At 36.5% G+C, this 105,005-nt stretch overlaps 3 protein-coding genes and 2 pseudogenes across 4 annotated transcripts; 3 read left to right on the forward strand and 2 right to left on the reverse strand.

Annotated features, from left to right (window-relative positions):
• Positions 1–2,339: 2,339 nt before the first annotated feature.
• On the reverse strand, positions 2,340–20,348 carry UBA5 (ubiquitin like modifier activating enzyme 5). 2 transcript variants are annotated; one of them, XM_069475421.1, is made up of 12 exons: positions 20,041–20,348; positions 14,192–14,237; positions 13,993–14,082; positions 10,813–10,922; positions 9,955–10,041; positions 8,819–8,903; positions 7,183–7,287; positions 6,913–7,040; positions 4,597–4,732; positions 4,295–4,370; positions 4,035–4,141; positions 2,340–3,505 (listed from the first exon to the last, which is right to left on the reverse strand). In XM_069475421.1, exons 1-12 carry the CDS (start codon positions 20,199–20,201, stop codon positions 3,422–3,424), a joined length of 1,215 nt encoding a protein of 404 aa, XP_069331522.1. In that variant the 5' UTR covers positions 20,202–20,348; the 3' UTR covers positions 2,340–3,421. The 2 variants fall into 2 exon arrangements, with proteins under 2 accessions (XP_069331522.1, XP_069331523.1); XM_069475422.1 differs by lacking the exons at positions 13,993–14,082; positions 14,192–14,237 and having other exon boundaries at positions 20,041–20,295.
• Positions 20,349–20,681: 333 nt separating this feature from the next.
• On the forward strand, positions 20,682–103,416 carry ACAD11 (acyl-CoA dehydrogenase family member 11). The gene is made up of 20 exons (XM_069475420.1): positions 20,682–21,084; positions 33,992–34,091; positions 36,358–36,483; positions 37,043–37,204; positions 39,421–39,585; positions 46,593–46,734; positions 47,094–47,215; positions 49,631–49,737; positions 50,750–50,876; positions 59,467–59,544; positions 60,226–60,364; positions 64,688–64,795; positions 65,724–65,822; positions 86,091–86,157; positions 87,542–87,627; positions 89,477–89,548; positions 90,419–90,573; positions 99,983–100,099; positions 100,966–101,075; positions 102,570–103,416. The coding sequence occupies exons 1-20, from the start codon at positions 20,936–20,938 to the stop codon at positions 102,682–102,684; spliced, it is 2,346 nt and encodes a 781-aa protein (XP_069331521.1). The 5' UTR covers positions 20,682–20,935; the 3' UTR covers positions 102,685–103,416.
• Positions 29,023–29,079, forward strand: LOC138388900 (U6 spliceosomal RNA; annotated as a pseudogene).
• ACKR4 (atypical chemokine receptor 4) lies at positions 67,162–71,065 on the reverse strand. The gene is made up of 2 exons (XM_069473236.1): positions 71,032–71,065; positions 67,162–68,309 (listed from the first exon to the last, which is right to left on the reverse strand). Exon 2 carries the CDS (start codon positions 68,298–68,300, stop codon positions 67,248–67,250), a length of 1,053 nt encoding a protein of 350 aa, XP_069329337.1. The 5' UTR covers positions 68,301–68,309; positions 71,032–71,065; the 3' UTR covers positions 67,162–67,247.
• Positions 103,417–103,574: 158 nt separating the features above from the next.
• LOC138388055 (chromobox protein homolog 3 pseudogene) lies at positions 103,575–104,665 on the forward strand (annotated as a pseudogene).
• The last annotated feature ends 340 nt before the right edge of the window (positions 104,666–105,005 follow it).

The raw sequence follows: 105,005 nt of genomic DNA on the forward strand, positions 1-105,005 counted from the left end.
TTTAAAAATCTTCATCAATGTTAATATTTTTAAGATCCCAAAATGTATTAAACGTAAAGGTGAAAGATGTAATAACCATACTTCACTGTTTAAAAATGCAATTTCAGATTCTCTTTTTTTCTACTCTGGCTACCATTTTGTATAATCATTTTTAAAAAGACTTGAATGTTAATATTTGCTGAGTACTTTGCTAAATTTGAACTTTTGGTTAATGTTTTCTGAGGCCTGGCTACTCACAGGCTGGTCCAGGAACCAGCATCATCACCACCTGGGAGCTTATTAAAAATTCATACTCTCGGGCTTCTCCCCAGACTTATTGAATCAGAATCTGCATTTTAGCTAGATCCTCAGGTAATTCATATGTGCAGAAGTTTGAGAAGCAATATTATAAGTCTAAGGCACTATAGTGGTAACTTAAAAGAAATTAGGTAGAATTTTATAAAATGAGCATCCTTCATCTCCCTTTTCGGAGTTCAAGGAAAAATAGAAAATAAAATATAACCATAACATACCTTTCTGGGTTTGCCAGCTGTGAAAGGCAAAACGTAAATGAATTGACAAATACACTAGACGTTGATTTTAGAATTAAGCAATTAGAGTTTAAAATCTGATTACTTAGTGGCATAAATAATTTAATACATGGTAAGTAATGTATTCAATTCACTACCACCAAAAAGCTGCTTTAGAAAACATGAGACCAATCCTCTGGAACCCTGAAAAAAAGGAAAAACCAGCTTAAGAATAACATGTATTCTTTGTACCTTTAAAATTTGGACTTGAAAACTTACAAAAAAGCAGAAACTTCTAATATTATTCAAAGTGACTTTATGATAAAAGTATAGTTGGAACGATCATTCTATATATTTCAAAAGAATTAACTTTAAATATAATAAAAACCAAATTTTGATTTTACTACTTGTTGTACTGCCTACTTAAAAATAGCTGGGACAAGTATCTCTTCGTGTATGTGTATTTGAGGTTCTGAAATAGGAATATTATGTTCACATTAATGTACACCTTCATAATGAAAAAGGTGTATATTAACTTTCAGACAACTCAATTATAAATCTGAATTGGTAGGATACAAATTTTGCTTGGCTATAACCTTCATTAATCAATACTTTACAGAAAGGGAAATATGAAAGAAATGTGATGGAGGGGGTCAAAGCTTCCTTAATATTCTTAAATGTCTATTACCTTTTTGTGTTGGTCAGTGTATTTGTACGTATCCATGGAGTATTTTCATGAAAAGAAACCATGATGTTTATTTTCTCTACTATATTTGAGTAGAACCATAAATTAACTTACCAATGAGAAAGGAATTATCGTTTGTTTTACTATCATTTAGTCTCTGTGTTAAGGCAATTTGGGGACTGCTTTTCCATTTTTCACATTAGAATCAACTGTATTTATGATCTGGTCAAACACTATAGTTTTACTTAGTGATGCAAAATTCAGGGATTAATTAACAGTTGCCTTGTTATACAAATTTTTCATGACACAGACTGTTAAGAAAGCACTCTCGGCAGCAACAGATAATCTGTTACTAGATTTTTTCCTGGTAAAATAATGCAATAGTTTTTTAATGAAAGATCAGATAAAAAAAATTTGCTCAGATAAATTATGTAAGATTTAGTACAGTGTGAGACACCAGCAGTAATGCAGGGCCAAGTTAGAGCAGATGAGAGGTCTTTAGAAGATGGTGAATTCTAGATACACTTTATCAATCATTTTATAATTATAAGAAAACCTTACCAAATTCGTGTACCAGAGTTTCCAAAGAATTTAGAAAGACTCCATTTCATTTTTGAAATTCAAAACATCTCTAGTAACTAAATTTTTTAAAAATGGTAGAAGACCTACCAAGGTGACATAAGTTTCATGGCTGGAAAAACTATCCCCCTACTTTCCTGACTTACTAAACGAATCACAGTATATTCCTTGAATTGCAAAACTAATATATTAAACATATTTGATTATTTGATGTTTAAGACTTTCAAGTCAGTTTTTAGAACTTTATTTTACAAGTAGGGAATGTTTAATTTTTTACTACCATTTCCTCCCTAGAGATACAATTTATATATTTAAATCTTCAAAGTAAAAATCATCAAAATAGGAGATTAGCATAGAAACAGCCTACTGGTAATGGTTACACCTCCATGTTCTTTTTTTTTTTTTTTTAATTTATTTTTCTCTTTTTTTATATGTTTAAATTTCTTATTTTTAGTAGAGACGGGGTCTCGCTCTTACTCAGGCTGGTCTTGAACTCCTGAGCTCAAACAGTCCGCCCGCCTCGGCCTCCCAGAGTGCTAGGATTACAGGCGTGAGCCACCGCGCCCAGCCGTTCTTAATATTTATTGATCTTCAAACCATTGGGAATTTATTTCAACCAAGGTTCTCTAAGCCTCCATTATTTGAATGCAACTCCAGAGAAACCTAGTGTACATTAATTTACAGTTTAGTGGTCACAATCAGGGAAATGATACCTTTTCTAAAACTGAATTAATACAAGTCAGTTATTGCAGAGGTAAGTTTATAACTCTTATGCCCATTCTACAGGACAAACCTTACCAACATCTCACTATCGGGAATCAATTTAAATGAAGTATTCAGGAGTAGTCTTTATGATGAGAATAATCTAGATGATCTTAGTCTAAATTTATGCCTTGCTCTTCAGTAAAGTACAGTGACTCTGGATATATGTTCCACAGATGCAATGATTTCTAGTCCTTGGTCAGTGCAGAATAAAATATAATTTGTATTTTTTCAACGTACCTTTATTTATCTAGGAAGATAGCTTCCTTTTATTTGCCTTTGTCTTGTTTTGAATATATAATTCACAGGTTTGCAGACTTTTCCAGTGACTACATTTCAGCGTGTATTTCATCAGGAAACATTTGAGAGGATGTTATTTTATAGGTGAACTATTTGAAATTCATTGTTGGTCAAGTTTGTGAAAGTGGGTGCTTTTCTTGTAGATGGCAATTCCAAGCAAGAGTAGATGTTTGCTAGTTCTAATCAACAGACTATACCTCTTGTCTTATCTTTCTCCCTATAATTAAAGATCATGTACTACCTTATCATCCATGTCCTCATGCACAAGGGACTACTGGGGAAAAAAAAATACAGGATCATACTGGTCCTTGTCCCTGGCTCCAAAAGGCCAAAACGTTTCAATGGCTATGGTTTCAGTAAGATAAAACTACCTACAATGGTCTTTTGATGTTTCTTTACTAGAATGAAAGATACATTTTAGGAGTTGATGATTTAGTTGGGGTGGGGAGCAACAGTCACAGGATTTTCAAAAAGTATAATAATTCAGTTAAGATTATACATAAATTAATGTTGCCCTAAGCTTTTTTTTTAAATTTCAAGAGAATAGGCTTTAACATGGGAAATAAAATATATGTTAGTCCATTATCTACATATTCTTCATCTTAGCCATGAGGTCTTCCAAGCTTTCACCAGAATCCTCCACTGTTACCTCAGGTACAGAATCTTCTTGCTGTCAAATGAATAAGGGAAATAAGAACCCTATAAAATTCTTCATGCTTAAGAATATATAATCAGTAAGCTTTAACTGTACTCAACCAGTTTATAAGTAAATTTTCTTTAATAAATACGCCTTCTAATTTTTAGGAAAGTCTTTTACTTTCCCCAGCTTTTTGATTTATAAGGCAGTAATTTCAAATATTCCTGACATCTCTACTAAAGTTTTTTTAAATGATATTGTGACTAAAACTATCAATATACAAAAATGACATCTTAATTTTATCAAAATCTATTATATTTGATTCATTCATGAGTGAACAAAACCATTTCATGTCTATGTTTTCAAACAGTTTAAAATAAGTTATGAATATCTGTGTATTAACACTGAATACCTCCCTCTCACACTTTAGTGCCTATAGTGCACAATATATAAAACAGAAAATACTACATTGGCATTACAGAATAGGAAGATGATGGAAGAAGATAAGTATACATTTTCTCATACGATATTTACTTATGAGTAAATCAGATTTTTGAAGTACCTTTTTTGGAATTGTATATGCCACTGTAATTCCTTCAGGTAGGTTCGGAACCGGACCTGAAGAATTTTTCAGTTCCTCTTCTGAAACTTCAGATACCAGCTCAATACCTGTCGAGTTAAATTTGATCCTATAAGTTTTTAAGGAACTCGGTAAGCACTAATTATTCATATTTATATAATTTACATAATCTTACAATTATATTCCCTACCATAAAAGGTTTTGTTTTATACTGCCATTTCATTTTATTAAAGAGTTCCTACCCCACTCGTTATCTTCATGTATTATCTTTTCTTCTTCTTGTACAACTTCCTGTTTGGGCAGTGCTGCTGCCTTTTTCTGTAGAAATCAAACAGTATCAAAGTGTTTTTATTCATTCTCAGTTCTCAGACAGGCTTTTTATCTTACCAAAAGCAAGACGGGACTTTTCATTTTTGAAATTATGGTGAGTAAGTTTAAACTATAAAAACCCAGAATCCATTTATCTTGGATTACAAATCTGTTTTTTTAAGTTATTGTCCTATGCAATATGATCCCTCACGCATTCTGACAGATTGACATATACCTTATATTCTTCCTGCTGCTTCCTGCAATTTCTGTCATCACACTGAGGATTTGGTTTCATGGACATAGTAGGAAAAAAATCCTGCATTGCGTTGTATCCAAGGTAAAAACTAACAGTACCAAAATTTAACAGAAACCTAGAAAGACAAATCAAAGTAGACTTAAATAAACAAAACCATAAAAGCACTAGAAGAAAGTAACTGAATTTTTAAAAAATGTTTTTGGAATAGGTAATGATTTATGTAATCTGCAACACAGAAAACAAAAATTCTATCTTGTTTAAAAGTTCTGCCTTAATAGTAGATGCTTGAATATTGTTGAATGAAGGAAAGAATAAAATTACTCCATTTAGTCAACTGTAGAATGCACTATTATTTTTTGAACTTCTAATAAAGATAGAATGTTTGCAATTAAACTATGATATGTCAACAACTTTAAGAAGCATACTCATTTCAGAGATGTTAAAATGTGAGAGAAGTGTTTTTAAAATGCCTGAGATACGGTACTAAATCCACTTTAATTATTTAAAAAATGTTATCTGTAACTTGCCTCCTCCCTAGTCAAATCTGATTCGTTTTAAAAGCTATATAGAGGGCCAGGCGCGGTGGCTCACGCCTGTAATCCTAGCACTGTGGGAGGCCGAGGTGGGCGGATCGTTTGAGCTCAGGAGTTTGAGACCAGCCTGAGCAAGAGCGAGACCCCATCTCTACTAAAAATAGAAAGAAATTATATGGACAGCTAAAAACATATATAGAAAAAATTAGCCGGGCATGGTGGTGCATGCCTGTAGTCCCAGCTACTCAGGAGGCTGAGACAGGAGGATCGCTTGAGCTCAGGAGTTTGAGGTTGCTGTGAGCTAGGCTGACGCCACGGCACTCACTCTAGCCTGGGCAACAGAGTGAGACTCTGTCTCAAAAAAAAAAAAGCTATATAGAGAAAAAATCATGTACAAAAGATAAATGACAAAAGGACAAATATTTGCAAATGCATGTTCTTAATATAAAGACAAAAATACAGAGCAAAGGCTATTAGCAGACAATTCAAGTGCTCAACCTTTTTCATAAAATAAATAAAAATTCAAATGAAATGCCTGTTTTTTACCTATCAGATTGACAAAGATTAAAGAATTTGATGATACCCAATGTTATCAAAGGTATGAATGAACCGGGCACCCCTATGCTATGATGGAAATGTATAATCCTTTTGCTTTTGCAAGAGAAATTTAGTAATATCTGTCAAAATAAATATTGCATAAACTCAAATCCACTTCTAAAAATTTATACTACACAAAAATCTAGTATTCAAAGATATATGCAAGATGTTGTCTACACCACTGTTAATAGTTAAAAGAACTGTAAGTAGCCTAAATGTGCATCAGTAGAGGGGCTAGCTAAATATGACACATCCTTAAGAGAATACTTTGTAACCATGATTCTTTTTTTGCTTTTTTGTACAATACTATAAAATGTTTTGTTTATACAAGGTCTACTGATTGTACAGGTTATTTGCTCTTATGTGAAATAGCCCTAAACTGTTACCTTGAGAGTTCTTATGTATGCTTTTTATAATTTCTTTGCTGGCAGCTGACACTGATATCAGGGTGCCTCTTTGTATATTTCATTTTGTTCGGGCGGGGGGTGGGTGGGGGGGGAAGTGGCCTGAATTGGGGAACATCTAAAGAGGTTCTGATTTTAATAAAGTATGAACTGATTCATAAATTCTGACATAAATTTTAGCTGCAAAGAAATCTGTTTCTTCTTTTTAGCTAAAGTTTAGATAGTGTAGTTGCTGGATATCTGTTTTTGGTTAGCAGAGGTATCCAAAAACATTTACATTATGTTAATGTATATAAATGTTACATTAACATTAATGTAATGTTTAACAATAATGGTTAGTCTTTAATCACATTCAGACTATTTTTAGCAAGACTTAAATCAAGATAGTCGAAGCAAGTATGTTTATGCCCACGGCTCTACCCACTGGTCAGACTTGCAGAGATTCAAATTATTTGGTTAATTTTTCATAATTAAATACACCAGGCACTGTTTGGCTATTCCAAATGCAAGGAGTAACTAACATTCATATATATTCATGTGTGAGTATGCACACCTGTGTATTAATATATGTAATGTTAATGTATTTAAATATATTTGCATATAAAAGCATATATAATATACACACATATTTACATATATAAAATATTTAAATTTAAAATAAAAACTTAGCTAGTAATTTCAATTTTTAAAATGCTTAATGAAATATATTTATTTTTATCAAAAGCATACAAACTATTCAAAAAAAATTAGCACTCACTCACTTTAACACGTTTTGTACTAAGATCCCGGCAACCACTCCCATAGTGGTAGGAAGACTGGCTGCACAAACACCTTCTCGTTTCAGAGTCTTTTCATCAATATTTGCAGCAACTACAAGGGGTGGAGCACACTACATGAAAAAGAATAAAACACATTTTAAAAGAAAGAGGAAAAACGTATGTTTCAAATGGTATTGTTTCTTTGAATTGTAATACGTTTTCAATGCCCCTAAGAACTCTAGTACCAACAGTGAAAAATAAAATAATGCATACCGCAAAACAAGCAGATTCTCCAGGAATTATGAGCTGTATGTGCCCCGAAACTGCATTTTCACTGACCCCAGATTCCATCCATATTTGTCCAAGTTCATTACAAGCCTTAATAGAAAAAGGTGAAAACACAAGGAAAAACAAGAAGTAATTTACAATAAATTCTTTTCATGAAAAATCAGGGTTTAACTGAATAGATTACCAAAGGTTTCTTAAAACTAACTTTTGTAATAAATGAGCAAAATTGTAAGTAGTGGAATTCTTTGGTAACTACCACATAGTAAACTGACAATATTCAAGAAGCAGTCAGTAAATAGCTATTTATTAAACTGAACCATAGTTTTATTGGATATCTTGTCAGATTAACTGAAAAATTCACTTTTCTAAAATAATTTCAACAAAAAATGCCAAAATATATGAAAAGTTAAAAACAATAAAACAATAACTCAAAAGAAAAAGAATTCTTGGTCAGACACAGTGCTTTACACCTATCATGCCAGCACTTTGGGAGGCTGAGGTTGGAGAATCACTTGCGGCTATGAGTTCAAGACCAGCCTGGGCAACATAGTGAGACCCCGTCTCTAAAAAAAATTTAAAAATTATCTGGGTGTGGTGGTATGGGCCTGTAGTCCCAGCTACTCCAGAGAGGCTGAGGCTAGAGGATTGCCTGAGCCCAGATGTTTGTGGCTGCAGTAAGCTATGATCACGCCACTGTACTAGGCAGGCAACAGAATGAGACCCTCATTGGAAACTAAGAAGGAAGGAGGAAGAAAAAGAGAGGGGAGGGATAAAAAATTACCTGTTGGGTATAATGTACACTATTCTGGTGATGGGTACACTAAAACCCCTGACTTTAGCATTATACAATTCATCCATGTAACAAAAACTCTTGTACTCCTCCTTAAATCTATTAACATTTAAAATATATATACTTTTAAATAAAAACAAAAAATTGAAAAAAATTCTTTACTTTTTGAGAAACCATGTTAAGCAATTTATACATAATGATACATTTGTAAAGTAACAAAAGTTAAAACACTGACCAAATATTATAAAATATTTATTTAAAAAAATTTGTATATCTGAAGTATTTGTTATTTTACAGTTTCCTCTGTTGGCATAAAAGAAACTAAGATTCTGTAACTATATCACACCAGCAAGGCTAGACAGATCGCACAGTTTGTAGAACTTTTTTTTTTTTTTGTAATAAGAGTCTCACTCTGTTGCCTGGGTAGAGTGCAGTGGCATCATTATAGCTCACTGCAACCTCGAACTCCCAAGCTCAAGTGATCCTCTTGCCTCAGCCTCCCGATTAGCTGGGACTACAGGCACACCACAACACTTGGCTAACTTTTCTATTTTTAGTAGAGACAGGATCTCCCTCTTGCTCAGGCTGGTCTCAAACCCCTGAGCTCAAGCAATCCTCCCGCCTCAGCCTCTCAGAGTGCTAGGATTACAAGCTGAGTCACCACGCCCAGCCAAAATTTTAAAAGCAGGCTAAGAGAACATTAAAAATAAATAAAACACATAAAAGGGTTTAAATCCAGAACTATTTTAGGATGGGGATTATATGCTGAGAGAATATGCAGGAAAATAGATAAATTATGAGTATAATATCTTATACAACAGGAATACTCACTGTATTTATTGTCATTCGAGCTTCAAAATTATCCACACAGCTAAGAACTAGATCAACAGGTTTTCCTTCTTCTAACCCACCATTACTAGTCAAAGAAAATAAATTTTATTTGAAAAAGACACAAAATACATTCTAATACATTAGACTTTATTTGTTCTATCACACTTACTCTTTCATTAAATGTTTGAGTACAATTATAACATAGTAGGTATTTACTATTAAAGATCTCATATAAAGTATTAACTACATGAATATGTAAAACAATGATACAGTGGTAGTACTTTAATAAGAAATAACAAGGGTAAAGGAAGTGTAAAATCTATTCACAACAGCTACCTTTTCCTTATCAGCTTTCACGGACTTTTATTCATGTTTCCCTACAAACGTAAATGTAATAAAAGCTAATTGAATGCAACTCATTATTACAGTGGTGTTCTGACAATCTATCTGTTTTCAGACAGAAATATAATCTAGAACACAAAACTTAAAATTGAGGATCCCTGGTTATATCATTATAGGTTACAGGGGGTTTTTGCCTGTTTGCTTTTTACTTTTTTATTGTTGTTTTTGGATAATATATACCATTACATACTTTCCATTGAGCTTCTAATACATAAAAATTACACACAAAAATTACTATTTCTTTGGTGGTTCTTTTGTTTTTTGAGACAAGGTCTGGCTCTGTTGTGTGGACATGAGGGCAGTGGCACTATCATAGCTCACTGCAACCTCAAACTCGTGGGCTCAAGCAATCCTCCTACCTCAGCCTCCCGAGTAGCTGGGACTACCTACAGACATGTGCCACCATGCTCCATTAATTTTTTCTACTTTTTGTAGAGATGAGGTCTTGAAATGTTGCTCAGGCTAATCTTAGAAGGCAGCTGTGCTCACCACTATACCACCAATGCAGGCTAGTCTTGAACTCCTGACTTCAAGTGATCCTCCCACCTTAGCCTCCCAAAGTGCTAGAATTATAAGGCGTGAGCCACCGCACCCATCCAAAAAAATTACTATTTTTAAAAACAGAAAAATATCTATCTGCCAATTCATTGAATTAATCATTAGATTTTTCTAATAGATTGTCAAATAATACTTGAGCTGAACATTGTACTAACATTCATAAATTAAAATTTTACCTTATTCTATCCATGAAATGTTGAAAGTTTTCCACTGTGGTTATATTATAGTTGTGTATTTCAAAAAGAACATCAGGATTAATGTTCCTAGGAGGGAAAAAGGGAATGATTATACAGACTACTAGTAGCTATCATAAGAAAAAGCAGAAAGGAAAGAGCTGAAAGAGCTAAAAAGCATTTAACATACTTCAAAGAAGTAGAATTCAAGCTATTCAAAAAATACCCAAAGTTCTCTTCTACCTCTTTTGTCCCACTTCAGGGACTAGGTTCAAAAACGTGTGGATTATCATAAGGACTACAAAAATATTCTCATCCCAACTTGGATCAACTTAAGTACTGGGAATTAAGACTTTACCATTCCTGGTAGCTATAGATCAGCATGACAAAAAAGATGTTTCTTTGTTCCTTATTCAATTCAGTACAAGTCTGGTACACCACCTGTTTTTGTACAGCCTTTTAAGCTAAGAATGGTTTTTGTATTTTTAGAGGGGGGATCAAAAGAAAAAAATATATATTTCATGACTTGAAAATTATATGAAATTCAAATTTCAGAGTCCAAAAATAAAGTTTCATTGGGGCACATATGCTCATTCATGTTTGTGTTGCCTACTGTTGCTATAGCACTACAACTGCACAGTTGAGCAGCTGCAACAGAGACCGTCTGGCCCGCAAAGACTGAAATATTTATTATATAGACCTATACAGAAAAAATTTGCCAACTCATGTCTTACAGGTAAGTTAGTGAAATGTGCATTTTTATAAAGAAAAATTCAGATCCACTTACATATTAGGTTAACGCATACCAAATACAAAAAGTTAAGATTTCACTGAATATGATGTTTAATTTATTCTGTTTACCTCAAAGTATGTTCTGCTGCTTGAACTTTACTTAATCCTGCTTGATGAGGTTGGAAGAAAAGTCTGTTCATATTGGCCAGTTCCACCTTGTCATAGTCAAAGAGTAGCAACTAAAATGAAAATAGTGGTATTCTGATGAAAAACATACCAAAAAACCGAAAATAAGAAAAAGCTAGTAAACTTTACATTTGACAGGTTTAACAGTTTGATAATAATATTAGTTAATTCTAAAACACTGGGTGCCATATATGAATTCATTGGATGCTCATGTGAGGTAAATATGTAGGTACTATTATTGTTATGTCAGAGCCACTCATCCCATATACAATGAAAATGAGATTCAAATTTAGGCATTCTTTTTTTTTTTTTTTTTTCTTTTTTTTTTTTTTTTTGAGACAGAGTCTCGCTTTGTTGCCCGGGCTACAGTGAGTGCCGTGGCATCAGCCTAGCTCACAGCAACCTCAAACTCCTGAGCTTAAGCAATCCTACTGCCTCAGCCTCCCAAGTAGCTGGGACTACAGGCATGCACCACCATGCCCGGCTAATTTTTTCTATATATATTTTAGTTGGCCAGATAATTTCTTTCTATTTTTAGTAGAGACGGGGTCTTGCTGTTGGTCAGGCTGGTCTCGAACTCCTGACCTTGAGCAATCCACCCGCCTCGGCCTCCCAGAGTGCTAGGATTACAGGCGTGAGCCACCGCGCCCGGCCAAATTTAGGCATTCTTAATCCAACAACCCCACCCTAACCACAATGCTGTGCTGCCTGCCTCTCGAAAAAAATTCACTCCAAAATTAACATTCATTCCAATTTTTAAAAAGTGTGCCAAAATCCTATTGCATTCTAATTTTTTGCAAAAAGCCAAAAACCCACTGGATAAATGAAGTCTTTAAATAAGATAAAAACAAATGCTGTAACTTAAAACTATAGCATAACCTGACTCCTCATGTGTATGACACGATATATACCCGTCACATGGCTAAAACATTATTCCAAACAGAATTACTAATTGTTGTTTCCTGACACATACTTAGGCCTGTTTCAAAACAGCATTTGTCACACACACACAATTTAAAATGGCCATTAGATCACATTTCTTATCAGTAAGAACAGCTGAGAGCCAAGGATTTCCAAAGTCCCTTCCTGATCTAAAATTCCGTGAATCTATAATACAATTATCAGCATCACAAATTTAACAACAAAGACAAAAATAGGATTTTCTTTTTCTTAATACAGAAACTAAAAAGGGGGGAGGGAAACCCAGCCCACAGTAACACCTCCCAGATAATCCTTAACACTTGCTAGAAAAGATCTCAATTATATTCTCCATGGTAATTTTCTAATGCCTACTCAGAGTCTCCAAAACATGGTTTATTTAAGCTCAATCAATAAATATTTATTAGGTCAGGCCAAATGTTAAATTTGAGTTTCTGCCTCCCAGCTTGTTTGCAACTAAGTTGCAAGAAACACTACTAAATTTGGGAAGAAGAGGTGAGAGTTCTAACTCTGACACTAAATAGCTCTGATAAAGGGTAAATCACTTTCACTTTTTAGGCCTGTATCCTCATTTATAAAATAAAGCAGCAGATCTAGACCTGGTGATACAGGGCACCTCAGATACTTTCAGGGATTCCAGATACTTTTGGGGGATAAAAAATGGGGGCTCTGAGTTTCCCATCCTCTACTCCCCTATTTAATTCCATGAATTAGCTTCTTGTTTGTTTTACAAACCGAAGAAAGAGTTCCTGAAACTTACCTGTATAGATTCTTAGTTTACAAACTTGAGGGCACAATGGAATCACTGGGACAGTTTTTGAAAAAGTCTGGGTCTCATCCCCAAAGATTTTGATTTACCTATTATGGGGTGCAGTATGGATATCAGAATTTTTTAAACTTTCCAGGTGATCCTGATTACAGCAATATGATTACTGTTCTGGATCTTTGCTACTCAAAACGTGGCCTAGTCCAGCAGCATCAGCATCACCTGGAGCTTGTTAAAAGAAATGCAAGAGCATTTTCCCAGCTTTCATATGCATATTGATCATCTGGGGATCTTGTTAAAATAACGATTCTGATTCAGTATGTCTGGATCCGAAAGTCTTCAGTCCTAACAAGCCCCCAGGTGATGCTGATGATACTACTTTGGGGACCAGACTTGGAGTAGCAAAGATCCAGTGGTTCTTAAAGTGTAGTCCCAAGAACAACATGGGGACTTGTTAGAAACGTCCATTATTAGGTCCACCTGACACCTATAGACTCGAAACCACTAGAGTGTGTCTGGCAATGTTTTAACAAGGCTTCCAAGTGATTCTAATAACATACTCAAACTTGAGAACCACTGATCTCAAATGACCTCTAGTATCCCTAGTCAATCAGCCAGGGTACTTAAAGACAGTATAAGCAATTTTTGGCCTGCTTTTATAAACCTTTTGAAAGGTATTAAAATTTTAATGAACATTTTTAGTATTTTGGTGTTGTCTTTTCTATACTGATAAATGAGTGCCAATTTTGAAACAACTTAAAGAATTTGGGGTGGACCAACATATTAAAAAGTATTGATAAACTTTGCTTTATCAAAATGGCAAATTAGAGGGTAATTGTGAAAAGTTTATTTAACCACTATATCTGACAGCATAGACTTTGGCTTTATAAATCTAAGATTAGTACATTGAATTGGGGTATAAGAAAGTTTCTTCTCCTTCCTACCCACAATCCAAATCAATTTTAGAAAAAAGTGAAAAATATATGGGTTTAAAAAAAAATCCAGAGCTTTCTCTAGTTCAAATTCAAGAGTAAGAAAAGTATATGCTTTCTACTCTGTCTGGTGTAAACATGTGTTTAATAAAATATTAGATGTTTCAGTGTTTCACTCATACTATCAATTTAACAGCCTTCTTTCCTAAACTTTGATATATCTAAAACACTTAAGTCCAAATTGTTTATATACTACCTCAAATAAAAAAGTTCCTGAGCACAATTAGATGGTCTTTGCCTAATTAGCAATAATACCAGCTTTTGATTGAGTAGAGAGATGTCTCAAATCTTTTGAGTAGAAAGAACAACCTGGGTACACTACCAATCAATAAACTATTAGTAATGAGAAAAGAATCGTAATTAGTACCTGATTTACTCCAGGACTTAGTAGTTCCCTATATGATACACAAAGAGAAATGTTTTTACCTTACCAATGCCACATCTTGTCAGCATTTCAGCAGTCACACTACCAACTCCACCAACACCTACTATTGCTACAGCAAAGGTACGGATTTTCTGTGAAACAGAAAATTATATGTGTTGGTTAATAACTCTTATCTAATATGTCACTAGAAATTATTTTTACTGAAAATCATCTTCAAAAACTTGGAAAAGTTTATCATACCTCATAGTCATTTACAATTCCCATTCGTTTCAGTGCCATCAAGCGGCTTAAAACAAAGAAAAAAGTTTTAAAGCTTACAATCTTTTAGTTAGTAATGATACAGATAGACATACATCATCACAGAAAATAAACACCAAAACTCAATCATTACTAATCTTTTAAAAGAGGAAGACTCTTACAGCTGGCTTTTACCAAATGAAACTAAATTACCTGGGTAGCTTTAAAAACTCTCCCAGGTGTTTAAAGATTTTTTTTTTTTTTTAAGCTCCAGATATATTCTAATGTACAGCCAAGATTGAGACCTGACTTAAATGTTTTAAGGGTCAAAGTGGGCCGGGCGCGGTGGCTCACGCCTGTAATCCTAGCACTCTGGGAGGCCGAGGCGGGTGGATTGCTCAAGGTCAGGAGTTCGAGACCAGCCTGAGCGAGACCCCGTCTCTACTAAAAATAGAAAGACATTATATGGACACCTAAAAATCTATATAGAAAAAATTAGCCGGGCATAGTGGCGCATGCCTGTAGTCCCAGCTACTCGGGAGGCTGAGGCAGTAGGATCGCTTGAGCCCAGGAGTTTGAGGTTGCTGTGAGCTAAGCTGACGCCACGGCACTCACTCTAGCCTGGGCAACAAAGTGAGACTCTGTCTCAACAAAAAAAAAAAAAAAAAAAGGGTCAAAGTGAATTTCAACATTTTTCTATACTTTGGTAGTATAAGTAAATTTTTAATGCTTAATACGCAGATCTCCATCATCAGAATAAACTCATGGCTGGAATTCCACTCACTTGTTGCCTCCGCCCAAAATGGATGATGTCTACTTTTAGTAAGCACTTATTGTATGCCAAGGATTCTAAGTACTTCAGTTACTGCTAATCTGTTATCTTTATAAATTTTAAAGTGTTTATGTCCATTACCATCATATCTGTAACTAACATGCTAACATTATTTCCTTTTAGTTTTAGGCATTATTTGAAATCAGATTTCATCCCTAATACACACAGACATTTCCCATCCCACCAATCTCCCAATACTGTTGTATGGTCATCTTGGTTAGATGTTAACTGTTCACAACTGGGCTTAGAACTTATCCTTTCCTTTATAACCCCCACCCCTGAAGTTAATAACTGTTTCTCTTTATGCTTAGTTACCTATGTATTTTCACAAATTCAACTCCAATTCTGTCCACTAGTCTAAAATTCCTCTAGATGCACTCATATGCATGAGGCATCCTATTAATTTCATCTTAAAGATGTATCTCCTAGAATCTGACATGGTAGCGCTAGACTTACTGCACATACAGCTCCCTTCTTAGGATCTCCCTTCATCATCATACTACAAGTTCTCTTCGTTTCTTTAGCTTGTGTTAATCCCCTGCTTCCTGTGTCCTATAGCTCAGCGGTTCTAAAGTTTCTAGGGATCATCATAAGCAGCATCACCTGGGAATTTGTTAGAAATGCAATCATCACCCGCTGAATCAGAGACCTTGGATGTGGAGTCTAACAATCTGTTTTAACAAGCCCTCCAGCAATTGTGATGCACATTAAAGTTTGAAAGCCTCTGTTATAGATTATTTCTTAACTTGTTCTCTTCTTATGGTTTGAATCTTTCAGTAGCGTTGCAAAGGGTGCAGCAAGGGTAAATTTTGATAACTTGCATGTCTGAAAGTGTTATCAAAATTCTATTCTTTATAAAAATTACAACGAGTATATATTTGTGGAAAGCTACATATACACACACTCTTAATTGATAGTTTAACTTGGTACAGAAGTCGAAAGTTGGAATTCTCTTTCAAAATTTCTAAAGTATTGCTCCAGTGTCTCCTAGCTGCTTAATGTGAATCTTTTAATCCATTGTGATGAGTACTTAGTGTACCCTTTCAAAATGAAAACTCAAGTTTTTCAGTTCTGGGAAAGTTCCTTGAAGAATCTGATAAATGCTTGTTTGGTTTTTCCTGGACTCTTTCTGGACAGTCTATTGTATTTCCTCTAATTTGGAAGTTGGACCACCTGGACTTGTCCTTTACTCTTATATTTTTTCTCTAATTTTCCATCGTTTTAGTTTTCTGCTCCATCCTCTGGATGATTTCTTTCAACTTTATTTTCTAATCCTTCTACTCAGATTTTCGTATCATTACCATCTCCATTTGCAAGAATTCTTTTTAATCATCTGAATGATACTTTTTATTGTGCCTTGTTCTATACCATTTGTACAATATCTTATCTGAACATAAGAATGACAATTTGGGGGCATGTATTTCTCTTACATAGTCTATCCCAAGTTGCTATTTTTATTTCTTTCATGTTAGGAGCTTCTCTCATCCTTTGTTCTGTTCATATTTAAGAGTGGGACACTAATAAAGGTAAGGATATAGGCAATACTTGTTTGACTTTGGGCTTCACTGTAGGGTGATCTGGCCAGGGTATTTAGTTGAGAAACCCACAATGTCAGTGTCTTTCTTCTTGGCTCTATCAGATTCCTTAGAGAAGAATCTTTCAAACTCCAAACTGAATTGAAGTTCCAACCTGGCTGACAGCTATTGGAAGTTCAGTGGAGGAGCAAGGCTGGGAGTCCTAGCATTCAGCATGTAAACATTCAGTACCCCTTGCTTCAAATACAAAGACCTAACTCAATTATTAAGAGACATCCTCTATTTTACTCTCTCCAATGAATAAATCTGTAGTCTCTTCTCCTGGTAGAGAATGAACATTTGCCCAACTACCCACAATGGGGTAGCGGACATGAAGCTCTGTTTCTTCAACAGACTTTCAACTAAAAGTTTTTTAGCCCTACCTTAAGTCCTTCTACAAGCACCTGTGCCTATTCTCCTGAGCCTTTTAGGGAATTCTGTGCTATTAACTGGGTTGTAAGCCTAACATTCAACTTCTTTGAATCTATTAAATCAGTTATCCTTCATTTATCCATTTTCTAGTTTCCAAATTGTGTTACTATAATCTTCAAGCACAGGGACCTAACCCCTCCCCCCACCAATTATTAATAGGAACCCTTTATTTTTTCAATGGGGGTTTCCTTTTTAAAAATTCCTTTACTGTCAGTTTAGTGGGGTTGGGTAAAAAGTAATAGCAAATTCCTATGATCAATCTGCCATCTTTACCTTGATGTTACCTTCAATCTTTACAAAAAAACTTCTTTTTTTTTTTTTGAGATAGAGTCTCACTTTGTTGCTCGGGCTAGAGTGTCGGCCATGGCATCAGCCTAGCTCACAGCAACCTCAAACTCCTGGGCTTAAGCGATCCTACTGCCTCAGCCTCCCGAGTAGCTGGGACTACAGGCATGTGCCACCATGCCCAGCTAATTTTTCCTATATATATTTTTAGTTGGCCAGATAATTTCTTTCTATTTTTAGTAGAGACGGGGGGGGGGGGGGGCGGGGGGTGTCTTGCTCTTGCTCAGGCTGGCCTCGAACTCCTGACCTCGAGCAATCCACCCGCCTTGGCCTCCCAGAGTGCTAGGATTACAGGCATGAGCCACCATGCCTGGCCCACAAAAAAAACTTAGGAAGAATGTATAGCAACCACCTTTTACAGATGAGGGAAAAGATTCAGATTAATCAACTGCCCAAGATCAGTTAACTGGCAAACAGTATTCAGAGCTGGGTTTCTGAGCCAGGATTTGAAACCAGGTTTGCTGATCTCACACCTTCTGTTTGCCCCTCCACATTTTTATAATTATATTCTATACCACATAATTTCACACTTGTGTTGTTGGATCATTATTTCACCAGCATTTAGTTTCCCAAACTAAAGCAAAAAGGATTTTGAGGTTCAGAGGCTTTATATTTCCTTTGTATCACTTGATGCAATTAAAATGGTGTTGAACACACACAAACCTCTTTCCTGTATCTTTCAACAACCTTGCACTTTCCCTATCATAATTCTTACCACCTGTATTGCAACTGCATGTTTACCTTTCTATCTCACTCTCATCTGGCAAGCTCTGGAGGGAAAAGACCATGTCTACTTTTATCCACAATGACTACCTATATGAAATACTCAATACGAGGTAAATAATATCATCAAGGAGAGCTGGAGATATAAAAGTGCTGAGTAAATAATTGCTGAATGAACAAATTCAAAAAATTAAGGCAGACCTTTATTAAATTTCCATATACCAATGAACAGGTTTAGGTATCAACTGCCATCTCCTATATAGCAATTTTAATAAGGGCAAATGTTGCAAATTAGGTAGAAAATACTAAATGTTTACACTTGAGTTCTGAAAGTTTTGTGATTATTAATTACAATATCAAGGGATCATCTCACATTAAAATAATTTCTGAAAGATGACTTTAAATATATAACCCATATTCCTTTGTTTTTCATTCTTGGGGGAAAAATTTCAAAGTCTTCATTTGTAAAACTTAAAAATGTTTAAACATATCAAATGAAATAGTTTCTACTCATTCTCATTAGAAATATCAGTTCATGCTTATTCAATCTCTAAAAATTTTGGTTCATTAACCCTTCATATTTGGCAATACAATTAAAGCACCCTAAAATTTCCACTGAGGTTTTTGTATGTCACAAACAACTGAAACTCAATTTTAAAATCAAAACTCTCAGGGTCTTTAAAGGGAAAGAGAAACAATAACATCTTCCCTATTTCATCTACTTTAACACCATCCAGTTTTTAGCCACACTACCTAATGGTTTATTTATTTTTACTGGGGAGATAGTTCTGTGTCAATTTTGGATTAAGACAAACATGATAAGTCCAGGCCTTATTATTTACTACTATTTCTATGACCTGAAGTGCCTCTCTAAGTCTTAATCTTCTCACCTATAAAATGGGAGTAAAATAACAGTAGCAATCTCATGGGATTGTGGTGAGAAGAGACAATGCATGTGAAGTGCTTAGCACATAGTGAAAACTCAATAACGACTTGCTACTAAATACACTAAGCAATAAAGTCTTGTGCTAGCCTTACCATGTACAAGCACTATTCCAAGAGCTTTACACATACTGACTTTTTCAATCTTCACAACTATGACAGAGATAGATATTACTCTTATCTCCATTTAACAGGGGAGAAACTGAAGCAAGGAGGTTTAGAACTTGCCTACGTTTACTGAGCTACTTAGAGAGCTGGGATTTGAATCAAATCAGTCCAGCTGTAGAGTCCTTACCCTTAACCATTGCACTATATTGCGCCTCCTGAATTAACAAGCCTTCTTAGAAAAGGAGAAAGGAGAGGGGCGCGCAGGCCTGGTAAAGTCCAATGATTTGAGATGTTAAGGAGCACCCCTAATATCTCAAAATTAGGGCTAACCCCCCCCTCTTCCCTGCCCCAACCCCATTTAAGATACTCTGAGAAACCTTTATGAAACTCAAAGTTTATGCTTAGCCAGTTTTACATCTGATGTATCTTTTGAAAGTTCTTACTAATCTTACGCAGAGCGAGGTGGACTAATAAAGGGAAAGGCGTTAGGAAACCGGATACTTAGGCACAGGAGCAGCACCATATGGCTGACTCACTTGGGGTTTTTTAAGAAGAAAAAGAACATATTCTGACCAGTAATAAGACGTGGCCCTTCTGGGGGATGGACACGCTTGAAGCTCCGACTCCGGCAGAGCAAAGACAATGTATGTAACCTAAACATTTGTACCCCCTTAATATGCTGATAAAAAAAATTTAAATACAATAAATAAACATTGATCAAAAAAGAAAAAGACGTCCCTTAACCATATGGGAACGGGATCCAACCCCCTCCCCCAAACCCAAAGAGTAGCGGGAGTCGGTTTGAGCCTGACTTGGGGAGCGCCTCACTCCTGACCACAGGGACACCGTGACATAGTTCGTCCCCCGCAACGCCTCTGATCCACGACGCAGGTCACCTGTAGGGATTGGAATCCACCACCTCTGAGCTCATCTTCTCGATACGGGCCCGGCCGCCCACTCCGTCGCCTCCCCCAAGGACCCGCCGACTTCTCTCCTGGGCAAGTTCCCGCTCCAACTCCTGTACCCGCTGCTGCAGCCGCTCCACACACTCGCCCATGGCTGGGACTCCGGCCGCCAACGCTCCCAGCCCCGGCCTTCGCCGCCGCCGCCGCCCCACGCTGCTCGGCTGGGACCCGGAGGGGTAAGTGAGGAGGCACCTAGCCGCCGCCTTCCTAGCCCAGAGCCCTAGGGAAGTGCTCCCAGCGCCTTGCAAACAGACACGTCTCCGCCACTCCCACGGGCTTTCCACGGTTCCGTTTCCGGTGCGTCGTCGACATTGCTCCCCCTCACTAAAAACCCGTCTCTTTTTGCTTCCTTCTTCGCTGGATCGGCCAGACCAGGCCACGGCAGGACTGGGGTCATGAGTGTCCAAAGGAGGCAGCCTGCGGTGTTGCCTTTCTAACCCGCCGGCCAGGAGAAACAGGATCTTTTATTCCTGGGCTCAAGGCCCTGTCGGGCCCTTTTCTGAACCGGACCCTAAAGGTTTTCCGCCTGCCAGTGCATTAAATCTGATGCTTGTAACTATGACTGTGGCTTTGTTTTCTTTAAAACTGAGGTCTCCAATTCTGAAGCTGACTGAAGAATTTAAATCAGGACACACATTGGGCAATTCTGGCTCTTCACGACTAGATCTTAGGTCACGAGACTCAGCGGGCAGGCGTTGCTCAGCAACGCGCTTAGAGCGTGCGTGATTGGCTGGAGCCAGTCCTCGCCCTGGAGCTGCTGCAACCCTGAAGGGCTTTGACACTCGAGACTGTGAGCTTTGCGTTTCTGTGCTTTGCGGCGGCAGTCATGGAGGGAGGTGCTGCTGGCGAAGCTGATGCGGTCGAAGTGCTACCCCAGCACGAGTTCGACCGCAAGTCCCTGGAGGCCTACCTAAACCAGCACTTGCCTGGCTTTGGGGCCGAACTTGGGGCCACGCTGACCGTTGCCCAGTACAGGTATCGACGCCGGCCCTCGCCTCCAACAGAAACAAATTTGTGTATTGTGTTTTCCTTCGTTTGGTTCTGGATGGTTTCTTACATTTTCCCTATCCCGATTGCTTTTTCTGCAAAAACGCACCCTGCAGGCAGGAGCTGCTATTGCCTATCCTCCTGTATTCGATTCTGCTGGCGTCTTTCCAATTGGAGGGCAGTAGTGGAAGCGCCATAACATTCACTATTCTATTTTCGGAAGGAATGTTTGTAAAACGATGAAGTTATATGCCTCGAGGATTCACTAAGGCAAGTGAGATTGGAAGCTCTGTGGGAAATAGATGCCTTCTCTGACCTTTTGTGCTGCAGCCATTAGATCTTTTTCTGAGAAGCTGGTGTAATTCCGTTTGATTGGTGGTATCCCCGGAGGCTGTGTTAATGGCATAAGATGGACAATCCGAATTCGAATCCTAGTTCTTCCACTTAGCAAGTCACAGCACTACTTTGGGCGTCGTTTTTTTTTTTTTTTTTAGCGAGGGCATGGAACTGTGTGAAATGATCGTTAGAGTACCGTTCCCCATGGTGAATCAGTCTGGCTTTAGTCTGATGTTTTACAATAGATAAAGTTTTAAAACTTAATTCTAAAAATATTTTTATAAACACAGGGTTATAGAAAGAGTCCTAGCATTTAGAAAACCGGATCTGTAGCTTACCGTGTGAGAGTTTTAAGTATTACTTAAACTGGGAGAACTAGCATGGTAACTTGTAGTAACCATCCCTGTTCTGACTGGTCCTGATAATGAAATGAAGTATGGTAATATAGGCCAAAGGGCACAGTATATTAGTGGCATTTTATCACTGGCATTTATATTTTTTGACTACTGATTTTGGTGAAAATTAAAATGGTAAAGGAGATGAATCAGAGTTTTGTGATGTAGAATTAAAAGGCCCATGTCTCAATATATATTGGAGCATGAAGGAAAAGGTGGAATAAACAATAGGTGAGATTTTTAACCTAGAAGCCATGTGTTGTAAACAAACTAAAAAGGATCAAAGTTCAAATTTCAACTGTTACCCTTGCTGTGGAGTTTGGGCAAGTTACCCTTTAGCATCAAGCCCTGCTTTAGGGTTTTTAAAGAATTATTTAACTGAAAGATACTTAATTCTGAACTAAGTTGAATGTTGAATAAACCATAATTGTGCTCAATAAATGAAATTAGTTGTGTCATAAAAATTGCTTCTAGAACTGTTATGTAAGCTTGATTAAATAAGTATGGAACTATAGTTCCCACAGAGTACACATTCATTTCTAGAACACATGAAAAAGTTTGTAAAAATTGAAGACATGTTAGGCCACAAAAGAAGTCTCAAAAATTCTAAAGTATCAATCATTATATTCTCAAAATATGGGGGTTTTTTAAATGCCAAAATTTTAACAAAAGCAACTCAGAAATACATGTTTAGAAACTAATTGATTCAAAGATGAAAGAGCTAATAGTCAACACAGATAAGAGTTTATCAAAGTTCAGCATACAAAAATCAATTGTATTTCTCTACTTTAACAACAGTTAAAATATAATTTTCAAAAAGCTATAAGAGCATCAAAAATATAAATTACCTAAATATTAATCTAACAAAAGAAGTGGAAGACCTTTGTAGAAAAAGTGACAAAACCTTATTAGGAACTTAAAGAGAATTTTAAAAATTGAGAGATGCCATGTTCTTTAATAGTAAAAGTCAATATTGTAAATATTTCTTTTTCTTCCAATTTATCTATAGATTCAATTCAATGTCAATCAAAATCCTAATTTTTCCCCTCTAATTTGAAAAATTGCTCCTAAATTTTATGTTCAAGAGCAAAGGGCTAAGAATAGAAGAAACACTCCTAAAGAACAATGAAATGTGAAATTTGAATTAAGGTGGCATGATATTAGCACAAAGATAGACCAATGAAATAGAATGGAGAGTTCACAAAAAGACCCACATGCTTATAGAATAATATATGAGGGGATGGGTGTATGTATACATAATGAGTGCGATGCGCACTGTCTAGGGGATGGACACGTTTGAAGCTCTTACTCAGGGGGGTGGGGGGGCAAGGGCAATATACACAACCTAAACTTTTGCACCCCCACAATATGCTGAAATAAGAATTAAAAAAAAAAAAGAGTCAGTGGGGAGGAAGGAAGGACTTTTCAAGAAATCATACTGGAATAATTGTTATCCAGTTGTATGAAAAAATAGAAATTAGATGCCTTAGTCTACTTCATACAGTGCAGGTGGATAACAGCCTTGAATGTGAAAAGTAAAACTATAAATATTTGGAAGACATACGTGAATTTTATAACTTTGGATTAAAGAAGAAAGAAATTCTTTAAAAAGACAAAAGTAGAAACCATAAAGGAAATGACTGATAAATTTTCATTAAAAGACTTCTTAACATGAAAACACAAAGGAAAATATTTTCAGTGCTTATAATGGTTAAAAGATTAATATCCAGAATATAAATAACGACAATATCCCAACAGAAAAATGGGCAAAAGACTTGAAGATACTCAACTTCATTCCATGGTAGTAATAAAGAGAATACAAATTCCAAAAAACATTGAGAAACCATTTCACATCACCAGATTGACTTTTTTAAAAAATCTGACAGTATCAAGCATTGGTAAGGATATGGGGCAATAGGGACTCATACAGGGGTATGAATTAGTAGAGTTACCATTGGAAAACAACTTGGCATGATCTTGCAAAAATGAAGTTGGGAAGATACGCGTATGCCCCATGACCCAGCAATCCTATTCTTAGATGTATACTCTTGAGATATTCTCTTACTAGAGTATCAGGAGGTAATCTACAAAAAACATGCATTGCACTGCTTGTAATAGCAAAAATCCAGGAAACAATATTTATCAATAGAATGGATGAATACATTGTGGTATATTTATATAATGGAATACCACGCAGCAGTGACAATGGTTCAGCTACAGCTATACCTAACACAATAATAAACATGGACAAATAAACAGTATATCGTTTAAGGAGATAAACTTTCAGGAAATGATAAATATAAAATTGAGCCCTCTGTGTCTCTCTCCGAAGGGCTTCAAAGACATAGTAATTTTCTTAGAGTAGTGAAAATGGTGTTTGTGGCATTATTCCTTATGTCTTACAAATTTTGTAAATATTATTTTCATGCAAAATTGATTTTAAAAATTTGCAAGGCCAGGCGCGGTGGCTCACACCTGTAATCCTAGCACTCTGGGAGGCCGAGGAGGGAGGACTGCTTGAGCTCAGGAGTTCAAGACCAGCCTGAGCAAGAGCAAGACACCGTCTCTACTAAAAATAGGAAGAAATTAGCCAAACAACTAAAAATAGAAAAAATTAGCTGGGCATAATGGCACGTGCCTGTAGTCCCAGCTACCTGGAAGGCTGAGGCAGGAGGATCACTTGAGCCCAGGAGTCTGAGGTTGCTGTGAGCTAGGCTGACGCCACGGCACTCTAGCCCAGGCAAGAGACTGAGGCTCTGTCTCAAAAAAAAAAAGAAAAAAAAATTGCAAAAGTTAAATCCTATTGGAAATACAAAATATTTAGAGGTAAACAATGATGAAAGCATTATATAGCTTGATACAACAAAACTTGTGATTTGCAGCTGAGTGCCTAATGTGTATCTGGCACTGTCTCAACCACTGGGGATATAACAAACAAAAAATCTTGCCTCCTTGGAACTTCAATTCTATTTGAAGATGACAGATAATAAGCAAAATCAATTTCTAAATATCACAATGTAGTAGAAGTTGATATGTACTATGAGGGAAAAGAGAATAGGAAATGTTTGGGGTTGGGGCAGGAAGGCTTCACTGAGAAGGTGGCATTCAGCAAAGACTTGAAGGAGAAGAGGATATGAGCCATGTAAATACCTGGAAGATGAATGTTCCAGGTGGAGGGGACCCTGAAGGGGGAGTGTGCCTAGTGCGTTGAGGGAATATTGGCCAATAGCCTGAAGTAGTATAAGCAAGGGCAACAGGGGCCCTATCAGGCATTATAAGGACTTTGGCTTTTACTTTGAGTTGAGATAGGGAGAAATTGGAGGTTTTTCAGCAGAGAAGGGAAGTGATTTGTCTTTTTTTTTTTTTTTTTAAGAGAATCTACACTTACTGTGTTGAGAGTTGACTAAAGTGGGCAAGGGCAGAAGCAAGGAGACTAGTGTATTACAGTGTTCCAGTAAAGAGACATTAGTGGTATGGGCCAGAGTGGTAGTGTAGAATAGGTAAGAAGTGGTCAGTCATGCACTGCATAATGAACTTTCAGTCAATGACAGGCCACATACATGACGGTGGTTCCATAAGATTATAATACCATATTTTTACTGTACCTTTTCTATGTTTAGATACACAAATACTTACCATTGTGTCATAATTTCCTCCAATATTTGGTACAGTAACATGCTGTCCGGGGCAATAGGCTATACCACACAGCCTAGGTGTGTAGTAGACTATGTCATCTAGGTTTGTGTATAAACACTCCATGAAGTTTGCACAATGATGAAATCACCTAACATATTTTCTCAAACGTATCCCCATCATTAAGCAACACATGACTGTATTGTGAAGGAATAACTGACTGATTAGATATAGGGTAGGAAAGGAAAACATGAGACAAAGATTATTCTATTTTTGCCTTGGTAATTGGAAGTATGGGTTTATTATGAACAGAAATAGAGAGGACTATAGAAAAGCAAATTTGAGAGAAAATGTCAGGAACTCAGTTTTGGAATGTTAAGTTTCAAGATGCCATTTAGACATCAGGTAAATACGTAAATAAGTAGTTGGATGTGTCTTAAGGTAGAATGGACTAGGACATAAATTTGGGAGTCATTGACAAAGATATTTAAAAACATAAGATCAAAGAGCTTACCTAAAAAATGAGTCTACATCAAGAGGAGATTTAGAGACTGAGTCTAAGGCACCCAATATTAAGAAGTTGGAGAATGAAGAGGAATCTACAAAAGAGTCTGAGAAGGAGTGGCCAGAGAGGCAGGTAAAAACCATGGTTTGTTTTGGTGACCTTGAAAAGCAGTGTTAGGGGAAAGATGGAAATAAAAGCTTGATTGAAATGGGTTTAAGAGGATAGGAAGAGGAGAATTGGAGCAGAGAGTGTAAACAACTTTTCATGAGTTTTTCAACAAATGGGGATAGAAATGTTTTAAGTGGAGGAGGAAGTGAGACAAGGCTTTAAAAAAATAACAGCATGTTTGTAGCTGATGGTAGTGATCTAGAACATGGAAAAAAATGTGTAGGAGAAAGGCCTGGAAAGAAGTTCTAAAGAAGGCTGGAATCTAATTCGAAAGAGAAGGGGTTTTCCTTAGGTATGTGAACATCCATTTATAGACTCTGGAGAGAAGATAATATATATGCAGTTGACAGAGTAGTATGAGCTTATGGAAGTTCGCATTTGATTGTTCCTATTTTCTTGTTGAAATAGTAAGCTAGGTCGTTAGCTGAGAGTGAAAATGGAGAAGGTGTTTGAGGTTTGAGGGGAGAGGAGAAGTTATGAAGTAGTCACCTAAGAGCATGGGAGAATGAATAGGCTATGGAAATGTGATTGCCAAGTGGGGTTCACTTTGAGGTTCATGGTCATGAACTTGAAGCAAGAATAGTTATTCTAGTAAACATTATAGATGTTTTTCCCAGATCCTCTTGGATCCTGTATTACTATTTCCATGGACACCCTGCCTTTGTTGGGTTTTGCTTCCAGTAGCCAACACTTACCGGCTTTTTTTGGGTCAATTGCCCTGATGCTACTGGAGCCACTCTTGCCCCAACTGTTGTAGTACCTGATATGGACCTTAACCAATAGTGATTTGGGAGTATGAAATCTCCATTAGTCTTGCTTCAGAGTTATATTTTAAACTCTGACACTGCAGAGCTCCCGCCCCCCATAACTCCACCCCCCACCCCAATGAGATCAGGCTATAACTACCTTTTAAGGATGTGGCCCCCAACCCCTGGGTCTCGGACAGGTACCAGTCTGTGGTCTGATAGGGACCAGGCCGCAGAGCTCCGCTGCCCCCCGTACACCCTCCCCCTGGCCCTCTGTGGAAAAATTGTCTTCCATGAAGCTAAGCCCTGGTGCCAAAAAGGTTGGGGACTGCTGCTCTAAGGGGCTTTGTTTTAAATCACACCTTACTTGGCTTTCTCCCTTTCCCTGACCTTCTTTCTCCCCAATTCGTTATTAGTTCCCCAAACATTTCCTTAATAAGTCACTTGTGGTGCATAATTTTTTTCTCATGGTCTGTTTCTCAGGAACCTAACCTAAAACAATAATTATGGCTATGAGTTTGTTTCTCTAATTATATCCAGTTATGTAAGTGCAAGCAAAAAATTGGATTTAACCAGGATGAGTCTTTTGCCAAGCAAATATCATGAAGTAAGAAAAGGGCAAGTGTACCGAAGGTGTATTCAAGGTAGTGGTTATGTAATTTACCATCAAATTTCAGCTAGTTAAGTAAGGGAGGACGTGGTGGGGGGAGGTGAGGTGAAGGGCAGTATGATCAATAGATGATAGGTCCTAGGATTGAAGAATTGTTAGAATTGAGGTACTATCAGGAATAACTGGAAAAATAGGAGATCAGAGATAGAAATGCTTGAAAAGTAGCATTATACAGTGCTTGAACTGTTGATATTGCTAAGGTGTAGATAGAGTATAACTCTTAGAATGAGTGGCTGACATAGTGCCAAGGAAAATATCACTGGAGGAGAAAAATTCAAGGAACTGATAGGCCTGAGTGTTAAAATAGACATCTGTGTGGACTTTGAAATCAATAATTAAGATAGCAGTAGTGTTAATGAGAGTCAATCAAACCAAAATCCTTAAGAAATGAGGGGAAGTGATCTGAGAGTTAGTAGGTGGCTACAATAAAAAAGGGAAGAGGTGGCAGAGTCATATGACCTGAGGTTCAAATCTGGGGTGGGAGGGGTTTAGACAGGAAGGACAGGAAGGAGAGCCAAGAGTCTGGAAGTGACAATGAGTGTCAAGAGGGACACAGACTTTATCTCCAGGCTCACCAGATGTGAGAAAAACATCTACCACTTAAGCCTACAAAGGAAATAGGGTCCTTGTGGAATAGTCAGGTTTTAATTAGAACGCCTGTAATCCCAGCACTTTGGGAAGCCAAGGCAGGAAGATCACTTGATGCCTGGAATTCGAGACCAGCCTAGGCAACATAGTGAGACCCCATCTCTAGAAAAATAAAAATTAAAAAAAAGAAAAGGGACAGGAGGTGAAGGCTGTATTCAGAGAAGATGTTGAAGCTGTATGGGATTTGAAAGATTATTAGTTTCACAGGCACAGTGGAAGGGTGTCAGGAGTTACTGGGGTGGAGGAGGGGTAGGGAAACAAGACAAATGGCAATGTGCAGAGCCTCAAGGGAATGGTAATGCAATAGTCAAGTGGAAATGGGAATATGAGACTTCTCATGTTGATGGTATAAACAGGGGTAAAGGGCACGATGAGACCAGTTCTGGTGTTCTCAAGACAGCAGTGCTATGAGTGATAGGAAATGGAAAGAAGTAGCCTTATACTAAGTGCTCTAGGCTCATTCTTTTTTATCAAATGATGCCAATTTTAAAATGCTTTGTTCTCTGATATGAAGTACACTTTCCACTTATTTACCATATGGATAAAGTACAACTGTACTCTATTTCCTTGTCTATATTCAGGTATTCAGAATGTCTAGTAATATATTTAAAAGCAGCTCAAATATAATTTAAAAAAAAAAAACAAAAAACTACCACTGAATTGACTTCGTGCAAATCAGAGTCCTTCAAATTTCATGAGTGTATGTTCATGTTCAAACTTCATGTTGTGTTTTGGTTGGCTTAGTCTGTTTCTGTAGTCATGGTTCCAGAAGAGACACCTCCAGAGGATGAGCAACCACTTCCAGGGAAGCCCCTAGCATGGCACCTAGCATGGCCCCTGCACAAGGATGTCATGCAAATTCATGAAGCATTCCATATTTTTAAAAAACAAAACAAAATAAATAAATCAAACACATTTGAAATGCCATTGGCATCACTATCAAAAGTTACTTCAATCTGTAGAAATCCAAAGGGCAAAGGGTGCGGGAGGGATGCCTGTGGGTTCAGATTTGCCAGGCTGGTTGTTATCCTTCATCATTGCTCACTCAGTTTCATAAACCTGAATGAGCAAACCAAACTGGTTGTCAGAGTAGACAGATGGTGAAGGTCTGAGGCTGCTTGGTATGAATGATTGTATTGTACTTGATCAGAATAGTCATGACTCCACCGGTGGTTTCAACACCAAAGGAAAAGGATTGATATTAAAGAGCAGCAAATCCTGAATGTTTTCAAGTCTCTGGACAAGGCATAAGATAGCTGCCTACGTAGCTGCAAATATAACTGACACCCTTATCAAGATTGATGCTTTTTTTCCATTCCTTTCTGTTGAAAAAATCCTGTAAGAATTTCTGAGTTTATGAAGATTGAAGATGCAAGTAGAGTTGTTGAGCCTAAGAATACTGAGTTATAGAAATGCCCCCTGTATTTCTGGAGACAAGATTTGATTTCAGAAGTCAAATAAGGCTTTGCCTTAAAGAAAAAATAAATGTGTTAGTTCAAAAGCTGCCTCATCTCAGGAGGGCGTCTTGCTGGTCAGTAGAAGCTGCACTTCAAAGAGACAGCTGTAAACTGGGCCTATGGTTCTTACCTGTTTTGAAAGACAAGGCAGGCCTCCCTTAGAACCAAAGGTTGCCAGAGCTGACAGGTAGACCCCCGGAGTTGAAAGCTGATCATATAGATATGCTAATGCCCAAGCCGGGCCCAGATGGAACCATTCGGTTCAAGTAATTAACACAAAGCACAGCCCATGTTGACTTCTGGGATCATCTCTGTCTCCAAGAACACAATTACTGGAGCCAAGATGTCTCTGTTTTTTGCTAAAGTAATAGCCTTATCATAAAACTTAGAAGTTTGCCCCGAGATGATTTTATAACTCATTGTTCCCCTAGTTAGAGTTAGTTAAAGGATCTGTGGTGCCTTTTAGGAGACTTTGACCCTAGAGCAAACTGCCTGTTAGTATGCAAATCCCATTGCCCTTGGCAACGGGAAGCCTGTATGTACCCTATAAAATACCTGCGTGGAGTTTCATTTGGGGAGATATTTTATGCGGGTAGAATATTTCCATCCGGATACCCTCCTTTATCTATTTTCATAAACTTTTACTTTATAAACTATATCTTTGGCTCTGTGTATTATTATTGCCATTACTTTATTTTTTATTTCTGTTTCCTACTATATTTTTCATCCTTTGCGATGACCCCTGCCTGAGAGACCTGATCGGACGAAAAAACCTCTTTGCAGGGAGCGTAGCTAACTCCCTGCAAACTGGAGTAGTCAACTTAGAGACCTGATTGGAACAAAGAGAAAACGACCTCTTTGCGGGGAGCGTAGCAAACTGCCCGCATAGAGTCACCCACTAGGATGATGCCATGGATCTGAGACTTGTTTACCATGATATGGATAAAGGGTTAAAAAAACTTTTTCTCCTTTTCTAGGGACAAATTTGGTTAACTTTCTAGCCCTGTTATTCTGGAAATTTGGTAAAGGTGGCATATCTTCTGTATTTCCAGGCAACATTACTTATGGTTAAAAAAAAAAAATCTTTTTAATAAACTATGTCTGAGCTGTAAGTTCTGTAAAGTATCTGGTGGTAAGTCATAGTGTCAGGCTTCCCTAAGTGTAGCAAGTTCTTGCAATTGGTCAGTTCCCTTGCTAGGGCCCTGGAAGCTGTGCCCAAAGGACTGCTACTAGAGATAATGGTTCTTGTGGAGTATGAGGCTTTGCTATTGTTTGTATGTTTGGGTCCACCCAAAATTCATATGTTGAAATCCTTACCCTCAAGGTCATGATGTTAAGAGGCGGGGGACTTTGGAAGATGATTAGATCATGAGGGCAGAAACTCAAAATTGGAATTAGTGTTAGAAAATAGGCCCCAGAGAATTGCCTTGCCCCTCCACCATGTGAGAAAAGAACAAGGAGAAGGTACCATTTATAAGAAAGTGGGTCCTCATTAGACCCCAATTCTGCTGGTACCTTGATCTTGGACTTCCCAGATGCCAAAACTGTGAGAAATAGATTTCTGGTGTTTATAAGCTACCCAGTCTATGGACTAAGGCTTTTAAGCCAGGGTATGGCACCTGTACTCACCTTTTGCCTGGTACCATTCCTTCAAACCTCAGCTGTCACCGAAGGGGAAGAGGGGGAATACAGTAGACACTAGACTGCTGCATGGATTATTGTGAGGACTCACTGAAGAAACTCATTTGATGCTGCCATGCCAGCATACTGTATTTCCTGTCTTCATGTTCTAAGTGAACTGATGCTAACTAAGGGCAGCCTATTAAGATCTTGTGAGACTGACTGTCTAGTCAAAGTCTTCTCCAACCACGCAAGTGTCCCTAGCTGCACATTTAAATGTGAAGATTTTATCTTTGTTAATGGAGGTTGGACAAATTAAAAGTGCCACCTCTTAGGTTTAGATCAACATATTTCTTTTAGCACCAAATGTCTTGTCTAAGTCCTCAACAGAAGTTGTGACCATTGGCTCAGTGATGATTCTTATATTGAGACCATCAATGATTCTAGACTATTTGGAGGCCCGATGGTTGGAGTGGTTAAATAAAGTACTATGTTGACAGTGTTTGTGATAATCTTCCCATGCAGGTGGGTTTCTGCATTTTTTTTTGTTTTGTTTTTTTTGGTCTTTGTTAGAACCATGGTAGATATTTCCTCAGAAGAGAAGCTTTTTTTTTGTTTGTTTGTTTGTTTTGTTTTGGAGATGAAATTCATATAACGTAAAATTCACAATTTTAACAATTTTAAAATATACAATTCAGTTGTTTTTAGTATATTCACAATGTTATGCACTATCATCACTATCTAATTCCAGAACATTTCTATCACCCCCAAAAGAAGCCCCATACCTCCCAATTTTTTCCTCCTCCTATTCCCTGGCAGCCACTAATCTACTTTCTGTCATTGTGGATTTGCCTATTCTGAACATTTCATAGAAATGTAATCACATGATATGTAGTCTTTTGTGACTGGCTTCTTTCACTTAATGTTTTCAAGGTTCATCTGTGTTGTATATATCAGTATTTCATTCATTTTTATGGCCAAACAATAGTCCATTGTATTGGTATACCACATTTTGTTGATCCTTTCATCTGCTGATGGACATTTAAAGCTGTTTCCAATTTTTGGCTGTTGTGAATAATGCTGCTGTGCACATTCATGTACAAGTTTTTGTGTGAATTTGCTGGGTCATATGGCAACTCTGTCTTCAAAAAGCAGCTTTTAATTTTCCCTTTACATTTCATCTGAGTCACTTACCATCATGAAAGACCAGTGCTTTATATATGATTTGAGAACTGCCTCATCAAAAATACATCCAATCAGATGTAGGTCTTTTTTTTTTTTTTTTTTTTTTTTGAGACAGAGTCTCACTCTGTCGTCCGGGCTAGAGTGAGTGCCGTGGCATCAGCCTAGCTCACAGCAACCTCAAACTCCTGGGCTTAAGCGATCCTCCTGCCTCAGCCTCCCGAGTAGCTGGGACTACAGGCATGCGCCACCATGTTCGGCTAATTTTTTCTATATATATTTTCAGCTGTCCATATAATTTCTTTCTATTTTTAGTAGAGATGGGGTCTCGCTCTTGCTCAGGCTGGTCTCGAACCCCTGACCTTGAGCCATCCTCCCGCCTCGGCCTCCCAGAGTGCTAGGATTACAGGCGTGAGCCACCGCGCCCGGCCAGATGTTTGTCATTTTTAAAAAATGTGTTTGTAAGGTTCATAGCAATAGACTCTTTTCAGCATCACATAAATTGTCCCATGTCAGTAAAGACAGCATAGCCTGAGGCAGTTCCCTTTCTTGACCATTGGTGATCGTCTCCCCTTTTCTATGTTAAAAGGCACCCACACCAGATTAGATGGTGCCAGGATCCAAGTTCTCTGATATACCTGCTGGGGAAGATGGTTCTCGGTTGTAGGAGAAAGATGTAGACACTGAAGCTGCTACTGCATTCAATCTGGGCTCACTCTTGTTTTTTTTCCTGATGGAGGATAGAGTCCTGAGGAGAATCTTCAAAGGTTTTTGTTACCACTTTCTCCTATTACCTGTTACCTCAGGAATTTATTCTTCTCTTTATTTAATTTGGAGTCTCCCTTTTATACTGTTGGATTCTTCAAAAGTTGGGTGATCCTTAACTGCCCATATAATAAGTGAAGGTGTAAATTGAATAGTTTTGGTCACTGGAGTATGGATCCTTCGTCCATGTGAGAATTTCTGTTCATCTTGCAGGGAAAGCCAGTTCCCTGGTGTCTGTGAGTTAGCTGGGGCACCATGGCACTTTTCTGGCCCATTTGCTCACTTTGAGACCTCACTTATCGGATCTCCCATTGTAAAGAGCTGTACTCAGGTGCTAGCCCTGGTGACACATATGGGGGTTATCTCTATAAGGGCAGATAAAGGGGCATTAGTCCAGCTGATCCAGCATCCCTTAATTGATTTTTTGACTGATCACTTACAATCTCTTCTCTCAGCTTTTGTTTGCTTACTTTTATCGGAAGTACCCATTGTTCTAGAGGTACTCCTAGTAAAACATGATGTGCGGTCAGGAGGTAGGGTACTCTCTTCTACCTGTGTGGGCCAGAGACTCTCCGCCTGCCAATGTGTTGCTGTCTGCTTTAGTATCATCCAGAAACTCATGTTATAAGCTGCTGGTAGCACCCCTCTTGGCTTTCGAGCATCAAGATGGATTTATTTTTATTTTCTGCTCCTGCTGACATTTCGGTAGGATTTGAGGAAGAAGGAAAACATATCTGTGTAAAATTGACCTTTTCTTTACTTCTATCTAGATCAGGACAGTCCAACCCAACCTTTTATCTCCAAAAGGGCTTTCAAGCATATGTACTCAGGAAAAAACCACCAGGTTCACTTCTTCCTAAAGCACATAAGGTATAGTATACAAATGATAAATTATTTGGTGACAAATAAATGTTTTTTATACATACAAAACAGATTTAAATTGCTTTTAAAAGCCATCATATGATTACTAAATAATAGAAAATATATTTTATTTCTAATTAAAATTTCACTTGAAATGTATCCTTTTTTGTTTTTAAAAAGGATTTGGGGTTGAAATCTAAGGCTATCTTTAGGCTATTAATCTTGAGCAACACCCAGTCCTCTTGTGGATTTGATTTCTCCCTATACACTTGGCTAGAAATACAATCAGTGAGTGAGTATTTTCCGTGCTACTCATTTATAAATGTTTTGTTTATTGTTATATATTTAAATTATTATATCTAATAACAGTATCTAATTGCTGAATTATTTTAATATATTTCCTATGACAATCTTTTAATCTTTTGATGATAAAAAGAAAGATTTGAATAAGAATTTTATAATATTCTCTAAATATTAGATTTAGAATTATAAAAGTTTTTCTGTTTTCAGAAAACAGTTATCTATGGATTTTTATAGAACAGGAGAGGATAGGCATCAAAGTCCTGGAGTACATTAAAAGCACTGTGCATATTTAAAGTATTACTGTAACCATGGATAGCAGGTGCTTCCCAGACTCAGCTCACTAGGAAAGGACCATTGTGGGGTGGTCTTAATATTACAGTGATAGAAAATACAGACTGACTTCCTTGGTCCCACTGTATTCCCAGAAACATGGAGAAAGTTGGATGCTTAAGATAAAAAAAAAAAATTGGATAACGTTTATTAAATGTCAACATGGCATGTGCTCAGGATTCATGCACCTATAATCAGCCCTATTTGGCTCTCTTCTTGATAACATCCTACCAGAACACATTAGACCATAACATAATACTCTCAGCCCAAGTACAGCTCTAAGGATCTGGAGAACTTTGTTCCAACTCCCATCATTTTTCTCAATTCTGCATTGAAAAAAGCAATGCTCCCACTCTGCCATCCATTTTTTGCCTCCCTAACCCTTTTGTCCTCTCCCCTTGACCACCCCAAGCTCATTTCCCCACCAGGGTGCTGCTTAGACATGGGTTTAGTTACTCCCCTTTATTTCTCCAGGTATCGCTGCAGCAGCTGTTTTACTTGTTGATGTCAAAATGAACTTCATGGTTTCCCCTCCGTAGAATGGTCGATTACCCTTGCCTGAGTCCGAGGCAAGGTGACTTTACATGCAAATGAATCATCCTTACATGGTCTGCATCACAACCCTGCTGTAAGCTGTGCCCTCGGGTCTTGAGTGATAGGCCTACACCTCTGTTCTGATTAAGAAGGTCATTTTCTTCTCACTATCTTGTCTGGGCTCCTGCTTCAGTACCAGTTTGCTTCTAATGGCCTACTTTCCCAGTAGTTACCTTGAGCTCCACAGCAGCACCAGGTACCAGGAAGGATCCCCACACCCCTGCCTTGGAAACAGGAGCCTCCTTTGATCTCCAGAAGGGGCAGGTGTTTTTCCCTTCCCACTGCCACCCATCTACCTGCCCCAGCTCCCTGTAGCTGACTGTGGTAGAGTGCTAGAATAGAGACTTACTTACCTGAGCCTCCGTGGGAGAAATGAACGAAAGAGAGCAAGCCAGTGAGCAGGGAACTGCTGAGGACAAAGGAGAAAGGGATGTTTTATGATAAAATCTGAGAAATATTGGCTGGTCACCATGGCTTATGCCTGGAATCCAAGCACTCTGGGAGGCTAAGGAGGGAGAGTTGCTTGAAGAGTTCAAGACCAACATGGGCAATAGTGAGACCCCCCCTCTCTACAAAAATAAAAAAAATTAGGCATGCATGGTGGCATGTGCCTATAGTCCCAGCTATCTGGGAGGCTGAGGCAGGAGGAATGCTTGGCCCAGGAGTTTGAGTCTGCAGTGAGCTATGATCACACCACTGCACTCCAGCCAACAGAGCAAGACCCTGTCTCAAAAAAAAAAAAAAAAAAAAACAACAGCCTGTGAAATATTATGATCAGGAGCTATTGCCTTCATATTACCAGAGCCAAGATTAAGTCCCATGCAGGTACCCATCTTTTTATCCTAACTAAATTATCATTTTTTTAGTGCTGATCTAATTTATAATTACAATAATTGCATTAAGACTACTGTTAAGGAAATTATTACAGTTATCCTCTGAGTTATTTGTTGACACTGTTTTCCAATTGATTTCTAACCTTAAGGTCAGCTCACAAATAGTTATTAAATTTCTATGTCTCTGATTTTTAATAATCCATCATCCTATTTAGATTGACAGAGAATTTAAAGTCCAGAAAGCCTTGTTTTCTGTTGGATTCCCTGTTCCCAAGCCTATGCTGTACTGCAGTGATGCATCTGTCATTGGAACAGAATTTTATGTGATGGAACATATGAAGGTAAATTAACAATCTTATTTTGTTGCTTTTATTTTTAATTATGAAGTTATGATGCTTTATTAGATGAAGTTTTATTTTAATATTTATAAATTATGTAGTTTATTATTTGATATTTTAGGTAATTGGTTTGCCTTGCAAAGGCTTAAAATTTTGTTTTAATTTGAGCACATGCAATGAGGGAGGGATGAAATAGATGACGAGCAAATTTAGTAATTGGTGCATCTTGACTTATTCTTAAATTCTCCTGTGGGTGTCAGCAAAGAACTATAAGTAATGGCAACAACCACTACCCTTATCAGGGAAAATCAACTCCATATAGGACAATCAAGCCATTAAGAACAATGAATTCAAATAGTTTTTTAATTTGTTTTTTGTAAAATGTAAGTTGAGAATAGTTTTGGCTTTTAAGTTCATCTTGACATATCCTTGTATTTTCCCTTTAGCACGTATCCTCTAATATTAAACCTGTTTCACAAATGAATATTTTTCTAACATATTCTACAAAGTATAGGTTTTGGTTGCAAAACATTTAAATTATCTATTGTAATCACTTCCATAGGGTCGAATCTTTCGTGATTTCTCACTACCTGGAGTTAGCCCAGCAGAACGTTCAGCCATATATGTGGCCATGGCAGAAACTTTGGCTCAGTTACATTCCTTGAATATACGGTCATTGCAGCTGGAAGAATTTGGTATAGGTGCTGGGTACTGCAAAAGACAGGTAATGCACCCACATAAAGAGCTACTTTTTTTCAAGTTCTTGGAAATAATATATTATTAGTCAAAATATATGATTGTATAGTTTTCTGAAACTTGGCTATGACTTTACCATTATCCTACAGATTGACTTGTTTTTGGCATAAAATAATCTTCTATTTTTAAGTCAGGTTTTGTTCAGCAAAATATTCTGTTCCAGACTCTTTGCTTAATTTACCATTACTCTTTCTGTACAGTTTTCCTTTCTACGTTGGGCTAGCAGACATTATCAGGCTTGACTGTGTGTTTAATACTTGCTGAATACTGTGTTAAATATCAAGAAAATAGAAATCGGTTCTTCCCCTATAGGAACTTGTGGTCATTTTTGAGAGACCTATATGTGAATCTCATATACATGAAACTTGAAAATGGTATAAAAGAGTATGAAATCTAGTAGTAAATTGTTTAGTGCTCATCATAAGAACCATGCCATTCAGGGTGGAAATTGGCAGGCCCTTTCTCGATCTCGAACTCCTGACCCTGAGCAATCCACTCATCTCAGCCTCCCAGAGTGCTAGGATTACAGGTGTGAACCACCGCGCCCGGCCAACAGGCCCTTTAAGAAAGGGCTTATGGAAAAAGCTTCCTAGGAGAGATGTCTTGCAATGAGTATTTAAGGAAAGATAAAATTTAGAGCGATGAGGGGCCGGGCGCGGTGGCTCACGCCTGTAATCCTAGCACTCTGGGAGGCCGAGGTGGGCGGATCGTTTGAGCTCAGGAGTTCGAGACCAGCCTGAGCAGGAGCGAGACCCCATCTCTACTAAAAAATAGAAAGAAATTATATGGACAGCTAAAAATATATATAGAAAAAATTAGCCGGGCATGGTGGTGCATGCCTGTAGTCCCAGCTACTCGGGAGGCTGAGACAGGAGGATCCCTTGAGCTCAGGAGTTTGAGGTTGCTGTGAGCTAGGCTGACGCCATGGCACTCACTCTAGCCTGGGCAACAGAGTGAGACTCTGTCTCAAAAAAAAAATAAATAAATAAAAATAAATAAATAAATAAATAAAAATAAAAAATAGAGTGATGAGGAAGAGATGGTGAGCATTTTGAATCAAAGGATAGCAAGACTAGATATCTTTGGGGCGGTTTCCCTTTGTAATCATGTCGTTTTGCAGGGATTAAGGAAAGAGAAGGCCATTTGGGTTGTTTCCACATCTTTGCAATTGTGAATTGTGCTGCTATAAACATTCAAGTGCAGATGTCTTTTCAATATAATATCTTTTGTACCTAAATATTTGTACCCGTGTAATATGCTGAAATTAAAAAATAAATTTATAAAAAAGAAAAGAGAAGGGAACTAAGGTTTTGAGAGTACTCACTATATGCCAGGTCCAATGCCAGGTGAATTGTGGACCTTCTCTTTTTTAATCTTTGCAGCAACCCTAAGACATAGGTTTTTATTTCTCCCATTTTGCAGATGAGAAAACTGAGGCTTACATAGATCAAGTAATACACAATTAAGTGGCTAGGGCATAATTTAAACCCAGGTCAGTATGAGTCCAAAGATTGAGATCTTTGCTCTTTTGTACTAAATTGAGCAAAGATATCTTGGCAAATGGAGAGAGATATAAGCAAATAAATAACATGGTCCCACTTGATGGAGGACTTTGAGAATAGGTTGATTTATTTGCATTCAATTCTAAGATTAAATAGAAAGTATTTGCATTACTCATACCTGTAATATATTTAGAAGATTCCATGAGTAATAAGAAAGGGTACTAAAATGAAAAGTAAAAATCTTCTTTCTTCTTCTAGACCCCATATTCTCTTTTTCAGGGTCACTTGTTTCTTGTAACTCCTTCCAGAAGTTGTCTGTGCCTATTTGTGTGTGTGTATGTGTGTGTGTGTGTGTGTGTGTTTGCAATCTTTTTGTTTTTCTTCCACAATATAGTTGCTGAACAAAGACTAGAACCCACATCTCTTGATGCCTAGGCCAATATTTTTTTCCTGATAAAAAACTAGGAAAGTAAAATGGAACTAGATGGAAGAGAGTCTTAAATGTTTATGTTTTTAGGCTGATATTATTATTTTAGGCTGACAAGAGTATCACTGACATTGATCTTGAGCATTTAGGAGTAAAACACAATTTGATATAATTGAATTTTGTTTTAATTTTAGAATTGCTGAAGCTTACATTCCACTTTCCGCTCTGTTATTTTTCTTATTTAAATATCTTTAGGTATCAACCTGGACAAAGCAATATCAAGCTGCAGCTCATCAGCACATCCCTGCCATGGAACAGCTATCTGAGTGGCTAATGAAAAACTTGCCAGATAATGACAATGAAGAGAATTTGATTCATGGAGATTTCAAACTAGATAACATAGTTTTCCACCCTAAAGAGGTACTGTAAGCCATGTTTACAATAAATTGGGTAGATCTGATTTGAGACACAAGTACTAAGCAGATGTTCCTCCCAGAGCATTGAAGGAGCCCAACCCGTCTCCATTCTTTCCCTACAGCTCAGGAATGTCTTCACCACTCACAAGTTTTAGAAATGAGTCCTACAGATTTTCTAGCATGGGTAGCTGCCTACCTTTAAAGCTGGTTCTAATCTTAAGTGGTATCTGATTTACTGCTTACAAAGGACTTGGGAATTTTACTTGCATGTTGCTGTTTTTTTCAAAGAATTTTTTTTTATCTGCTACTTAAAATATATAGCTTATCTATGTTCTTGCTCTTTCTTCTAGTTCATTTACATCTCTTTGTTTTTTCTTGTCCTGTGTCATAAAGAATTTTTAATTTATTATAAGCTCAGAGAAGACAGAATTCCAAAAGCATCTTTTGAGGCTTCAAAAAAATTACATTAGATTAATGTAACCTTGCTCTGTGTAAATGTGCACAATGTTCTCTTTATAAAGAGTACAAACAAATAAAAGCTGTAACCCTCCACTAAGCACAGACAGTGAGGCCTAGGATTAGAGGATAGTGGGAGTGAGGAAACTACTTCAGTTCTTTCATTAACTGTATGCCTTTGGGCAAGCTACTTGGCACTTAGTATTCCTACATAAATGAGAAAGATTTCCAGTTCCCTGAATTCTGTTTCTTAGAGGAGGGTTTTCTAGGTTCATTAGTTTTCTCAGAGTGCTAAGATGCTTTAGGGCAGGAAGAGCTGCTCTATATTTATGTGCTAAGCTTCTGGATTTCATGTTTTTCCCTATAGGAAAAGGCCAGGGGGGAAATACTGTTATAAATTACTTTGTTGTCGTAATTCAAAGTAGTATTAATCAATTGAAATCCAAAAATAATATGAAGATATTTGAGCACATTTACCAGCAAGACAGAAAATTTGTCATGGAAAAGTCAATTTGGATATTAAAATTAACTATATGAAATTATACATATGTGCACATGTATGTGTAACCTTTTGTTAATGGCACTGATGAATTCTGATTTAGAACTTTGTTAATTACGTAAATTTAGATTGGAAAAATTGAAAAATGCTTATTTATAACCTGCAAAAATTATAAAAGCATGTACCTCAAAACATAGCAGGATCTGCCCTATATTTGATCTATATCATTTGATTCATTAATATTTTAGATGCCCACCTTTGAATAAGTCAGATTTCTTTATCTGTTCTGACACTATAGTACTTTTCTATTCTTAAGCAAATAAGAAAAAATCTAGACCTAGATCTCCTAATGGATTATATGTTGTTTACCAAGATGTTTAATTTGTAGAATTAGCCATAATATGCTGAAAGTAATGGTAAATTCCAGTAAGTACCAAACTATTTTCCCATTTATATTAAATCTCATATTTTAAAAGTATTTCTTGTAGGATTAAAATTGTTAAACAGGTATCGTTTTCCCTCAGATAAGCAGAATATTCAATAGTTTGGGAGAGACATTTTTAAAGAAACAATAGATAAAGGCACAGCTTTTAGTTATCTAGCTGTGACAACTCATTTGTTAACATTTATAATTATCTTTTAGTGTTTTAGGGCCATATAATAGTAAAATTTTTTTCTACTTTATATGCAATAATTTTATTATTAGTTAAATCAAATTTAATTAACTTCTGCCTCCTATAAGTATTATAACTAACTCTTCATGGAAAGTAACATGTGGTTGGCAGAATTCAAGTCAACTAGCATTTATTCATTACAATTATGTACTCTGATATTGGGATGGAAAGGAAATACAGCTCCTAATGAGCTCAAAATACAAATAGAGGGAAAAGATATCTAGGTAACAGCAATTAAACAATATATACCCAATTGCTGATGTATATCATACAAAATGAACTTTAAGAGCAGTAAAAGAAAAAAGGATACCCACTGTGGACTGACACTAAGAGCTACCAAATTTTAAGGTTTAATTTTAGTTAATAGTATATATTTCCCACCTCTTTTTAAAAAATTTTATAAGTAACTAGAAAATGTGTGTGTGTGTGTGTTTGTGTGTGTGTGTGTGTGTGTTTCATAAGATCATTCAACAATTGCAAAGTCAGTCTCTGGGTTATAACAAGTTGAATATATGTATTTATGTGCTTACCTGTATATATGCCTAGGGATATGCTTGAAAGCTTTTTTTTCTTTGAGGTTAAAGATTATGTCTTTATTTTTTCTTTGTCTCTAGAGTCTATATAGTAGATGCTCAATAAATGAGAACCTACTAGACTAGGAGCTCCTTTAAAGCAGTGACTGTATCTTATTCATCTTTAGATAGCAGGGGTTTACATGATGCACAATGAATCTGTGTTGAAGGGACTGATTTTAGTTAATTATTCACTAAGTAACTATTTTCATCTCAAACATTATGCTTAATTTTCATTCCCTAGCAGTGTGACCTTAAAGCAAATTACCTAACTGTTCTCTGTGCCTCAGTTTTTATTTTGACTTTTTCTTTTTTCTTTCTTTCTTTCTTTCCTTTTTTTTTTTTTTTTTTTTTAATTTGAGACAGGGTCCCACTCTGTTGTATGGGCTAGAGTACCGTGGTGGCATCATAGCTCACTGCAACCTCCACTCCTGGGTTCAAACAATCCTCCTGCCTCAGCCTCCTGAGTAGCTGTGACTATAGGTGTGCACCACCATGCCGACTAATTTTTTTAATTTTTGGTGGAAACGAGGTTTCATTATGTTGCCCAGGCTGGTCTCAGACTCCTGGGTTCAGGTGATCCTCTCACCTCAGCCTCCCAAAGTGCTAGGATTACAGGTGTGAGCTACCTCACTTGGCCTAACTTTTTCTTTTGAAATAATTACAGACTCAGAAGAAATTATAAATATTATACAGTACAGAGAATTCCTGTGTACCCATCATCCAGATTTCCCAAAATGGATCTTACACAACTGTAGTATATTATCAAAGCCAGGAAATTGACACTGTATGCCTTTTGAATTGAAAAAAAATCCCAAAATTTCAGAGTTGCTGGGCATCTAAAATTAAGTAGTCAGTATGGAGCCATTAGCTGGTACTTGGCACACAGCTCAACTTATTTTAATTATCCACTCTTTTCCATTCTTTTCCCCTCTGTTTTTCTATTCTGCTTTTCCAAGATTGCCTATCAAACTCTATTCTTCAGAAAAAATATTAAGTTATAAGTAAATCTTTCATAATACATACTGAAACAGTGGTTGTAGGGAATGGAATTACAGGAGACTTAACAACTGTACATTCTGTAATGTTTAAGGTTTGAGGATTGTGGGGTTTTGTTTTTTAAAACAACAACATGTTTTATTTTTATCATCAGAAAACACAGCAATTAAGAGAGAAACAAAAACAATTTTAAATGACAAACCTTCCAGGAATGTGTGGAGTAAGCCAGTAAAGCATTACTAGAAGTGGTATGGCAAGACAAAAGCATATATTACTCAGTTTCACAATCCTTGTTTATTTCCAGTTACTTGTTTGAAAAGTATTTGAAGCATGTTTGAGCGAGTATTTCAGTAGTATAACATGCTCACTGCAATGTTTAAAAGAAATCCAGTTTTCATGGAAAATGCTGATTTTTCAAATATAAATCTTACTGGTGGATAAATGTTTTAAGATTTTGGAGTTTAATGGAAAAATCTGTGTATTGTCATTTCAACTTAAAAAATTAGAAACATCCACTGGAATGAATCCACTTCAGTGATCTAGAAATCGATTTTTTTTTTTTTCCATTATACCTCTCCTGTGATGGTGCAGATTTGGTGGTTCTTACTTTAGAATCCATGAGCCCTTATGACTTCATTTGACTTTTTATCCTGCATGGCCACATGGTCATGATCTGTCATTTCAAAAACTGCCTTCTTTAGTGTCAATTTAATTAACAATTTTTTTGACTGTGGAAGTGTGAGAGTAACATAAGAATTTTAAAGTTCCCTGACCTTAGGTTACTTCTTATTCCATAATCTCACTTCTCAACTTTACACAATTTCCAGCCCTAAACTTGCCTCATATTTTTGCTGCAGAATAAAGTCATGATATCAGGTGAACTGGGTCTGGGACATATTTATGTTGCATCATTTCATCTAGGCCGTGACTTCCTCTCTTAGTAAAACCTGTGACTTTTTTTCTTTTTAATGGCTTTTTCAGATCTTTTCCATTCTTCTCAAACTCAAGTTTCTTGTCCCATCTAGACTTCCACTCTCAGCATATGGTCTTGCCTTCTACTTGACTCATTTTTGTCCTTTTAGTCACTTTCCAGTACAGACTACTTTCTAGAGATTACATGGTCCTTGAAGTTCTCTTGATATTGTCGAAGACATTTCAGCCCTCTATACAATATCCCCTTCCTGCAGATTGATGGGTGATATTTTTCTTCAGCCTCATTGCCAAGAAAAGTTGTCCCTCTTAAGCAGCTGGTTTGTTTTTAATCTATATACACTATAAAGACTGTGATGATTCATGCTTCACACTTTGTTTTGTCTACTAGAACACTCAGCGAATTTTAGTACCCACACTAGCAATTATATAGGACCTATGACATTCGATTTTATGTAATAACCTTATTCTTAAATTCATCTTTTCATTAAAAATTCTATTTTTCCCCTGCCTACTTTATCTACTGTTTGTCCTGTTAGATTACATGTGTTTCTTTTGTTTTGAATGGTAATACACATAAATAGAATTCAGTACTATAAAAAAGCATACATAGAAAAATAAACCTCTCTCTATAGAAGATAATCAACAAAACTAAAAGCTTTCAGTTGTGCTGAGGTTTCAGAAAAACTGTTAGAAATCTGTTAGAAGTTAATAAATTCTTTAGCTGAGCATGGTAGCTGAAACCTGTCATCCTAGCACTTTGGGAGGCTGTGGCGGGAGGATTGCTTGAGGCCAGGAGTTCGAGACCAGCCTGAGCAACATACTGAGACCCCCATCTCTACGAAAAATAGAAAAATTAGCTGGGTATGATGGCATGTGCCTGTAGTCCCAGCTACTCAGGAGGCTGAGACAGGAGAATAGCTTGAGCCCAGGAGTTTGAAGTTGTAGTGAGCTATGATGAGGCTACTGCATTCTAGGCTGGGTGACAGACCAAGACTCTGCCTCCAAAAAAAAAAAAAAAAAGTTGTTTAGCAGTAGCAAGGTGAACTGGTAAATGTTTATCTCAACCACTAGGAGTTATACTGAGCTTTTTATAGCTCTGAACACAAACAGTTGTAAAGAGAATTCTAATAAACTGTTACTAATTAACTTATACTAATTGATACAATTTGATGAGCCATCAGATTTTCTTACTGGCCATTGTTATATAGCTTTGTATAATTACCAAAAAAATGTTTCAGGTATCTTGAAACAACTCTAGAGAAGTTTCCTAACTTTCATGAAAAAAACAATAATAAACATTTCTAGCATCAGGAAGGGTCTTATCTTCTTGTCTTAGGATGTTGAAAGCATAGATGACAGATAGAATAGTATAAGAAAAATATATCTTTTTTATACAGTTTAACAAATCTACCCAGTATAGTAATTTATAATATAATATAACCACAACAATAAAAGGATTTATAAAGTCAAGTCATAGATAAGGGAGTGATCAATTTTTCCCACAGTAATAATAGCAAATTTTTGATTACTATAAGCCAGGCTTTGTACATACTCATCAAATAGATACATATTGGCCACCTACTGCGTGCTAGATACTCTGCTAGGAACTGGTAAACAAAACATACATGCTACCTGTCTTCATTTAGTCTTCACAGTAACCCTCTGTAAGAGGTATATTTGATAGCTGAGAAAATTGAAGATCAGAGAGGTTAACTAATTTGTTCAGAGTTACACAGCCAGTAAATAGTAGAGCTAGGATTTTAATATTTGTCTGATTCCAAATCCAGTTTCCCACAGAGCTACAGTAACATGTATTAATATAAATTTGCCAGAGGAGCAAGGGAGTACAAGCACACACAAAGTTATATGAAGGCATGAAACCCGGTAACTCCTATCACTCAAATGGGCTTTGCTGTTTTATCTGGCTTGAGTAACTTCCCTAGATTTTATTGCCGCAGACTCCTCACTGACTCCCCTGCAGGCTATTCAAAACATAGCAGCTAGAGTGATTCTTAAAATACAGTTCATATCATGTCATTCCTCTATACAGAACCCTCCAATGGAGGTTCCCCTCCCTGCACCCCCTCCCTCCTACCTAAATCCCTTGAAGTGAACCTCAGCCATTGCTATCAGTTTGGTACATATCCTTTCAACTTTAAATATTCATCTATAACCTTTTTCTTCAAACAAAAATAGGATCGTACTATACATATTATTCTGCAAATTGCTTTTTTCCCTTTTATTTATAGTTTAATGTCCTGTGTTCATAACATAAAGAGATATATTCCCTTGATACATGTTGTTACAAAGTATTAATAGAATGAGGAAAGCTCTCTGTTTTATTGGTTTCAAATTACATAGTATTGTTTTATCATGTTGCTGTATAATGTTGGATTTTGTATTCGTACAGCAAACAGTATCTTTATAATAATTAGGATTTTTATCTACAGCATGAAATAACTTACTTTAAAAGGTACTATTGACAAAATAGTATAATATTTGTTATGTATTTAGATTTTTCACTAAAGCAAATGCTTAATTATACATGGCATAGCATGTATTATTATTGAAATATAAGTAATTACTATAAGAATTTCTTCTTTACCACAGTTACTCCCAGTTGAGAAGTTTTAATTGTTTTTGCCTCTGCTTATTAGTAGAGATATTAGGCTGTGTGAAGTAAAAAGTAGAATTGATGGCCAGTGATGGAACCAGAGGACTTGACCCTGAAATACACCACTGTGGGTAAAGATTGCAAACTACGGCCTGAGATTGACTTTTAATGGGAAGCATGATTTTGAATGCATTCTGGTTCATTTATTTATTATAGTTGTCTTGAATTTTAACATGTTAAAGACTTCTTTATTTTTAATTACAGACTCGAGTTATAGCCGTACTGGATTGGGAGCTTTCAACTATTGGTCATCCTTTGTCAGACCTAGCTTATCTTGCCCTGTTCTACTTTTGGCCAAGGACAATTCCAATGTTAAATCAACGTTTCTATATTCAAGAAAACACAGGTGCAAAAACATAATGTCTAAATGCTATAAATATAAAATTGTCTTTATTATCTTCATAATTAAAAATATATAATCTTGAAATTTTAGATAATAGTTTTTGTTTCTTGAAAATATTTCTAGTTCATTTTATTTTTTATTAATTTTTCTGAATTTAGCATTCTACTTTTAGTAATATATGACAAAATGTAATACTTTGTATATAATGTTCTTTTAGGAATCAAGATTTAGAACATGTTTTGTTGCGTGGATTAATGGTTATTACATTCTGTTATATATGCTATATTGTGACATTTTGAAATATTCACTATAACATATTAATATATCAGCACACATAGTGATATTATGTGCTATTTTTATAGGGATACCATCGATGGAAGAACTGATTTCAATATATTGCCGCTGTAGAAGAATTAATTCTGTTCTTCCCAACTGGAATTTCTTTCTTGCCCTTTCACATTTTAAATTGGCTGGAATAGCACAGGTAACTATTTTAAATGTGTGTTTTTAACCATTATTTACTAATGTACTGTTGATAATATTTTCTGGTCTTTAGGGTTTTTACATTCTTTGTTCTTAGATTATTTTGCTTTTCATAATGACAAATATTGGACATGGATAAAATATAAATCCAGAATTTACAGAATAGGAATTTGACAAGGAAAAATTTAACTAGCAAAATGTGTTATTACTTTTTTGTATAATAAACTTACAAGATGGAAAGACGGAGAGAGAAAGATATAACGACAAAAAAAGAGAACCATGTGAGGATTGGTCATTTCCTGAATATCCAATATAAGAAAAAGCTAAAATCTTTTGATGATCTCTGCTTCAGACTTAGAACCATTTGTTAACCAGGACTAATAATGAGGGAAGAATTATCTTTGTATTTCCCAGAGGCTAGCCTCATACCTATTGTAATGTAGTCTCATAATATGTTTTTTTTTTTTTTTTTTTTTTTTTTTTTTTTGAGACAGAGTCTCACTCTGTTGCCCAGGCTAGAGTGAGTGCCGTGGCGTCAGCCTAGCTCACAGCAACCTCAAACTCCTGGGCTCAAGCGATCCTCCTGTCTCAGCCTCCCGAGTAGCTGGGACTACAGGCATGCACCACCATGCCCGGCTAATTTTTTCTATATATATATTTTAGCTGTCCATATAATTTCTTTCTATTTTTAGTAGAGATGGGGTCTCGCTCTTGCTCAGGCTGGTCTCGAACTCCTGAGCTCAAACGATCCGCCCACCTCGGCCTCCCAGAGTGCTAGGATTACAGGCGTGAGCCACCGCGCCCGGCCTCATAATATGTTTTTGAGTAGGAAGATGAGTAATTTTTTTCATTTTCTAATAGTCATATTTATGTGATTAATTTTGAGGAAATTGAACATAAATTTAGTGCTTTTCTAATTACATTTAAATCTAATACCATTGTCTTTATACTAATCCAGTTTTCAGGCACTTTGAATCTTGGGGGTTTAAGAAATTGAGGTGCTTTATCAGTGGCAAGGGGGTTTAGGGAAAGAACAGGTAAATAAGAGGTTTTAGAAACAAAAAAAGAATGGAAAGAAGTATTGAGGGAAATTATGGTTATTTTTTTCTGTCCTCGGAGTTCATACTATCCAGGAAAAACTGAAATGTCTTCTAGGAAATACTTGTGTTACATCTCATCCTGTATTCTCTAAGAGTTGATCATGTTCAATAAAATGGGTTTCTCAAAATGGGTACATCTGTGTATCTGTCAGTTTCCACAAATCAGATACCAAATAGACTTTAAACTTAATATGGTTTTTTATTTCAAATAAAAGTTTGACTTGGGTTATGATTGAATTAAAATATACATTATAAACTATACATACATAGCATTGTACATGTAGTTGCCTTAAAGATGATCATAAATATTCCATTCGAACTGGAAATATTAAATTAGAAATTTTACAGTGTTTTATTGCATAAATAATTATATGAAGAAGATACAGTAATGGAATTCAGTTGTTTGTGTTTGGGGGAGAAGAGACAGTTTATGTTGGAAGTACAGAAATGGAGAATTATAAAAGAAACACTGATTAGGCCGGGCGCGGTGGCTCACGCCTGTAATCCTAGCACTCTGGGAGGCCGAGGCGGGTGGATCGCTCAAGGTCAGGAGTTCAAGACCAGCCTGAGCGAGACCCCGTCTCTACTAAAAATAGAAAGACATTATATGGACAACTAAAAATCTATATATAGAAAAAAAAAAATTAGCCGGGCATAGTGGCACATGCCTGTAGTCCCAGCTACTCGGGAGGCTGAGGCAGTAGGATCGCTTAAGCCGAGGAGTCTGAGGTTGCTGTGAGCTAAGCTGACGCCACGGCACTCACTCTAGCCTGGGCAACAAAGTGAGACTCTGTCTCAACAAAAAAAAAAAAAAAAAAAGAAACACTGATTAGTATCCAACTAACACTGTTAAAAAGAGACAGTTTTACCTCAATTAAGGGCCAAAAATAGTAGATAAAATATTCTTAGAGGTCATCTCATGGTCTTCTCTTTGGTTTTATAGTTTTTGGTGTTATTTTGTTTCTTTAGATTTTTCTCCCAGTATGAAGAGAGGGGAGTGATCTTTAGGAGTGATGTAACTTACAGATTTGGTATCTTTGGCAACTGCTGAGATCATTTTTAAGTTTGGTTTGATTATAAGTTACAATTCTGCCAGGATGAGAGTGTGTTAACTATATGATATGAGTATGACTCCTTAATTTTGAGGAGTATAATTACCCCTGCATGTAAATTAATACCATTGGTAGTCTGATTTACATCCTTATACTCCGTGAGTTTAGTGTCCTACATAGCTGAGAAACTGTGAAAAGATTGATTGAATAGTTGAAGGACAGTTTTCAATGAATTTTAATTGCTTTATGTTAATTTACTTATAGGGAGTATATAGTAGATATCTTCTGGGAAATAATTCATCCGAAAATAGCTTTCTATTTGCCAATATGGTGCAACCTCTGGCAGAAACTGGATTACAACTCTCAAAAAGGTGAGGAAAACATTCCTTGGCAAACTCAAATTAGAGTCTTAGGTATGTGAAGGTTGTAAACTTTGGAGGAGTAGGAATTATTTTTATTGCTTACACCAGGATTGCTGCTGCCAATCATAATAGTTTTTTGGTAAATCTCGTACATGCCTAAAAACAAATTGACCTAAAATATAAAGAAAATGCTCATGTTTGTGATTAAAAGTATTTTTTTTGTCACTTGAATGTGTAAATTTTTAAAGATATAGATAAAACTCTCAAACTTTTCCTTCTAATGTTTACGTTACATATACCTACTTAAAATTTTGTGCTATATAAGATGATTTATTACTTTAGAAATATTACTCTCTTCCACTGTCAAATTCAACGAAATCTTGTGCAGACATTTTATAAGCGTCTTTGAAATCCATGTCTACGTCATTGGAGCACTTTTTGAGGTGTCTAACACACTTTGCCAGAGTCACATTCCCATTACTTGCTGAATGCATGTGTGATGCTGTCCCCAGAAATTCTGCTTAAGCCATGAGAACCCATGGCATAATACTAGGACAGTTGTTTTGTACAATGCATCTTACAGCTGGATATCTGTGATCTCTACAACATTAACAACCAACTCTTATGCTTCATAATGACCTCTAAAGGTCTTCTTTACAATGACAGTCAGCAGTTGTATTTGTGTGGCATATACTGAGAAAATGATTACATTTGTGTTCGGTTTCTTTGCCTCCTCTTTTAGAAATTCTGACAGATGACATCAATAAAGATTCAAAAATAGCATTGCTTGAGGTGATGCCAGGCTTATATGTTTTTCCCAAATAGTGCTTTTAGCATTAAAGTTTAATGTTCAAAATAAAGTGATTCTGTATTCAGCCCCATAATATGAAAGACTTGAAAAAAATCTAAAATATAGCAGGATACTTTTGGGGAACTGGGGAGACTTCACATTATATTCAGAAATATGTAATAATGATTTGGGACATCTTTGTAAGCTTTTTTCCTCTTTTCTTTTATACAGAACTTTCAATACTGCATTACCACAGATTGATACTACCAGACAATTGTTTGTACAGACAAGGAAAGGCCAGGAAGTTCTTGCTAAAGTAAAGCAGTTCATGAAACAACACATCCTTCCAGCTGAAAAGGTAAGTATTGTATGAACAAACAGAATATATTTGTGCTAAAAGACTATTGACAACTGCTTCTGTTATTTCTGCTTATGGGAGAACCATGGTGTCATTTTCTTTACAGTCAATCCTTACCCAATTCTCTTTACCTTAGCACTGAGCCACTGTAGAACCTGAGCCTGAAAAAATCCAAATTTTGAAAACATGCCAAGGGAATACACAGATAATTCTATGGAATTAAAATAAGGCCAAAGGGAATTAACAGTTTGTAAAGTTGGGAACCTAAATATATTAGAATAAAACACTACTTTGGGGGCCTTTTCCTAAGGCAGTGACCTCAGCTTTAAAATACACACACACACACACACACACATATATACACACATACATATATATATATATATATATATTCCCCTTTGAGAATTTAATAAGAACTATAGACTACACAGAATGGACGTACCCAGAAAATTTTACATACCATTTCAAGCTGTTCACAAGTACTGTATCACCTCTCTCCCTTATAAGCTACTATGTTAAGGTATTGAGTTTCAGTTAGTTCACTGAGTCAACATGGAACATTCATTCACTCAGTTAAGAATTATTGGGTACCTAGTAATGAGTTGGGCACCTGGGAGCCATTGAATGTAAGAGAAAGAACAAGACAGACAGGGCTTGTGCTTCTGTGGAGCTTAGACTTTAGCGAGAAAGACATAAAATAAGAGGCCGGGCGCGGTGGCTCACGCCTGTAATCCTAGCACTCTGGGAGGCCGAGGTGGGCGGATCGTTTGAGCTCAGGAGTTCGAGACCAGCCTGAGCAAGAGCGAGACCCCATCTCTACTAAAAATAGAAAGAAATTATATGGACAGCTAAAAATATATATATAGAAAAAATTAGCCGGGCATGGTGGTGCATGCCTGTAGTCCCAGCTACTCGGGAGGCTGAGGCAGGAGGATCGCTTGAGCCCAGGAGTTTGAGGTTGCTGTGAGCTAGGCTGACGCCACGGCACTCACTCTAGCCTGGGCAACAGAGTGAGACTCTGTCAAAAAAAAAAAAAAAAAAAGACATAAAATAAGAGATGATAAATGCAGTGAAGAAAAGATAAAAGCTCTTATGCAAATATGTTAAGGGGGCAGGGTATGTGTGTGGGTAGAACACTGCTGTAGAAATGCTAAGGGCTTTTTTAAATTTTTTTATTTAATTGATTGATTGATTGAGACAGAGTCTCACTTTGTTGCCCTGAGTAGAGTGCCGTGGCGTCAGCCTAGCTCACAGCAACCTTAAACTCCTGAGCTCAAGCAATCCTCCTGCCTCAGCCTCCCGAGTAGCTGGGACTACAGCCGCACCATGACGCCTGGCTAATTTTTCTAATTTTAGTAGAGACGGGGTCTTGCTCTTGCTCAGGCTGGTCTCTATCTCCTGACCTCAAGCAATCCTCCCGCCTCGGCCTCCCAGAGTGCTAGGATTACAGGCGTGAGCCACCATGCCTGGCCTGCCAAGGGCTTTATTCTGATTCATCCCTGCCACAGGTTATGTGGTCTTGTGTTAGGTGGTCTTCTGTAGTAGCCTCAGTTTTTTCATCTACAATGTGAGTAGGTATGACTAGTTATACAATAAATTCCCATTTTAATTGCCCATGATTCTGAGGGGTCTACAGTTAGACTGGCAGGATCAAATAGAGAACTGAAAAAGACCAAAATTCTTTCAACAGAAATGTTCAAAGCTGATATTTGTTTGTAGAGCAGTTAGAGTTGTTTCTTGAGTTATATGAATAATTATATTTTTAGTAAATATCTGCCTTGAGATTAACTTTACTCACAGAGTGAGGTATAGTTTCTTAAAAAATACTACTTAAACTGAGGAAATTCTTTCTAAAATAGTCATCTCTCATAGTGTCCAGCAATTAAGGTATCACTTTGAATATTTTCTGTTCTAGTTAGTATTTGTTTAATTCTGAGTTTTAAAACTCTTGAACTTATGAGTATTAAAAAGGGAATGGAACATTTTTAGTTCAAGATAGCAGTATGAATTCAACATTTCCCTCTCCTCCCTCAAATAAAATCTAATTGAATTAACAATAAAGAAGTTTTTATAAAATGAAGTAAATTGGTAGAAGTATGAAAACAGGAGGGGAACACATCAGAGGACTAAAGGTTTTGAAAGGAGAATGGAAATTAGATTTAGAGAGCAGAATCAATCAGACCTAAAAATAAACTATAACGGAGGAAGCCACATCCCCAAGGAATTGTGAAATGAGAGACGCCTGTAGCACAGGTGGTAACTATCTTCCCACAATGGAGTCCCCTCTGATCCGCTGATATGGAAAACAAGAATGAGAAGAGGAAGAGAAATCAAGATGTTTGACTTAAGAATTACCTGCACATGGGCTGCTTGAGTTGGGCTCTTACAGCCCTGCATAGCTAGCAGTGGTTGTGCAAGACAGAAGGCTACAACAATACTCTAAAAAAAGCACATGATCTGTTTCAGAGAAGCCAGGGCTTCAACATGAGGGTTAGTGCCCTAGAGTAGTGTCCTCCATGTTTTGGCTTTTTTTTTTTTTTTTGAGTGCGTGATTGGGTGGAGATCCCAACTTGTCTATCGGCCTGCCTGATTACTGCCTGACTCCTACCTGCTCACCCTAAAATGAAGCCTATCTGTTGGTGGGCTAGTGCTTACAACTAACCCATCATTTGAGGAGAGGCCAGAATTGGCAAAGCCTAGAAATCAGGCAGGCTGTTCTTTCCTTCATAAACGTGAATAAGCATTCAAAGGAAACTGCAGCACACAAGAGAAATGTCACAGGTTGGGCTGTTGATACTCTGCTGAACTTAGTATCATGCAACTATTAAAATATTTTCAAAGAATTTACAATAAAAGAAAGTTATTTATGATAAGTAAAAAAAAAGGTAGCTTATGGCTTTAAAAGGAGGATTGTCAATGTTTTGTGTGGTAAGGTGAGCCACAGTCATTGGTCTTTGTAGATCTTTCAAATCTGGAACACATCCACATCTAATAATGTGAACTTTTTCTTCTCTTAAAAATTTGTTCTGTACCAACAACTATAAAAATGTTTTTTCCTGTAGAATGATTCTGAGCCATACTAGTCTCTGTGGAATATATACATTTGGAATGATATTTAGAGAAAAGTAAATAGCTTTTTCAAAATAGAAAAGGGAAAACCTGCTAAAATTCTATCCAGTATTATAACTAAGTTTACAAAAACCAAAATAGTCATGTCTGGAAAATAAGGTTGTATCTTATATCAACATTTTAACAGTATGTGTCTTTAGCTACTGAGACTTGATGACTTTTTCTGTATACTTTTATATATTTTTCAAACTTTCTATAATGAGAAAAATAAGTTTCATTTAAACTATTGACCTTTTGAAACTTCTTGAATATCATAAACTGAGGACATAACCCATTATCTATGAAAATATTAAAGCCAATACTTCCTAAAGTAGATAAGGAATCCTAAAAATAGCATGTAAAACAGGAACTAGCAACGATAACATTGAGAACACACTTTTAACATAATGATAACATTAATCAGACTTTCCTACCGCGTCTAATAGTGTACTGGGGAGGCACTGTTGCTTCTTTCTATTAGACTTAAGTTTAAAGTGAAAAATATATATTGTTCAGATTTAAGATTCCAAACCAACCAATGTTCTCCAAATTAGTATCTCAGTCAGTGAATGAGGAAGTAGTATGTTAAAGGTGATATTTTGGAAAGATTGACCAGATACCAATCATACTTTCTGCTGTTGTCTTTTACCAATAAATTACTTTTCTTTCTTTGATATAATAACTAAAGAAAGGTTTTTTGTAGTGAGATATTTTATTTAATTCTGAGTCCTACCATACCACAAATAAACTTTGCAAATCTCTAACTGGATAAACTTTAAAACATGAAGTATTAAATAAATACAAATTATAAAATAATTATATAAACCCTGGCATAATTTAATTTCTCCAAATTGTAGTATCATAAAGAGGTAGTCAGAGGTGAGGAAATGGTAAATATGCTGCATAATATATTATTAAACACAGTAGCATTGACTATTTCCATGGCAATATGAGGAATGGAAATAATAAACAACCCCAAACAGGAAATCTTCCAATTTAGCTGACTTCCTGACAGAAATGACAAGAGCTATTCATCCTGGTGCTTTTGAAAGAGCAGACCTTTACCGTCTTGAAGTTTTCACTAAATACAGAAGTACTCCAGCCACATTTCAGTGGAAGGAACATCTTAGTGCATTGCTTATATCTGTGTGAATTGGTAGAGAAGTTTTAGAAAATAATTTCATAATGTGGATAGAGTTTTGACAATGTTCATATCCTTTAATCTAGTAATTCTAGCCTAAGTGCAGAAAAAATAACAGGTGCAGAGATGCTATTATAGCAAACTATTGGAGAATGCCATGACAGTTTCATTCTATCTTGATTCTTTTAGTTGTACAAATTAGAGATAATTATTGTTTTATCTGTCTAGTTTTTAAATTTAGATTTACCCATGTATTTATCATTTTGTTTATTTACCATTTCTTCTTGCAATTCAGATGTTTCTTCTAGGATCAAGTTCCTTTAGTGAGAATCTGCTAGTAAACTTTACTTTTGTTTATTTTTTCTTTCTCTGTTTTTCTTTTTCTTTTCTGTTTCTTTCTTTTTTTTCTTTGGAGGGGGCAATGACTTTATTTATTTACTGCTAATAGCTGTATTTTGTCCTGATTCTTGAAAGATAGTTTTTTTGGATATAGAATTCTAGGTTGACAGTTACTTTCTATCAGCAGTTGAAGATATTACTCCAGTGATTTCTGGCTTCATTTGTTGCTATGGTAAGTCAGCTATCAATCTTAACTGTTGCTTAATTATCAGTAATCTTTCTTTTTTCCCTCCTCTTTCTCCTTTTAAGAGGTTTTATTTCCCTTTGCTCTTCAGTGTTACTGTGCTTTGGCTTCATTGTGGTTTCTGAACATGAAGATTGGTGTCTTATATCAGTTTGAAAACTCCTTAGAATAATTTTTCCAAATATTGTTTCTCTCCTCATTCTTTTATTCTAGGGCTCCAGTTAGACTTATGATACAACTTCTCTCAAAATTAATCATATCCCTTAACCACTCATATTTCTCTTCTCTTGAATTTCTGTGATTCATCTTAAGTAATTTCTTCAGATCTTTCTTCCAATTTAGCATTTATTTATTTTTTAGCTGTATCTAATCTGCTTTTCGATCATCCATAGAAGAGTGGTTCTCAAGTTTTGGAGTGTGTTAGAATTGCTTAGAGAGCTAGTAAAGAACATATAAGCCCAGGCTCATTAAAGTGGGATACAGCCTAGGCCCCTGCATTTTCACCCAGTTCCCCAAGTGATTCTGATAGCCACCAAAAATTGAGACTCACTGCCATAGAATTTTTAAGTTTCATTACTATGGTTTTCATTTCAAGTTGCACTTAATTCTTTTTCAAATTTGTCTGGTCACTTTTGATAGTTTTTTGTCATACTTTTAACTTCTTCCTTTATTCTTGAAATCTATTGAACATAAATACTTTATATTCTGTGTCTGACCATTATAGTCTTTGGGAAGTGTGATTCTGTTTTGTTGAATTATTGTTTTTGCTAATTCTTATTAATATTAGCTTGTTTCCTTGAGTGATAAGTAATTTTTCATTCTGAACTTATGTTCTTTGGAATGGAGTTTTATCACTTAGGGTTATTTAAGGCTTTTTTTAAAGCTCTTTCCTCCAGAGGGAATTTGCTTTTGTTTCTGCCAGGTACTTGCAGGCATTATTGCCAGTAACAGTGTAAACTTAACTTTGGCTTGAGCTTTTAGAACCCCACAGGTCTGTGAATTCAGTCTCAAACTTGGGTGAAGGCAGGCTTCAGGTTAGAAATGTTTCTTTTTTCTATTCCTCCTGGAAATAAGACCTATATATAGGCCTGTATTCCCATGGTCCACCTCTGAGGGGTGTCCCTCCCCCCACCTTTTTTTCCACTTAGGTTTTACCCATTAAACATCCTGGCTTTGGTGGAGGGAAGAGGTGATCTCTGATCCTCCCACTTGTTGTGTTTGGGGCATTTGACTATATCTCCTGATGCCTGCCACTGTGGCCTGTTAAAACCTAGGGTCTAGGCCAAGATAGATTAGCTTACATTCCCTGGGCAAACACGGCTCTAGTGTTTGCTCACAACTGAAAAGCCAGACTTTTTTTATTCCTGGCCTCTGAGGAATTTCCTTATTTTCCTCCCGGCACAGTTATGCATTAATAAATATATTTTAAAATTATTTTTAATATTTTACCTAATATTTTTAGTTGAAGGGTTTCTGTGACCATCTAATGTACCATATGGCTGGAAATGGAATGCTGAAATCTTGGTATTAGATTTTGGAAGTCTGTAAATCAATAAATATGGTAATTCACCATATAAATAAAAGCAAGAACAAAGACCATATGATCCTCTCAATAGATGCAGAAAAAGCATTTGACAAAATTCAGCACACTTTTATGATAAAAACTCTTAACAAAATAGGCATAGGTGGGTCATACCTCAAAATTATTAAAGCCATATACAATAAACTCACAGCCAACATCATACTGAAGGCGGAAAAATTGAAAGCATTCCCGCTTAGAACTGGAACCAGACAAAGTTGCCCACTATCTCCACTTCTATTCAATATAGTGCTGGAAGTCCTTGCCAGAACAATCAGACAAGAGTGGGAAATCAAGGGTATTCAAATGGGCGCAGAAGAGGTCAAACTTTCACTCTTTGCTGACTATATGATATTATATCTAGAAAACCCCAAAGATTCAACCAAGAGACTCCTGGAATTGATAAATGAATTCAGTAAAGTCTCAGGGTATAAAATCAACGCACACAAATCAGTGGCTTTCATATACACCAGTAACAGTCAAGCCAAAAATCAAATCAAAGACGCAACAGCTTTCACAATAACATCAAAAAAAAATTAAATATTTAGGAATATATTTAGCTAAGGAGGTAAGAGATCTATATAGGGAGAACTATGAAACACTGCAAAAAGAAATTGTAGAGGACGTAAACAGATGGAAAACCCTACCATACTCATGGGTCAGCAGAATCAATATTGTTAAAACTTCTATACTACCCAAAGTGATCTACAGAATTGATGTAATCCCTATCAAAATACCATCAATTATTTTTCAAAGATCTAGAAAAAATAATTCTGTGCTTCATATGGAACCAGAGAAGACCTCATATAGCCAAAGCAATTTTAAGCAAAAAGAACAAATTGGGAGGCATCAGTCTACCAGGCAAAGAATTTATGAAGACCCCCAAAGCATTCGTAGCAGCAACAAAAATAAATAAATGGGACCTGATCAAATTAAAAAGCTTCACACAGCCAAGGAAACTGTCATTAGAATGAATAAACGACCCACAGAATGGGAGAAAATATTTGTATGTTATACATCCGATAAAGGGCTAATAACTAGAATCTATATAGAACTTAAGAAAACTAACAAGAAAAAAATCAAACAACCCCATTAAAAAGTGGGCAAAGGACATGAACAGAAACTTTGCAAAAGAAGACAGAATAATGTCCAGCAAACATAATAAAAAGTGCTCAACATCTCTAATCATCAGGGAAATGCAAATGAAAACCACAGTGAGCTATCACTTAACACCAATGAGAATGGCTTTTACCAAAAAGCCCCAAAACAACAAACACTGGCGTGGATGTGGAGAGATAGGAACACTCTTATGCTGCTGGTGGGACTGCAAATTAGTGCAACCTCTGTGGAAAGTAATTTGGAGATAGCTCAAAGAACTAAAAATAGAAATACCATTTGATCCAGCCATCCCACTACTAGGCATCTACCCAGAGGAAAAAAAGACATTTCATAATAAAGACATTTGCACTTGAATGTTTATGGCAGCACAATTCACAATTGCAGAAATGTGGAAACAACCCCAAGTGCCCATCAATACATGAGTGGATTAATTAAATGTGGTATATGTATACCATGGAGTACTACTCAGCCATAAAAAATGAATTAATACCTTTTGTAACAATCTGGATGGAACTGGAGACCATTCTACTAAGTGAAGTATCACAAGAATGGAAAAACAAGCACCACATGTATTTGCCATCAAATTGGTACTAACTGATCAACAGTTAGTTGCTCACATGGAAGTAATGTTCATCGGGTGCCAGGCAGGTGGGAGGGGGATGGACGGGTGGGTAAATTCATAGCTAATGGGTGTGGAGCACGCTGTCTGAGGGATGGACACACTTGTAGCTCTGGCTTGGGTGATGCAAAGGCAATATATGTAACCAAAATGTTTGTACCCCCATAATATTCTGAAATTAAAAAAAAAAAAGGAAGTGCACACACACACACAAAAGATTTTAGAAGTCTACCAGCTAACACTGAGGCAGCATAGTTTTGCTATCAGTAAACCTTGAGCATGTTTTGCTTCTGTGTCTGATTTTAATATATTATTGATTTAATCACAGCTGAAAAAGTTTCTTCACCTAAAAATGTTTACTTTGTATATTAGCAGTTTATGACATTGTTTACTTTGTATTAACTTTAGCTAATGAAAATTTATTTCTTTTCTTACTTTAAGGAGGTAATTGAGTTCTATGTTCAAAATAAAAATTCAGTGGACAAGTGGAGAAAACCTTTAGTGATTGATAAACTCAAGGTAAGAAAAATAAAATCTTTAACATTAGAAAATTCATATACAAGTGTTTTTTGAGACCTTAGGTCTTAGTTTTGTTGTTGTTATTGTTATATATAGAGAGGATAATTATATCAGTAATATCTTTTTTACAAGAAAGTTAAAAAATAGAATCTATAATATACAAATTAGGCTACATAGTGTTCTATATATCGTATGTGATGAAGACAGCCTCTTATAGCTGTCCAGAGAAAAAAATATGATCAAAACTACTTATCATTAGCCATCACTGGATTGAGACTGAAGTCAGGGAAGGGTTAATCCAAATTTCATGTTTTCAAGTCTTAACAGCAATGCATGTAAGAAATTGAAATGCATGAATTAGTATATTTGGCAGAATTATACTCAGTTGTGTGGGATTTTATAGTAGTTCTGATTCAATAAGAAGTTCTCAAGTAAGAAATTTAATTTTTCAGCCGAATCCAAGGAAGCTTGGAGGAAAAGGCATTTCTTCAACAGCTAAAAAATTTGATATATAATAAATTAGTAACCACTTAAGTTTTGTACACTGTAGGATACAGTGAAATAAATAACTCCATAAGTGTTTTTAAATTTCAAAAATCATAAATGCCAATATTTTAAAAAATAAGCTACTTTAGGTCATGGTAAATTATGATCCCTCTGGCATGTTCATCACTTTCACAGGAAATGGCCAAAGCAGAGGGCCTCTGGAACTTGTTTTTGCCAGCTGTAAGCGGTATCAGCCAGGTGGACTATGCCTTGATTGCTGAAGAAACAGGAAGATGCTTTTTTGCTCCAGATGTCTTTAACTGCCAAGCACCAGGTTGCTACATTAATTGAAAACAATTTTCTCTAATATTTTGAGCAGTGTTTAAAATTTCTCTATATGACAAGAAACGTTTCTACAATCAGCGATTTATAAAATTGGTTATAATTTTACTTTCCAGCTACTTTGATTTAAACATAAAGAGTAGATTTGAAATTCTCATGGAACTATTCTTTTGTGAAACATCATTATATTAAGAATACTGGTGAATAGAAGTAGCTGTGAAAGGGGCTGGTAATGTAAGGATTCCGCTTTCCTGACTGGGGATTGGATATTTCTATGGCGAGCTGGAATGGACAGAGAGTTCTGAATCTTTTGAGCAGCTTCACTGTCTCTCCACTCATTCACCAATTATTTATTGATTATCTGCTCTATGCCAAGCACTGTTCTAGGTTCTCAGTGAATAAAATACACAAAGAGGCCTGCCTTTAAAGATCTAATTCTAATATAGGGAGATGAAAATAAACAAGTATAGTAAGTTTGAATATGAAAAGCACTTTGAAAATAAAAACGGAGCAGGGTAGGAGAGCTTTGCAATGCTAAGAGACAGGAAATACGAATTACAATTTCAAATAGAATGGTCAGGATAAGCCTCATTGAGAAAATGACATTTGATAGACTTAAAGAAGGTGAGTGATTGGGTTAGCCATGCTGATACCCCAAGTGATTGGGGAAGGGTTTTCATAGCAGAAGGAACAGAAAATGCAAAGATCCTAAGGCAAGAGTGTGATTGGTGTGTTCCAGGAATAGCTGAGGAGGCCAGTGTGGCTAGGAGAGCATAAGTAGGAGAAGAGATAGGAGAGGAGAGAGCCACGTTTTGTTGGGCTTTATCAGACAGGTAAGCATTATACCTTCAGTGAAATCAGGAGCCTCTGGGGATTTTTAGTAGAGTAGTAACAAGAGATGAGAGATGATGGTGGTTTAGACTCGGATAGTACCATTTGGGGAAGGGGGTGTTGAAAATTTTTAAAAAATTAAAAATAGACTATGGTAGTAGCAGTGGAGCAAGTGATTACGTGGCAAAATTCTAAATACATTTGGAAGACAGAGCGAAGAGGATTTCCTGACTGGATATGAGGTCTTAAAGGAGGAGTCAAGGATGCCTCCAAGGACTTTAATGTGAAAAATTGAAAGATGAAAGAAGGAGGCCAACTTTTCTTCAAGTAAAATGGAAGGGGTAAATGTGGAATGTAGTCTGTAGGAGGTGTTTCCAAACCTGGATTTGTGGAAGAACCACTTAATGAACTTTTGAAAAATATATATTCCCAGATTCCATCCCTAGAGATTCTGATATAGTGTATCTAGGGTAGACCCTGGGAATGTCTGTCTGTCTGTCTGTCTGTCTGTCTTTCTTTCTTTCTTTTTTTTTTTTTTTCAGATTATTCTGGTTATTTTGATGCTACCAGTCAAGGATTTGTACTTGATTTGTAGCAGGGTGATTATGGTATGAGAGACCCTATAGTGTCCCTGCATAAGATAAGCCTCAGTATTGCCTTTTGTGCTTATTGTATGGCCCTGATGCTAAAAATTTCCCAAAAAGAGTTAATTGAGGGTTAAGCTGCCAAAAAGAGGTATATGGGATTACATTGGACTTCTGGGAGAAAATGCAGTCTGGATTTAGCAAAGTGGTTCCACCCCGGACTTTGACTCTCTCCTTTGTTTGGCACTATTAAGGTAGTTCATAGACTTCTGATGATGGTTGAACTTGTCCCTGACATGGTTTTCCCTCATCCAAACACTGATTTATCAAATTACTGCTGTACTACATTGTAATCCAATAACAAAGCTATTGTAAAAGTAAAGAAATCTATCCACAGAGTTTCTAAAGATTTCTTCTCAATTGTGTGAGGCTATTACTTCATTCTACATAGGTAGCATGATTTTTGTGGAAAGGGAACTGAACTGGTAGTCTTTTAGTTTAAAATGTTTTTGATTGCTTCTCATAGAGGTGTGTTTTATTTTGTGATCCAATATGTAGCATATGTAGTTGTGTGTGTGTGTTCAGGACGAATGGGTAGATGGATGGATAAATGGATAGATAGATGTATGTTACTGAAACAAAAGTTGCACAAAACAATAGTTTCCCTTACTACATGCAGTGCATTCAGATATTTTTCAGAGTCTGATCTATTAATAATATATTCTGTTTTGTTCTATTTCTTTTTTTAGAGAATGCTAGCTATAGTCCATAAAATTGGTTTCATGATGCACTAATTGGTCATAATATGAAAAATAATTCTACCAAAGACTGCTTTTGCAGGAGCAGCTCTGCCACAGTTTTTCCATTTGACCTATGAACTCACTTTTTACGAAATGGTCATTTTTTCTAGTATTAAAATTTCATGAGTCTATCAGTTATACCGTGTCTTAATGATATAACCAAATTGCTGAAATTTTAAAATTGGACAGAGAAATACATTTTCTTTGATTAAGGAATAATCAGCAACTCTCCTGAACAAACAGGATGTGTAAAACTAAATAGAAAACTAGGCATTTTCTCTTTGTGTAAAGATATCTTCATGAAGGCCTTGGACATTGTGTTTTGAAGCATTTCCAAAGCAGATAAAGAAGGAAATGTAATTGATGCTGATTAAATACTTTGGGATTTTCTTAAATATAAAATATGAATTTCTACTTAAGTTACCCAAATTATTTCCCAAATAGTTATAAAAGTTTTTGGGAAACATATACACTCTTCTTTTCCCACCTCAATAAGTCATACAATATTGTATACTAGAATGTTGAAAATAGCAATTTTAATCCTAAAGCTATTACTGTAAAATATTTGGACCTCTGGAATTCTTTTCTTTTCTTTTTTTGTTTTTAGAGACAGGGTCTTGCTCTGTCACCCAGGCTCAAATGCAGTGACACCATCATAGCTTACTGCAGTCTTAAACTCCTGGGCTAAAGCGATCTTTCTGCCTCAGCCTCTCAAAGTGCTGAGATTATAGGAGTGTGAACTGATTTTTTTCTAATGGGGAAAAAAAAGTTTTGTTGATGTAATTCATCTAGGTTTTTTCCCTAATCCATAAATAATAAGTTTGTGAGATTCTCAGAAGAAACTGATAATTTTTGGAATTTTTTTAATCTTTTAATTAATTTCATTTTTTAATTTATTCAAACTATTAATATAATAAGTAACACTGAATTTAAAATAAGAAAAAGACAACAAGCTTCATTAATTATAACTCGGGACTTATTTTTTTCCCTCAGTCGAAAAGAATGTTAAGTTTGTGTTAATCTGCAAGGAATTTTATGTCTCTTGATATAATGTTGGCTCTGTTAGGAGTGTCTGAACAGCGTACAGACATATCTTGAGAGATTTAACTTAGACTTAACTCAGTTTTCATAACCATTTCAGTAACTATCCTTAAAGTCATTGTAAAATGTGACATTGAAAATGTTTTCCTGAAAATCTTCTGTGTAATCAGTACTCAAGGGAATGGCTTTAGACAGTATTTTTAGAAATTCAACAGGAATGAAAATCAGAGGAAGACTTCTAGGACATTTTGCTCCATGGCAGACATTAAGCATTCTTTTTTAGCTGAGGATGATATCACAGGGTATCATGTACTAAACAGTACCCTCCCAGGATTGGAGAGGGTCTTTTAAGTTGTCTATTGCAGTTTTCTATCCAAGGAAGAGATTCCGTTTTTAACATCCTTGAGAGATTATCTAGTACTTTTCTATCTGGTAAGGGGTGCACAAAAGAGCATTTTAAAGATAAAAAGACAATAATTGCTATGTGAGTTCAGAGGAAGGAGGTATTTCTGACTAGGTAATCAGAGATTCTTTGCAGAGGAGGTTGTGGCTCATAAGAAGAAATTTACTAAGGAACCACAGGTAGAATTTCACTTGAGGGAAGACCTGGCCCAGGCAAACATGTGGAAGTTAGAAAACACAGGGTGTGTTTGAGGAATAGCAAATAGACTTAAGGACTGGAGTCTTAGTAAGATAAGCAATGTTAATTGTCCTAGAAGGGCATATTTGCAATATAGCAGACAAAGTTTAGGCCAATAAATTGTTTTCTTCAGTCCTAATTGAGTTAGACCTCATTAGAGCCATGCTTCATTGTAATGAACTGGACAAGAGTCTGTGATTCAGAACAAGTTGGATGTGTACCAAATGCCATGTACTTGTAACTATTAATATTTATGACATGCCATCCTTGTAAATTATATTTACTATATGTTTCAAAATATTTTTGTTGCAAATATTTGCTTTTAAAAGATGCATATCTGTATCATCTATATAAAATTCTGGATTTCATAACGGTAAATTTTCAAATGCAAAAAAAAAAATGCTTTTTCTTCTGTATAGACACAGGGAACATGGAGGTACTGTACCTCTATGGAAATGAGGAACAGAAGCAGCAGTGGCTTCAGCCTCTTCTTCAAGGGGACATTGCCTCCTGCTTCTGTATGACAGGTAAAGACAAATTACCTTTCTCCCCTTGTGTAGTCAGTCAGTCTGGAGTTATTATGGATGAGTTCAAGAAATGTGGGTCGTGGCTCGTGGCTCTGTTCCAGTCAAATTTGCCTGCGGCTAAAAATATGAATGTTTGTTTTGAGCCTGATTTTAAATTTTGGCATTTTTAAATTTGCAGAATAAATTTTTCCACCGCTTTGGGAGAACACCAGATGATGTTTCTGGTATCCTGCTTTGGGTATTAGCAGAAGAATACAGCTGTACTCAATAACAAGTACAGATTACTGTGATTGAGAGCTAGCCAGTTTGGAAATGCCGTGCAGTAAAGCAGTTGTTTAAGTGTCCTGTGGAAAACTTTCTGAAGACCTTAAGTATTGAGCAGTCTTTAAAGAATCCAAAGTATATAAACTGGTGAATGCATTCCTGATGGAATTTGAAAGGCGCAATTAGAAATTGTTTAAGATAGGTGTATAACTCCCCACTGCTAAATTTGACCTGCTTTAAAAAAAAAAAAAAAAGAAAGAAATTGTTTAAAATAGTAAACTATGTGGTGGGGGAAATGTGGCCTGCAAATATTTAGTTCAGATTTCCATTTTGAGAAGTAGAAAATGATATTTTTATCTACTTTTGATGGTTAGGGAAAGAAAGGACTGAGTTGTATCCCAAGTCATATATTGGTAAGAAAGCCTAAAACACAATTCAGAATACTGATCCCCAATGTTCAATATACTTCATTCATTCTTCTAATGCACATATATTGAATGCCTACTGTATTCAGTAGGAGAACCAGGGTGGAATGGGGAAGGGTAGGAAGATCAAAAAGACAAGGATGCCTGTATCCTTAAAAAATTTCCATTCCCTTATCTAAGTCTTTTTGTAAACTGATGATATCTGCCTGCCTATAAATTCAACATTTGTTTATTTATAGAACCTGATGTAGCTTCAAGTGATGCCACAAATATTGAATGCAGCATCCAACGAGATGGCGATAGTTATGTAATTAATGGCAAGAAATGGTGGAGCAGTGGTGAGTATTCAGCATAAATTTTTTCACCTAACAAGTTGATCTTTTGTGCCAGATGCTGTGCTAGAATAATGCTATTATACTTAGTTATTAGTCATGATCATAATTCTTTAAATTCTTCCTTTTTAAGCATTTTCAAATTTAGAAATAGTTAAAAGGAAAAGAAATTTTAAAATAACATGTCTTGATTAGGTGATGTTTATTTTAAAACAGAAAACATACCTTTTTTTTTACAGTTTGAAAGATAAAATTCATTAGTGAAAACTATTTTTGAACAATGTAATTTCTATTAAAATTTAATTTTAATAGGGGCATATTACATGGGTTATAATAATTTACATACAGTTGTTTTATAAAGATAAGCTGTATATGTTATTAAAAATAATTTATTGTACATATTTTCATTACTTAAAAATACAAGAGTTTAAATGAAAAATATGACATTTTATACATAGGATAATATATCTTTTACTCAACCCTCAGTCATAGACTTACATAAATGGATGAATTCTTTAGGAAGATATACAAATTTGAACCTAGATAAATATGATAATCTGAGGATTGCTTCGAGAGTACACATGATAAACCTAGCATTTTTCAGGATAACCAGTTATTACCAAAGAAAGTTGACATCGTAGAAGCAAATTATATGTTTAAGAACTTGACAGGAATGTATTGAAAGGGTCAGAAAAGCTTATTATGTATTATTTTGGTTGTTTTCTTTCTGAGATTTTATAAAATTACTTAAAATTTTAAAAACAGGAAAAAAATTAAGTTTTGCTGCATATTCAGTTACCAAAATTATACAGGCAAATTGTTCTTGTATTAAAATTTAGATAATTAAAAATAATTATACATGCCTCTTAACATGAGCCTCCTTATTAATCTGTTTTAGATGGCCTAACTTATAGCATGGTGGGAGTTTTTTCCTTCTTAAAAACTTCTTTTATTTTGAAATTATTATGAATTCACAGGGAGTTGCGTAGATGGTACAGAGTGATCCCAGGTACATTTTATCCAGTTTCCCCCAATGGTTCCATCTTACATAAATATCAAAACCAGGAAATTGAAATTGGTACAATATGTGTATATAGTTCTGTGTCATTTTATCACATGTATAGATTTGTGTAACTACTCCTGCAATCAAGATACAAAACCATCCCATCAACACAAAGAACTTCCTCTTTATAAAATAGTGTTTTATTGATTTATGCCTATTACTATTTTCCTGTATTGTTAATATTAATTTTCTTATTTTGTACAGTTAGTATTTCATTTCCTCTTCTTGTTGGCTTCCATCTTCCCCCTCTTTGTTGTAAGTTGCAAGCACAGTGTTTGAGATTTGAGTTTCAGAATAACGCAGATGTTTTATCTGAGGAAGCAGCATCATTCATGTGTATCCAAGCAAAAGGCAGAGCGGTTTTACATTTAAATGCTAAAAGTGCTGGTTGGCTGTGTGGGACCCTCAGAATCAAAAGGAATCTCCTCCACATTTTGTCTCTGTCTTCTCCACGACCCATATTTCTTGGCCACTTTCATAATGTAGTTTTTAAAAGAGGCTCCCATGAAAACATAAAGGATTGGATTGAGGCAGCTGTGAAAGAGTGCGATGCTTTCTGTGATTTGGATGGCCACGTCCATGCGTTTGCTCATGTCACAGTCAGTGATCAGGGAGTAGATGATGTCTATGGCTCGGCAGAACTTGACAATGTTATAAGGCAGCTGAGTGACAATGAAGACTATAACCACTGTGAGCAGGACTTTGAGGGGTCGAGATTTTTTAATATTTGGCATCTTGATGAGTGTTCTTGCTGTGATAAAGTAGCACACCCCCATAATAAGGAAGGGTACTACAAATCCAATACAGATTTCTAGCATTTGAATAGATGCTTTCATTGATGTTCCTAGGTGGTGGGGAAAGATGGGAATGCACCTAGCATTGTCATTTACTGTATAAAAAACCAGCTGGGGTATACTCAGCAAGATGGTAGCCATCCAGACACAGAAACAGATGATCCAACATGGTTTTCCCACTCCTGATTGACTGGGGGCTTTAGTTACTGCCAAATATCTGTCTATGCTAATACAAGCTAGAAACTGCATTCCAGAGACAAAGTTTACTGTATATAAGGCTGAAGTGACTTTGCACATCGTTTTCCCTAAAACCCACCCATGAACTGCATTAACTGCCCAAAAAGGTAGAGTGAATAGAAGTAGTAAATCTGCCACAGCCAAATTCAGGATGTACACATCTGTTTTGGTTCTCAGTTTCTTGTAATAGGCATAAATTGCCACTACTATGGAATTGCCTGCAAGTCCAATTATGAAAGCTATTGTGAGGAAGACAGGGAGAAAAACTTTTGCAAATCTTCTGACTTCTTCTTTAACACATATCATTTCATACTGACTGTAGTCATGAGTGCCATTCAGTTCATTTTCCTCATAATAGTAATCTGTTGACTGGTTGTCTTCCAAAGCCATGGCTCTTATCTAGGTGGCAAACAAAACAAAACAGTATATTCATTTTAAAATTGCTTAAAAGAAAACAGTTTTTATCCAGCATGTGTTTTGTTCTTCCCCTAGAGAATAGATTGTTGCTGTATAACATACGTGAGCCTAAAGCTACCAGGTGGGGAACATGATGTTCGGATTGTGTAGACGTGTGGAAGAGTGCAGATTAAAAGGAGGGGACAGATTCAAGACCTGTTCGGAAGGTAGAATCAGAGCTTAGGGACTTACTGGAAATTAGGAATGAAGGTAAGAGAGAAGTCAAGAATAGAGCAGGCTTACAGCCTAGATGACTAGGGGTAATGGGGTTGCCAAATAACTGTATAAATAAGTAGGTAGTGACAGTGCCACTCTTTAAAATGCTATAATTGGAGCCACACTGGACTATAACTCCAAGATTAGTTACTCATCCTTTGTTTTTACAATTCTGTGTGCAGGAGCTGGGATGATAAGTAAAATACCCTGGGAAATTTTCTTAATCACTAAATCTTAAATGAAAATGAAGACCTTTGTGTAAAAATTGTTTTTAAAATATGAAAACTTAGATTTCAACTAAAAAGAATAAAAATATTATAATCTTTACATATGTAATTTTGTGAGTCTTATAGAGTATATCTATAATAAAGATAAAATTTTAAATGTTCTATTTGCTTAAATTCATTTTATGTTTATGTTATTTATTTATAAATTTAATTTAAATAAATAAATAATCTCAGCATCTGTTTTGAATTTCACTAGTTGGCTTTTATAAAACAAGGTCTCCTCTAGTCAACTTCCCTGTAAAACCTGTCACTTTCACTTATTTATACTATTATTTTGGCAGCACCATTATCCCCTAGTCATCTAGGCTGTACGCCTGCCCCATTCTTGACATCCCTCTTACCTTCATTCCTAATTTCTAGTAAGTCTCTAAATTCTGATTCTACCTTTCAAATAGGTCTTGAATCGATCTCCTCCTTTTAATCTGCATTTTTCCACACATCTGCACAATCTGACCATCATGTTTCCCACCTGGCTACTATAGTATCTTCCTAACTGGTACCCTACTATTGTTATTTCTTACCACCCCTTTGTCAAAAACATTTTTCCACCAGAATATTCTATCTCTAAATTGCCAATCCGTCATTCCCCTGCTCAGTTCCTCACCTGGAAGACACCTTGCTTCACCTGAAACGCATAATCGCGTTGCTTCAACTGAAATACATAATTCAAGCTCCTTAGCATGATCCCCAAGACGCCCTTCATAATGTGGTGCCACTGTGGCTCCTGTCACCTCTCCCTATTCTGTGTCCCACCCCACAGGCAGTGATAGGGCTGATTGGCCAGCAGTTGACTGGCACACCCCGTGCTGCAGCACCTGTCTACATCATTGTTCATTCTGTTCCTTTATCTGTCATATTCCTTTCTGCCCTTCCCTTGAAGGCCAATTCCTACTTAATTAACTTGGTGTCATGTCCCCAGAACACTTTCCTGATGTAATACAGTCTCTCCATCCCTCTCAGAGAACTGATCCCATCTTCTGGAAAAGATATGTTTCCCAGACTAACCTTGTCCATCTGGGCTCTAAGTTCTCAAAAATATGACCTATTTGATTTGTGTTTGTAATTAAACCTTATTAACATGCCTGGCACACACTGGCTGCCCAGTAAATATTTGTCAAACTAAAGGTTTTGCCGGAAAGTGTAAAGCTGTTACTCTAGAATGGATAGATGATATGCCAGGAATCTTCTGTCTCAACAGTAAGTTATTATACCACTATATTGACTATTAGCACCATATAATATTAAGATATACTTGTACATAAGTCACAAGTTTTAAAATGTATATAATAATGACTTTCAATGTTTTTATTCTAGTGCTGAGTTTTGTTTTCCTTTTCCTTTAGCCTTTCTATCTTCCTTTATTTTTATCCTTTGAAGAATCTCAAATATTCTTACAGAATCAACAATAAGAATATTATTTTTAAAACAGTGTGCCAATTTATGGTACATTTTCAAAAGAACATTCTTATACTTGCCAACTCTTTTTGAATAAGTAAAGCAAAGAAGGTTCTGAGAAAGATACCACATAGGACTGTTTCTATTATGTAAAACCCAGGTGCTAACTATTTAAAATGACTATTTTTAACATTAAAGTTATTTTAAAAGTTCCAAACTTGAAGTCTACTCTGGTCTTCATTTTCTTATGTATTAATTATTACCACAACATGAACTTTGTTCTCTTTCATCACAGAAATCTTAAACCTGATAATAAGGAATGATATGGCCAGATATTATACTAAGGAAGGGTATTTTTAGGTAAGAATTAATCTTACTAAAAATGTGAATAAATAAAAGTAGGAAAGAAAATTATTCACAGAAATGATCTTTCTGGTAGATATACAGAAACATTTAAATATCTTTATTATTACAACAAAAAACTAGTATAAAAGAAAGCAGAAAAAAAGGTATAGCAAAATCTATTTTCTCATTAACAAAGTTTTACAGACAACTGGTATTTAAAATCATATTTTCTTCTTGCTATATTCAGATTTTCATTTTAAGGTTCATGTGTACAACTATTCTCAAATAACTCTTTTCTGCACATGTAAGCATTTAAACTTTTATGCATCAAGATTGCCTCTATATGGTAAATATACAAAGTCTTTGGGTTTTAAAGAAAAGTCATATCCAAGTCACAATGAAAAAAGAAAGAAAGAACCAACCTGTTTCAGTCAGCAGAGAGGAGCAGTGTTGAGTGCAGAAAGTAAAATCAAATGACCTCTCTTACTCCGAATACTTTTGTTTTCACTTTATACCCCGCCTTTATCTTGCATCCAAAAAGGGTTTCCTGAAATTCAACCTTGTGAGAACTTGATCTTTTACTTTATGTAAAATCATACTGTGAAGTTAAATCCAACTTCTTAAGTGTTCTAGTTTACAAATTTGAAAGAATTCCATCTTCTTTCAAAAACTACAGATGTTTCAGAGTTTCTGCTTAGCCAAAGAGAGCAAGAAAGTTCCTGCAGCTAAGCAACTGACTGCTAAACCAAAAAGAGAATCCACCCAAGAACAGCCAGCCAGCCAACAAGCACTTGTGGATAGCATCTAAAGAAATATTCCCTAAAGTTCTTTCATCTAGGAAAGAAAACAAAATTGATTTTAACACAGAAAATTATCTTTTTAAGACTAAATTATGAGTAATCATTAGGCATTTATGGTAGAATTCAATATTTTTATGACATCATTTAATATTTTACTTAAATAGACTATTGCTGGCTATTCTTTCTCTATCCTTGTCCTAAAGTGTGCCTTTCCCCATGGCTTTAAACTCTCTTGCTTTCTTGTAACCTCTTTTTCCAAAGACCACAAGACAAACCTTCAAAATTCTTTGGTCTGAGGAGGCTGTTCATTTTTCCCATGCTTCCAAACAAATGAAAATTAAAGAAAGAAGAGAAATTTATGCAGATTTGGCCCTCATGGTCTATTTGAACTTGACTCTCCTCACATTTGCATGGCAGTTGCTTTATTTATTTTCTCATGCAAGGCTAGCTCAGTCTCCACCTGCAGAAGTTATTTTAGACACATACATACCATTTTTTCTCCAAGCAGTTGGTCTAATCTTGTGGATTCACAAAAAAAGGAGGCTCATTAGGGCCTTCATCTTCCTTTATGTTCCCTTACTGTATGTCTGAGGGTACAGCCAACTTCTCCTTCTAATTATCCACCACTCTTTGAGGAAACATCATCGGCATGCAGCTAAACTAGCTCACCAAGAAAAAAGTTCCTGGATTTGTGGCATTTGCTATTTTCCATGTTATAAATATTCCTATCACAGCCAATTTCAAGCTACCGAGATAAAGTCACTGAATACAAAGTTACTACGAGATGAGCATAATTAGAGCTCCCGAGCAGGCTTTACTACAGTTCTTCTAAAAGAGGCATCTCTTCTCCTTACCATGCATGGTTGCTCATTCCTCTAATCTCTTGCTGCCAAGCTGAAGAATACTGCTATTAATGTTATCCCTGCCCTGGCTAGGCCATCTGGTCTTTCCCCTTCTCTTACCTCTTATTCTTCTTGATCTTCGGGATATTAGCGCAGGAGGAAGTGAAAGAACAACCCTCCACTGAATTCTCATAGTAGCCTACAACATCCCACAAGGTCTGCCTCAATCCCTCACTGCCTCTCAGACCTCATTTCCTGCTACTTGCCCCTGTGCCTGGTGGTTCTGCCACACCCATCTGCTTGCTGTTTTAGAGCATACCAGGCATTTCCTGATCAGGACTTTTATGCTGGCTCTTCTGTCTGCCAGGAATGTGCTTTCTCTTAATATTTCCAAGGTTCACTCCCTCATCTCTTTCAAATCATTGCCCACTTGCCACCTGCTCACTGAAGCACTCCTTGACTACTCTATTTAAAATACCCCTCACCCACCTGGATTCCCAATCCACCTTACCTATAGCACTTAACATGTTCTAAGACACCATATCATTTATATTATGTTTGCTATCTGTTGTCTCTCACCCTGTATTAGAATATAGGCTTCATCAGAACAGGGACTTTTGTTTGCTTTGTTCGTTATCTCAAGTGCTTAGAATAGTGCTTGGCACATAATAGGCACTCAATAACTATGTTGAATTAATAAAAAAATCCTACTGTTCCTTTTGATTATTATTTCATTTTACCTGCCCTGTTATAGTTATGTTATAGTTCTTTAATGACTGTTCTATAACTGCAGCCTCCACAGTTATCAATTACATAATCCCTTTGATCTATCTATATGATACTCAATACTGACTTGTGGGTCTTGATGAATGCTATTACTCCTGTCTGGAATACTCCTTCCACTCTACTTTAGGCCCCTAGCTCCTATTGACAGTTCAGATTCAGGTCTGACCTTAACATTAATTAATCCAGAAAGCCTTCTGTAACCCTTCTAGATTAGATCAGATATACCTACTCTTTACTCCTATAGTACCATATCACTGTATTTTTAGTACTTTTTTAAATGTTCCTGTCTTTTATAGCTATGTTGTATGATGCTGTATCCTCAACATTTAGCTTGGTGCCTTATTCATGGTACCAGCTTAATGAATAATAAATATATGAATCAATCAATCAATCAATCTTTAAGTAACTTATCCTCCACAGATATATAAATTTAGCAATGAAGCTGGAATATTGAATTCAGATTTTCATTCTTATCTATTAATATTTCCATTTTGTTATCTCTTATACATCTTTGTTACTCCATGATGTCATATATTATAGAACCTTTATACTGTTTTATGGATTTGAAAGTATCTATCCCTTTCATTGACCCCACCCCAACCACCACATACTTTCTTGTAAATAGGATTCTTTTCTTGTAAATAAGTTATAATGTTATAATCTTTACATCTTTTGAGTTTGTATATCATTTTTGATAACTTAAACACACACCCAGCCTTTAAGGCATAAAGGATATCAGATTTGAGCTGCTGCTCCTGGTAGCATGTGTATGCATGTTGTGTATGAATTCTGTGTATGAATCACAGTGAAACTAGCTCACTGACTGTCCTTTTCACGTATTTTCCTCTTCTCCTGACAGAACCAGGGCAGATGGTGGTAACAGGGGAGATTTGACAAAATATGAAAGACCATCACATAGCTTTGAGGATAGGGAGAAGCATCGACTCACCTTAGACAACTTTTCAAAATACTTACTTGATGTTTCTTTACTGCGTTTTTTTTGTTTGTTTGTTTGTTTTTGTTTTTTTCTGTACCTCTCTTCCACATCTCAAATCCTTAAGACCAGAGTCTTTATGATTCCAATTGCTGCTCACTATAAATGGTCTCCTATTCTGCCTGCCCTGACATAGCAATGTCCCTTGTTCCTGAAGAATCTCCCTCCTTATACTTATTTCTCATCCTTCCTCTTCTAGTGTCTTTTCACTCAGTGATACATGTTTGTAAAGCAATCTGACTAAACTATGTACTATATTATTCACTGAAAGTATCATTGACATTGAGCTATGTATTGAGATAATTTGGATAATCTTATGATTTCTCTTTAGTGTCCATACTATATATTGAATTCATATTAAATATGAGTTTTTTTACTTTACATTTTTGCTTAAGCATAATGCTTAAGTTATTCCAAACTCACTCTAAATGACATTTTTAGTAGCTAAATAATTGTTTTGTTTATGGGTTGTAGTAATTTGCTTTACTATTCTTCTGTTATAGGACTTTTAGATTGTTTCCACTCTCTTTTTTATTACAAATTTTGTTATGGAAAGCATCTTTGTAGATATTGTGGGAAACTGAACTTAATCTAATTTCACTGAAGAATGTTGAGGAATGTGTCTAATCATATATAACTATTTCTGTTTTTCCTTACACAAGAGATAGCATTCTTACTATTCACACTGAATAGTAATCCTGGAGTTCTTTCTTATCAGTGCATAGAAAGCTTCCTTATTCTTTCTAGAAAAGTTCTGTTATGTGAACAGCCCACAGTATATTTTCAACAGTCTCCTATTGGTGGACATTGATTTATGACCAATTCTTTGCAAATACAAATAATACTACTGCAGTGAATAATCTTGTGCATCTGTCATTTCATATAGGAACAGCCAGCTATATCTGTAGGACAAATCCCAGAAGTTGGATTGATGGGTCAAAGACTAAGTAAATCTGTAATTTTGATGGATATTGCCAAATTGTACTCCATAGAGAGTACAATTCTTCTCCCTCCAAGAAATGCCTATTTCCCTAAAACCTTGCCAATAGAATGTGCTGTTTTACTACCACTTTGCTTTCTAAATGACTTGTAACCGATTCAGTGCCCCTTACCCTCATCTTGCCTGCCCAGTGTAAAATACTGGATAATAAACTGCTGTTGTGTATTATCTTTGCCAGTTAATAGGTAAAATAGCATTTCATTATTGCTCTACTGTGCATTTATTTGATTAGCAATAAAGTTAAACACTTCTTAAAAATCTCTTTCATTATTCTTATTTTATCTTTTTGCCATTGTGTTCTTTACCCATCTTTACACTGAGTTTCAGGTGTTCTTTTTGTTCTAGGGATATAACTGTTATATACATTTTGTCATAAATATTGAAATATTTTCCCAAAATTATTTCTTTTTTGCATTTTAATTTTGTTTTTTAATGTATAAGGGTTTTATGTAGACAAATCATTTATCTTTTTATTTTGATATCATTTATCATTTTTTACTTATTTATTTATTTTTGTTTGGAGACAGGGTCTGACTCTGTCACCCAAGCTGGAATGCTTGATCATGGTGGCGAGATCATCACACACTGCAGCCTCAAACACCTGGGCTCAAGCAATCCTCCTGCCTCAGCTTCCCGATTAGCTGGGACTACAGGTGTGCGCCACCACACCTGGCTAATTTTTTAAATTTTTGTAGAGACAAGGTCTCACTATGTTTCCCAGGCTGGTCTTGAATTCCTGGCCTCAAATGATCTTCTTGCTTCAGCCTCCCAAAGAGCTGAAATTGCAAGCATAAGCCACCACACCCCACTTCATTTTTAAGATTTAAAATTCTTTCCCACCCAGAGATTTGATAAGCATTAGATTATTTTTCTTCTAGTATTTTAGGACTTGATTACTTAAATTTTTTAAAAGTTTCAACTCTGATCTATTTGGAATTTATTTTGATCCAACTATAATCTGTAACAATAGCAATAACAGCAGCATATAACTTTTTTAAAATATGTGTTATGTAGATACAAAGCTAGAGGTGTATTCAGTGAATTTCAAAGGATATTTCCCCCATTAAAAATAACACATGCTCTTTGAGAACACATGGAATTATTTTTTTCTTTAACTATGGGATTGTATGATAAACCTTTTTTTAACAAGTGGAAATTTTACTGTAAAATGGTATTTAACTCATAATGGTTTTTTAAATTCCAATTTGAATTGTTAGTAAAAGCTAAAACTAAATGAGGTTTAGACATCTCATCTCAGAAATTCAATGTTTGTTAAAAAAAAAAAAGCCTTGAGATTTTGTGGATAGCTAACTTTGCTTCATATCATATAACTGTTTACATCACTTTCTTAATTGTTACAGAACACATCCCATACCCAATGGTCATGTTTTTCTCCACCTGTCATCTTTCCTTTTGTTAGAAAATGATTTTGTTTGATAATCATGTGGTTGTAGGAGCTTAAGAAATTAAAAATTATCAGAAAATATTAGGGAGATATAATTTTCAGCCTGACATAATCCTGGCACTTGAACAGTCTTGAAATACCACAGAGTCTGGATTAAAAACAAAATTATTTTATCTATGCCATCTGTTTTCATTCATGAAGGCCTGTGACACAGCTGATATGTTTGAATATTCTCTGGTCTATTCATATTTCCTCTAATATATTTCATTTATGACATTGGTATCCTGTTCATTAACTAAAATGATACAAAAGAACAAAAACTCTCTTTAAAAGAAGGGCGTTTCAACTGCTGCACCTGCCAAATTTTGCTTGTAGCTAAGAGGAGATGATATATTTGTGAAGGGTTTTTCTCATTTTTCTCAAACATCAAGGTTAAATACAAATATTTCAAATTCTACAAACTATGTATTCACCCTTACTTCCCCTACGTAATGATCACAAAAAGAGAGCCAAGTTAAGAGTTTTTGTTTTGTTTTGTTTTGTTTTGTTTAGAATCTGAATTGTTCTCCATATTAGATTAAGAAAGACAGAGTCAAAGAATTATTTGCCTGTTTCGTGAGTTTCTTCAAAATTTACCTGATATCTGAAATCTATTGGGCACTTTATATAAGGCTGTGGCAACAGTTTTTTTATGATAGAAAGAACAAGGCAAGAAATATATTGCGAAATATTAGAGAAAAAAGTATATATTCTGTATATTTGAAAAAGAAGGCTTTGGATCATGGTTCAAAGGAATTGAAGAGGAGATTTTACTTTTGAAGGATTCAGCTTCTGGTTATCTGGAATCATGAAACCTTAAAAGACTTGCCCAAAATGTTCTTGATTGCCAGGATGAAAAGTAGAGAAAGAAAAGATTTCTAATGAAAATGAACCCCAAACCATGCCATTATGTCCTAATCTGATTTTCAGAATTATGCCCACCAAGGAGACAATGCATTATTTGGGGCAAGTCTCCCCAACCCTTCAGCCTAGCCTGCATGCCTCTAGGCACTGGCCAAGGCTTCCTACAGAGAATTTCAGACAGTTATTTTTTGTAGCATTTTGGTTACTATATGTGAGAAGGTTAATCTTAAGCACTTATTCCACCACACTGGCAGTGAAACTGCCCTAGAGTTCTCACCTTTAAACTCTGCCAAAAACCAGATCTTCACTTATCCAGTGTGACAGTTTCTTACATATTCATTCATAACTGTCTGAAATTCTCTGGGGAGTGAACAAAAGCAAGATAATTTTTTAGGGAAATCAAAATTTGGAAGATGAGACAGGCAATAGGTGAGTTTTCCATTTTTAGACTTTAGCCTGAGGATACAGCGTGGTACGGGAAAGCGGAAGCTTCTCTAGGAAACTCAGGTCTCTTGTGTCCTGAGAAACTAGAGGGCAGTGTCTAAGGCAACCATCACTGCTGGAAAATGAGGGAGTTGGGGGGTATTCCTAGAAAGGAGAAAACCAGAAAAGCAGAACTCCAGATTTCTTGTGTAAACTTTGCCCAGATCTCTGGCTGACTCCTAAATTAAAGTCATGCACAGGGCAGACTCAAAGCACCTTGCAGCTAAATAACAAAAACTACATTGAAATTTGATCTCCTATCCACCTAAATTGAGACAGACTCTGCAGTTTGACTCTGCATAAGTTTATCAACACTGTGGAGGCACATGACAGATTTCGGAGTTTCAAAAGAAAAGAATCACGATGTCAAGAATATAATCTGAAATTACTCAACAAAGGAAGAATAAGGAAACATGACCCATTTTCAAGGGAAAAGGGCATCACCCAAATGATTCAGATGTTGGAATTATCAGACAAGGCCTTAAGGCGGCTTCTATAAATTTGCTCAATAAGGTCAAAAAAAATAAAAAGATAGTAAATACTAGAAGAGAAATAGAAAACATAAAAAAGAACCAAGTATAAATATCAGAACTTAAAAGTAAAATATTTGAAAAAAATTCACTGACTAGACTTAATAACATAGCAGAGATGACAGAGAATAGAGTTAATGAACCTGAACCTAAACGAATAGAAATTTCCAATTTTAAGAAAAGATTGAAAGAAATGAACAGTTCTAGGAAGTCTTTAGTCAAAAATCTTGAAGTCCGTGTAATTGGAGTTCCAAAAGAACAGAGGGAAAGATTGCCATTTAAAAGAACAAACTCTAGAAATTCTAAAACTTCCATTAATTACTGGTTGATATAAAAGAACTGTGTTTAAACTGAATTAAGGACCTTTGTTGTATAATGTCAGTGCATACACTGCAGACTTTCAAGGCATAATAAAGTGATCTATTTGAATAATTTTACATTTTTCTTATCTTTATTAAAATGCTTGCCTTTTTCTTTTAACAAAAAACAAATTCATTCCTTTTCAATGTAATAGTTTTGTATTTTATTTTATTTGAAACAACCAGATTTAGTAATAAGGTTATGTTACAAATGCCCAGAGGGGTGGAGAAAATGGTTTTTCTCTCTAGCTCATACATAGTACAGACACTAAGTCACCTATTTGGGGAAAAAAATGGGAGAGACAATTTTGCCTAACATATTTGTTATCTGATTACAGTGTAACATCTGTTATCCAATTTAATGTTTTTTTTAATTTCCTATTCCAGTTAGTTAAAAGGCCTCTCCCTTCCTTTCTAGTCATAGATAAAATCATATATATGTACATATGATGGCATATTCTTACAATTCTGATGTAAGATTCTGGTGCTGTGATTATGGAGAAAGCAGTCCTGTGATTGAAGCTCTGTCAGTCAAAGGTGTCTCCTTATTCCACCACTAGCTGGAGATGAACAGAGTCACCCATGTTAGGCACACTGCCATCTTCCCCTTTCCTCCCTTTCCAAGATGATCCTATTTTAAGTATTTTTATCAGTTTACGTGTTTTGTCAGACGGAGTAGCTATATAGGATTTCTGGAGTTATGTGTTATCACACAGAAGTGGGGCGACGTCTCACTGTATGCAGGAAATGACTCCTCCACGGCCTGTAGGTTAAAAGGAGATTGGGAAAGAAAAATAAAGAGAACATTTTGTAGTTTACTCAGCAAGGCCTCTCTCACTCTCTTTCCCACTGGGATTTACAGATTTGTTTATAAGATGGTAGGCTAGTTTTTCTTTAATGTTTTCTGAAGTTGTTATTGTTACACAATTAGAAATGGTAACAAATGAGAAAATATCTAAGAGCATACTGTTTTCTATCCCTCCGCATCCAATACTATGTCCTATAGAAAACTTTTTTAACAGTCTGTTTTTAGTTCTCTGGTTTCCATTACAATTTTAGGTAAAATGCTCTTTTCTCTTTCCTGATTTATTTCATTTATGACATTATCCATTGACTTCCCAATTTGAACAGTGACAATTTAGTTCATTTGTATTATAACCCTTTCCTAATGTAGATATTTATTTTATTTCAAATTTTTTGGCTTTTGATTTTTTTAAACTTTAAATAATTGTTACATCTCTCTACATCCTCTTTTGACAGAATGTTTTCAAGCTCCATTTTATATTAATCATATTAGAATACGAATTCTCTTTCTCCTTTCTCTACCTTTTATCCTCCCTTCCTTATTGTTACTTGAATCACTATAGTTTCTACTTTTACATTGTCAGTATTACTAATATTTGTCTTCTGTCTTGCAACCACAATTGTGGTTGACCACAGGATGACTCTAAACTTTGAAAACCAACACGTAGCACTTACCTTATCAGACTATGTAAATATTGTTCGATGCTGGTCTAAATAGTGTGTTAGATTTTCTGTCCTTCTGTAACTGATGCAATATATAAAATCACATGGACCATTCTAAGAGTGTTTCTAGTATCAAGATCAATTAGAACAGACTTTTTTTTTTTTTTTTTTTTTTTTGAGAGAGAGTCTTGCTCTGTTGCCCAGGCTAAAGTGCCATGGCATCAGCCTAGCTCACAGCAACCTCAAACTCCTGGGCTCAAGTGATCCTCCTGCCTTAGCCTTCTGAATAGCTGAGACTATAGACGTGTGCCACCACGCCCAGCTCATTTTTTCTATTTTTTTTTTTGCCCAGCTAATTTTTTTTTTCTATTTTTTAATAGAGACAGGGTGTTGCTCTTGCTCAGGCTGGTTTCAAACTCCTGACCTCGAGCGATCCTCCCACCTGGGCCTCCCAGAGTGCTAGATTACAGGCATGAGCCACTGGGCCCAGGCAGAACAGACTTTTTTATACTCTATATGTATTACTAAATCCATGTCACATTACAGTTTTTTATATTTAGACCACAGTTCACTTGTACATTTCCAAATTATTTTCCTGGAGTTTCTAATTGCCATTTTTCTTTAATTGCATTATTTGCTTTTATAATATCCCCTTCCCCTACACAGACACCTCTAAATTGTACTTTTAATTATATTGTCTTTTTTCTTTTATGGAGACCTCTCTTGGAGTCTTTAGTCTTTCTTTGTTAATCTGGACTGATTACTCTTTAGGCATACTTTGATGGGATTTCATATATTAATTTCCTGGGATCCACTATCTCTTGGATTCTGGGACTTCCTTTTTCTTGATTTATTCCCTTATTTTGCTTGAGTATGTTCTTAATTTTTTGATTAAAAAAGTACATATTAGGTAAACTCTGTGAGATCTGACATGTCTGGATATGTATTTGTTCTGCCTTCACGGAAATTGATAGTTGATGGGTATAGAATTCTAGGTTGAACTATCCATTTTCATCAAGCATCCCTTGTGTCTGATGAAAAGTCTGATGCCAATCTAATCCTCATTCTTTTTAGGTGGCTTGTTTTATTCTCTCTGAAACCGTTTAGGATTCCTTCTTGATTACTAGTGTTTTGAAATGTTACAAGCACGTATCTGATAGATTCTTTTTGCCAGTCAATGGCTCTTTCAATCCTAATACTTTTTTTTTCTTTAGTTTTACAAAATTATCTCCTACATATTTCTTTGATAAATTATTCCCCTTATTTTTCTGTTTTCTCTTTCTTGGACTGCTTTTACTCTTCATGTTGAACTTTATGTTTTGGCTCTAAGTGTCCCTTAATTTTGCTTTCCTATTTTCAGTCTCTGAGTTTTTCTTCTACTTATTGGATTTTTTTTTAATTTCAGAGTATTACAGAGGTACAGACACTTTGGTTACATAAATTGCCTTTGCATTGCCCAAATTAGAGGTACAAGCAGGCCCATCCCCCAGACAGCACGCACCACATCCATTAGGTGTGGATTTACCCATCCCCTCCTCCCCTCTCCCACCTGCCTGATGCTCTATGAATGTTACTTCCCCTATGTGCACGTTAGTGTTGATCAATTAGTACCAATGTAATGGTGATTATATGTGGTGTTTGTTTTTCCATTCTTGTGATACTTAGAAGAATGGACTCCAGCTCCATCCAGGATAATACAATAGGTAGTTCACCATTTTTTTTTTTATGGATGAGTAGTACTCGATGGTATGATATGAAAATTTTCTTGATTAATTTTTAGTATTTCTATTAAACTTCATGTCTATCTCTAAAAGTTTCTATATTCTTATTCTCAGATTATTCCTGTTTCGTAGCGTACTTTTCTGGTTTTATGGCTACAATACATTTGTATCTCTCATATTACACTACAGTTTTTGTTTGGTTAAGCTCAGTTTTGTCATTGTTGTTGTGTTACTGAAAGTTCGGTACTTGTCCCCGAGACCAAATCAATGAGAAGGAAGAACAAGGACAAATGATTTGAGGAAAAGGAAAGTGAAGTTTATGAATTTGCTGGTAAATGAGGAGGGCGGCAGACTAGTGTCTCAAAAGACCCCGTGCTGCCTTTAAGCAGAAATACAGGGCTTTGTAGAGGGGGGTTTTCAGAGGTTAGGCTTGAAAACTTAGTGACCAGTGTCACATGTTGTGGCTTTGGGCTATTGTTGTGTAACTGGAGTTGGTGGTTTTGGTTGACCTTATCTCCAGTGAAGAAGATCTCATGACCTCTGGACGATTCTGTTGAGCCATCTCCTGTGGTTAAAGATACTAGAAAACAAAGAACATTTTTCTGTCCCTTCAATTACTGGCCTTGGGCAGGAATGCAGGTTTTAATTCCCAAAAAGGGTGGGGGTTTTAAAGAGACAAATTGTAAAACATTTTGCCCTTTCTCAGACTTTTACCTCTGTGACAGTTGTTTTTACATTCTCCCTGTTTCTTGTTATATTTTATTCCTTTATGGTCAGTTTTCCAGTTTATTTTGGTCAGTCATTGTCTTTAATGTTGCAGATTCTTCTCACTTGCTACAGATTCTTAGTTTTCTGTTCAGATTTAAGAGAAAAGGAAGGGTAGCTGATTGAGGTTTCCTCTGTTATTAATATGGTACTCTTTTCCAGCCGTGTTTCTTTCCTGAGAAGGAATTCTGTAAGGAAACTCTTAGAGGAGCACGACTGGGATTTGCTTTAGAGTCAACTGATGGGAAGTTGGCTTTCAGGCTATCAGAATGAGTTTAGTCAATTCTTGGTAACATACTGTTTACTTTTCTTCTTCAGTCTAAGTGCCCTATACTTGCCTGTAAGAATGCCAGCTGCTATATTTGCCTACTTATAAATCTTTGATTAATCCCTCTTTTGTAGCCTTACTTCTCAGTCAAACTTTCTGACTCTGAGCCCAGAACCCTCTCCGTTTGCAGTTCCTTGCAACATTTTATAGACACTGAATTCTTTGCCCGTTTCATTGGTCAACTTGCCTCTACCTGTTTCCCAGATATTTATTGGAATCTCTCATCTGTTGGTGGCCCCCAATGCCCCCAATCCTGTGCCTGACCACTGCTGCCTTTTCTGCCAAGGTATAGTTATGCCTTGATTGTACTTTTATATTTTTATTTCAATGGGATTTCATGAGCAATAGGAGGCAAACACATAATTCTGCCATTTTGAATCTCTCTAAGTTGGTTTTAGAAAAGCTACCAGCTCAGTTTCCATGCTGAACTTTAGGAAATTTTAGATCATTTCCATTGTATAGTTTTCTCTTTTTATTTGGTATCTCCTCAGATAGACTGAAAACTCTACAAGAGCTGTAGTTGTGTATTCTATTTCATTTGTTTCTTCTATAGAGCCAGAGGCTCAACTTTAAAGAGTTTCAAAATTTCAAATGTAAGTGCTAATGTTTAAAGTAGACGCCTTCTCTCCAACTTTACTCTTCAATTTTATTCTCTCTTCTGGTTCTTTACCTCTGCTTGCCTTGATCTCTGTTTCTTGCCTAATCATCTCTCTCCTAGGACTGCTTCTTCCCAATCCCTTCCCAATCTATAGAGTTAATGCAGCTCTTTCCTCTGGGCTTTGCTTTCCCATATTCCTCGTGTTCACAGTTATGTGAGCTGTTTCTAGACATTTCACTACACCATACATATTTCTCCGTCATATCCCTGCTACACATTGAGTTTTCCCAGGAAAATGCTTTGAATAGTTTTGACGATTTTCAACTCATGGCAATTTAGCTTCATTCCTACCACCATTCCCTTTTCTCCCCATACTATTTTGATATAAACCCCAGACATCACATCATTTCCTTCACAAGTATTTTAGTGTGTGTCTCGATAAGGGCTCCTTTTTTTTTTTTTTTTTTGTTGAGACAGAGTCTCACTTTGTTGCCCAGGCTAGAGTGAGTGCCGTGGCGTCAGCTTAGCTCACAGCAACCTCAAACTCCTGGGCTCAAGCGATCCTACTGCCTCAGCCTCCCGAGTAGCTGGGACTACAGGCATGCGCCACTATGCCCGGCTAATTTTTTCTATATAGATTTTTAGGTGTCCATATAATGTCTTTCTATTTTTAGTAGAGACGGGGTCTCGCTCAGGCTGGTCTCGAACTCCTGACCTTGAGCAATCCACCCGCCTCGGCCTCCCAGAGTGCTAGGATTACAGGCGTGAGCCACCGCGCCCGGCCAGGGCTCCTTTAAAAATATAACCACAATACTGTTAGCAAACCTAAAATTACTTAATGTCATTACATATACAATAAGTTTTCAAATTTCAAATTGTTTCATAATTGCCATTAATACTTTTTATTTTGTTTGATTGAATTAGTATTCAAGTAAGGTCTAAAGATTGTTCTTAGTTGATATCCCTTTTAAAAAGTTTCTTTTAATCTTATAAGCCAGCGTTCCCCAACCTTTTTGGCACTGGTTTCATGGAAGACAATTTTTCCACAGACCAAGGTGGGGGTTGGGGGGTGCAGGGGCTGGTTTCAGGATGATTCAAGTACATTACATTTATTATGTAATCAAACCTCTCTGCTAATGATAATCTGTATTTGCAAGCTGCTCCCCAGCGCTCGCATCACTGCCTCAGCTCCACCTCAGATCATCAGGCATTAGATTCTCATAAGGAGCCGCAACCTAGATCCCTCACATGCGCAGTTTACAGTAGGGTTCGTGCTCCTATGAGAATCTAATGCTGCTGCTGATCTGTCTGACAGGAGGCAGAGCTTATGCAGTGATGTGAGCCACGGGGAGAGGCTGTAAATACAGATGAAGCTTCGCTGTCTCGCTCACCAGCTGCTCACCTCCTGCTGTGTGGTCCAGTTCCTAACAGATCAGTTCCAATACAGACTGGTACCAGTCCTTGGCGGAGGAATTGGGAAGTGCAGTTATAAGCTACCCCTCCATCTTTCTTTTTTCTTTTTGTTGCAATTTAGTTGTTGAAGAACCTAAATTAGTTGTTTTGTAGATTTCCCACAATCTGGATTTTACTGATTATATACCTGCAATGTCCTTTAATATGTTCCATGGAGTTTATCATTTTAACTCCTGGGACTTTGATATTATTCAACTATTTGACATAATTCCTAACATTTCTCATTAAATATGTGATTTCAACGTGGTGGCCAGTTAGTTCAGTTGGTGAGAGCATGGTGCTAATAAACATGTGATTTCAAACCTCTTGGAACATCTTTTTATAAGGAATTAGGAAAAAGAATTTGATAATTTGTTTGAGACTTTGTATAGATGTGTTTAACCTAGTCTGATCCAGTTAGTTGTTTGTGGCCTTGTAATAATAAAGCCAGTTAAATAGTAGTTTCCCTGAGGGGCTAGATGCTTAGACCTGCTGGTGAACAGGAAATGTACTTTTTGCAAGGAGACCCCTGTGGGCAATTGCCACAGACCTCTGAACTGTGATAAAATTTTACATTCAAATAAGAATAACTTTACATTTTCAAGTTTCTGACCCTTAATAATTCAATAAATGAGAGGTAGGCTTCCTGAAGGTGGGATCAGAGCCTCATATATGTGGATATGTTAAATATTATATCAGACATATAAAATTTCACATTTCTAGCACGCTGATTCTGAAATGGTGTGAATAGGACAGCTGTCCTTTTGTTTTAATGGTTATAGCAGTTTCATGCTTCTTTGACTTCTGGTTATTTTTGTGCAGCAGCTTTCATCAGTGGAGTCCATTCTTGGCCTTGCCTAGTCATTCTTCTTAGGTGATGTACAGTGTTGTACATAGGCGTTATTATATTAATCAATCAAGGATTTTCTTCCTACTTACTTGTTTTTTGCCAGAGATAAACTTGGAAAGATTAGAACCTTCAGGGTGAAATGTCAAACCAGAAATTTCCTTTTATAATCTATTCTGCTTATTTTCCTCCCGGTTTTAGGAGCTGGGAATCCCAAGTGCAAAATTGCAATTGTTTTGGGAAGAACTAAAAACACTTCTGTCTCCAGGTAATAAAATAATTCTTTTTTCTTCCTTCCTTCCTCCCTCCCTCCCTTCCATCCCTCCCTCTCTCCATACCTTCCTTCTTCCTTCCCTTTTTTTTTTTTTGAAACAAGACCGTGCTCTGTCACTCAGGCTGGCATGCAGTGGCATCATCATATCTCATGACAGCCTCAAACTCCTGGGCTCAGTTGGTCCTCCTGCCTCATTCTCCCAAGTAGCCAGACATACAGGCATGTGCCATCATGCCTGGCTAGTTTTTTTTTTTTTATTTTTTGTAGAGATGGGGTCTCTTTATGTTGCCCAGGCTGGTCTCTAACTCCTGGCCTCAAGCAATCATACCACCTTGGCCTCCCAAAATGCTAGGATTACAGGTGTGAGCCACCATGCCTAGCCTATAAAGCAATTCTGATTGAGAAATCTATATAGGAATACGATTGAATCTTTCTCTGTACCTTCTTCTTTTTTTTTTGAGACAGAGTCTCACTCTGTTGCCCAGGCTAGAGTGCCATGGCATCAGCCTAGCTCACAGCAACCTCAAACTCCTGGGCTCAAGCGATCCTCCTGCCTCAGTGTCTCGAGTAGCTGGGACTACAGGCATGTGCCACCATGCCCGGCTAATTTTTTCTATATGTATTTTTAGATGTCCATATAATTTCTTTCTCTTTTTAGTAGAGATGGGGTCGCACTCTTGCTCAGACTGGTCTCGAACTCCTGAGCTCAAACAATCCACCCGCCTTGGCCTCCCAGAGTGCTAGGATTATAGGCGTGAGCCACCGCGCCCAGCCTCTCCTTACCTTCTTAATTTACTTAAAATGCACTGTTTGGGCTCACAAATCATAATAATATAAAATATGTTGTGAGATTAAATGTCACATATTTGTATTTCACAAGTATTTTGCTAAAAGATACATTTGGAAAACATTTTAGGGAGTGTTGCTGTACATTCTTCACTGTGGAATTTCCAGCATTAGAAAGTGTTGCTAAATCATTTCTTGGATCAGATTGTTAGACATAAGTGTTTCGGAACAGTCTGTAATAATAAAGTAATTAGATAGATCAATGGCAATAATCTTATAATGTTTCATTTTGTATATCAGTTCTCAGTTATCATTGTTGAGCAATGAGAAACCTCAATCAAACAACTTCGCTTATTTTCAAATCATTTTTTGTTCCCGATAACAGCCTGCATCAGACTGTGCTTGGTGTATGCCTTTTACATACTTTCCATTCCAGTCATCATTTCTTGTATGATTGCATGATAACAACAACAACAAAAAGATGATTAGAATTGGGGCTTTGCCTGAATCTGTTTTATTTTTCTGCTAAGCAACTAACTTTTCCTAACACTGTTGTTTTTGTTTTTTGGTTTTTTTTGTTTTTTTTGACTAGACACAAACAACACAGCATGGTTCTTGTTCCTATCAACACACCTGGAGTAGAAATAATAAGGCCTTTGTCAGTTTTTGGCTATATGGGTAAGTACTCAATAAATATGCCCATGCATTAGCAAGCAAGAAGACTAGAATATGCAGTAACATTGAAGGGAATAGATAGCATTTTAATATATGAGATGCAGTCTCAGAAATCTCCTTGGTTCTGACAACTGTCTTAATATAAATGCCAGTGGAGTTCAGAATGGAGCAAATAAAAAGAGGTAGTGCAGCATTCTACCTCATTTCATTTACTTTTCAGGAAAGGGCAGATTGTATTTAAGGAACAGCAACTCCACCAGTCTTCTCTCTGTCATCCATGATAATAAATTAATGAAATAGATATAGGTAAATTAAATCTAGGTAATCTACAATGAAATTTATTTTTATCTCCAAGTTTAGCTTTCTTATTCAGTCAACCTATAAGAACTGTTAATAAGCAATGAGTTTTGGCTATTTGAATACAGACTTTTCTTTCCTTCTGCCCTTGAGTGGAATTCTAAGAAGCAAGGATTCTTTTCTTTCCTGTCACCCACCCTAGGCACATGTCTGTTGTGTCCCTGCTACTCAGGTCGTCCACTCAGCAAGTATTTATTGAGCACTGAGTACTGCTAGGTGCTTGGAATGCATTAGTGAACACGATAGACTAAGAGCCTTGCCTTCGTGGAGGTTACATGCTGGTGAAGGAGACCAGCAATAACTACAAACATGTAAAGGAGTGAATTATATAGCATGTTAGGTGGTAAATGCTTTGAAAAAGTTGATGGAACTTCAAGTTCTGTGGTGCCTCTGGCTTTCTCTATATCACTGAATATGACTAATGAATGCGTTCAAGTGGCAGATATAAGACTTGCAGTGTTTTAGAACATTTGACATCCTCACCTTCTGTAGGATGCAGCTGTAAGATGTACCCACAAATTAAGCTTAGGTGGCAAGATAGGATGAAGAAGCTCACTGGAACAAATTGCACAAGAGAATTTGTTGAGTTGCAGGTCTGTGATAGCCTAAAGGAAGACACCAAAAATGGATTTATAATATTGTTCAGCTGCAAATAGCATCCACTGCAGAGCCTACATTTGAATTTTCAGTATGAAAAATTCACCAGCATGTTTCCAATGCCCTATGTCCAAGGCCAAAAGAAACAGTATGGAGAAGGTTGATTATTAATGCCTATTCTGACAGGAAAAGGGTGTACAGTCAGCATGAGATTATCTCTAGAATTTGGCGAGGAGAAGGGACGATACAAAGATGAAAGTGTGAATGTGTTCCCAGGGTCAGGATTCAAACATCAGCATTTTCAAAAGGCAGACATAGGGTAGAACAAGTATAGACGGAAAGTCAACCTACCTGAAGGTCCAGTCTCAGCATAGTCACTAACGCTGAACCTGCTCTCTCCCTTCAGGCAGTCCCTGTGCATACTCAGGCATTGCTTTCCATGACAAAAATAAGAAATTCAACTTACACTACTTGCTTTCAATTTTTGAAACATTAAAATTTTTTTTTCCAAGCAAAATTTTCTTTTCCCAAGCAAAACTTTTTTAGGAATTTTGAATCCCATACATAAAATATTTGAAGGCAGAAGCAACAATAAAACAATAATAAAATAGTCTGGGTGGAGCTGTGGAGCCCAGTCAGACTTTTTCATAGCTCTACAACTTCAGAGAACGAACTGGATCAGATGGTTTCTAAAATCTCTCTAACTTGAACAATTGATGAGTTTTCTAGGCTGCTGGGTGCTAGGGGTTCTGAGCTGAGGTCTACCTAGGAATGTTCTTGACAAAGGGGTCTTTTACAACCCACTTTCTTTGAGTAATTATACTTTGGCAGACTAATTACATGTGACTTTTTTGGTCAACTCAGATTGCTCTTTAACATTTTATTTTCTATTTTATAGATAATTTTCATGGAGGACACTTTGAGATCCATTTTAATCAAGTACGAGTTCCTGCCACCAATTTAATACTAGGTGAGATAAATTTGGACAAATGATTCACCAGTATTGTATATTAATATTTTCAGGTCTAAATCTGGAAAAGATATGCAGTCTACCTTAATTTGGATACTCTCCTTTCTTGTTTACCCCATTTATCAAGGAAAAGTTTTCCATTTTGTGGATTTTCCTATATGGAATAGTAAGGTTTTATTTAAGTGTTGGATGAGGCTTTGTATGTTACATCAATTGAAAACATGACTAAATATATGAATTTTACAATTCAGAGCAACACACTTTTTCCTAAAACAGGATCTGTAGGCCTCTACTTGCTTTAAGAAAACCTCAGTACTTTCTGAATTCAGGTCTTATATACAAATTAGAAGCATAAATAACTCTGAACACTATATGCCTGGAATGACTCTATCCTCTTGCATGTTAGAATTCTATGCAGCCTTCAAAGAACCTCTCAAATACTACTTCTCAGGAATGCTTTTGTTTCTAACCCCATCCACACAAGCCACTAACACCTGCTGGGCCCTAAGGTTACAAGACCAACAGAAAATCTCTTCCTCCTCCACCCTTCTTTGTTTCTTTCTATAGCCCTTATCCTTGCCCTCTCTTCTGGATTTTAAACTGTCAGTGTTGGGACTGTGTCTTATCCACATTTGTAACTATTGCACTAATAAAGTAGCTCAAGAGACAGTTCTTACATTTGATTGAAATATTTAATGATGGTGGTTTTTAAAACAGAAATCAAAATACCCATAAATACATAATGAAGCTCATGATAGAACTGACTTTTTTTCTCACCAGAATGCCATTTTTATTGAGGGCAGCTCATTATTTTCCCAGGATTTGTGAGAATAACAAAATGGACCATTTTCATGTTTCCCTTTCTCACAGGTGAAGGTAGGGGATTTGAAATTTCCCAAGGCCGCCTTGGACCCGGCAGAATCCACCACTGTATGAGAACGGTCGGTTTGGCAGAACACGCTTTACAGATCATGTGTGAACGGGCATCACAAAGGGTAGCCTTTAGGAAGAAACTGTATGCACATGTAAGGATGATTACTTATTCGAATTTTGTATAGCTCAGTGTACTACACTAACCTTGAACAAAAGCATTACTGAGTGAGAGAAAGTTTTCCTCTACATGAACAACTGATTCTTTTCCATAAAGCATATTTATGTCTGTATTTAAATATAGGCTGATGAGAGATATTTATCTTCATGGAAGATTAAATAACTTCTAAAGCACTTCAACACCTCGGCACACAAGAGTGTGGACAATTCCTTCAACTTTCTCAGATTCTCATTCTCTAGACAACTTGGTACCTTAGAGTCTCTGTGGACCTGAAGAGACTGTCATAAGGAAGAGGGATGCCTTGTCTTTTCGTTTCCTAGGAGGAATTAGAACAGATAGTGTAAAGATACAGGAAAACAGCCCAAAATACAGGCAAAGGAGGAACATTCTGTTAGAGAGATTTAAAAATGGAATTGACTGTCTTGGGAGGAATTGAGTTCCCTATCACTGGAGAAATCCAAGTAGAAATAGGGCCTTGGTGGGATGTTCATGATTTTTTGAATTTTCATCTATAAATTATATACTGCTGCATCTGTTGTTTACAAAGCACTGTAAACATAGTTACCTGTGGGCAATATAATCGAAATTAGGAAATATGGATTGAGAGGAAAAACAAAGTATCATTTCAGACTTCCTTGAAAAGACTTTTACAGTGAAAAGGGGTATTCAAATCATCCCCCCTTCTAAATTTTAAGAAGTCAAGAAAGGCTGGGCAAAGGGGCTCACACTTGTAATCACAGCTCTTTGGGAGGCCAAGGCAGGAGGAGCACTTGAGGCTAGGAATTTGAGAGCAGCCTGGGTGACATAGCAAGACTATTTCTACAAAATATTTTTAAAATGGCTGGATGTGGTGGCACGCGCCTGTAGCCCCAGCTACTCAGGAGACTGAGGCAGGAGGATCGTTTGAGCCCAGGAGTTCAAGGCTGCAGTGAGCTATGATGATGCCACTATACTCCAGCCTGGGTGACAGAGTGAGATCCTGTCTCAAATAAATAAATGAATGAGTGAATGAAAGAATGAAGGCAAGAAGAATTATTATTAAATATTTAATATTTATTGCTAACATGTTAGTGTGAGGTCAGACTTGTGATAGAATTGTGTTTGTGTTTGTTAGACATGTATATTTTAGTACATTGTTCTCCTTGTAAACTACATTTATGACCACCTTATAAAATTTTGCAGTATGTTTTTTACCTTAAATTCTTATATGCTGTTTGCTTTTCATGAAGTATTATTCAGCATATATATGATTTATTCGTATCATTGTTTTTATGAAACAATACAGCCTGCTCTCTGACACCACACCCGGGACTAATTTGTGGGGAGCCTCTTTAGTATATGGTGAGGGCAAGGGTTCTGCTGCTGGATGGGAAGAGGTGAGATAGTGTGACCTTCTAGGGCCGTGGATACAGCTCCTGTCATTCCTGAAGAGGGACTGAAGAGTTGCTCATGGCACCAACCATTACTTCATCCCCTCTTCTCTGTTCAAGCTTGTCATGCAAACCCTGGAGCAGGGTGATGGATGGGAGGACACAGTACAGAGGGCGGACGGGCATCCTGAATGCACAAAAGCACACTGCCTGGGCGCTGCTTTCTTGACTGGTATTTTAATACTATACTAGAGAAACATTTCCCTCCTGCCTTCTGATGTGTCATGCAGAGCAAGCCTGGGCTTTTTTAAAAACATGTCTTTCTTCACTAGAAACTTCTCACATCTGGCACAAATGAAATCATTTGGCAGAAGCAAAAAGAGATGTATGAGCATGTCATAAACAAGAATATGGGCCAGCTTTTTTTTTTCTTCTAATTTGTGAAAGGAATATTCCATTTCCCTGAATTTGGAGACTCCTTCCAATGGTGTTCTAAATTTTTCCAGGCTCTAAAGCAAAAAGTTCTAAGTCAAAGTTCTGGCTTAGTAAATAAATCTGGCAGTTCCCTAGAATGCTTAGTTTCTACCCACTCAATGCTTTTCAGCAAATCTAGCGATCTGTGGAGACCCAGCTGAGAACATGTCCTCTATTCTAAAGCTGCTAAGTAAATGCATTTTGATTCTGTTCATGAAGTTATACCCAGTTTTACAGCCACCAAAAAATATTCATTGATTGCTGGCAGCTTGTTTGAAATTGTTAATTCAGAGCCATGGTTTAACCTCTAGGGCAGTGCCATCCAAGAGAAATACACCATGAGCCACAATGTAATTTTAAATTTTCTAGTAGCAACATTTAAAAAAAATAAAAAGAAACAGATGAAATTAATTTGAATATATTTTATTTAATCTAGTACATCTAAAATGTTATTTTCAACATGAAATCAATATAAAATGTTACTAATGAATACATTTTGCATTCTTTTATTATTCAAAATTGGTATATTTTACACTTTAGTACATCTCAGTTCAGCGTAGGCATATTTCAAATGCCCAACAGCCACATGTGGTTAGTGGCTATCATGTTAAACATAACTGCTCTAGAGAAACTCTAATCAAATATCCCCTGTTGAAGAGCAAAGATGACCAAGCATAAAAATGGCTGTGGAAGGTTAATGTGGCTTGAATCAAAGCACTGTAATTGTCTACTAGTCTGACTCATCTTAACAAAAATTATTCTCCATGTAAACACCAATTCTATGTTTAGAATTGGGAATCAAAATACCCATTACAGTCAACCAGAAGCATTTAGTATGTCCCCTGGATTTCAATGCTGAATTCGAATGTTTGGTTACTTGTGGGATTTATGGTGGGTTTGGTTTCTGTATTCTTCTGTTTATTTCTTCTCTTTTCTTCCAAGTTCTGACAAATAGGGAAAACTCAGAGAATGTTCTCTAAGCTAAAAGAGAAGCAAGTACCAATTTGTTTTCATTAAACTTTTTATTTTGAGGTAATTGTAGAGTCATATATAAATATAAGAAATAACAGATCTCTTGTACCCTTTACCTAGTTTCCTCCAATGGTAACATCTTGCAAAACAGTAGCACAGGCCGGGCGTGGTGGCTCACGCCTGTAATCCTAGCACTCTGGGAGGCCGAGGTGGGCGGATCGTTTGAGCTCAGGAGTTCGAGACCAGCCTGAGCAAGAGCAAGACCCCATCTCTACTAAAAATAGAAAGAAATTATATGACAGCTAAAAATATATATAGAAAAAATTAGCCGGGCCTGGTGGTGCATGCCTGTAGTCCCAACTACTCGGGAGGCTGAGACAGGAGGATCCCTTGAGCTCAGGAGTTTGAGGTTGCTGTGAGCTGACGCCATGGCACTCACTCTAGCCTGGGCAACAAAGTGAGACTCTGTCTCGAAAAAAAAAAAAAACAGTAGCACAATATCAGAACCAGGATGTTGTCATTGATACAGTCAAATACAGAACATTTCCATCACTACAAGGATCCTTCATGTTGCCTTTTATAGCCACACCCACTTTTCTTCCAACCCACTTCCTCATTAACTTCTGGCAACCACTAATGTGTTCTTCATTTTATAATTTTGTCATTCCAAGAATGGAATCTTACAGGTTGTAAACTTTTAGGATTGGCTTTTCCCCTCAGCTTAATTCTTTAGAGATTCATCAGGTTGTGTGTATCCTTTTCATTGTCGTGTAGTATTCCTTGATATGGATGTACTACAGTTTGTTTAACTGTTCACCTGTTGAGGGTCATCTGGGTTGTTTCCAGTTTGGGGCTATTACAAATAAAGCTGCAATAAACAAACGTTCTGGGTAGGTTTTTGTGTGAACCTAAGTTTTCATTTCTCTGAGAGAAATGCCCAAGAGTATAATTACTAGGTTATATGGTAGTTGCATATTTAGTTATTTAAGAAACCACCAAACTCTTTTCTACTTTTCATTCTCATCAACTATGTGTGAGTGATCTAGTTTTTCCACATCCCTTCCAGAATTGGTGTCACTATTTTTTTATTTTAGCCATTCTGATAGGTTTGTGGTGATAGTGTATTGTGACTTTAATTTATATTACCCTAATGGCAAATCATGAACATCTTTTTTTATGCTTATTTGCTCTTCTGTTCAGGTCTTTTGTCTATGTTCTGTTTTTTTTTTTTTTTTTTGAGACAGAGTCTCACTCTGTTGCCCAGGCTAGAGTGAGTGCTGTGGCGTCAGCCTAGCTCACAGCAACCTCAAACTCCCGGGCTCAAGCGATCCTCCTGTCTCAGCCTCCCGAGTAGCTGGGACTACAGGCATGCGCCACCATGCCCGGCTAATTTTTTCTATATATATTTTTAGCTGTCCATATAATTTCTTTCTATTTTTAGTAGAGATGGGGTCTCGCTCTTGCTCAGGCTGGTCTCGAACTCCTGAGCTCAAACGATCCGCCCACCTCGGTCTCCCAGAGTGCTAGGATTACAGGCGTGAGCCACCGCGCCCGGCCTTCTATGTTCTGTTTACTGTTGAATTTTGTGAGTTCTTTATATATTCTAGATACTACCCTTTGTTAGCTATGTGGTTTGCAAATATTTTCTCCCACTCTGTAGCTTGTCTTTTCATTCTCTTAACAGAGTCTTTCACAGAACAAAAGTATTTAATTGTAATGAACTCTAATTTGTCAATTTTTGCTTGTATAGATCATGCTATTGGTATCAAGTCTAAGAACACTTTGCCCAGGCCTATATCCGAATTTTCTTCTATAATTTATATCTAAAAGTTTTACGTTTTAAATTTGAGTCTGCAATACATTTCAACTTAAGTTTTTATATAAGGTATGAGACTTGGATCAAGGTGGTTTTTTTTGGTGGTTTGTTGTTGTTGTTGTTGTTTGCCTATGTATGTCCAATTGCTCCAGCAACATTTGTTGAAAAGGCTATCTTTCCTCCATTAAATTGCTTTTGTGCCCTTCTCAAAAATCAGTCAGGCATATTTATGTGGATATTTTTCTGGGTTATCTGTCCTAATTATCTATGTGTCTGTCTCTCACCAACATTACAGTCTTGATTACTGTAGTTATATAATTAGTCTTAAAATAAACTTGACTGATTCCTCTACTTCAGTCCTTTCTTTCAAAAGTTTTTCAGCTATTCTAGTTCCTTTGCCTCCTCATATAATTTTTAAAATACTCTTGGCTATATCTGCAAAAATATCTTACTGGGATTTTGATAGGAATTGTGTTAAACTTATATGTCAGTTTAGGAGGAATTATTGATATTGATTTCTATTGATATCAATTAGAATTTTCTATTTCATGAACATGGTATGTCTCTCCATTTATTTAGCTTTTCTTGGTTTCTTTCATCATCTATGTGTAGCTTTCAGCATACAAGTCTTATATGTAAGTATTTCAGTTTTTTGAGCAATTATAAGTGGTATTATGTTTTTAATTTGTGTCCATGTGTCCATTATGAGTATATAGAAATATAGTTGATTTTGTGTTTATCTTATGTCCTGTGTTAGTTTTTGTGTTTATCTTGTGTCCTGTGACCTTGTTGAACTTATTAGTTCCAGGAGCTTTTGTAGATAATGTCATCTGCAAATAAGGGACAGTTTTATTTCCACCTTTCTAATACGTATGCCTTTAATTTCCTTTCCTTGCCTCATTGCACTATCTAGAACTTCCAGCACTATGTTGAACAAGAGTGATGAGAACTGACATCCTTACCTTGTTCCCGGTGTTAGGGGAACATTAATTATGTTAGTTATAGGTTTATTATAAATGTTCTTTATCAAGTTAAGTTTCTCTTGACAACTAGTGTTCTGAGTTTTATCCTGAATGAGTAATGAATTTTTACAGATGCTTTTCCTGCATTAATTTTTAAGACCATGTAATTTTTCTTGTTTATCTTATTATTGTGGAGTACATTGATTCTACTTTATCTGATCGTTTCTAAATACTGAACACTTTGCATCATTGGAATAATCCCACTTTGTCATGGTATATAATTCTTTTTTTTTTTTTTTTTTTTTTTTTTGAGACAGAGTCTCACTTTGTTGCCCAGGCTAGAGTGAGTGCCGTGGCGTCAGCCTAGCTCACAGCAACCTCAAACTCCTGAGCTCAAGCAATCCTCCTGTCTCAGCCTCCCGAGTAGCTGGGATTACAGGCATGTGCCACCATGCCCGGCTAATTTTTTCTATATATATTTTTAGCTGTCCATATAATTTCTTTCTATTTTTAGTAGAGATGGGGTCTCGCTCTTGCTCAGGCTGGTCTCGAACTCCTGAGCTCAAACGATCCGCCCACCTCGGCCTCCCAGAGTGCTAGGATTACAGGCGTGAGCCACCGCGCCCGGCCTATAATTCTTTTTATATATTGCTGAATGAGGATTTTTGATCTGTATTCATGAAGGATATTGGTCTCTAGTTTTGTCTTGTTTTTGTACTGTCTTTATTTGGTTTGGTATCAGGGTAACACTAGCTTTACAAAATAATCTTGAAAGTGTTCCACTTCTTTTACTTTCTGAAAGAGATTATCTAGTATTGGCATTAATTCTTCTTTAAACATTTGGTAGAGTTCTCCAGTGAGATTTAGGAGTAGGGGGTGTTAAATTTTAAATTCAATTTCCTTAATAGTTTTGGGGCTCTTCACTTTAGCTATTTTATATTAGATGAGTTGTGGTAGTTTGTGGTTTTTTTTGAGGGGGTGGTCCATTTTGTCTAAGTCTGTCAACTTTATGTGTTTAGAGTTGTTCACAGTATTAGTCTACTGATGTCTGCAGGGTCTGCAGTCATATCAACATGTTTCATTCCTGATATTAGTAATTCATATCTCCTTTTTCTTTGTCAGTCTTGCTAGAGGTCTGTCAATTGTACTGATTTTTAAAAGAATAAATTAGTGTATAAAATTATATAATAATTGATATGTTAGGTCTTAACATTAACAAGATCTTTGTTTCATTAATTTTCACTATTTTTTTGTTTTTGATTTTATTTACTTCTGCTCTTTATTATTTCCTTGTGCTTTATTTGGGTTTATTTTACTCTTCTTTTTCTAGGTTCTTGAGGTGGGTGGGGAGCACAGATTATTGATTTGAGGCTTTTCCTCTTATCTAATGTAAGCATTTAGTGCTGTAAATTTCCCGCTCAGCATTTCTTTACCGGTGTCCCACAAATTTAGAAATGTTGTATTTTCATGTTCATTCAGGTCCATGTATTTCTTAATTTCTTGTGAGACTCCTCTTTGATCCATGGATTATTTAGAAGTGTGTCACTTAATTTCCAAGTGGTTTGGAAATTTTCCTGTTTTCTTTTTGTTATTTATGTCTAGTTTAATCTCATTGTGGTCACTGAACAAACTATATATTGTTTTAATTCTTTTAAATTTGTTGAGGTTTGTTTTATGGCCCAGGATAAAGAGAAGACAATGAGTACAATGACCTTTATGATGATCCACTTCCAATTAATGAATAGTGAATATATTTTCTCTTCCTTATGATTTTTTTAATAGCATTTTCTTTTCTCTAGCTTACTTTATTATAAGAATACAGTATGTAGGCCGGGCGCGGTGGCTCACGCCTGTAATCCTAGCACTCTGGGAGACCGAGGCGGGTGGATCGCTCGAGGTCAGGAGTTCGAGACCAGCCTGAGCAAGAGTGAGACCCCGTCTCTACTAAAAATAGAAAGAAATTATATGGACAACTAAAATATATATATACAAAAAAAAATTAGCCGGGCATGGTGGCGCATGCCTGTAGTCCCAGCTACTCGGGAGGCTGAGGCAGTAGGATCGCTTAAGTCCAGGAGTCTGAGGTTGCTGTGAGCTAGACTGACGCCACGGCACTCACTCTAGCCCGGGCAACAGAGTGAGACTCTGTCTCAAAAAAAAAAAAAAAAAAAAAAAAAAGAATACAGTATGTATAACAAACAAAATATATGTTAATCAACTTTTAATGTTATTGGTAAGACTTCAGTCAACAGTAGGCTGTTAGTAGTTAAGATTTGGGGGAGTCAAAAGTTATACTCGGACTTTTGGATGTGTGGGACATTGGTACCCCTAAATCCCACATTGTTCAAGGGTCAACTGCAGTAAGAAAACAAATAGCCAGTCAAAAAATGGGCAAAAGACATGAACAGACATGTCACCAAAGAGGATATAGAGATGGCAAATAAGCACCTCAAAAGGGGATCAACATCATTGGCCATTAGGGAAATGCAAATTAAAATGCTGATAAAATATCTCTATACATTGTTAAAATGACTAAATAAAATAGTACTGACAATACCAAGTGTTAAAAGTTTGGGGAGCAACTGGAACTCTCATACATTACGGGTAGGAATGCAAAACACACAGCCACTCAGGAAAACTGTTTGACAGCTTCATATAAACATTTACCATTGACCCTACAGTTCCACTCCTGGTGTCTGCTTTAAAAAATGAAAATGTATGTCCATACCACAACCTACATACAAATATTTATAGAAGTTCTATTAATAATCAAAGACTGGAAACAACACAAATGTCCTTCAACAAGTAAATGGATAAACAAATTGTGATACATCCCTGCAATGGAATACTACTCAGCAATAAAAAAGAATGAATAGTTTACACATGGAACAATTTGGATGCAACTCAAAGGCATTACACTGAGTGAAAGACGCCAGTCTTAAAAGAATATATGCTATATTGCTGGATGTGGTGGCGCACACCTGTAGTCCCAGCTACTTGGGAGACTGAGGTGGGAGGATCACTTAAGCCCAGGAGTTTGAGTCTAGCCTGGGCAACAAGCAAGACTTCATGTCTAAAAAAAAAAAAATAATAATACATCTATATGATTCCACTTATATGACATTCTGGAAAAGGCAAAACTTTGGTGATGGCCAAACCTAGCAATGGTTGCCAAAAGTTAGCAATGAGAGAAAGGTGTGACTAGAAAGGGGCAGCACCAGAGAGTTTTGTGGGGATACGAAAGAGTTCTGTGCCCTATGGTTATAACAATGTATACATGTGTTAAAATTCATAGAACCAGATAAAATGGTCATTTTTAGTAAATAACAGTAGCAACACAACAAAAGACTGCTGGATCATCCCCACACTGAAATTGTGCTGAGTCTCACCTAGTTTGTCTATAAGCAGCTCCACTACCGTACATTTAGCCAAGTTTCGATGAGAGCATATGATTGGCATCGAGGAGGGCCAGTGAGGACTGCTTGGGTAACTAGACAGTTGCTCATACCAGCCATCTTGACCTGAGACATTAAGATATTCAAAATAAATGATTTTCCTGAGCAAATAAAATTCCTTCCTAAAATCTTCTAATTTTAACTGTAACATTCTACAGATGTGTGGCTAGGCTGGTATTTATCAAATGAATTAACTCTTCCATTTTTAAAAATATGTAGAGTGAGGCTTGTGAACAATCCTAGAGGGTGTGTTCACTAAACAGGGTGTGTTACATGTGGATATCAGATGTGCCTTGGCTCTCCCTTCCTTTTGCTGCCTGTTGCTCCCCTACAGGAGGTTGTGGCTCACTGGATTGCTGAAAGCCGCATTGCCATTGAGGAGATCCGCTTGTTGACCCTGAAAGCCGCCCACAGCATAGACACTCTGGGCAATGCTGGCGCTAAGAAGGAGGTGAGATACCCCCGCCCTGGACCACCAATTGCTGAGCCGCCTCCAGTTCTCCTACCCACTGGGCATTTCACTTTTCATGGTACCTTGATGGCACTCAGAATATTGGAAGCCCCATGTGATTTTGGCTTACAGATTATGAATGTCTGTCACTTGCTAGTTTTCCTTTTACTTCGCTGCTATAGGGAAGATTTTCAGGATGCAGAATATCTTCAGCGTCCTTGAGATACAGCAACAAGGAGCAGGGAAATCTTAGGCTTTATACAGACCTGGAATTAGTTGTACGCACTATGCCACTCACTGCTAGCCTCATGGCAAAGTACCTAAGCTTTCTGCCTACGGCCTCGGGTTCTTGTGAAGGGTAACCAAGATGATGTATATAGAATGCTCAGCATGATGCTGCCACATAGCGAATGTTTCTTAAAAGGCACCTCTTGTCCCCTGCCCTCTTAGGTTTCTGGCTTATATGGAATAAAGACATAACTGTTTAATTCTAAAAGCCCATAAAATTGCTAAAAGAAAACTGATTGTGGAGCAAAGACCCTTGAACTTTTTTTATGATTCTATGGTGATGAGTGTGATTTATCAGCTGCCTGACATTCTCTTGGAAATGAGGGAAGTTATAAATAAATAAATAAAATGTTTGGAAGAAATGTCTCTTTCCAGAGGATCTGTATTGACTGAAATATGGTCGTTAACTGGGTTACAGCAGGAACTCTTTGTTGGCTTTCATCAAAGATCCTGTTTTAGTATTGACTTGGGCATGGGAAAATTTTTGTTTGGTTTCACAAAGAAAATACAGATTGTATCAAATTCTGCCACATTGTGTCTAGTCTAAGAAGCATTCTTTTCATATCTTGCTTATGTAGATTGCAATGATCAAAGTGGCTGCCCCACGGGCTGTCTGCAAAATTATAGATCGGGCCATCCAGGTGTGTGGAGGTGCTGGCGTTTCCCAAGACTATCCTTTGGCTAACATGTGAGTAGATGTCATTTAAGAACCATCTACGTTTGGTAGCTGGGCATGGTGGCTAATGCCTGTAATCCTAGCACTTTGGGAGGATCACTTGAGGCCAGGAGTTCAAGACCAGCCTGAGCAAGAGCAAGATCTTGTCTCCACAAAAAATGGAAAAATTAGCCAGGTGTCGTGGAGGCACCTCTAGTCCCAACTACTTAGGGAGCTGAGGCAGGAAGGTCACTTGAGCCCAGGAGTTTGAGGTTGCAGTGAGCTATGATGATGCCACTGCACTCTAGCCTGGGTGACAGAGCAAGACCCTGTCTCAGAGGAAAAAAAAAAAAAAAAAGAACCATCTACATTTGATAGGCTTAGAGTTAAAAAAAAAGATAAAAAGATACTACCTTACTTTAAAGTGTAACTGAAGGCTAAAGGAAGTGTTAGAGGTACTTTAATATAGAGTTCAGCACCAAGAATAGTTGTTCTTATGATTGGAATCATCACTTCACTCTATTATGTTAAAATGTACAGTGAGGGGACCCCCTGAGGGTTCCAGGCTATAGATGCAGCATGGGGTTCTGCTCTGAAACAGAAAGGAGGGAGCGGTGCAGAGACAGCCAGAGGGGCCCAGAGCCAGGCTGTGTGCGCTTAGTACAGTTTACCACCCACACCCGGAGGCTGCAGCTGAATTCACAGCAGTACATACCAGTGACTATATTATATCCGGATTCTGATTACTGGGGGGCAAGAAAGAACAGTCTCCACTCCCCAGCCTTCCATCTCCACACACAGTCACAGTGTCACCTTGTGTATCATACTGGAGATAGAGTCTCATGCCTCACCAATTTTTAACCTTAAGAAAGAACTAAATACATAGTATCAAACCATTCACTGCCTATAGCTTTACCTAAGAGATCTCTAAATTCTAGCAACTTCTGGAAACCTGTAGCAACCCAAGAACAAGATTAACCCCACTGTACTTTGCCATGTAAGTTTCCCAAATTGGAACTTTAAAATAGCATTTCGGCCAGGTGCAGTGGCTCACACCAGTTATCCTAGCACTCTGGAAGGCCAAGGCGGGAGGATCACTTGAGCTCAGGAGTTCGAGACTAGTCTGAGCAAGAGTGAGACCCTGTCTCTACTAAAAATAGAAAAAATTAGCAGGGTGTGGTGGCATGCGCCTGTAGTCCCAGCTACTTGGGAGGCTGAGGCAGGAGGATCGCTTGAGCCCAAAAGTTTGAGGTTGCCATGAGCTAGGCTGATACTGTGGCACTGTAGCCTGGGCAATAGAGCAAGATTCTGTCTCAAAAAACATAAATAAAAGTAAATAAATAAATAAATAAAATAGCATTTCAGAAGCCCCTTGGCTTATTTTCCTTGATTTTCCTTGTACTCTTTCTCTTACTTTGATGGGATTTCATGAATTAATATAGTCTTGGCTTAGAATCAGAGTGACTGATACTATCATGTTCCTCTTTGATAACTCCCATGATCCCTGCTCTTTTTTTGTTATTTCAGGTATGCTGTCACTAGAGCTTTGCGCTTAGCAGATGGGCCTGATGAAGTCCACCTCTCAGCCATCGCAAGGATGGAACTGCGGGACCAAGCCAGAGGGCTGACAGCCAAGATGTGAGGAGAGTGACACCGCCATACCAGGCCAAAACTCTCCTTTATACGGACTTACTTGACTCCAACATTTGACTCTCATATTTTTGCAGCAGTTTGAGCACAGGGTTAATTACTTGTGGTAAAGATTTTAGCATCTATTTTGATCAGTGGGTTTTATAATTTCAAGGATTGTACAGGTTTAAGTTAAACAAGAAATTCTATCATTGTCATTCAGTTTAGTGCCCAAGTGGTTTAGTATTTGCTTTTTAAATATAACATGTAAAGAGATCATGAAGTAAACTGAAGAGCAAAATCATAGGCATAAAAATATTTTGACTTTCTGATTTTCAGGAATTTTCCATGTAAGTAAATAATTCTGGGAATATTTCATCATTTACTTTGAAAACAATAGAATGGGACCCCTTTTTAATACTTTCTTTTTAAGGATTAGTTTAATACTTTGTACTAATGTTTACACTGGAGAGAAGTATGACTGATGGGATTGTTTTAGAATTTATATAATTGTACACATCTTCATAATTCAACAGGAAGCACTTATGCATAAAATCTGAATGCAGTTTAAAGTTTACTAGAAAACATAGTATCCTATGAGAAAATGTTATTAAGAACCATTTCAACTGTTTATAAAATGTTTATGAGAACAGTGGACAGTTTGAGCTACAAGAAAGTTCTTTCATTTTGAGAAGAGATTAAAGACAGTCTGCTGTGAATGCCGTTATGTTAATACAACACCCAGTGCAAACATGCTTGTGGCTGTTTCCATCACCTCTGTCCCATGTAGTATAGCCATTGACCACATGTGACTCTTGAGCACTTGGAGTGTGGCTAGTACAACTGAAGAACTGAATTTTCAGTTTTTAAAAATTTTAATTTAAATATCAATTCTCAACTGAGTTATTGGAAAACGTTTAAGTATGCTTGGAATAATTTGGGTATGGGAATCTACTTTTTCAACTATAAATTTTATGAAATCTAAATACAGATCAAGTACTTGGAAAATTTAGCATCCAACAAAAAAATAAAGTATAAAATACATTGGTATTTGGCAATTCTTTGAAATTTGTTGAGGTTCAATTTATGGTATAATACAGGGTTAATTTTTGTAAATGTTTCATACATGTCTAAAAAATATGCATTTTGCAGTTTTTCAGTACAGAATTCTGTATATGTCTATTAAAATCAAGCTTATTAATTGTATTATTCAAATACTTTATATCCTTAATAATTTTTTGCATATCTGTCTAGTCTCACAATCACAGAGATGCATTAAAATTTTTTACTATGAAAAAAATAAAAAATAGAGATGCCATAGACCCGCGACCCGGAGCAGCTCAGAGGCAGTGAATAATAGCTCTTCAAGTCTGCAATAAAAAATGGCCTCCAATAAAACTACATTGCAAAAAATGGGAAAGAAACAGAATGGGAAGAGTAAAAAGGTTGAAGAGGCAGAGCCTGAAGAATTTGTGGTGGAAAAAGTATTGGTGAAAAAGTAAATGGGAAAGTGGAGTATTTCCTGAAGTGGAAGGGATTTACAGATGCTGACAATACTTGGGAACCTGAAGAAAATTTGGATTGTCCAGAGTTAATTGAAGCATTTCTTAATTCTCAAAAAGCTGGTAAAGAAAAAGATGGTACAAAAAGAAAATCTTTATCTGACAGTGAATCTGACGAAAGCAAATCAAAGAAAAAAGGAGATGGTGCTGACAAACCAAGAGGCTTTGCCAGAGGTCTTGATCCTGAAAGAATAATTGGTGCCACGGATAGCAGTGGAGAATTAATGTTTCTTATGAAATGGAAAGAGTCAGATGAGGCAGATTTGGTGCTGGCAAAAGAAACAAATATGAAGTGTCCTCAAATTGTAATTGCTTTTTATGAAGAGAGACTAACTTGGCATTCTTGTCCAGAAGATGAAGCTCAATAATTGTTTGCATTGCTTTTTATATATATTTATATATATACACACAATCTGGGTCTTGGTTTTTGATTTACAAGTGTGAAGAAATAACTACATCTAATAAATCAAGTTTGATACAAAATAAATAAATAAATAAATAATAAAAAATAAATGTTGATTGTTGATTTAAAGAAATAAAATAAAATAAAATACATGGGTATTTGGTACCAAAATGTGGTAATTTTGAAGACTTAGCATGCAAAAAATGCAAAATATCTCATTAATACTTTTTATATTGGTTACACATTGAAATTATATTTTAGATATATTGAATTAAATAACATTAAGATTGATTTCACCTGTTACTTGTTACCTTTTTAGATGAATACCATAGGAGGTACTACCTTGTAATTTTTTAAATTTTAAAATAA

The sequence above is a fragment of the Eulemur rufifrons genome, chromosome 7 (genome assembly GCF_041146395.1).
Source record: "Eulemur rufifrons isolate Redbay chromosome 7, OSU_ERuf_1, whole genome shotgun sequence".
Classification (NCBI taxonomy): domain Eukaryota; kingdom Metazoa; phylum Chordata; class Mammalia; order Primates; family Lemuridae; genus Eulemur; species Eulemur rufifrons.

Bases quoted from the DNA above. Each gene is read 5' to 3' on its own strand.
- ACAD11 (XM_069475420.1), top strand. From the start codon at position 20,936: ATGGAGGGAGGTGCTGCTGGCGAAGCTGATGCGGTCGAAGTGCTACCC. The intron at 37,205-39,420 runs GTAATGCACCCA...AAATATCTTTAG, and splicing joins CTGGGTACTGCAAAAGACAG to GTATCAACCTGGACAAAGCA. The intron at 59,545-60,225 runs GTAAGAAAAATA...TCACTTTCACAG, and splicing joins TAGTGATTGATAAACTCAAG to GAAATGGCCAAAGCAGAGGG.
- UBA5 (XM_069475421.1), bottom strand. From the start codon at position 20,201: ATGGGCGAGTGTGTGGAGCGGCTGCAGCAGCGGGTACAGGAGTTGGAG. The intron at 7,041-7,182 runs GTATGCATTATT...TTTTTCATGTAG, and splicing joins GAGAATCTGCTTGTTTTGCG to TGTGCTCCACCCCTTGTAGT. The intron at 4,142-4,294 runs GTAGGAACTCTT...TTAACTCGACAG, and splicing joins ACATGAAGATAACGAGTGGG to GTATTGAGCTGGTATCTGAA.
- ACKR4 (XM_069473236.1), bottom strand. From the start codon at position 68,300: ATGGCTTTGGAAGACAACCAGTCAACAGATTACTATTATGAGGAAAAT.